Source organism: Oryctolagus cuniculus, chromosome 3 (genome assembly GCF_964237555.1).
Source record: "Oryctolagus cuniculus chromosome 3, mOryCun1.1, whole genome shotgun sequence".
NCBI classification, from domain to species: domain Eukaryota; kingdom Metazoa; phylum Chordata; class Mammalia; order Lagomorpha; family Leporidae; genus Oryctolagus; species Oryctolagus cuniculus.
The window spans coordinates 157,649,850-157,794,028 of record NC_091434.1 but is presented as its reverse complement, the minus strand read 5'-3'; the positions used below and the strand labels follow the sequence as shown (position 1 = coordinate 157,794,028).

At 39.5% G+C, this 144,179-nt stretch overlaps 1 long non-coding RNA gene across 1 annotated transcript; it reads left to right on the top strand.

Annotated features, from left to right (window-relative positions):
* The first annotated feature begins 23,349 nt into the window (after positions 1-23,349).
* LOC127491661 (uncharacterized) lies at positions 23,350-135,942 on the top strand. The gene is made up of 4 exons (XR_007920513.2): positions 23,350-23,412; positions 35,131-35,315; positions 127,929-127,991; positions 135,345-135,942. It is a non-coding gene; the product is annotated as an uncharacterized lncRNA (long non-coding RNA).
* The last annotated feature ends 8,237 nt before the right edge of the window (positions 135,943-144,179 follow it).

The following is a 144,179-nucleotide window of genomic DNA, read 5'->3' as shown; positions in this document are numbered from 1 at the left end:
AAATCAGGATCCAGACAGAGTAATGCTGTGATTTTGTCTGATCTTCTGTTTAACTGAGTCATATCTCTAGAATATGACTAGCTGCCTGGAATTGTACTTGGTGGGTATCAGATATTACAAGCCAGTGTACATAGGTCTATTCCCTTCTCTTCTGTCACAGAGCTTAAATGTTAGATTATACTAAAATCATTGTATTTCAGGACTGGTTAAAATGACCATCTCGTCAATCCCAACTTCCCTGATTGAAAATCTTGTAAACAGGGGATGCTATTGTGGATCAGTGGATTAAGCCACCACCTGCAATGCTGCCAGCCCAAATGGGGTCTGATTTGAATCCTGGATGCTTAACTTATAATGCAATTTCTTGCTAATGTGCCTGGGAAAGCAGTGGAGGATGGCTTAAGTGCTTGGACACCTGCACCCACATGGGAGACCCAGATGAAGCTCCTGGCTCCTGGTTGCAGCCTGGCCCAATCTTCACTGCTGTAGCCATTTGGGGACTGAAGCAGTGAATGGAAGATCTCTCCCCCTCACCCATAACTCTGCCTCTCAAATAAATCAATCAATCTTTAAGTAGTTATTGGATATAGCTTGTATCTCTATATTGCCTGATGGAAGATTTAAAGCTGTCTGGTCCTTTTTGAGAAATATCATCCCCAATATTTTGCTACAGATGTTTGCCTCAAGTCAAAACTACAATTTATGTAGAATCATATTTGGGTTAGTAGTGAGAATCACTTTTAGGAAATAAGAAATAGTTTTAAAAATTCTATTTTCCTTGAAAGCTTTAGATCATTTTATTACAGATATAGCAATTTACCATGAAGGAGAAATGGTACAAATGCAAATAAATGCTCAAGAACATTATGTTTGATCAATAGGAAATTCTCCTAATACCAGAAATTCTTTGCAAATTCAAACATTTTTCCCTAAGCTACCATATTATACTAATTTTGTAAAATTTTCAAAATTATTTTAACTCAGAAATGGGCTATGCTGTCATATTCCCTACACACACATTTAGTGTAGCAGATAATTTGGAAGTTGCTATTTTTAAAAGAACAAGAACTCATTTAGCAAATTGGCAAGAGAAAACAACTAGGTTTCCTACCACAGTGACTGAGTTAATTTGATAAATTCAGTGTAAACAATCAATAAAATATGATGTCATTTTTCTATACCAATAAATGCCTCTTCTTCGAGATTGGTGTATTACTACCACTTTAGGATAATGGGAAATTAATTAATTTCTCTTTATTGTAGTTTCCATATCTGCTAACTGGTGTGATTTTGAAAATAAAATAATCTAACAGGAGTTTAAGATACATAGCAAGTACTCCTTAAATATCAGTCATTGTGACTATTGAAGACAAATCACCTTTACATAAAATATCATGACTTCAATATAAAATTTTACCTTTTTTAAATATTCATTTTATTTATTTGAAAGCCTTAGTGACAAAGAGAAGAAGAGGGGGAGACAGAGAGAGTGAAAGAGATCTTCTATCAGCTTGTTCACTCCCCAAAGAGCTACAACATCCAGGGCTAAGCCAAGATAAAGTTAGAAGCCAGAAACCCCATCCTACTGCCATCTTCTGCTGCCCTCCCAGTTGCCTTACCAAGGAACTATCCCAGGAGAGGAGTAACTAGGACTTGAACCTGTACTCTATTATAGGACACCAGCATAGCAAGCAGAGGCTTAGCCCATTGAGCTACAATGCAAGGTCTAGCTATTTTGTTGTTTTTGATTTGTTTTTAATACTTACAAAGAAGTGTCATTGCAAAATAATTCTTTTTTTATCATCAGTGTTATAATGTTTAGTTTTTGCCAAAAAAGTTGTTTTCAAGCGAAAAATTGTATTTTCAATAGTCATATTTTAAATAATTTTGGTAGCAATCAATATTCAATGATTTTTGTAGGTGTGTATTGAGCCAGGTATGTTATAAGACTCATTGTGTAGTTGTTTTTTACACTTCTTTATTTGAGAGGCAAAGGGGCAGAGAGCTTGAGCTATCATCTGCTAGTTCTCTCCCCAACAACTACGATTGCACTGGATCAGTCAGGAGTTGTGAACTCAGTCCAAGTAGACTGTGAACTCATTCCAAGTCTCTCATTTTTTAAAACAGATTCATTTATTTATTTGAATGGAAGAGTTACAGAGAAAGGAGTGGGGTTGGGGGAGAGAGAGAGGGAGAAGAGGGAGAGAGGGAGAGAGAGAGAGAGAGAGATCACCCATCTGCTGGTTGATTCCCCAAATGGCCGCAACAGCAAAAGCTGGGTCAAACCAAAGCCATGAACCAAGAGATTCTTCCAGGTCTCCCAAGTGGCTGCAGAAGCCCTAGAACTTGGAACATCCTCCATCACCCTCAAAGATGCATTAGCAGGGAGCTGGGTCAGAAGTAGAGCAGCTGGGGCCGGTGCCACAGCTCACTAGGCTAATCCTCTGCCTACGGTGCCAGCACCCCAGGTTCTAGTCCCGGTTGGGGTGCTGGTTCTTTCCTAGTTGCTCCTCTTCCAGTCCTGCTCTCTGCTGTGGCCCGGGAAGGCAGTGGAGGATGGCCCAGGTGCTTGGGCCCTGCACCCACATAGGAGACCAGGAGGAAGCACCTGGCTCCTGGCTTCGGATCGGCTCAGCACACCAGCCATGGCGGTCATTTTGGGGGTGAACCAACGGAAGGAAGACCTTTCTCTCCATCTCTCTCTCTCACTGTCTAACTCTGCCTGTCCAAAAAAAAAAAAAAAAAGTAGAGCAGCTGGATTCGAACTAGTGCACACATGGTATGAAAGTGCTGCAGGTGGTGGCTGCTGCAGGTGGTGGCCTTACCCCCTGCACCATAGCACCAGTCCCAAGTCTCTCATTTTTGAAAAAAAAAATTTAACCTGGAAATCTTTTATTTAAGGTATACAAACCTAATGCACTTCTTACATGCAAATTTAGAAAGAGTGATTCTTCTTACCCCACCCTCCTTCCCACCCATGCTCCCACATGTCTTCCTCCACCCTCTCCTATTCCCATTCTTATTTTTTTTTACAAAGATCTATTTTCAATTAACTTTATACATATGAGATTAAAGCTACACTAAGAAAAGTGTTCAACAAATAGTGTTGAAAAGAGAATTGTTCCTCAACAGTTGAGAGAAGGTCTGCTAAAATCATCGAATCTCAAAGTACAATTTCACTTCCATGGGTCACCTATTAGGTGCTCTATTAGTTACCACAGATCAGGGAGAACTTATTGTATTTATCCTTTTGGGATTGATTTATTTCACTAAGTATAATGCTTTTGAACATGACAAGATTTCATTTTTTTATACCACTGTATAGTATTCCATGGTGCACACGTACCATAATTTCTTTATCCAGTCTTCAGTTTATGGACATAAGGTTTAATTCCATATCTTAGCTATTATGAATTGACTGCAATAAACATGGGGGTACATATCACTCTTTATTATGCTGATTTCTTTTCATTTGGATAAATTCCCAAGAGTAAGATGGCTGGGTCAAATGGCCGATTTTTATTCAGATTTCAGAGGAATGTACGTACTGTCTTTCACAGTGTCTGTACTAATTCACATTCTCACCAACAGTGGATTAGGGTACCATTTCCCTCACATCCTCACCAGAATTTGCTGTTTGTTGATTTCTGTATGAAAGACAATCTAACAGGGGTAAGCTGAATTTTAATTTGCATTTCCCTGATGGTTAGTGATCCTGAGCAATTTTTTAATAAGTGTATTTGCATTTTGGTTTTCCTCTTTTGAAAAATGTCTGTTCAGTCCTTTGCCATTTCTTAACTGGACTGTTTGGGATTTTGTTGTTGATGTTGTTGTCGAGTTTCTTGAGCTCTCTATAGATCCTGGATATTACTCTTTTATCAGTTGCATAGTTTGCAAATATTTTCTCCCATTCTGTTGGTTGCCTCTTCACTTTACTGAGTGTTTTTTTGCAGTGCCGAAGCTTCTCAGTTTGATGTAATCTCATTTGTCAATTTTGGCTTAGATTGCCTGTGCTTCTGGAGTCTTTTCTAGGAAGTTTTTGCCTATGCCAATATCTTGCAGGGTTTCCCCAGTGTTCTCTAATAATTTGGTGGCATTAAGTTGTAGATTTAAGTCTTTAATCCATTTTGAGTAGATTTTTTATAAGATGTAAAGTAGCAGTCTTGCTTCATACTTCTGCATGTAGAGATTCGCTTTTCCTAGCACTGTTTATTGAAGAGACTGTCCTGACTCCAGGGATGGGTTTTAGCTCCTTTGTCAAAGATAAGTTGGCTGCAGATGCATGGATTGATTTGTAGAGTTTCTACTCTGTTCCATTTTTCTACTCATCTGTTTTTGTACCAGTACCAGGCTGTTTTGATTATAACTGCCCCATAATATGTCTTGAAATCTGATATTGTGATGCTTCCAGCTTTGATTTTGGGATAAGATTGTTTTAGCTATTCAGGGTCTCCTGTGTTTTCATATGAATTCAGCATCATTTTTTCTACATCTGAGAATAATGTCATATTTTGATGAGAATCATTTCAAATTTGAATATTGCTTTCATTAGTATGGACATTTTGATGATACTTATTCCAATCCATGAACATGGAAAATTTTCTTCATTTTTTGTGTCTTATTTCTTTCCTTAATGTTTTATAATTGTCATTATGGAAATCTTTGACTTCCTTGATTAAATTTATCCCAAGGTATTTGATTTTTTTTTTGTTTGTAGCTATTGTGAATGGGATTGATCTTATAAGTTCTTTTGTAGCCATGGCATTTTCTGTGTACACAGACTATTGATTTTTCTGTTAATTTTATATCCTGCCACTTTACCAAACTCTTTTATGAGTTTCAGTAGTATCTTAGTGGAGTCCTTTGGATTCCCTATATGTAGAATCATGTCACTTGCAAGTAGGGAGAATTTGTCTGGTTCCTGGTCTTAGTGGGAATGCTTTCAACTTTTCCCAATTCAATAAGATGTTGGTCATGGGTTTGCATAAATTGCCTTTATTGTCTTGAGGAATGTTCCTTCTATATCCAATTTGCTTAAGGTTTCGTAGTGAAAGGAAGTTGTATTTGATCAAATGCTTTCTCTGCATCTATTGAGATAATAATGTGGGTTTTTTACCTCAGTTTGTTAATGTGATTTATCACATTGATTTGCGAATGTTGAACCATCCTTTCGTACCAGGGATAAAATCCATCTGAGCCAAGTGAATGATCTTTCTGACGTGTTGTTGGATTCATTTGACTGGTATTTTGCTGAAGATTTTTGTGTCTATTATCATCAGGGAAATTTGTCTATAATCCTCTTTCTCTGTTGTATGTTTTTTTTTTTTTTTGGTTTAAGAAATAAGGTGATGCTGTCTTCACAGAAGGAGTTTTGAAGAATTCTCTCCCTTTCAATTCTTTTGAATAGCTTAAGAAGAATTGGAATTAGTTCTTTAAATGTCTGGTAGAATTCAGCAGCACATTCATTCAGTCCTGGGCTTTTCTTTGTTGGGAGAGTCTTCATTACTGATTCAAACTCTGTCTTGGTTATTGATCTGCTTAGGTTCTCTGTGTCTTCATGGCTTAATTTTGATAGGTTGTATGTGTCCAGGAATCTATCCATTTCTTTTAGGTTTCCTGATTTTTTGGCATGCAACATTGTGCAGTAATTCCTGATGATTCTTTTTTATTTCTGTGGAATCTGTTGTTACATTTCCTTTCTCATCTCTGATTTTATTGATCTGGGTCTTCTCCCTCTTTTTTGCATTAGTTGAGCCAACGGTGTATCAATTTTTTTTTTTTTTTTTAAAAACCAGTTCTTGGCCAGTGCCGCGGCTCACTAGGCTAATCCTCCACCTCGCGGCGCCGGCTCACCGGGTTCTAGTCCCGGTCGGGGCGCCGGATTCTGTCCCGGTTGCCCCTCTTCCAGGCCAGCTCTCTGCTGTGGCCAGGGAGTGCAGTGGAGGATGGCCCAAGTGCTTGGGCCCTGCACCCCATGGGAGACCAGGAGAAGCACCTGGCTCCTGCCATCGGATCAGCGCGGTGCGCTGGCAGCGGCGGCCATTGGAGGGTGAAGAAACGGCAAAGGAAGACCTTTCTCCCTGTCTCTCTCTCTCACTGTCCACTCTGCCTGTCAAAAAAAAAAAAAAAAAGTTCTTTGTTTCACTGATCTTTTGTATTTTTTTGTTTAAACTTTATTTCTTCTCTAATTTTAATTATTTATTTCTTCCTACTAATTTGGGGTTTGGTTTATTGTTGTTTTTCTAGGTCCTTGACATGCATTGATAGCTCATTTATTTGGTGCCTTTCCAATTTCTTGAAGTAGGCACTAGTTGCTATAAACTTCCCTCTTAACACTGTTTTTGCTGTATCCCATAAGTTTTAACATTCTTTGTGGTCATCTTTATTTGTTTTCAGAATTTTTTTTATTTCTCTTTTGATTTCTTCTATGACCAACTCTTCATTCAAGAGCATGTTGTTCAGTCGCCATGTGCTTGCATATGTTCTTGAGATCCTTGAGTTGTTGATTTCCATTTCCATTCCACTGTGGTCAGAGAAGATGCATGGTATGATTTTTATTTTTTTTTTAATTTGCTGAGACTTGCTTTACAGCTTAGCATGTCATCAATCCTAGAAAAAGTTCCACATACTAGTAAGAAGAATGTGTGTTCTGCAATTGTAGAATGAAAAGTTCAGTAGATATCAGTTAGGTCCATTTGGCCTATAATGTCAATTAACTATGTTGTTTCTTTGCTGATTTCTGTCTAGTTGATCTGTCCATTGATGAAAGTGGTGTATTAAAGTCCCCCATTACTATTGTATTGGAGTCTATTTTGTATCTAAAGAGAGACATATTGGAGTATTACCATTCATTTTAAATAGCCAGGCACCTGGCTTTGGGTGCATATATGTTTATTATAGTCACATCTTCCGATTGAATTGATCCCTTAATCATTACATAGTGCCTTTCTTTGTCCCTTTTAATAGTTTTTGTGTTAAAGTTTATTTTATTTGCTATTAGGACGGTAACACCTACTCTTTTCATTTGAGTAAGCATGGAATATCTTTTTACAACCTTCCACTTTCAGTCTGCATACATCTTTGTTGGTGAGATGTGTTTCCTGTAGGCAGCAAATATATGGGGTTTTGTTCTTTAATCCACTCAACCATTCTGTATTTTATAATTGGAGAACTGAGGTAATTTACATTCAAAGTTACTATTGATAAATAAAAACTTGCCCTTGCCATTTTTCTAAAAATATTCCAATTATTTACTTTGGATTTCTTTTTTACTTTTACTGGGAGATTTTTCTGCCTTCACTTGCTTTTCTGGTGATGACCACATTTCTGTTTCTGTGTGTAGCACATCCTTAAGCATCTTTTGTAAGGCAGAAAGCTCCCTCCCTATTCCGCCATCTTGGAATCCCTCTCCAAGGCTCTCATTTTTAAACCACAGTTCTGAATTTACGTCTCAATTATTTTTTCTCAAATTAAGACTAGTTTAAATTTTTTATTTATTTATTTATTTATTTATTTATTGTTATTTGAGAAGCAGAAAGAGAGAGAGAATGTGCATACCCCCATGCTCTGAATCATTCCCCAAATGCTAGAGCTGAGCCAAATAGAAGCTGGGAATCAGGAACTCAATCCAGTTCTCCCATGTTCGTTGCAGGAACCCTATTATTTAAACCACCACCACTGTCTTTCTAGGTGTGTATTAGCAGGAAGCTGGAGTCAGGAGTCATGGCCAGGGGTCAGATTCAGTGACTCTAATATGGGACAATGGGATTTAACCGCTAGGCCTATCTATTTGAGAAGTTTATGCATGAAAAATACTATCACTTCCCTAATTATACTGATAAGTATTAGTCCCTTTTCATTGCTAACAAAACACACAAGGCAGGTTACTTTATATAGAAAAGAGGTTTATTTTGGATCATATATCCATATATACGAAGTCCAGGGGCCTCATCTGGCTATGGCCTTCTTTTTGGTAAAGTCTCAAGGCAACCAAGAGGATTGCATGGCAAGAGGCAGGAACACATGGGTCTCTGGCTGTGTGCAGTGTGTCTGTCTCCCCAAGCTTATAAATCCACCAGGATTCAATCAAGGGAGCTCCACCCTGGTGACCTTATCTAATCCACATCACTTCCAAAAGGCCCCAGGTCTAAATACCATAGTCAGGTTAAGTCTCTGCCCTCTTAGCAAGTCACAATGAGGATAATTCTATACATTTTAACATATGAAGCCTTGGAAGACACTCAAAGTATATACAAACCATACCAGTATATTAATAAGCAACTTAGAGAACAATGCATTCAGAGACAAAGAGCATAATATTCAAGACAGTGAAGAAAGTATGAATTACATGATTAAGAAAAAAGTTAAGAAAAAGTTCAATATTTGAGACTATTTGTGGAGAAAATTTTAGGCCAAGGGAATGATGCAAGCAAGGAAATTTACATGTGAATACGCAGAGCACATTCACCGAATAAACCCTAAGCATGCGACACTAAAGCATGGAATAGAGAGGAAATCAGTCTGTTAGGTTTTGGAGAAGAACTTGAGATGGATCCAGTCCAGATGCAAAAGGAGGAGGCTAGGAATAGCAAGTTCATAGCAGCAGCAGGCTGCAGAGGTGGGTGCCTTAAGGAAACTCTGTAGAAGAAAAAGCAACAGAACTTCATAATGCATGAGACGTGAGAATGAAAGGAGGAGACGACTCTGCATCATTAGCTTTACCTGCCTGAAATACAAATGATGCCATTACTTGGAAAGAGACAATGGAGTTTTGCTGTGTGACTGATGCATTCAGCTTTAACCACAGTGGGTTTTAAAAGTACTTGTCAGGGGCCAGGATTTTGTGATTAAAATGGTGGTAGGGGTACATGCATCTCATATCTGAATGTCTGGGTTCAAGTTCTGACCCTGCTCCCTATTCTAGTTTCCTGCCAATACACACCCTGGAATGCAAGGGTGATGGCTCAAGTAATTGTGTTCCTGCCATTCATGTTGGTCCTGGATTGAATTTCAGGCTACTGGCTTAACCCCTGGCCCAGCCCTAGCCACTGAAAGCATTTAAGAGAGTAAACTAGTGAATTGGTGTATTCTCTCTCTCTCTCCCTTCCTCTCTCCCTCCCTCCCTATGGCTCTCTCTTAAATTACTTGTGGGACTTTCTGGTGAAAACATTTTTTAAGATAGCTCAAAGTGTGGGTCTGATGACCAGTGGAGTGCTCAGGCTTCAAGGATTTGGAATCATCTGTATAACGATGATTGTGAAACAAAGAGATTAAATGAATAAAAGCCCATCAATAATTCCAATAACGTGTATTGTAGATAAAACCAGTTTAGGAAATCAATTAAAGGGCTGGTGTTGCAGGTAAAGCCGCTTGTTGCAATGCCACCAATATTGGCGCCAATTTGGGTCCCAGCTGTTCTACTTCTGATCCAGTTTTCTGCTAATGACCTGAGAAAAGCATCAAAGGATAGCCCAAGTGTCTGGACCTTCACTATCCATGTGGGAGACCTATATGACGCTTCTGTTCCTGGCTATAGCCTAGCCTTATTGTGGCCATTGTGGTCATCTGGGGAATGAACCAATGGTTAGAAGATTGATCTCTCTCTCTCTTGCTCTCTCTGTCTGTCTTTTCCTCTCTCTCTCTCTCTCTGTAACTCTGACTTTCAAATAAATGAATCTTAAAAAATCAGTTTCATTTCTAAAATTTCATGTAATTTTTATTTCAGTCCTTATTTAGCGATCATTACTCATTTTCTTGTGTATTTTTTATTTATAGTCTACAATCTTTTAAAAATATTTATTTATTTACTTAAAAGGCAGTGTGTGTATGTTTGTGTGTGTGTGTGTGTGTGTGTGTGAGAGAGAGAGAGAGAGAGAGATTTTGCACCTGCTTGTTCACTCCCCTAAAGGCTGGATGGCCAGGCTGGGCCATGCCAAAACCAAGAAGTCAAGAATTTCATCCTGGTTTCCCACACAAGTGGCAATGACCCAAGAACTTGTGCCATCTTCTGCTGCTTTCCCAAGCCCATGAGTGGGAAGCTGGATTGAAAGTGGAGAAGCCATGACCCGAACTCCTGCCCATGTGGGATGCTAGTGTTGCAGGCAGTGGGTTATCCCACTGCACCACAATGCTGAACCTTGTATTTTAAGTTCTCTGTCTCTTATCTTTCTCTCTCTCCCTCCATTCCTTCAGACTCATTGTCTTTGTTCTTTCTGATCCTTTGTCTCTCACCTTCTAGTATAAAAAGATTCTAATTTTTGTACTGTCTCTCCCCTTTGTGTAATTCATGAAGTTTTGAACATCAGTTACAAAAAATATAAAAATTTACTAATATCTTTTTTATTGAAGCCCTTCCAAACCTATAATCTACAATTTGAGTTGAATTTCGACCAAAGGGACTTAGCTGTTTCTGGATAAGCAAAACCTAGTTTTTCTCTTTAAGCATAACAGATATTCACCAAACATTTATTGTATGCTATGTCCAAAGTGCTTAAGGTTTTAAGCTGAATGGAAGATGTTCTCCTGTAAGCTGCTCACAGGGCTGACTTATAAACTTTTCCTTCCCAGACCCTTTATTCTAAGCATTAAGGTTTGCCAACTCATGGCATGTGAATACCTTCATCCCATAGTTACAATTGTGTGTAGTGATTCATCAGTCATTTTTGACTGGTCTATGCCATATTATTCTTGAAATAGATGAGCATGACTTCTCCATGTTCTAAGTGGCCTGGCAAGTACAGCCTCATGTAACCACATGCTTCAGAAAGATGACCAATACACAGGAAATTATAGTTCTTGGACATTTTCCTGTTTTATCTTTCTATCTTAGTCACGCTATTTCTGGAACTTCTTCTTTGTGCCTGATGTTAAATATTTAGTGACTCTTTGATAATCAAAACTTTCTGTTGAAATCAGTATGCTGGAATTTGAGGTAGAAGAAGCAAATCTCGATTCTCTTATACGTTTGAAGTCTTCACTAGAACTACAGTAGGTGTGCAGAAAAACAGGTCACTGTGAAATCTGCAGACCTGAGATATTTTTCCCTTCATTTGCCCCTTGTGGATCCTGGAGGCAATGCTGCAATGGGGACAGGTGTGGGCAGACTGAAGGCAGATGACTTTCAGAGCAAAGTGTCAGGCCCTCCCCCCTGACACTTGGTCAAGTGGACCCTAATGTTCCTGCCCAGAGTCTCTTTCCCAGAGCTTCCAGCTACTGGGAGAGCTGAGTTAGGCATTTTCCCCCTCACCTCATTTTAAATGTTAGGATTTTAAAACATTACATTTCATTGAATAACTGTTATAATAAAAATTTTGGTGTATTTGTTTTTCTAAATGTTGTTTTAAGCCCCTTTTCACTTGAGAAAGTCAAAAAGAAAATAAGTAGGATGGAACCGTAATAGTTTGCCATATTCATTAAAACACATGAAGCCTGAGAATCACATTCTATGCTATGAAATGATATTTGAGAAGAAAACGGCTTTTCACATTCAGGTGGTAACCTCTGTTGCTAGAAGGTTTTATTATTAGAAGTAAGTGTCAGCAAGGACACTACATTGTACCCAACTTACCCAAAAAAATACAACTGCTTTCTGGCCCCTCCAAAGCAACCTATTCCTCCTGGCTAGTGGCTAGGGAGTGCAGTGGAGGATGGCCCAAGTGCTTGGGCCCTGCACCCCATGGGAGACCAGGAGAAGCACCTGGCTCCTGCCATCAGATCAGCGTGGTGCACTGGCCACAGCGTGCCGGCCGCGGCGGCCATTGGAGGGTGAACCAACGGCAAAGGAACACCTTTCTCTCTGTCTCTCTCTCTCACTGTCCACTCTGCCTGTCAAAAAAAAAAAAAAAACAAAAACAAAAAACAAAAAAAACAAAAAAAACTTGAGAATGGATCCATGTATGCTGCCCAAATTATAACTGGTTCTGCATTTTTCTCCTGAGCTTGTTTCATACTTGTAGGTGAAGTGTTAGTCTCTGTTCATTTTGAACTTGATTTTGATTGTATACTGATGTGAACTATACTAAGAAGTAATCTTAATTAGAAAGTCAGAGTTGGATAATTGGACTATATTTATTCAGAACTGGAATTTGGGTTGAAGCTAGCATTTATTTAAAATTTACTTATGTATTTACATTTAAAAAGCAGAGTGACAGAGAGTGGTTGGAATGGAGGGAGGGAGAGAGGGAAGGGGAAGAAGCCGGGTGGGGGAGAGAGAGAGAGAGAGAGAGAGAGCGAGAGAGAGAGATCTTCCATATGCGGCTTCACTTCCTCAGTGTCCACAATATTCAGGCAGGGTCAGGCTGAAATCCGGAGCCAAGGGCGTTATCCAGGTCTCCCACATGGGTGACAAGATCCCACGTGTTTTTTCCATCCAAGATCCCAAGTACTTGTTCCATCCTCTGCTGCCTTCCCAGGTACATCGCAGGAAGCTGAATCAGGAGGGGAGCAGCCAGGACTCGAACTGGCACTCTGATACAGGATGCTGGTATGTGGCTGCTGCTTAACCTGCTGTGCCACATGCTGCCCTTGGAATTAACACCTAATTGTATGTGACCTATGGAGAAAATGGCAAGAAGGAAGGAAATTAATGAATGCAATTGCAAACTATCGGAAGAAAGGTTGACTATAAAAATAATATTCTGAGGACTTTAATTTTTTTAAAGATTTATTTTATTTATTTGAAAAACAGAGTTACAGAGAGTGGTCGAGACAGAATGAGAGAGAGGCCTTCTATCTGCTGGGTCACTCCCACTCTGGCCACAATGACCAGAGCTGCACCGATATGAAGCCAGGAACCAGGAGCTTCTTCCAGGTCTTCCACATGGGTACAGGGGCCCAAGGACTTGGGCCATCCTCCACTGCTTTCTCAGGCCATAGGGGAGAGCTGGAGTGCAAGTGAGCAGCCAGGACTCAAAATGGCGCCCTTGTATTATACGGGCGTCGCAGGCCAGTGCTTTAAAATATTACACAATTCAGACCCCTGATTTATACTTTTTATAACTATAGATCAGCATAGCCCTGACTGTTAATGAACAACTTAATACATTATCCCTCTTAGTAGTTTTTTTTTTTTGTCTGTTCTACTTAATATGACTGGTTTAATTCTGTAATTAATACACAGTTATACTTAAGTGTTGAAATTTAACTGAAATGTGATCCCTGTTAAACATAAGAGTGGGAATAAGAGAGGGAAGAGATGTACAATTTGGGACATGCTCAAGCTGACTTGCCCCAAATGGTAGAGTTAGAAACATACCAGGGGACTCCCATTTAATACTATCAAGGTGGCATGTACCAATGCCATCTCACTAGTCCAAGTGATCAATTTCAGTTCACAATTGATCATAATGAAAGGACTAAGAGTCAAAGGGAGCACATAAACAAGTCTAGTACCTGCTAATACTAACAGATAGAATAAATAAAGGGGAGAGTGATCCAACATGGGAAGCGAGATACTCAGCAGACTCATAGAATGGTGGATGTCCTAAACAGCACTCTGGCCTCAGAATCAGCCCTAAAGGCATTCGGATCTGGCTGAAAAGCCCATGAGAGTATTTCAGGCATGGAAAGCCAAGACACTCTGGCAAAACAACAACAACAACAACAACAACAACAACAACAACAACAAAACCCTAAATGAAAGATCTCTGTGAGTGAGATCCCAGTGGAAAGAACAGGTCTTCAAAGAAGGAGGTACCTTTCTCTGAAGGGAGGAGAGAACCTCCACTTTGACTATGACCTTGTCTGAACAAGATAAGAGTCAGAGAACTCAAGGGGGTTCCATAGCCTTGGAAACTCATGACTGGTGCATAGGGAGACTACTGATGCCATAGACAGGAGTGTCAATTGGTAAAGTCAACAACAGGAGTCACTGTGCACTTACTCCTTATGTAGGATCTCTGTCCTTAATGTGCTGTACATTGAGACTTAATGCTATAACGAGTACTCAAACAGTATATTTCACTTTGTGTTTCTATGGGGGTGCAAACTGTTGAAATCTTTACTTAATGTATACTAAAATGATCTTCTGTAAAAAAAAAAAAAAAAAAGAAGAAGAAATTATCAACTCCCAACTTGACTCTCACTGGGATTAAACATGACAATAGGTCTGATCTGATTTCATCATCATTTAAAAATCATCTATTATTTTTCACTTTATGTTTCTGTGTGGGAGCAAACTGTTGAAATCTTTACTTAATGTATGCTAAACTGATCTTCTGTATATAAAGAGAATCGAAAATGAATCCTCATGTGAATGGAAGGGGAGAGGGAGTGGGAAAGGGGAGGGATGCGGGTGGGAGGGACGTTATGGGGGGGAAGCCATTGTAATCCATAAGCCGTACTTTGGAAATTTATATTCATTAAATAAAAGTTAAAAAAATAAATAAAAAATTAAAAAAAATTATTTTTAGTTGTCTTACTATGTTAACTATTTGCTTTGATCACACCTGATAATATATCAAGGTGCACATAGATGACAATTTATCATTCATTAAAGATTAGCAAACCTTCTATTTGGCCATATTTCCTTAAGACTCTCCAATGACAGATTTTTCACTTGTCAGAACAGACTTGGTTCTCATTCTATGTGTAAGTGAAAAGCTGTTGTGTCATCAGCTGGGCTTTACCCTTGCTTAATTTTGTTTCCTTCTCCTGCCATCTGCAGGGTTGATCCCGTCCCAAAGGTACTCATTAGTTAACATCCTGCACATCACACTTCCTATCAGAGTATGCCTATGGGAAGCATCCTGTCCTATCCATTGGAGATTTTAGGGTTCCTCTTCAGGGAGGATTTTCGTCCCCACAGGTGGCTTTTTTGTGTGTCTCTCTTTGAAAATGCTCTTTAGCTGCAGAAGCAAGTTCATTCCCATGGGTTCAGAAAGCAAAGCTGTGAGTTAACTTTTGGCTCCTCACCCCTTTGTGGGAGGACTGAAAGACAGGTGCTTCGGAGGGGTCTCTCCAAGAGTTAACTCCAGTTTCTCGGAGTGATAGCCTGTGGCAACAGACACTCTTTCTCCTTTGTTATTCCCCTGACTCCTCCACTGGAGGAGTGCCTTTGTGCCTCACTAGGATGAGTTTATTCCACCCAGTGCTTTTCAGGGTCTGCTCTGGGATCCAAATGGAAATAAGATGTGAGAATTTATAGTCTGCGATTGATTTCCATTTGACTTACACATGTTAACTGCCTCTCTCAGTCCCTCCTTGTTTATTATTGTTGGAAGTTTACATAATTGAAGTTATAAATAATATATGAGCAGCACAAGATTGTGAGTACAGAATATGGGAATAACACTTAAGGGCTGTATGGGGGGGTGTTTTAATACTTCTATTGCATCTGTTCACAGTTCATCCCAAAAGAACACTTTAAGAGTAGCGCTATTTAAAGTAGAAGTTCCTATTTAAACAAGGCACTGAAAAATCACACATATTCTTTTGTTGTTTACAATGAAATATATTCTTATGGTTAGTATTTTGATAACCCCATCAGAAAGGGAGATAGGATGTATAAAATTTATAAGATTTCCAAGTTTATGTACTGTTAACATTTGCTTTCCTTGAATCATCTTTTTCTGCATTCACTTAAGAAAAGAAAGGAAATAAAAATTTTGGTTTGCTAAGCTAACAAACCTAAATAAATGGAATATATGTGACATAACAAGGAACCTAAAATATTAGACTTTATGTGATCTTAGTTTATGCCTAAAATCCTTATTCATTGCTCATGAGAAACATAATTTGACACAAATCCATTGTGTATAATAATAAAATATGCAACTACGCAATTAGGTTATTTACATTAGTTTCCTTAGTCATGTTATGCGATGTCTCATATGTGGCATAATAACTGAGTTATTAACTCTAGAAGGAGTTCAAGATGAAGGAAATTGCTGGTCTTCTTCCTGATCCTACATACTATATTTGTTTTTTTTTTTAAATTAGAGTGAAATCCATATACCATAAAATTAACCATTTAAAGTGTGCATTCGATACATTCACACTGTGCAACTGCCACCAATATCAGTTCTAAAACATTGACTCAGCCCAAAGGAAAACGCACACTCATTAAGCAATCCTTTCCCTTTGCCCCCTTCCAGCTTTGTCAACCACCAATGTGCTTTTTGTCTGTGAGAATTTACCTGCTCAGTGGACTAGCTTTTGTCCTAATGGTTAGGACAGCAGTTAAGATGCCCACATCGCATGTCACAGTGCCTGGTTCAAATCCTACTTCCTGCCAACACAGACCTTGGGAGGAAGCAGGTGATGGGTCAAGTAATTGGAACTCTGATACTCATTTGGGATATGGGAGACATGGATTCTGTTCCTGGCTACTGGCTCTGGTCTAGCCCAGGCTCAGTATTGTGAGTGCATGTTGTGGAGTGAACTGACAGATGTGAACTCCCTCTCTCTCTCTCTCTCTCTCTCTCTCGTGTGTGTGTCTGTGTGCATGTATCTGTGTGTGTTTCTCTTTCTTTGTCTCTAAAGATATTTCATGTAGATAAAATCAAACAATGTGTGTGATTTTTTTGTACGATTTCTTTGACTTAGGAAATTTTCCAAGATTCATTCAAATTAGAACATAGATCCGTACTTCATTATGTTTTTGGCTGAATATTATTCCATTCCACATATGTACCCATTCCGCTGCTGATGTAAATTTAAGTTATTTCTACCTTATTGTGAATGGTGCATCTATGAATAGCGTGTGTATAAGCGGTTGTTTGAGTATCTGTTTGCAATTCTGGTGGTATACATCTAGAAGTAGAACGTCCAGATGTTGAGGATTCTGAGGAACTGCCAACGTTCCACAGCAGCTGTGACATTTTATATTCCTACCAACAATGTATGATGGTCTCAACTCCTCTGCATTTTCCCAAAACTTGCTTTTTTCTTTTGTTAGTTATAGCCATTCTAGTGTGCATAAAAATGGCATTTCATTTTGGTTTTAATTTGTTTTCACTTAGTGACTGATGATGTTGAACATCTTTTCATGTGATTCTTGGGCATTATGTATTTTTAGAGAAATGTCTCATGTCCTTTGCCCATTTTTTTCCAATATTTTAAAATTTATGTGGCTTACTTGAGAGGCAGAGAGGGAGAAAGAAGTAGAGAGACAGAGATTGGGGGAAAGAGAAAAAGAAAGAGAGCAAGAAGAGGGAGAAGAAAGGGAGAGGAGAGGAGAGGAGGGGAGGGGAGGGGAGGGAAGAGGAGAGGAGAGGAAGGGAGGGGAGGGGAGGGAAGAGGAGAGGAGAGAGAGAAAGACTATCCTATTCATTGGCCCACTCCCCAAATGTCCACAACAGACTAAAGTAGTGCCCAGGAACTGAATCCATGTCTCCAACTAAAGTGTCAGGAACTTGTCTAGTTGAGTCAACTCAGGTTGCCTCCAAGGGTCTGCATTAGCAGGAAAATGGAATCAGGAACAGAGCCAGGACTCAAATTCAGCATCATGGGATATGGGGATGCAAAGAAGCATCTTAACCACTAGACCAAATGCCTGCCACTATCCATTTTAAATTGGGTTGTTTTTCTTGTTGATATTTTAGAGTTCTTTATATATTCTGGATTCTAGATCCTTATTAAATGATTTCAAAATATTTTCTTCCATTTGGCACATTGTTTTTATCCTTTTTGATAATGTTCTCTGATGCACTAGCATTTGGTTAAAGTCAAATTTATTGCTTTTTTCTTTAATTGACTCTTCTTTTGGTGTCATATCTAAGAATTCATTGCAAAAATTAAGTGGGAGTGTTTTATTCCTATGTTTCCTTCTAAGGGTTTTATCTAATTGTCTCAGTAGGATTCACTGAATAGATTACTCATTCCCTTCTTAAATGGTCTTGGTACCATTTTCATTATTTTTATTTATTTATTTATTTGACAGGTAGAGTTACAGACAGTGAAAGAGAGAGAGAGAAAGAGGTTTTCCTTTCGTTGGTTCACTCCCCAAATGGCTGCTACGGCTGGCACTGTGCCAATCCAAAGCCAGGAGCCAGGTGCCTCTTCCTGGTCTCCCACACGGGTGCAGGGGCCCAAGCACTTGAGCCATCCTCCACTGCCTTCTCGAGCCATAGCAGAGGGCTGGAATGGAAGAGGAGCAGCCGGGACTAGAACCGACGCCCATATGGGATGCTGGTGCCACAGGCGGAGGATTAACCAAGTGAGCCGCTGCGCCAGCCCCGGTACCATTTTCAATAAACAAAATAAATTTGAGTATCAGCTTTCACATTTCTGCAAAAACAGTCACTGAACTTTTGATAGAGTTGCATTGAATCTGTAGATTACTTTAGGTAGCATTGTAATCTTAACAATATATAATCTTCCAATCCATGATCATGAGATGTTTTTCCATTTATTTAGATTGTTAATTATTTTCAGCAATATTTTATAGTTTTCAGGGTATAAGATTTTCACCTCTTGGATAAACTTATTTCTAGGTAAATAGAATTATTTTCCCAATTTTCTTTTAGTACACTTTATCATTGAAATACGACTAATTTATATAGAAACACAACTAACTTTCATGTTTATTAGTTCTATCAGTTTTTTATCTTAAAGGGAAAATGTTCAGATTTTCACTATTGAGTATTATTTTAGTTACGAATTTTTCCTATATGTCCCTTGTCTATGATATTAAGAAAGTTGTATATTATTTCTAGCTTGCTGTGTGCTTTTATCTTGAAATAATATTGGGTTTTGTGAAGTTTTTTTTTTTTTCATTAGTTGACAAGATCATGCAGGCTTCCTTTTTATTGTTAGATTAATATGGTGTATTACAGTAATTGATTTTCTTTTGTTAGATCACTCTAGGGTTCATGGGACAAATCCCACTTGGTCATGGTGTATAATCCATTTAATATGCTATTGGATTCAGCTTTCTAAGATTTTGTTGAGGAATTCTGCATCCGTATTCATAAGGAATATTGGTATGAAGTTTTCTTGTAGCATATTCACATGGCTTCAGTGTCAGGATAATGGTCTCATGGAATGGTTTAGGAAATGTTCTGTCCTCTTTTATTTTTTAGAAGTGTTTGAGAAGATTGGCATTGTCGTCTCTAAATGTTTGGTACAATTTGCCAATAAAGCCATCTAGTCCTGAACTTTTCTGTTTGGAAGATATTTTCAAGTTACCTCTTTACTTTTACCATGTTTACTCAGATTTTCTATTGCCTGTTAAGTCATATTTTGTAATTTCTGTTTTTCTAAGAATTTTTCCATTTCATCCTGGTTGTCTATCGTGTCTATTGTGCTCATAAGCAGTTGTTGATAGTATTCTCCTATAATCCTATCTATAGGACCGTAGTAAAGTCTTCACTGCCATATATGACTTTATTTATGTGGTTTCTCTTTTCTCCAAAGTCAATTCAGCTCATGGCATGACAGTTTATTTACCTTTTCAAAGGATCAGTGTTTGTTTTTTGGTGATTCTACTGTTCTATTCTTTTTCTCATTTATCTGTTCTAATTTTTATTTTTTCTTTCCTTCAATAAGATTTGGATTTAGTTAACACTGGTTTTACTAGTTCCATATAGTGTTGCTCATTTGAGATTTTTTTCCATCTTTCATTTACTTTTTTTTACATTTTTCTTTACATAAAGGAAGCAAATTTCATAAATACAGTTTTTTATGCATTCAAATTTTAATAAAAAAGATACCATTTTAACATGGTCAGATATACTTGGCTTAGTCCAGATTTTTTTAAAAAAATGTATCTATTCTAACAGTACATTCATACAGGTTTGTACAGAAAATTCCATAGATATACAGTTTTAAGAGCATAATGATACTCCCTACCATACTCCCCCTCTTTCACTTAATCTCAGCCTTTCTCCTCCTTATGAAAAATAAGGACATACTTTCAATTTTCTTTCACAAGCTAAACCCTACACTAAATGAAGAATTCAACAAGTAGTAAGCAGAAAAGCCACTGTTCCTCAAGAGTTTAGTCAAGGCCATAGACCATAATAAAATCTAAAAATGTCAATTTCACTCATATACATTATATTTCTTAAATACTCTGTATATCAGTTACCACATATCAGTGAAAAAATATGCTATTTATCTTTCAGAGACTGGCTTTTTTCACTTATTGTCTCCAGCCACATGCAGTTTATTGCAAAAGACAAGATTTCATTTTTTATGGCTGAATAGTATTTCATCATATATACATATTACAATTTCTTTATCCAGTCATCAATTGATGAACATCTGAGGTTATTCCATATTTTAGCTATTGTAAGTTGAGTTACCATAAATATGTGTGTACAGATAACTTTTTCATATGCTGATTTTATTTCCTTTGGGGGAAATTCACAAGAGTGGGATAACTGGGTAATGTGGTAGATCTGTATTCAGATTTCTGGGGAATCGCCATACTGTCTCCCATGATGGTTGTGCTACTTTATATTCTCATGAATAGTGTATTAAGTACCTTCTTCACATCCTCGCCAGCATTTGATGTTTGTGGATTTCTGTATGAGAGCCATTGGAACCTCATTGTGGTTTTTACTTGCATTTCCCTGATTACTATTGATCTTGAGCATCTTTTCATTGTCTATTGGCCATTGGTATTTCATCCTTTGAAAAATACAGATCTTCCTTCTTTTTAAATTTACAATTATAAATTTCCTTCTGAGCATTGCTTTCACTGCTTCTCATAAATTTTGGTATTTTGTATTTTCGTTTTCATTTGTGAGGGAAGACCGGAAGTGAGGTATAAATTCATGCTTGAATACATTGAGTTTGAGGTACCTGTGAGACATTAAACTAGAGGTGCTAGTGGGGGAGATATACTTGTATATCTAATTCTGGAGTCAGGTATGGACTACAGATGCAGACTAAGAAATAATTAGGAAAAAAATTTGAAGTCATATTGGTAGGTGGTATCCGAAACTACACGAGTAAGAGGCAGAAATTTAGACAAAAAGGGAGAAGCCCCCTATGAATGCCAACATTTGAAAACTGAATAAGGAAGGAGAGGCCAGCAAGAGACAAGAAGGCGTTGTCAAAGGACTAGATGTGAGGATGGGTAGCAGAGGAGAGAGACTATCTAAAGTAAGAAGTGGAACACTGTACTAAAAGATGCAAAGATGTTGAGCTGTCAAGAAAAATTAGGAGTGAAGAACACCTGCAATAAAAGGCAATCACAGTGGCAGCACTTTGGTGGAGCAGAGCAGGCTGTGAGCAGATGGATGATATGGAGGTACTGAGAAAGACGCTGGATTGAAAAGTTTACCATAAAAGGCAGGAGAAGTGTAAGGCAGCAGCCGAATAGTAACGTGGGGTTGAAGGAGTGAATGGGATCATCAATACTATCTTATAATTTTCTGAGAAACAAATATTTATTGCTTCATCGCATCATTTAATTTTGTGACATTTTCTCCACTAAATTTGTTCTTTGGTCATTTTCTTGTTTGTGTCTGCAAATTCTCAGCTTCTAAATTCAGCCTGCGGCACACACACACACACACACACACATAAAAACCCTATAGACATACTCAGGTGGGATGGGCACACTTGCACAAGTCACTGTGATGTTTGTGCACAGTCAGGCATCTTGTCCTCGTCTTGGCAGGACTGGGATTTGAACCTCTGTCTGTGTGAGTATTGGCACTTCCTATTGATCACAGCATTTTTCTGAGTGCCTCCTGGAGGTGAATCCTAGTGCTCAGGGAAGTACAGGGTTATAAAAGATACATCTAGAGCTTAAAAATAAAGAATTAAATGTCTACATAGACATTGGCCAAACATGCAATGAATCCAAATATTTAAAGGTTAGTGATCTGGGAAAGATATTTCTCAGGGACCACCAATTGCTTTCTCTTCCGTCTTAGTAGAAAATAATTGAAAAATGTTCACATGATCTCATTATATTCAGCAGCACTGGATGAACACCAAACCATCACTGAATAATTTATTAAGAAGTGTTTTCCCTCTGTTGTAACAAGTACATCACTAGAAAACTCCACGGATTCTATCTATTCTCAGAAACAAGTGTGTTAACTTGATTAACACTTTAAATGCCACATGAGACCCTGAGAAATGCTGCATCAGAGCGTCCACAGGAGTTTTAAATTTTTGTCAATACACCTGCTCCCATTCTCTCTCTACCCCCTTCCCTCCACCCCATCTCCATTTTTGCCCCTGCTATTGAAACCGTACCTGAAGATCCCTGAGATGCTATTGTCGCTCTCTCTATCCATCTCAAATATGGATGGTTGTGAAGATTGTATTCTTTATTTTTAAACTCTAGATGTATCTTTTATAACCCTGTACTTCCCTGAGCACTAGGATTCACCTCCAGGAGGCACTCAGAAAAGTGCTGTGATCAATAGGAAGTGCCGATACTCACACAGACAGAGGTTCAAATCCCAGTCCTGCCAAGACCAGGACAAGACGCCTGACTGAGCACCATTTCCTTGTTTTTAAAGTGAGAATGGCTTAGCTACTTAACTATGCCAGGATTAAAAATAAACGGCCTGGCATGCAGTGAGACCTTAATACATAATTACATTTCACTGGAGTAAGAAGCAGATTGCTTTCATCTTGTTCCTATCTTCATCTTTATCAGGGAAATTCTGTGATTTCGTTCCTTCTCTCCCCTGGGTGTCTCATTTGGGCCAATTTCTGCTCAGACGTGTGATGTGTGACGGAAGGACCCGGGCCATTTTTCTTTTTCCTGCAAATGGAGATGATTGGAGCGCATTATGGAGAACTGACTGTGATTATAGAAACTTTACTCGGCAGCTGAATTTTTCCCTGCTCTTTTCTGTCCTACAAAGTGATGTTTATTAATATTTAACTCTTCTTTGTGTGTCTACTCGGTGGCGTGTTCTGCACAGATAATGCAACATGCCCACTTTCTGGTCTGAAGGAGTTTATTCTTTGCAATGACAGACAGCTCTATTCATGTCCTTGAGGGGTAAAGAGTGGAGAACAGTTGTGTGCTGGCAGGGGGTGTTGCTTTGTGATCCAATGTGCTTTCTGTCCCTGTCCTATATATACTCTCAGTCTGTTTCATGTGCACATTTGAGATCCCCGCAACTCAGCTTGAAAGCATTAGGTCAGCCCACAATGCAATGTGGTGGCCTGCAGGATTTCTTCCAGGCAACAACACAACAGAGGAGGTTGGTGAAGTTTTGTTCCCACCTGTGATTCCTTAAAGCACACAGTTCTACTTTAGGTCAGGGATCTTGCCAGGATCTCAGATGCAGGCAGAGTTTCCACACAGCCACTGAACAGTAGGCAGAGAAGACAGAAAGAGTCAGAGTTGAGGACTCTTGGGGACTCACAAAGGCGTCTCACTCCTAAAAGCCTGGCTGCAGACACAGGCCAAGAGCCGTTGAGAACTTGTCGCCTAGCAACGCGTGACCAGCTAATAAAGGGGAGTTGGAGGCTTTTCATTTTCCCAGACTGCAGGTAATTTTTCTAGGGGACTTCGGAAAGTGTGTTTCTGTTTCTTTTGTTTTCTGGAGTCTAACATTTGCTTTGTGTGCCAATTAGATAACAGATTGAGTGAGTTCTCCACGGTCTCAGAGTGATATTTTTCAAGGGGTTTGTCCCTTCAATGGTGTGAGCATAGATACTATATTTAAAACTGAGAGTTCAGGATTAAGTTGGTAAGCACCACTTAATGCAAAGTAGCAGCCAAGGCTGCATACATTTCTGAGATAACAAGGCGGTTGGAAACTAGCAGCTGTGTTGAGAGAGTGGTAAATAAAACATCGGCTGAACTGCTTAGAGTGATGGCATTGTGCACTTTGGAAACAGTTATAATTCCTAGGTTTCATTATCATTTCACTAAATAGGCTGTTCGGTGACAAGTTAGAACTGCCGAGAAAAATGAAAGCAAATGGGCTGTGCTCCTTAACCTGGAGCTGCTGAATGTTCCCTTTACAGGCTATTGCTCTTCTGCAAAATGTCATCAGGCCAAGACTGCTGTGGGAATTGAGAGTAATCAGGGTGCGTCCGTGGTGTGATCGGTTATGCCTCCACTTGCAATGCCTAAATTCCATGTCAGGGTGATGGCTTGAGTCCCAGTTACTCTGCTTCTGATCCAGGGTTCTGCTAATGTACCTGAAAGCACATGATGGCACAAGTACTTGTGCACCTGTCACCCATGTGGGAGATGGAGTCCCTGGCTTTGGTATGGCCCAGCCCTGGCTGTTACAGCCATCTGTGGAGTAAACCAGTTAATGGAAGATCTCTCTCTTTTTCTCACTCTCTCTCTTCCTATCACTCTGCCCTTCAAATAAAATAAAATAAAAAAAATAAATCTTTTAAAAAATAGATGATAATCAATCACAAACTTCTTAAGCAATTTGATAGAGTAATTTAAGGGCTGTTAAGCCTAGTGATTTTTTTTCACTCTGACTCATGTTTTTATGTCTTTTTGCTTTTTTTTTAAACAACTCATTTTCATTGTATTTACAGGAAATACTGATTCATGATATTTTGAAAATTAGGAACAGAAAAAAAACTGGTCCTTTGACACAGAGCTCAAGAAGCACTGCACAAGACCCAAGGTCAACAAACTTTTTGATGAGATCCACACTCTAAATATTTTATGATTTGTGGGTCATGCTTATCATGCTTGCCATGCTGTCTCTGTTGTAATACTAACTCAGCTACCAAAGGGCAAATGTAGCCACCGACCACCCACAGATGAATGGATGTGGTTATGTTCTTTTGATACTTTATTTGCTAAATAATGCCTGCACTAGGCCAACACTTCTCAAACTTCACTGGGCAATTCAACTTAAGAGGATTTTGACTCAGTGCTTATAGGTTGGGGCGGGGAAGGGACTGAGATGTTGCTTTTCTTTTTCTTTTTTTGACAGAGTTAGATAGTGAGAGAGAGAGAGAGAGAGAGAGAGAGACAGAGAGAAAGGTTTTCCTTCCATTGGTGCACCCCCCAAATGGCCGCTACGGCCAGAGCTACGCTGATCCGAAACCAGGAGCCAGGCTCCTCCCCTGGTCTCCCACGTGGGTGCAGGTGCCCAAGGACTTGGGCCATCCTCCACTGCCCTCCCGGGACACAGCAGAGAGCAAGACTGGAAGAGAAGCAGCCAGGACTAGAACCCAGTGCCCATATGGGATGCCGGCACTGCAGGCGGAGGATTAGCCTAGTGAGCCAGGGAGCTGGCCCGAGATGTTGCTTTGCTGACAATCTTTCTGATTTCCCTGGAACTTTGGATTCCTGGACTCTCTCTGAGAGCCAAACCTTTATCAAAATATCCTGAGCTGAAATTTGAACAACAGGGTTGGAACTCACTCTACTGTTTTTGAGTGGAGAGTTTTACTAATTGTGGGAAGAGCTATTTATCTTTCAAACGTCAATTTTATTATCAGAAAATAGAGATGGTAATTCCTATCTCAATTTCTGTGAAGTTGAAATAAAGTTATGTATGTAAAATTTTTATAAGAATTTTAAAAAGCAATGTTGAAAGGTGTTATATAGATATAAGACTGTCCATTTCCTCCTGAACAAGAAAAATCAAGCTGGAGGCATCACAATACCTGACTTCAAAGAAAACTACAAAGCTTTAGTAATTAAAATAGAATGGTACTGGCACAAAAACCAATACATAGATCAACTGAACAGAATAAAGAGCCTAGAGATCAATCCATATACATATAACCAACTGATTTTTGACAAAGTGCTCAGACCACACAGTAGAGTGAGGATAGTCTCTGCAACAAATGGTGCTGGCAAAACTGAATTTAACATGTAGAAGGATGAAATTAGATCCATCTCTCTCATTGTATCTAAAAATCAACTGAGACCTAAATTTAAGACCTGAGACTATGAAGTTGCTGGAAGAAAATGTCGGGGAAACACTCCAAGACGTTGGCATAGGAGATGACTTCTTGGACAAGACCCCCAAAGCACAGGCAACAAAAAGAAAACTAAATCTTCCATCCTCTGGTTCACTCCCCACATGGCTTCAATAGACAGGACTGGGCCAGGCCAAAACCAGGGGCCTGGACCTCCATCTGGGTCTCCCACATGGGTGGCAGGGATGCTAGTACTTGAGCTATCATCTGCTGCCTCCCACTGTGTACATTAGCAGGAAGCTGGTTTGCATGTTGGCAAACTTGAACCAGACAGCCATGTATGGGTAGGATATGGGTGTCCCAAGTGGTAAATTAAGCCACTCTGCAAAGCACCCACCTTTGCAAGTTAACTTTTATCTACACATGAGGTCAGTCCACTTTTTTTGAAGTTCTCTAGTTTGCAATACCTCCTCTGCATGTGGTTAGTTAACATCCTAACAGTCTTTATTATGAGTCTACCCCCCAGCAGTGATTCTGGGAAGCAAGCCACAAGGTGCTATGTAAATACACACTGGAGGCTTTGTTAATACTGATGCTAGAAACAGTATTTATCTTAAAATTGAGTGCAGTTCAATAAACAACTAAAAAAGTACAGGTCTTTAATTACAACCTACAAATAATAAACCTACCAGTTCTGCAGTCTAACATCTCAGAGTGGGCTTTATGTAGACAACACCTTCCAATCTTGTTCTTCACCTAACAAGCCACTTGGAATCCAAAAAGAAGTTTAGCTGGTAACACAGTCAAATGATATTGTGTGTGTGTGTAGTTCATTTTTATTGTAGGAATTCTTTCTTTCCAGGTTTTGTCAGAGTCCCTGAAAGGACAAAGAACTGAGATCTCATTAAGCTGATGCCTGCAAATATGTTTTTGTGTAACAGACAAGACACAAGATAAAACTTGCTTCCCACTGCATGGTGGTGAGAATGTAGGGTAGAGATACATAGCTCCGCCCACCTCTAATTTCCCAACCCTCACAATTGCAAATGGCCAAATTAGCTCCAGTTAGTTCTGCAAAAAGTTTACATTTGTTTTCTGTTCCCTTTTGTTTTACTAAAGGGAAATGTGAAGAAGCCATGTTAGATTTACTGAGAGACAGTACATCCACTTGTTTGAACTCAAGAGAGAGGCATCTTGAGTCACCAATGGTTCTTTCATCTACAGCATGGATTTGTAATGAGATCTTGGTTTCTGTCAATTACATAAAGCAGTTTTATCTAAAATAAGAAGAGGGGTGCTTCTCCAGGATTTAAAATGCCTAAAATGGAAAACCTGGAAGATCTACGCAAGAGAGATCTCTTGGGGACATAGAATGAAATTCAGCATTCTGAAAGTGGAAGATTACTGAGCCAGTTCTGACATGGAGTTCTCAGAGCCAGTAGCAGCCTTGAGTATGACTCAAGTGGGAGCACAGGAAACACAGTTGCCCTGTGACCTTCAACCCAGAGGGTAAGGACTCAGTCTCTGTCTTGGCATTCAAAGTTTGGATTCCTAGGCTCCTGTATGACCTACACTCTGCAGGAGAAAGAGAAATCTCCCCCTTTGTCCTTTAAAGTTTTCTGAAATGAATGGACAACAGGAAGATTTTATGGGGAAGAGGCACAGAAATTCATTAAGATGCAAAAGGGGATACATTCCCAGAGTGTGATCACCTACTAGTCCAACAAAACACACAAGTATATACAGTATACATAAGTATGTAAGTATATAGATAGACAGATAGATAGACAGACAGATAGATAGATATCTGTTTTCTATAGGAGCGGGGAAGAACGGAGAATGTGACAATTCTGAGGGTCCTAAATGACTATTAGGAGAATGAAAGTCCATGAGACAGAAATTAGTTTGTAAAATGATTCTTTTTGGAATTTGAATGAGGCCAAGGGACAGGCATCATCTTGTAAGGAAATCTTTGCAGGTGTGGTCACATTCCTCAACCTTTTCTGACATAGATAATGGGATTTCAGGGTGGGGATGGAAGGCATTGTGGGTCTGGTCTTAGTACAAATAAGGGAATACCAGAGAGAGCATTGTGGGGTCTGGTCTTAGTACAAATAAGGGAATACCAGAGAGAGCTGTTCTCTGGAACAAGGGAGGAGAAACAAGACAAGATTAGGAAACTATAATACTGAGGCCGCTCCTAAGGCCTCTCACATCTCAAGTGCCAGTCTTTGGGGTATGTTTTCTGAGCTCTGACAACTCCAAACTCTGCTTTATTTGTAGCAGAACACAGTACAAGCACAGTATTATCAATCTTTTTTTTTTTTTTTTGACAGGCAGAGTGGACAGTGAGAGAGAGAGACAGAGAGAAAGTTCTTCCTTCGCCGTTGGTTCACCCTCCAATGGCCGCCGCTGCCAGCGCGCCGCAGCCGGTGCACCGCGCTGATCTGATGGCAGGAGCCAGGTGCTTCTCTTGGTCTCCCATGGGGTGCAGGGCCCAAGCACTTGGGCCATCCTCCACTGCACTTCCCTGGCCACAGCAGAGAGCTGGCCTGGAAGAGGGGCAACTGGGACAGAATCCGGCGCCCCAACCGGGACTAGAACCCGGTGTGCTGGCGCCGCAAGGCGGAGGATTAGCCTAGTGAGCCGCGGCGCCGGCCAGTATTATCAATCTTAACTTTAGAGACAAGGTGACCTGTGAAGATTGAGCAAAACATATTATGTGGTCTAAAAACATGTCTGGGACTTTGAAAACTCTTTGTACAAATCCTAAGAGTAGGAGAGAAGGAAGGAGCTCTGGATGGAGACATTGCTGGTTTCACCAGTCTTCTGCTGATAAGTTGAGGGTAACTGTGCAGAGCCTGAAAATAAGGACTTTGAGCTGCAAACTTGGAAGTTCAGTTGAGGATAGCTCAATCTAAGAGAATGGGATTCACATCTACAAAGATCTATCATATCCAAGGAGGGTTCAGTAGCTCCAAAGTAGGACCAGTTCTCAAGAGTGACACCATGTGGTAGTATGAAGAAATACCATCTAGCCTTTATTCTCCATGTTCTCCCAATGGGGGTGTGAACTTGATTGATACCTTCCTTCAACTACGTCATCTTGACAATTTGTGGGGAAGACATAACCCTGAAAAGGCAAAGTCTGATAATGAGGTGGATGGGATTTTGTGTCGTTGATTAAAAAACAAAAGAGATGTTTAATACTGGCCTTTTTCATTTGTGAAAGAGTTCATAAGTGTTTTGTTTTGCAGAAATCAAGTGAAATACCCTATGTACACATTCCTTGAAAAGAACAAAATGAAAGAATAGAAATAGCAGTAAGTTACAATTATCCTATGCTTATAATTGATGTCCCCAGGTACCTGCTGTCCTTCCTGCCTCACTGTGCACATTTTAAATTTCCATATCTGTTCCCTAAAGTGATATGTTCAAGTTCACACACTCAGTAGTTTTGGATGTGGCTTGATTTGGACACAGGTATTTGGCAGATTCAACCAAATTAAGATGAAGTCATCAGGGTGAGCTCTAATAATCCACTATGACTACGGTCCTTATGAGAAGACGAGAAGAGACACATCAGTGGTTTTTCTACTTACTAATTGCTGAATTCTGTAATTAGTAGAGAGTAAAGCTTGTGATCACAATGAAAATTGAAAGTGTGTAATTGTAAACATTAAAAGAAGCATAAGAAAAAAGGAGGGAGGGTAGGGTGAAAAGTATCATTATGCTCTTAAAACTGCATATTTGAAATATGTGAAGTTTGTTCCCTTTTTATAAATAAAAAAAATAAAAAGAGACACATATAGAGACTGTTAAGTGATGATGGAAGTACAGATTGGCATTGTGCTGCCATAATGCCTGAGTCAGCTAAAAGATGGAAGATGAACGGGAAGACCCACTTTCAGAGGATTTAGAGCAAGCATGGTCCTGCCAGTACCATGACTTCTGACTTCCAGCCTACAGAACTCTGAGATAATGAATGTCTATTGTTTTAGGTGCCCAAGTTTGATAAGGAACTCATTGAAAACAAGTACCAGTTATAATCAATTTTTTAAAATGCAAAATTCCATCACTCAGGGAGAATGTTGCCAAGACAACACGGACAAGGTACTGATCAGTGTAAAAATATAAAGGTTTTCCATGGAGTTTGAAATTGAGAAATGAGCTTCATTGAAGCTGCAGTCTCCTTTCAGATGGTGGATATAGTGCTTCAAGGATAGTTAAAGGAGTGCAATGGAAGGGAGAATTTTGGAGCTTTTGAGTAAGTAAGTGGAGATGAGGTTGTGGTTCAAGCTTTGCCTCTGTTGAGATGTCCTACTCTTCCTCCCATGACCCCTTTTCTCACCATTGCTCTTATCTGTTCACCACAGACACAGGAACCTCTGAAACATTTCTCCTGCTTTCCAATACCTTTAATATACCATTGAAATGAGAAATCTACTTTATTCATCTTGCCAACTGAGAAACAGCCAACAATTTCCTAGAAAGCTGTCCTGGTGCCCTTCTCTTCTTGGGAACTGGCTTTTCCTTGGAAGTGTAAGCAAAAAACAGAAAATCACCCAGACCCACAGGATACCCTATGACTGCAGCTGATAAGGTCTATTCCTTCTTATTTCTCAGTTCTTATTTTTTGGTGACTGTACCACATTATTGGTTTCTTTTCCAGAGGAAGAACCTCAATCCTGGGTATATTTGTAGAAAGAGAATTGATTAACAGGTGAGTCGGCACACAGCTTGTGCCCCCGCAGGAAGAGATTTGAGACGTGTCAATGAAGAGAATGTGGAGCTTCATGGGAATAAAAATGAAACCCTACACACTTCCACGAACAGATCCTGCACAGAGCTGCTGTGGAAGGGAGAGGTGATCTCTGAAGCAAAGGAAAAGTGAGACAGAAATTCTGAGGTCCAAGATGGAAGGAACAACAAGGGATCTTTTGGGTTAATTTCCTAACAATACAAGGCCCATGTGCTTTGCAAATTTTGTTGTCATTCCTTGAAAACAGTGAATCCTGAAAAGAGCTTGAGCAATACATAAAAAGAAAGAAGGAGAAGCCTACTAGTGGCTCATCTTTTATTCAACTCTTTATCCTAACAACAGAAATAGATAATAATAAAGCCTGCATGCTCACTAATCCCTGAGTTTTCAGTGACTGGTTTGGAACAGAATCTGATTCTGAAATTAACATTGCCAAAATGTTAGATGGTTATTTGGGCCCTGGTGTTGTGAACTGACCTAAGACATTTTGTCCATTCACAGCTGTGAGACATGAGAGACAACCTGACTGTAGAAGCTGAGAGCACTGTTGGCCTCCTGCTCTATCCCCTCACAACTGGGAGAGATGTTGGAAATGTTGAGATAAAGCAAATGCCAGAATAAATCTGCCGAATGCAAACACTGACCAGCGAACAGAACCAAACATTAATGATGTAGTTCCATCCACTCCAAGTTCTAGTTGTTTGTCTTTATATGCATTCAAGCATTCTGCATGAAATGTTCATTAGGACAGGTGCAAAAATAGCTTATTAGCAAGATTCACTGGATTGAGATCCTAAGTATTTTTTTTTATAATTTTTTTATTTATTTGTTTATGCCTGAAAAGCAGAGTGACAGAGAGAGGGAGAGAATCATCTATCCCCTGGTTCTCTCCCCAAATTTCCGTTATAGCCAGGGCTGGGCCTGGCTGAAATTAGGATCTAAAAACACCATCCAGGTCTCTCATGTGGATTGTGGGGGCCCAAGCTCCTAAGCCATCATCTGCTGCCTTCTAGGACGCATTGGCAGGAGGCTGGATCTAACATGGGGCAGCCAGTATTTGAGGTTGCACTCCAATATGGGTTGTAGAGGTCTCCAGCGGCAACTTAACTCTCTGCACCACAGCTCACACCACGGGTACTGGATCTTTTAGTGAGATCTCTGGTATCCTCAAGTGATGATACCCAGCACCAAAGGGAAACTCGTGATTCCCAGTGATGCAATAGCCTAAGCAAGGGTGGAGGTTCTTATACAGCATTTCTAGGCAATTTACAGGTATTAGACACTATTCATTTTATCAACTAAATAATTTGTAACATTTTTGTGCAATTAAGATGCCCTCTAGAGAGATGTAGATACGGGTTTTTGAACTTTGTAGAAGCTGCCTCTAGAACCTCATTTGTGTTTTCTAGATATTAGCAAACCATCCTTGGAGCATGTTTAGCTAATTAGAGAACTTAACATATTTACTAATTTACTTTCCACCCCCAGGTATACATGAAGTTAACTTATATACATATGTATCACAGCATTTTAAATGTGTTAAGCTAAATTTTGAGAATTTTCTTGTTCTGTCAATATGCTCATTTTCTTCTGAGCTACTAAAACCTGTTCTCAAGTCTATTCACAAAAAAGAAAAAAATAATAATACCTTTGAATATATATGTTGGGAAGGAGACAGAGGTAGAAATCTGTTTTATTTCAACATGTTGTTTTGACTATAGAACTGATAAAGCCAGTGAGTGTGGCATCTCCTACTAGTCACTCAGAATCCTCCCCTGGCACCTCGATCAATTTGTCTGCGACCAAAACCTCCTGTAAGCAAGCTAAGAAGGGGACAATGCATTGCTTTTATACAATGCCATTTCCATTTGGTATATAAAAAGTAAGATAAGCAACAGGACTGAGACATCATAAGCTGGGGCTGCTGCTATGTCTTACCATAACATTTACCCTAAGGGACTCACTGAAACCACAGACTGCTTCACCTAGCCCAAGAGGCTCAGAACTTGAATTGGTTACATTGGAGGCAGTCATGCTAGTGAAGCAACCAAGTGAAAAGAAACTAAAGCACCATGAGAAACACAATGGCCAAGGGAACCAAAGACTAATTAATGTGACCCACGTTTTTCTCCCTATGGGTGAACTACTGAAAACATCAAATGATCAAGCTTCTAGTTGAACAAGGAATTAGGAGAGTGGGGCTTCGTTTTATGAAGTTCATGTTTTATGCCGTTGGACTTTGCTATCAGAAAGACACTCTATGTCAGAGACTATTTCCATTACCTACAGGTAACCTCTTATCCCACCCACATAGGGGTTGGATGGACACTGACATCCATGGTCTCAAGAAATCTCCTGCTTCTATATATTTATGCCTAAGAAAACTCCTCTCTAAAAATAAATCCTTCTTTGGAGATGAAGGCATCCTCACTCTGTTTAAGATGAAATACGATGGTTTTTGCATCCCAGTGACGTTGACATTTGTTCTGTTTGCTTCATGGTTCAATTTATATGGAAGCGTTTTTTTCTGATAGAATGAATTATTGCAGTCACCTCTAGTGACTCCATGTATACTTCTGGCTAGTGATTCTTCTAATCGATATGAAATATAAGCACATATGTCTTGTGTTAGAATAACGGTTAGAATGGTGACTTGTCTAAGAAGCAATAATATCTGCTAAATTAATAAATGAATGAATGCTGCTCATTGTAGTTCTAGAAAGAACTTATAAAAAGTGGTGAAAGAAAGGTGGGAGTGTCTTCTGATAACCAGGGTAATCTGTCACTTCCATCCATCCTGACTTGCAGCCCACGCACAGGGTCTACACTTGTGGTTCTGACTCAGTTTCTTCACTGTCAGAGATGAGGGATCACACCCAACTTCCTATGAATCAAATCAGTGAATCATGGGAAAGGATCTAGGAAATCAGAACGTATTAAATGCTTCCAATAGTCTCAGTTCTGTCCTTTAGGAAAGAGTGTGTGGTTTTTCCCTCTTATCCAGTACTCTGGCACGTAGCTTCTCTTGTCCCCTCTCAACAGGAATAGATGGAGAACAATAGTGTCCATGAATCAGAGACAGACAACAGTGAAAAATTTGTTGGAAAGTAGTACTTTAAAGATCAATTAGAAAATAAACATAAGTGGCTTTGTTAAATATCATAGCTGGGATAGGGCATTGTGACACAGTGGTAGACCGCCACTTGAGTTGCCCACATCCCAAATGAGAGAGCCAAGTCAGAGTCCTGGCTAACGCACACTTGCAGTCTATCTTTCTGCTTGTGTGCCTGGGAGGCAGGAGATGATGGTCACTCAACTACTTGGGCCCTGGGCTCCTGGCTTTGGCCTGACCCAGCTGGGGGTGAAATGAACCAGGGGATGGGAGTGTGCTCTCTCTCTCGCTCACTCTCTCTTTCTATATATCACTCTGCCTTTCAAATAAATAAACAAATCTTTTTGAAAAAATCCCAGCACTGTAAGTAACCTACTTTTCAAGATTATGCATGCATTTTAGAAGCCTCCATTTAAGCATTTTTATTCCACTTTGCTCTCATTATTTGCTTATCCTTTGAAATAAAGTATGTTCTTTAGATGCTTTATCCTACTTGAAAAATCTTTTTTTTAAAAGTTCATTATGATACTGTGTTCTTACTCGCTTTGTTTGGAGAAAGTATGGTAACATAAAAGGAACAAATCTTTTTTTATTGTTTAACTTTTGTTTTTGTATTCTGGTTTGTTTTGATAAGCTCTTTCAACTTCATCAAGATCTTGCTTGCCCGAGTCAACAGCCACTTTTTCACAATCATGAATTCAATTATTTGGAGGCAACCTGGAGTTAACTGGGGTTACATATTAATAAAAATTTAAACTATTACTAAAAATTAACAACAATCAAGATAAAGTAAATGCGATTGCCTTCTCTACAACTTAAATTAAGCCAGTAGGATGTTTTCCAGTATTTTTCTTATCCTTGTTACTCCTGTTTTAAGCTCTCTGATGGCTTCCAGGTGGTTCAAGATCTAGGCCACTCTCAGGCCGGCGCTGCGGCTCACTAGGCTAATCCTCCGCCTTGCGGCGCCAGCACACCGGGTTCTAGTCCCGGTCAGGGCTCCGGATTCTGTCCCGGTTGCCCCTCTTCCAGACCAGCTCTCTGCTGTGGCCAGGGAGTGCAGTGGAGGATGGCCCAAGTGCTTGGGCCCTGCACCCCATGGGAGACCAGGAGAAGTACCTGGCTCCTGCCATCGGATCAGCGTTGTGCATTGGCTGCAGCTCGCCGGCCGCGGCGGCCATTGGAGGGTGAACCAAAAGGAAGACCTTTCTCTCTGTCTCTCTCTCTCGCTGTCCACTCTGCCTGTCCAAAAAAAAAAAAAAAAAGAAGAAATCTAGGCCACTCTCTTGCTTATCTTTCCTGCCTCACCTTTTATCATTTCTCATCCCTGCTCCCTTTCTGTGCTGGTCATTCTGAAAACACACGGTTCTACACCCTGGCCTCCTCTGCTCTCCCTGTCTGGTGCAGTCCATGTATCTACTGTTGCCTTCACCTAGCTCACCTGTTTCCCTTCATCTGTTTGCATGACATTTTTCTTCATTGTTTATAGGAGTCTACTAACCACGCATGATCGCTAATGGCATGGGACTCAAACTTCCTGTGGAGTTCAACCCCCTGGAAACACGAAATGAATGCTTCATTAATCCTTGCTTTGAACCGGTTACGACTAGGAGTTTTCTATTTACCCTTCAATCTTCACAGAATTCACTGTTGCTGCCCAGGTCTTTGGTACTAGTGAGTTCCTTATAAATTTCTGAAATTTTCCTGCTCTGCAAATACCAGTTAAATACGAATTATAGTCTTAAATCCAGAGATCCTGAATTTGCATTCCTACCTGTAATAGTATTTATATGTGAATTTTGTAAACATAAGTAATAAGCGTTCATTCATTAACTCCTTCAACTGCATAGTGAAGCCACATAAAGAGCCCAGTGGTTCATGACTGATTTTCAGAACTGTTTTTAGAGACTGTCTTATCATCACAGACTGTATCATTTCTCTCCATTTGTTATTTATTGCAAACTACTCCCTCTCTGAACTTGTCCAATACATGAAAAAGGATGAGAAAACTCATGTGTGTCTATCAGTTTCACTACTAACTCTCTCTGGGAAAACATAGTCCAAGGAGAATCACCTCCTTTTGGGAGAATTGTGGGGATTGTGAGAGAGTAGACAAAAAAAGAAATTATTCATAGCTTGTGAATTCTACCACTAGAAAAATTTAAATCATGGTGATTGAACTCATTTTTGCTTGTCATCCCATATTTTGAAATTCAAATCTGAACTATATGTTTAAAAAAATCATACTAGATTTTCCTAGTATTTTAAAAAAAACAAATAGTTGCATGCTATTTTCTTTTGATTATGACTTAAAATTATGCTTTATGTTTTTTTGTAACCTGTGCCATCTAAAAACTTATTCAAACTAAATTACTGTATTTTTTTATTCTAAGACACCATTTGGATAGAAAAGAAAAACTGCTACTCCATTTTATGACTACATCTCAGTTTTAGAATATTAAATGCATAAAAATGAGCATTTTGAAATCAAAGAAACAGCATGTATTTTTTCTTTCTGTCGGAAATCAAACTTGATTATGTGGCCCTTGCTACTCAAGTATATTCTGCATTTTTCTATTTCAAACTGTAGAATAGAAACAGAGAATTTCAACTATTTTCTAAACACAACAAAATAAAAGGCTTGATTCTCTACTGTGGAGAAATGGCTCTTGCCAAAGGCATGCAAGTTGGTTTTCCATCTGCACGTGTACCTGTTACGCTGCCTCTTGCCTGGGACCTTCTGCACTGCTATTTTGCTGCAGTCAATCATTTAATTTATTTTTGTATTTATTTGACAGGTAGAGTTATAGACAGTGTGAGAGAGAGAGAGAGAGACAGAAAGAAAGGTCTTCCTTCTGCTGGTTCACCCCCCAAAATGGCCGCTACGGCCGGAACTGTGTCGATACAAAGCCAGGAGCCAGGTGCTTCCTCCTGGTCTCCCACACAGGTGCAGGTGCAGGCACTTCGGCCATCCTCCACTGCCTTCCTGGGCCACAGCAGAGAGCTGGACTGGTAGAGGAGCAGCCGGGACTAGAACCTGTGCCCATTTGGAATGCCGGTGCGGCAGGCGGAGGATTAACCAAGTGACCTACGGTGCCGGCCCCCATCATTTAAGTTTGATTACTTTTTTTTAAATCATTCATTTTGTCCATAGGCATGTCAAAGCACAGGTTTAATTCCAGAATGGAACAAAAGCATATTTTTTGCCCAATAGTTTTATTTGAGAAACATGTTTGACTTCTCATTCATGTCAATCATTTTATGCAATGATCAGTTAATCAGATTAGTATATTTTCACTATTAGTCCCACTGGGTTAGGCGCCATCCACAGCAGAATTCCTAAAGGGCTGACAGAAATAGTGATTCCTGAACCCCACTGTCAACTGCCTGTGTTCAAATATCAAAGGCTGAGGCCAGTGCCCTGGCACAGCAGGTTATACCCCAGCCTGCATTGCTAGCATACAATCTGGGCACTGGTTCAAAGTCTGGCAGCTCCACTTCCAATCTAGCTCCCTGCTAATGTGCCTATGAAGCTAGCAGAAGTTGACCCAAGTGCTTGGGCCCCTACACACCTGGGAGACCAGGATGAAGCTCCTGGCTCTGGAATACGCATTTTTTACAAGCTCTGCAGGAGACTTCACATCCTCAAGTTGGAATGTGCTGCATAGTGCAGCATGGGCTCAGGAGATAGACTGAGTTTGCATCTCCTTTAAGAGCAGGATGACCTCAGGCAAATTAACTATTTGTGCTTTAGTTTCCTTGGTTGTAAAAATAGGATAATATTCATGTTATTCTATGAGGATGTCTTCAGGATTAAATGAATGCATATTTGTATAACACTTAGAACAAGGTTTGGCATTCAATGAACACTGTGTGCATGTCTTTCTGAAGTGGTAGTAGAGACTATGAAATAATAACATACATTCATGAACAAATACTCCTGAACTCCCACTACATTTGTAAGGAAAAGGATATAGAATAGAGAGGAGACAGAATGTGAGCTTGCAGCCAGACCGAATTTATTCAGAGAAAATAAACTCCCAGAGGTCGGCCAACTGTCAGTGTGCACGCAGACCCAACACGTGGCAGAGGGCCCAGACCCCCGTAGGCTGGGCCGTTTGTTTCTTAGGTGGGCTAGAAGTGGGGTAGGAGGACAGCAGGCAGAGGTGAGCTTCCCCATACAAATTCTTCAGGTGTGGCCCACCGGCTTCCAAACCTGGGGTAGAATGCAGCGGGGTGGGGTGGGAAATAATACAGGATGTGAGACTGAATTAGTCTCTTGAAGAAGGCAGGGGTAGCAAGAACCTAAAATGGCTGAGGCTTATGTCCTTGTCCCATCAACATTTGTATTGGCCCAGCCTACAAATGCTTGCATGTTAGGGGAGGGCTAGCATACAAACACCGTTGTATTCACCGTTTGTCTGTAAGGAGGTAGGTAATCATAGCGTCCTTCACTTACAGATGAGGAAATTGAACTGCCAATGTTTAGGTAAATTATGCACAGCTGGACAGCTGCTAGGCGTTAGAGCTGATAACAAACAGGAATAGCCAGGTTCCACAACGAACTCATTTAGCCTTACTGTCTCGGCACATATATTAATTGACAGGAATACTCAACTGACCAAAGATATGTTGTCTTAGTTAAGTGAGGATCTATTTGAGGTCAGGAAAGAACGAAAGAACATAGGATTCAGCCGGCGCCGGCGCATCAATAGGCTAGTCCTCCACCTTGTGGCGCCGGCACACCACGTTCTAGTCCCAGTCAGGGCGCCAGATCCTGTCCGGGTTTCCCCTCTTCCAGGCCAGCTCTCTGCTGTGGCCAGGGAGTGCAGTGGAGGATGGCCCAAGTGCTTGGGCCCTGCACCCCATGGGAGACCAGGATAAGTACCTGGCTCCTGGCTTCGGATCAGCGTGGTGCGCCGGCCGCAGCGCGCCGGCTGCAGCGGCCATTGGAGGGTGAACCAATGGCAAAGGAAGACCTTTCTCTCTGTCTCTCTCTCTCACTGTCCACTCTGCCTGTTAAAAAAAGAAAGAAAGAAAAAAAAAGGACATAGGATTCAAACTGAGAATGTAACTTGTGAAGCATTAAAAAGATGTACCACCTTTTCTTTATCCATTCTTTGGTGGATGGACACTAAGACTGTTTCCATTTTTGGCTATTGTGGATAGTGCAGTAATTTCTCATAAATGTGGGAGTAGGGGAGATGATTACCGCCCCCTTGAGGGTCTGACATAGATACTGTTGTATTCACAGTAAGTGAAAAGGCTCACAAGTTGCATTTCAATTAGACAAAAATTATTTCTTAGTTAAATCTTGTTTAAACTTCAGTAATCCAAAGATTAAACATCCTAATGCTGCCAAATAGCTATGTAAACTGAGTTCATGATCAGTGTCACCTGATAAGCAGGCTTTTTGGGGTTGAGTTTTTTTTTTTCCCCCTATTGAAAAGAGAAAACAATTCAAGGTGTGGCAACTATGAATAGTACATTGTATTTACATGAAACCTCTCTCTGAGGTGGCCAAGACTTTTATCCATGCCCACTCTCTCTCAGTTTTGGGGTGTGTGGTTAGGGGTGATGACTAAGAATGAAGACCAGGAGTGAATCAAGGCTTAGTCTCATGCTGCCATTTGTTCACATGTACAATGGGTGTTGCAATTACAGGCCAGAAGAGATTATGAGAGGTAATTCACCCCTTTGCTCCTAAAGAGAACTGTTTTCCATGGCTGTGTTTGAAATAACTTGTTAAAGAGGGAAGGAGAGGATGTCTTTAGTTAACTTTTTATGGTGTGATGGCTGAACACAAAGATGCCTAGCAATCTAAATTGAGGGATGGAGACAAGAAAACTAGAATTTCTAGCTGCTGTTTAATGTAAGAATTAAATTGTACATTCAGTACTCTTTCTTTCATTGTGAATTGTATTGAGCTTAAGAATTCATAAAATAAACTTTATATTATTTTTAAAAATATTTAACAGATGTATAAAAACTGTACATATTTATGGGATGCTATGTAATATTTCATTATACACATACATAATATAATATCCACTAATGGTAAATAGATTTATTTTTCCAACATTTAATATTTTATTATAGTGAAAGTATCCAAAATCTTATTTCTATGGTTTCTTTTTTAATACAGAAATATAAATAATATTATCATGCACATTTTAATTATATTGATTCTTCTAATTCATGAACACAGGATGTCTTTCCATTTCTTATTTTCTCTTCCATTTCTTTCACCAATGATTTATAATTTTCATTGTAGACATCTTCTTTGATAAAATTTATTCCTAGAAATTTTTTGTAGCTATTATAAATAGATTTCTTTCTTTATTTCTTTTTCAAGTGATTCATTATTAGTATATAACAATGCTACTGATTTTTGTACACTGAATTTGCATCCTACAAGTTTGCTGAATTTGTTTATTAGATCTAGCAGCTTTTTGGTGGAGTCTTCGGACCTTTCTATACATAAAATTGTAATATCTGCAAACAGTAGCAATTTGACTTTCTCCTTTGTAATTTAACTTTTATTTCTTTCTCTTGCCTAATTGCCTCTTGCCAAAGCCTGCAGTACTATGTTCAATAAAAGCAGTGGAAGTGAACAGCCTTGTCTTCTTCTAGACCTTAGAAAGTCTTCAGCTTTCCCCCTATCCAATTTGATGCTGGCTTTTAGCTCACGTATTTGGCCTTTATTATGTCAAGTTTTATCATGATGGAATGTTGAATTGTATCAGATTCCTTTCTCTGCATCTATTGAGATGATCATAAAAGTTTTGTCCTTCATTTTGTTGATGTGTCCTATCACACTTACTGATTCGCATATGTTGAACCATCTTTGTGTCCCTGGGATGAATTCCCCTTGATCACGTTGAATGATCTTTTAAATGTGATGTTGGATTTGATTTGCTGATGTTTTTGATGAGGACTTTCACATCCACATTTATCAAGGATACTGACCTGTAGATATCTGTTTTGTTGTTTTTGTGTCCATGGCTGGTTTTGGTATCAAGATAATGCTAACCTCAAAATGAATTTGGAAGAATTCAATCCTCTTCTGTTTTTTCAAAAATAATTTTAAAAGAATTGGTCTTAATTCTCAAAGAGTTCAGTAGAATTCACCATTAGTTGAAGACTGTCATTTCTCCAGGGAGTGATTTTTACCTCATTTGTCAAGGAATATTTGTGGTAGATGCATATACTAATTTCCTGAGTTTCTATTTTGTTCCATTGGTCTACAAGTCTATTTTTGTGCCAGTACCAGGCTGTTTTGATTATAACTGCCTTGTAGTATGTCTTGAAATCGGATATTGTGATGCCTCCAGCTTTGTTTACATTGTTTCAGAATATTTTTGCTATTCAGAGTCTCCCGGATTTCCATATGAAGTTTAGGGTCATTCCCCACCAAATCTGAGAAGAACGTCTATGGATCTCATTGAGTATGTAAATTGCTTTGAGTAGTACGGAAGATTTGATGATATTAATTCTTCCAATCTATGAACAAGGGAAAATTTTCCATTTTTTTGTGTCTTCTTCTATTTCTTTCCTTAATGTTTTGTGATTTTCATTGTAGGGATCTTTCACATACTCAGTTAAATTTATCCCAAGGTATTTAAAACTTTGTAGCTACTGTGAATAGAATTGATCTTACAAGTTCTTTCTCAGCCATGGCATTGTCTGTATATTCAAAGGCTATTGATTTTTGTGTATTGATTTTATATCCTGTAATTTTGTCAAACACTCTTATGAGTTCCAATAATCTCTTAGTGGAGTTTTTTGGTACCCCTATGTGTAGGATCATATCATCTGCAAACAAGGATATTTTGATTCCCCCCTTTCCTATTTATATCCTTTTGATTTTTTTGTTTGCCTAATGACTGGCTTAAACTTCCAGAACCATATTGAGTAGTAATGGTGAGAGTGGGCTTCCTTGTCTGGTTTTATATTTTACTGAAAATTCTTCCAGCTTTTCACCATTCAATATGATGTTGCTGTGGGTTTGTCATATAGTCCCTTGATTGTGTTGAGGTGTGTGCTTTCTATACTGAATTTTTGAAAGTTTTTTTTTTTAATCATAAAAAGATGTTGTTTTTCAACTGGGTCTCCCACAGGGGTACAGGGAGCCAAACACTTGGGCTGTCCTCCTTGCTTTCCCAGGTGCTTTAGCAGGGATACAGATTGGAAGTGGAGCAGCTGCTAACTGGGCCCATGTGGGATGCTGGTCTTGCTGGCGGTGGCTTTACCTGCTATACCACAATGCCATCCCACTGTATTCGAAGTTTTAGAACAATTACACCAGATAATGAAATACATGGTATACATATGGAAAAATAGCAAATCACATTATCTCCATTTTGCAGATGACATGATTCCATACAGAAACCAAAAGACTCCATCAAGAGAATTTCAAAACTGATTAATTTAGTAATTAATTACTAATTAATCGATACACAAAAATCAGTACATCAGTAATGAACTCCCAGAGAAAGAACAACATGAGCAATTCCATTGACAATAGCTACTAAATAGATAAATAAATGAAACATCTTGGGATAAATTTAACCAAGGCTGTGAAATAACTCTATAATGAAAATTATAATTACTAATGAAAGAAATTGAAAATTTCTAAAAAAAGTGGAAAAGCTGCCCATATTCATGGATTAAAATAACTAATTTTATTAAGATGCAAACACTACCCAAATTAGTTTACCAATGACTTTCTTCACAGAACTAGAAAAAATAATACTAAGATTCATATGGAAACACAAAGGTGTCGCTCCCCCTCTTCGTGGAGGAGCGACACTGAACCCCGCACTGTTCTTTTGTCTGCTCGGCCCTTCCCGGGTTTGCTGCTGGTTCTTCCCGGGTTGGCTACCGACCCTTCCACCTCCGTGGAAGGGCAGTTCCCCCTGCCACTTTCCCCACTTCCGCGGGGGAGCGGCACACCGCCGGCCGGCTCTCTCGGGGGCTGCACAGGTGTTCCTTCAGATAGATGTTCCTGGTGCATGTTGTCTCTCTCCTTCTTTATAGTCCTCTTCCACCAATCCCAACTCTGCTACCCACATGCCGAGTACGCTGCTCTCCTACAATCAGGAGCAGGATCAGCTCCTGCAGGTCATCACTCAAGTTGGCGAGAGGCAGCTGCGTAGAAGTTGTTACTCCCTTCTCAGCGCCATATTGTGGGAGAGCAGATGCATAGAATAAGTCTTAATTCCAGTAACAGTCTAGTCCGAGTTGCTCCCCACACAAAGGACCCAAAATAGCCAAAGCAATTTTGAACAAAAAAACAAAGCTATAGCATCACAATACTAGATTTGAAGTCATAATATGGAGCTATTGTAACTAAAATAGTATCATAGTGACATAGAAATAGACACCAGACAAGTAGAACAGAATATAAATCCCAGAAACGAATCCATGCATCATGCATCTATAGCCAATTTCCAAAAGCACCAAAAAACACGCACTCCTTCTTGACCTAGTGATTAGATCCTACCCATTATTAATGCCAGGTGGAATGTTGCCTATTGTTGGGCCTTTTAAGTGAAAGATATGTGAGGAGGTGGGTACAACTAACCAGAATAGAGAGCACAGGAAGAAAAACAAAGAAAAAATTATCACCTATTGACTTGGTTTGCCCCACTTGATATTTTAAAAGTAGATTGAATACATAATATGGAAGCCTTCTTGCCTGCCAATTTTGCTAGGCACTAGAATTGTGAAAATCGAAAGCAAGATCTCTGTCTTAAGTCTTTCACACATAGAACAGACATGCCATCAACAATGTGAGTATAGCAGTGAAACACTTCAATGCAGTTTATTACAAGGTGCCAATGGAGAATAGAAAAAGGAAAGATAGGAAAAGCAGCTTCAGGAGAAGACTCATGAGATGAAATGGAAGCTTTTCATGGGCAGGAGGAAGAGAAGGCATTTCAAGTAGAAGGAAGGGAAATTTCAAGCAGAGGACCCACATGTTCAAATATGAAAGCTTGGCATGAGATTGGCTTGTTGTTTTCTAGGATTAGAAATTTGTATCAAGGTACCAAGTACTATTGAATTATTGCTGTTGCCTGTGCTGTAGTTTATACAAGACTTGACCATGAAATCATTTTCCTGATGCTTCCTGTAATGAGGTAAAAGACCCTTTGCTGAAATTCTTAATGACTCAATTGATTAATAATGCTGATCAAGTCCTTGCACTATTCCCAAATTAAAGGACCAACTCCTCCTACCTAAAGTCTTGTGTTAGAACAAGAATGCTTCTTTGCTTACAGGTTATCTCTTGATCACTTCTTTGGTTCAAAATGATGATGATTTCCATACCCAACTACCAGAGTTCTGCCGTCTGAAACTTTAACATTTCCTTCAGAAGTTTTAAATTAACGCGATATAAATTTCACTACAGATAATTCGTGTATCTGTGGTACTTCTGTGATATTGCTCTTATTTGCAATATTTAAACTTAAAAAACCATTAAATTAATGATTTTGCCTGGTTAGTTTATCTGTAAGAAACTCATTGTAATGTTACATGGTTTGCAATTGGTGTGTGAACTACTTCAAAGAATTAATAGCACTCTCTATAAATGATGTGGGTTTTATTTTTCAGTATAGAAAAATAAGAACCTCTCTCAGGTTGTATTCAAATAATTGAATGAGAACATGGTTAAATACAAAAATGTTGACATATAAAATTGCAGACTTGGATTTAATTAAAAAGTGATAACCAGTATAGACTCTCATTGGCCAGAATAGGACACAGGACAAACTTGAAGTTGCTTAGTTCTCAAATGATGAGGTTTCACTGGCAAAGTAAGCCTCATTGGGTCAGAGTGAGTCAGCTCTTGAAGTCATTGAGCCATGTTGTCACCATTCATAGCTGTCCCCATTACATTTCCTTTCAGAATTAGGTCAAGCGTAGGCATTGACTGTGTGAGGTACAAAGTGTCCTTGCACAATAGATGGAATAATCGTCAGTGACATATTACCACCCCTGCCCTGGCCTCTCTCCTCTGTCCTTCTTTTCATATAGTATTTCTCCTTTCCCCACGCTGGTATTGTAGAGGCTGGCCAGGGGAGCCAGAGACATTAATTCACTCTGATGGGCAACTTGGATGAAATCCCCCTTGCTAGAGTTCTACAAATCCTCTGAAGGAAGGTACCATACCACTTTGCTTTGATTGCTTCTGTGTCTCCTTACTCCTAGCAGAGGGCTTGCATTTGTCAAATGTGAAAGAAAATGGCTTTTATTGAGTGTTTAACATACTTACAATTCTGGCTGGACTCTGTGCTTTCTCTTCAAATAAATTTTTTAGGGGGTGAGCATTTGGTGCAGCAGTTGAAATGTCATTTGGGATGCCATATCAGAGTGCCGGGTTCATGTCCTGGCACCTCTGCTGGCTGTAAATACACAAAATTTTGTCTCCCAATTTAAAAAGGTAACAACTACAAATAAATTTAGATTTTCTAGTATCAACATTTTTTCTGGTAACCAACATTCTACTTTCAATGCCTATGAGATTATTTTTTTTAGATTCTATATTGGCCAATATGAAATAGCCATGGACTTCCACATGAGATTCACTAAAGGAATTTTTGTCTACATGAAAGGTGGAGTGACACAAATATAGAGATGGAGATGGAGACGGAGACAGAGACGGAGATAGAGATAGAGATAGAGATAGAGATAGAGATAGAGAGACAGAGATATTCCATCTGCTGGTTCATTCCCCACATGTCCAAACAAGCCAAGACTGGGCCAAGCCCAAGCCATCTGGATTTACCACCTGGATGGCGGGGACCTAAATGCTAGGGTTATCATTTGCAATCTTCTAAGTGCATTAGAAGGAGCTATATTGGAAGTAGAAGAGCAGGGACTTGAACCAGTGCTCAGAAATGGAATAAGGACATCCCACGCTCAGCTTAACCTGTTGTCCATCTTAAGCCACAGTTTTTACTCTGATATGACTGTCCCTTTTTGGTTTGCTATGGGTGCAATTTCCTTCCTATCTTGTCTGAACAAGGAATCTAGGTTGAAGTGTTTTCCTATATCCTCCTTAGATCTCTTTTCAAAACTAATCACCACTGTCTCTCACACCCTTTAGGTTTGGATCTTAGTGAGATCTTGGAGAGTGGCAAGTATTCAGGATGGGAATGGAACTTAATTCACCCTCTGATCAGTTTTCTCACTCCCTTTTCCCTTTCTGTCCTCCTCCTAATCTAGTTGCAGAAAAGCTTTTTATTTCTCATTGTTATATGTTAGGACTTACCCAAAGTCACATCCTCTTCTTTCTAGAGGTGGCATCAAGGAAACATGATTTACAGTGAGGAATAAAAGCTCATTGATTTAATATTTTCCAAGTATTATACACATTGTATTTATTGTACCCAAGAGAAAGCTAAAGCTCAAAGAGGTCAAAGTAACTTGCTTGCAAAAGTGGCAGAGTTTACATTCAAAGCACAATGACAGCACCGTAGTTTGGAGTTTCCAAGTGTTTAATTCAAAGTTAGGAGCTCCTTATATCACTTTGCAAGTTCTACCACCTGATATTGCTCCTTATCAAATTAAAAATATAATTTTATAGAATTTCTCCAACCTCATACAATGCTTGGCACATGAGACCAAAAGCAATTGCCCAAATTAATTAACTTAACAAAATACAGCTTATGTGTGAAAATGAATTAATGATCAAGTGCAATTAAAACCTAAATTTGGATGCATGCCTTCCACTGTTCACTTATGCTGAGAAGATTTGTTTCTATGGATTTTATCTCTGATATAAAAACAATTGTATAATTATAATTAACACAATTTCTTCCTTTTGATTCTAAAGAGAAACTTTTTCCATTTGTAACCACTGACTGGGTTATAATGAAAAGGATCCATACTGTTTAAAAAGTAATTGACTTTACACTTTAAAAATAGAAATGTAAGATAGCAAATCATCTTTTAATAATTAAAGACATGATTTTTCACTATATAAAACAAATGGGCAATGAGATTGACTCTTCCTCTAAGTTGCCCCAGACTAGTGTTAAAAATGATATCACAAAAACTGTTATAAAAGAGAGTGTCTATGGCTTTGTCACCACCAGTTCCAACCCCATGCCAATTTTCTCCTTAAATCAATTCTCATATCCTGATTTCACATGTCCTCCACCAGCCAGTTCCCTGATGATTCTGCTGTACCTGCTGTTACTGGCCTACCTATGCCTGTTCAGGCTCTGCTGACCTGACACTTTCTTTAAGGTCACTCATCTACTGCCAATGCTTGTGGGTGGCTGAGCCAAGACTCACTGGTGCCTAATGTTTCATGGACATGGGCTATGGCTCTTGAAGTATTGTATTTGTCAGTACAGCCTACTCAGCTGTTCCCTATGCTGCTGATTCCCTAATCTCAAAGCACCATGAAGCTTCTCTTAAAGCCATAATTTGTGTCTACACTACACTTTTAATTCAGACTTTTCAATGTAAAACCTGTGAGAGCTAATCCAAGGCATAGGCTGAAAATAGCTTCCAGGAGCATCTCAGGCTCACACAAAGACCTCTGTTGCCATTCTTCCTGAAATTCTAGTAATATTTATAGCTGCCCACTATATACTACTATTAGATATCCCACATATTCTTTGAATTTAGCATTATCTGAGTGAATTAATCATATCCTCTCCTGTTCTATATGGATTTTCAATTTCAATAAATGAAACCACCTCTAAATCAATTACCTGCACAAAAAAACTGTGGCATTTATTGTGTCTTCTCCCTCAGTCTTGCCACTGTGCAGACCCACTTCCTCGAAAATCCTATTCTTCTGCTTCTTACATAATTCTTAAATCCTACCTCATGTCTGGGGATCCCTTTATGTATATATTTCTTCCATAACTGCTTCATGGTTTACCCGCACACTTTGTCTTGCCTCTCCCCTCTTATGTGCCTGCTACACTGGATAGCCAAAATAATTTATCAGAAAGTACAATATGATCATCAATTATTTGTTTAAAACACTCAAGTTTCTTCTTGTTGTTTTTAATTCCAACCTTAGTAAATGTCATGTTCTGTCTCACTTCGGATTTTTCCAAATACTGTCTCTCTATGCATGGAATGCTTATTAAATTTCTGTTGTATGAATGAACAGATGAATACCATTTTCCCAGAAAGAAATTCATTAAAAACCTTTCAACAAGCAAATGCCCTGAATCTATTTATCTTCAGTGGAAGTTTCTATTACATTTTAAATTGTATTTAATATTTTACAAAAAAGGCAGCATTTTCAAATGAACAATAGTTTTGATTTTAGTCCTAGCAGAAGTATTCAGCTATTTTTACTGCTTAAATGACAATGTGTTTCTCCTCTATCTGGCAGTATCACTGCCTTTGACTTGAGGGACACCCTAAAGATGCAGCCAATGCCTGTGGCAGGATGACAAATATAAACAGTGAAGGAATCACTGAACACCATTAAGCCAGCCAAGCCCCTCGAATCTAACCTGGCATAAACAGAGTGACAGATGTCACTGTCAGATTGCTCTAACATCCTTGATATGACCTACTGCTAAATGCTCTTATTTCATTTCAAAAAGCCTGAGTAATCTTTACAAGTTTGGACAGTGAAAAAGAGAAAATAATTTTATGACTTGGCAAGGCCAATGGCATGCAATTTATCTAGAAAGAGACCTACCTAGAAACCCCATCATTAGCAGGAGCATCTAGCTGCCATCTACAGGATGCTGGGTAGAGGCCAATTTTGATAATTACAATCAGCTTGCCCACTTTCCCTAATCAATTGCCTGACACACAACTCTTTTTTAAAATAATCATGATGGTCAGTATACTCCACAAAGTACCTACCTCATCCCAGAAATGGTAGCATTTTATGGGACAGTGAAGTATAATAATTGCTCCAGGGTGGGCATTTGGCCTGGCAGTTAAGATGTCGATTAAAACGGAGTGAGTCCAAGTTCCTCTCCTGATTTCAGCTTCCAGCTAATTCAGACCCAGGGAGATAGCAGTTGATGATTCAGCTGATTGACTGGGTTCTTACTACTCCTGTAGATTTAACCCACAAAACACTCTCCTCCAGTAGACTTCATCTCCAGTGGATTAGAGGAGCATTCACAGATCAAAACAATCTACCCACTTGAACATTTTGTAAAATAACATGATTTCCACATATAGACATATAACTCATTTGTAGAAAAATAGTTTGAAACTTTTCAACCCAGTCCAAGAAGTACTCTTTTGGTGCCTACCTTGAGCAAAGTACCAGGCTAGGCTATAAGGCAAGTGAATCAAGTTTAACTCACTCTTTAAGAGCCTCTTAGCGTCTTTTAAATGTGAGTGACTTCTTCAATGAGTTGTACTGGTTGTTATTTATTCTTTCACTGCAGGGGAAAAATTAGAAACAAATTAGAGACCATTCTCCCTTTATTAATTAGCTTGCCTCATTAAATGACCAAGAAATTAAAGCTATGAAAAGGCAGAAATGAGATCAATGAAAGTGATCAGTGTCTCATATTAATCCTCCGCATGCATTTATTTTTTTTTTAGAATCCATTACAGTGTGTAAATGGTCATGCCACTTCACTGATGAATAAGCAAATAAATGATTAAGTAACCAGAATTTGAACATACTGCTTTTTGAGATAATCAGTGGGCTTATAGTTGTTCCCCTCCAATTGGATAAAATCACTTGTACACTTATAAGAGACTATGAATCTCATGAGACAATTACCTTTCCTTTTCTTGAATAATTCCTGTCCCTAACTAGAAGATGTATGAATTGAGGAAAAGCGAATAGGATAATTCTATCACTGACAAAATTTCTATGAGGATGAGTACCCAACTCTTTCTTACCTCAAGTGTAAGAGACATGTATCTTAAACAAGTAAATACTAAACAAGCTCTTAAATCCAAACTTTAGCGTTCTAACAGTTGATACATTCTATAAGATATAAAAATTAAAGGAAATATTATAGATGTAAACTAAATAATATTCCTCTGAAGAGATGTTTTTGGATACATTGTCAATTGTATAGGAGAGTGGCAGTTTAGAGATGGAAAACCAAGATGAGTGAGTACAGTGACACATATGAAAAGGAGATTGATGTTGTTGGGAAAGGGGTGAAAAATTAGAATTATAGGACAAGGAATCTGATCTAATGGAATTTTACCTATGTTTTGAAAAAGATGAAATAAGGACCAAATCTCTGGAATATAGGAAATTTTAATTTCATTAAGTGAATGTGATTATTCAGAGTAGGCATTCCAAACTGATATATTTCTAGCTCTGCATACGTATTAGGGACTATGAGGATTGAGGGAGATTCTGCAGTTCTCTAAGACTAAAATCTGGGCAGTGTATGTGAATAAATACAGCAAAGTAGCATCTTCTATTTCTCATTCATTGGAATGATTTAGCATCAAAAATAAAAGATGGTGTCATATAAAACAGTTTTGGGTTTGTTTAAACCTTGGGTAGTAATTGTGTTTTGTATTTTATCACAACATGATCAAGTTTCAAAGTTAACAAACTCAATAGAATTAATATGAAAACTCATAAGGTGAAACCACACACTCAATTCTGTATCTTCTGCTTTTGATAAGTGTTATATTGAATTGTTTCACACAGACACAATCCTGTTTTAGGGTCTTGTCTTTTCTTTTCTTTTCTTTTCTTTTCTTTTCTTTTCTTTTCTTTTCTTTTCTTTTCTTTTCTTTTCTTTTCTTTTCTTTTCTTTTTATAGGCAGAGTGGACAGAGAGAGAAAGACAGAGAGAAAGGTCTTCCTTTTCCGTTGGTTCACCCCCCAATGGCTGTTGCAGCCGGCGCACCACGCTGATCCGAAGCCAGGAGCCAGGTGCTTCTCCTGGTCTCCCATGCGAGTGCAGGGCCCAAGCACTTGGGCCATCCTCCACTGCACTCCCGGGCCATAGCAGAGAGCTGGACTGGAAGAGGAGTAACCGGGAAAGGATCCAGCGCCCCAACTGGGACTAGAACCCGGGGTGCTGGCCCCGCAGGTGGAGGATTAGCCTATTTGAAATGTTTTCTTTTTCTGGTTCACAGACCAGTATTTAGTGACATCTTGTACATAAAGAAACAGCTTTAAAGAGGCCTGTATCCAATAGTTTCCTACGGAAACAACAATTACTTGAATGTGTCTAGCATTGTATCCCAAAGAGCTACACTATTGAGGTTGGGTCAGAAACACAAAGAGGAAAGTACTCCAAATACTACGGATGAACTGGCTCCCACCTTGCTGCAACTCAAACCCAGAGACTATCAACAGAGGTGCCCCAGCTGTTCTGACCTGCCTGAATGAAACAGAAGAACACAAGCCAGTTTCAAAGGGAGCCAAGGATCAGAACCTGCAGAATTTTAAATAATGAGTTATAAAGCTTCATTTATCACAAAAGACCCAATGGCTATTACCAGATATTGAGCACAGGTACAGCGTGTTTCTCTTAGTAACGACTGGAAACAACCAAGTCCTTATGAGTGAAGGGATCCAAAGGAAATAATACAGCCAACAAAAGACTTGAGGTTTACTTTGGTGCCTTTGATGCAACTGTAGCAGGAATCATGAAAGTGAAGGGAATGGTTATTATTATTGTTAGCAAGAACAGTGATGGGAAACTTGAAGCAGACTTTTTGTTCACTTTTTGACGCTCTCCTCAAATCTGAAAATAACACTACTTGAAGGTTGCCATAAGTCTCTAATTTCCTTTTTCATCTGGAATAGATATATGCAATGAAGACTTAATAGACAAATATGGCAACATAAATTAATCATTATTTCCTTTCCTCTAAAAATAACTAAGAAAACTGAAGATGAAAGTTCAAATTCCATTCTCAGTGAAATTAGGAGGCAAACTGCAAAATAATTTTAATTGTTTCTAAAGATTTTCAGTAGAATGTCTGAGCCAAACTGAAGGAAGTAGAGAGAAGCTAAGTAGGTAAGATTCCAGAAATTTCCAGAAAATAATGCATTTCCTGAAGGTGAGGGGCATATACTGATGCACCAAAAACTGTGCCCTTTAGTAGGACAACAGCTGAGAGAACAGGAGATGCCCGAGGCTAGAAATCTCACATGACTGAGTCATATTCAGAGAAGCAGAGATCTACTACATGAAAATACCACTTGCAGGAAGAGGGTTATTTTCATGGTAACTTAGAAGAATGCCTTTAGGTCCTGAAGAATAAATATGCTGAGATTCTACTCAGCCTCATAAGCGAAGAATCACTTGAAAATAAACGTCCAATATGTTTAAAGGACAACAACTAGTAAAAAGCTGACATAACTCATGTCAAGGCAGTATAAAAAATACTTAGCATATATATATAGATGCTATAAAGAAAATGTCAATAAAATTTTAAACAAATCCTTCCTATCTCAGGAAAAATATTGACATGAGAGCAAATGAAAAATAGGGCCAAAATTTTTCTGTGAATTTAAACAAAACAAGCAAATGAGATTTAAAGAAGCTATTGAAACTATGAAAGAAAAGGCAAGGACACAACCAAAATGTCAGAATTCAGAAAACGTATGGCAAGAGGGTAGGAAGAGAAGGAATCGTGCTGACTAAATTCGGGTGAAAAAACAGGAAAAATAGAATCAACAAATACACAAAATATGAAAAGGAGTGGAGAAGCAAATAGCCACAGTGGAAAATATAGTAAGAAGGCAAACAACAAAAAATGAAGTAGATAGAAATAAGAAATATAAAAAGGAACTAAAATTAAGTTAAAGAGAAAATACTCAACAAAAAAGAAGACAAAGGTGAAATAAACAGAGAAGTTCTCAAAGAAGTAAACAAAGGTTAGTGTAGAGAATTTTAAAAATTAAAATTTAAAGAATGACAAAGAATATATTATGTATATACATATATATATATATGTAATAGTACAGGCTTTCAAAAATATCAAGGAAAACACATGAAACAATACTTTGCAAATATTTCAATTTTTTTGCACCAAGACAAATTTATCTTTTAATTTCAGTTTTTCCTGCAATTTTTTGGAAGTACTTCAATATTTAAAGGCCACACCCTGTGCTCAATCTAAAATAGTCACTCCTGAAAAATAAGGGAGAAATGATGTTAATTTACAAAGAAGGAAGGTTGGTTTGCACAGCCACACAAAGTTACATTAATTTTAAAAGATGACCAAAAAAATGAACTTCCTCTGTTTCCAGAGAAATGTTAAATATCTTGATCATTTTTATGGGTTTAAAATTTAGTGAGCTTCTGGCTATAATGTAGCATTGATCCATGATCAAGATTGGCTTCATTTTTTATTATTTTTTTAAAAAGATTGTCTATCACTGTGAAAGCAACTTTGAAGATGAAATAATTTTTTAGAAAAACATAATATCTAAAATTGTCTTAAAGAGAAAAAAAGAATTATAAGACATTCCCAAAGATTAAGCAGAGAAAGTTATCAAGAAATCCTATGATATTTAAAACAAAATAAAACAAAACTAGTGTGATGGCGAGCGTTGTGGTGGGGTGTGTTAGGATGCCACCTGAAATGCCAGCTTCCTACTGTAGTGCCACTTGGACTCGTGACTGCTCCACTTCCAATACAGCTTCCCTGCTAATGTGCCTGAGACAGCGCTGGAGGGTGGTTCAAGTACTTGGGCCACTGCCGCTCCTGTGTGAGACCAGGATGTAGTTCTAGACTCCTGGCATTGGCCTGGCCCAGTTCCAGTCATTGTGGCTTTTGGGGGAGTGAAATGGTGGATGGAAATTCTCTCTCTCTCTAACTCTGCCTTTCAAATAAATAAATAAATAAAATACAAGGCTTAAATATTTTAAGAGGGAAATTCTACAAAGACTAAAGGAAGAGAATTCCGATGGTATCCACACTTTTTCAAATCAGACCAGAAAGAAAAAAGGAAAACTTCTATTGCCAAAACCTAACCAAAGCCACACAAACAAGGATAGAACTCTGGATTCATGCAAAAATGTAAGGTAAAAAATTCAGTATAAAATTTCAGTGAAAAGAATCCCACAGCATACTTGTAGCTATCCCTTTTCAAGAGAGGTTAATTCTAAGAGTACGAGTATTTTAAGTCTTATATAATATTTCACCATATTGATAAAAAGAAAATCATATGATCATGCCACAGATAATAAGAAACACTATCCGGGCTGGGGCTGTGGCATAGCAGGTAAAGATGTCAGCTTCAGTGCCAGCATCCTATGTGGGCACTGGTTCAAGTCCCAGCTGCTCCACTTCCAATCCAGCTCTCTGCTATGGCCCAGGAATGCAGTGGAAGATGACCCAAGTCCTTGGGCCCCTGCACCTCTATGGGAGATCCAGAAGAAGCTCCTGGCTCCTGGCTTCAGATCAGTGCAGCTTCAGCCATTGTGGCCATCTGGGGAGTGAATTAGCACTTGGAAGGCCTCTCTGTTATTTCCCTAAAAAGGCCTTCTAATCTCTTGTCTCTTTCCGAGCCTTCAGCGACTGCTAAGACCTATATGTTGGGTCATTTGATAGTATCCTGTAGATCTCCAACAGTGCTTTTTAGTTTTCTAATTTCTTCTTGTTTTTGGTCTGAATGTAAAATTTCCGGAGATTTGTCTCCTAGTCCTGATATTCTTTCTTCTGTCTCACCAACTCTGCAGGCTTTCCACTGCATTTTTAATTTGATCTATTGAATTCTTCATTTCTAATATTTAATGTGATTTCTCTAAGATCTCAATTTCTTTTTCTTTTCTTTTTTTTTAAATTTTTTTTGACAGGCAGAGTTAGACAGTGAGAGAGAGAGAGAGACAGAGAGAAAGGTCTTCCTTTTTCCATTGGTTCACCCCCCAAGTGGCCGATAAGGCTGGCACTGTGCAGCAGTGCTGCACCGAAAGGAAGCCAGGAGCCAGGTGCTTCTCTTGGTCTCCCATGGGGTGCAGGGCCCAAGCACTTGGGCCATCCTCCACTGCACTCCTGCACCACAGCAGAGAGCTGGCCTGGAAGAGGGGCAACCGGGACAGAATCCGGCGCCCCAACTGGGGAAAATCTCAATTTTGTAGGTAACTTTTCATTTTTATCATATATATATTTTATCATATATATATATATATACATATATATATATATATATATATAGTGAATTTGCTTCTGAGTAATCCAATGAACAATTTTTTGAATTCCATTTCTGGTATTTCCTCAATCTCTTCATCCTTACCTTCTAACATTGAAAAGTTGTACTGTTCATTTGTCTGCTTTATTCTTATTTCTGGAATTTTTGCCTTTATTTTTTGTCATTTGTAGTTTTTTTTTTCTTGTCTGAATGCTTTTACCTTTGGTCTGTGTCTTTGTGGCTTAGTGGGATGTCTACACTTAAGCCAATCTGTCTATAAGGAAATTAAGGTATGCCCAGAGCAGCTGTCTGTGTGTGGTCCTCCCAACCAGGTTCGTGTTGGTGGCCAAGGTGGGTTTTTCGCTGTGGTTAGGTCTGTGGTTTGCAGGCGCACAAAGCACATGCCTGCTGCAGCCCCACTCACTTCTTCATAGTGGTGGGCCTGGAAGGAGAGTTCTGCAGGGGTGCTCCCTGTCCCCTCCTGTTGCCAGGCAACTGGCTGGGTGCAGCTGCTGCTAGGAGGAAAGAATTCTTAATTTGCTGACTGGGTGGGGGACAACACAGGAGATGGGGCCGTAGCTACCTGCCTGTGTTGTATGCTCATCCCCCGCTGGCTGCAGGTCTCTGCTGTAGCAAGGAGAGGGGAGAGAGACAAGCCACCTCCCCCCACCGCACCTCTGTGTGCTTTTAGAGGGTCCGCGTGGAACTGTAAAAGCAGTTCACCAAGTACTTTCTCCCACTGTATCAGTAGTGCTGTGGGCCTGTGGATTTCCCTCTCACCTGGTTTGCTGGGGTGGGTGTCTTCCTCCCTGGATCCAAGTTTTGTTGTCTTTTGTTGTGTGTTTGCTCTTTCTGCACGGGTCTGCACATTCTGTTTTGAAGAGTGTCTTTCTTTCTGCAGTTCTCCTGCAGCTTTATCCTAAGAGTGTACCTTATCCCCTTTATAAAATATTAATTTTGCCTGCCGTGAATCAGACCGTTCTGTCACGATTCTGCTAGCTTGGAACCTCCCAGGAAGACCTCTCTCTCTCTCTCTCTCTCTCTCTCTCTCTCTGCCTCTGCCTATCTGTAACTCTGCCTTTCAAATAAATAAATATTTTTTTTAAAAAAAGAGAGAAACACTATCTAACAAAATCAAAATGCATTCAGCATTTATAGAAATAAAGAAACTGTCATAACATTACAAAATATGTCTACCTCACCTTAAAAGTAAATATACTTATTTAGGAAATGTTAAAAATGCTTGGGGACAGTGCTGTGGTGTAGTGGGTTAAGCATTCACCTGTGGTGCCGGCATCCTGTATGAGCACCAGTTGGAGTCTCGGATGCTCCACTTCTGATCCAGCTCCCTGCTGATGGCCTGGGAGAGCAGCAGAGCATGGCCCAAGTTCTTGGGTTCTTACACCCATGTGGGAGAACAGAAAGAAGCTTCTGGTTCCTATCCTGGTTCGGATAGGCCCAGCTCCAGCCACTGCAGCCATTTGGGGAGTGAACTAGCAAGTGGAGGACATCTCTCTCTCTCTCTCTCTCTCTCTCTCTCTCTCTCCCCCCCTCTCTGTAACTCAACCTCTCATGGGAGCATTAAAAAAATGCTCCCATTAAAAGCAGGAACTAAACAAACATACAACTATACCATTCATCAGTGTGTTCCCTCTCACTCCAAATTTACCCCTCAGCTCTGGATCTGTAATAACGGACCAGCCTCATTTTTTTGTAGATATGACTTTTTATTTGTTTAATATATAGTATACATTGACCCACCTGTATTTGAATAATAGCACAATTATATTCTGCTGTTGCCAGGATTTTGAATACAGCTTCCAGGCTTGTAAAGCATTTCTCCATTATGGGAGACACAAAGTTGAAATTTGTCATTTGAGGGCACCACACAAGCACTGCAGGAGGAAGGGAGCTTTTGTTCTTGCTTCTAGAAAGTTCTCACTGTGTGTTCTGTCATCAGCATGTTGCGGGGAGGGGATCCTGGAGGGAAGTCTACCTCAGCACTTCCTGCAAGACTCACAGCTGTTGCCTGATGACCTCCTGTCCCTGGCCTTTGTGAAGTGGAAGCAACACCTTGGTCCTGTCCTTGTAGCACACTCTGTGTCTACCACCCACGAGTCTCAATCTCTCTGCAGTTATCCAGCGGCTTAACTCGCTTGGACCCTGAAGGTTGTTTCTTGCTTGCATTCCTGCCACGGTTCACTGCTTGCCCCTTTGAATCTACTTGCACTTTAGAGAAGGGATTCCTACTTCTCCCACGGCTATGAACCACAGATTCTCCACTGAAGTCTGATACCCAGATGTGGGAGACGCCCCTTCTAAATTTTCTCCTCAAACCTGGGTTACCCTTTAGAGTTCTCTTTTTGTCTTCATAGTCTTCGGTTGTAGTTTACTTAGTTCTTTAAGTTAAACTGTGTGATTTCTATCACCTGTTGTGATCATTGAAGTTACTAATGTAACTAATGTAGTGGCCAATGTAGTTAGAAAAAATTAAAGACATCAGATACAAAACATGGAAAAAAAAGTAATACTAGAAATAGCTATTGATGGCTTCATTGTATACTTAGAGAATCAAAGTAAAAACGCTATCAAAGACAATACATTAAATCACAGGATATAAAATTATCTATCACTGACTTCCATATGTAAAACTAAATCAGAGAATATTTAATAAAAGAGAAATACATTACAATAAATGCAAAAGGCAAAATTCCTAGGAGTAATTTCAGAGATACAAAACTTATATGAAGAAAAATTCTTGTCATATAATAAAAACTTGAACTACTGTAAGATGGTTATATTCTTTATAGTAAAACTTGGCTGCCTAACAATTTTAATGTTATTTTTAATAAGCTTACTGATAAACTAGTAGGTGAATATAACATGATCAATGAGCATTATTAATATTTGTTCACCGCTACATAAGGTGATATAAACTTTCATCAAGAGTAAATAAGACTAGGCAATAAGAGAATAATGAGAAGGTTACATCCAAACAGGCATTAAAGCATACTTCAAAGAGTTGTAAATAAAATAGCATTGTGGCCAGTGCCATGGCTCAGTAGGCTAATCCTCCGCCTTGCAGCTCCGGCACACCGGGTTCTAGTCCCGGTCGGGGCACTGGATTCTGTCCCGGTTGCCCCTCTTCCAGGCCAGCTCTCTGCTGTGGCCCGGGAGTCCACTGGAGGATGGCCCAGGTGCTTGGGCCCTGCACCCGCATGGGAGACAAGGAGAAGCACCTGGCTCCTGGCTGCGGATCCGCGCGGTGCACTGGCCGCAGCGCGCCGGCCACGGCGGCCATTGGAGGGTGAACCAACGGCAAAAGGAAGACCTTTCTCTCTGTCTCTCTCTCTCACTGTCCACTCTGCCCGTCAAAAAAAAAAAAAAAATAGCATTGTATCATATATAACCATACAGAAACACCAATAGCACACAATAGAAATTTCAGTAAATGACAAATGTGTGCATGTGTCTTTAATATAAAACAAAAAGCATTCCAAGTTAGTGTGAAAAACATCCACTATTGAGTTAGTATATTGGCCATTGGTGTAGCAGCTAGAAAAAAATGAAATTGAGTTCATGTCTGATACTACATAACAAGATAATTTGCAAAGGCTAAACAATTTTAACACTGAAAAAAAAAAATGCTAAAAATACTAGTAAATCCCCAAAGAATTATCTTATAACCACAAAATGAAATGACTTCTGAAACTATTACAGAAATTCCAAAATGCACAAGACAATAACCCAGGAAATTCATTTCTGCAAAACTTAAAGCAAAAAAGCAGAAACCGTCTGCATTATGAATACACAATATACAAAGTCAAAATTCATAAGAAACTGGGCAAAAATTCTTTTAATCCATTTCATTGGTGAAAGGCTAAGTTTCTATGTACATAAAGAACTCTCTTTAATGAGTAAGAAAAATAATAACACCCCAGAAGAAAAACAGATTTTATGGACAGATGCTTTACAGAAAATGAACTATTCCCAACTCTTGAACATGTAAAAATATCTTCTTCACTCATAATAAGATAAATACAATTGAAATTACATAGAGATATACTTTGCCTGGCAGTTTGCAAACTACAATTTCAAAATTAGGTAACACCATTAGGATGTGGAACACAGGTCCTTTCATACATGGGTCATAGGATTGCGAATTGGCACAATATTAAGGAGGGGCCTTTTAGCACTGTATATTATCATTGGTTTGTATCCTTCATTCCAGCCATTGCACTTCTGGGAATTTGCCTGAGAGGCATATAGGCAAATGAAGATGTACAGGAATATGCAGGTAAAACATTAGGACTTGTTTCTGACAGCAAACAACCTAATTTTCATCCATACAGAAGCAGTACAACAAAGTATGACTAATGGAAAAGTATTTAAATATTTTTTATAAAGGAAAGTCTTATTTGGCATTGTTTAATATGCTGCTTGAGATGCCCTGATCTGCCTAGTTCGAGTCCCAGCTGCTTTGCTTCTGATCCAGCTTTATGTTAATGCATACTCTGGAAGACAGTAGTAGGTGATGGCTTGAATATTTGGGTCTCTCTCATTGACCTGGGAAACCCAGATTAAGTTCCATGCTCCAGGCTTCAACCTGGCCCAGCCAGAGCTGTCGCAGGCAAGGGTATTTGGGAAGTGAACTAAAGATGGAAGTTTGTATCTCTGTGTGTATGCGCATGTGTGTCTGCCTTTCAAAAAAAAAAAAAAAAAAAAAAAAAAGGAGGGGTGGAGCAATGGAAACTCTCATTATTCACAGAGAAAGATCTTCAAAATACCTTCAATAGAAGAGAAAAAAGTAACAATTCATGACAATATATTACACTGCCATCATGTAGTAATATGTATGTGTTTTCTTTATTTAAAAAATAATCTCTGAAAAGAAGGAATAAACTGTAGGTGTGCTTACCTACAGGAAGAGGTGATTAAGGGAGGGAAGAAAACTTGTCACTGTGTACCTTCCATACTTTTGATACCTGCTCTATGATTATTAAATACTAGCTGTTTAATAAACGACGCAATTTTTAAAGCTGATATAAATACTCCCAGACTGCCACAATACTGCAAAACTGAATCTCCTGCAAATCCAGCGTGGTTGCGCATTTATAAACCTGAAGTGGCACAGGATACATTGACAACTTTGCGTGTATTCCTTGGCCTCTGCAAGTTGGGTTCCACCGAAACAGCCCTCAAAACTCAGTAACAGCCTCCTAATCCCCACAACTAAGAACCACTTTTCAATCCTCCTCTCATTTGGATTCCCTGCAGCATTGGATGCTGCTGCCCACCCCCTTCATGACTGAAACACTGCCTCTTTGTTTACTGCTTCACTGTCTGCTAGTGCGCTGGCCCTGAGTGCCTGCAAAGCGCAGGCTGTCCTTCCTAGCATTCGCTCTCCCTGCGTCCTAAGAACTACAAAATAAGGATACGACTTTTTAAATTTTCTTTCCTGATTAAATGTCTTATGACCTCTGACACCGGATAGACGTTGTGTTACTCAATGTCTCAAGCTTCACTTGACCAAAGGACTTGCCCAAAACTGAAGATCCTCTTTGGTTGAAGAGGCGTAGAATAACTAGGATTTTATTCCTTCATTCCTTACAGTTTCTATTCTGTTTGCAAGGTGCCATAGAAAATGCTTAGAAGCCCTAGAATTGGGACAGGAACTTGGGAGGCAGTGCAGAGGCACAGCATCTGCTGCATCACCGGGGTTCAAACCTTGCCTCACTCCTTTCTACCGTGAAGCCTTGAGTGAGTTGTTAAACAACCTGGATGAGATACTACAGCTGTGCATGTCTTGGTCTCTTGGGCAGTATTCGTGAGGTACTAGATGTAACATCACCTTGAACCTTGTGTAGCATCATGTTCTTGAATCTAACAATCCTCCATAGAAGATGCTGGAAGACTAAATCCAGGGTCAGAGACCTTGATTCCAGTCTCATTTCTGCTACAATGTCTTAGCATTTTTTTTTTAAATTCATCTTGCCTCTTTATAAAATAGGAGGTTGAAATAACTCCAAAATTCTTTGTTGTCCACATAATTCGAAACACCAATTAGTTTGAGGAGCAATTTCTTAAGCCTGTTTGCCTCAAAACCTGATAGCCAAAGTGCTGCTTTGTGCATAAATTGGAAAGCTTTTCTAAAGGTCAAAAATTAATAGCTTCAGAATATGTGAAACATGAAGCTTTGCTTCATAAAGATGTCTTCCTTATTTTTCATTATAGTGATCACTTCTGTTAGTACAGAAAAAGAATCCTACTATAAAAAGATAATGTGGTCCTATAGTTGAATATTTATCTAATACATATAGGCACTTAGAAATTTCTGATATTGGAAAACAAAACCAAAACTGCCTAGATTAGAAATAGGTCAATCCACACAAAATCACTTATGTTGAAAATAATGATTCTTTTGACATCACTGAATAAAAATTTTAGAGTTAGATATATATTATCTCAACATTTTTTGTAAATAAATAGCTACTTATATTTCATCCTTCAGTCCCCTTGGAAAAAAACTATGAAATTCTATTTTTTCCCCAACTGATCCACTTCCCCAAATGCCTGTGATGGCCAGGGCTGGATCAGGGCCAAAGCCAGGAGCTGATAACTCAATCAGGTCACCCAAGTGGGTGGCAGGGATCCAAGTACTTGAGCCATCATTGCTCCAGTCTCAGGGTGCACACTAACAGGAAGCTGGAGTCCAGGAATAGAGCTGGGGCTCTACCACAGCCACTCCGATATAGGCTGTGGCCATCCCAACCAGCAGCTTAATGACTATGCCACACTAGCACCCCTGGGCTGTACCTTCAATATGAATTCTCACTTAGTTTTCATTCCTAACATAGTCCTGAATCCTGGCTTCTTTGACTTCTTTCTGTTCCACTGTTGTCTATATCTTCACGTTTCAACCTGGAAGCAATAAACTGGCCAATCTTGATCTTTTTCCAGTCTTTCACAGTTCACTGCCAAGTACTTCCTCCTCTAAAGCACTTCCTCTTTTTTTTTTTTTTTTTTTTTTTTTTTTTTTTTTTTTTTTACAGGCAGAGTCAGACAGTGAGAGAGAGAGACGGAGACAGAGACAGAGAGACAGAGAGAAAGGTCTTCCTTCCATTGGTTCATCCCCAAATGGCCACTACAGTCGGCGTGCTGCACCTATCTGAAGCCAGGAGCCAGTTGTTTCCTCCTGGTCTCCCATGCGGGTACAGGGCCCAAGCACTTGGGCCATTCTCCACTGCCTTTCCAGGCCACAGCAGAGAGCTGCCCTGGAAGAGGAGCAACCTGGACAGAATCAGGTACCCAAGCTGGGACTAGAACCCAGAGTGCCAGAGCCACAGGTGGAGGATTAGCCTAGTGAGCTGCTGTGCCGGCCTTAAAACACTTCCTCTTAATACTTACATCTCTAAAACTTACCATGATTTTGCTATTAGTTTGTTAATAAGTCTAAATTTCCCTGCCTAGCTGACAAAAGCCTTTAGACTTGGGCCTTCCTTAACTGGTTCAGCTTTTTCTCTTACTGCTTTCTTCTACATTATGCTCTCTGCTCCATATAGTTCATTTTCCTTATGGTCTGTGCACAAGCAGGAATTCAGTTCTGCTTCCTAAATACCTCTTTCTTATAGTCTGCATCAAGCCCCCCATGTTACCCACTCTTTGCAACACATAAAACTTTATCTTAGAGTGCAGGTTTATATATTTACTGATATTTTTCTATGCATTTACTATAAATAACTCAGTTTCATGACTCAAATTATTTACTAACTTCAGAGAGCTTGTGACTTGAATTTAAAAATCAGTTCTTCTATTGAACAGTTGTGTTTCTCTTGTCATTTTCCAAGCCTCACAGAGTTATTATAAATATTAAATAAAAAAAAGTGAAAGGCTATTTTGTAAGCTCTAAATGCAAGGCCAGTAGAATAGTTATTAGTTTATTTACATTTATAGAAATCTATCGCTTAGAGTGTCACATAAACAGCAAGAAGGTGTGTAATAAGGATATGGGATATGCTTCAAGAAGACATAAAGCAAATATCTAAATTGGAAAATAGAAATACTTGAATTATATGTAAATCTCCTGGGACTAACATAGTTCAATAGTAACTACTGAATTGGGTGGCATTCTTCCAAGAAGAAATTCTCACATAAAAATGATGGGACACTGTTTATTCCAGCGCTCCCCAAAGAAACATTAGTATCAGCTGACTGCACCCATGGCAAGCTACAAGAGACCTGCCCTAATTGCATTGTGTTTTCACTGATGAAAGATCTATTTCGATGAATAGGGAGAACCTAATTAGGGCCTCTTTGCAGAGTAATTCAAATTCTATATATTTTTCTCTGTGACCATGCTGTGTGGTATTCACAGGCAACCACTTTGAAATCAGTGAAGCCTTGACCTATTGGGGAAGTTTAATGGGAAATGCTAATGGCCAGGAAATGTTAATGAGCTGGGAACATATATCCTATTTTAGCTAAGACAAGACACATCATAAGAGAATAACTAACATTAAAACTCACAGTTTGGTTGCAAAACTACTGTACAATAATTTAAGAATGAAAGACTGAAAAGAAGAGCCATAAAGCATTTTCCAAGATTATTTACTTACTGAAGTATGTTTTGTGAGAAACAGATAAACTAAGGATTCTTGAATATTCTCTTTTAAATTTCCTACAGTGATTTTGTACTGTTATGATTAATTCAAGACTTACAAATGAAGTAGTAAGTGAAGTTTCAGTATATCTATGGAAAGCTGAGGTTTTTACTGTCAGCTACCTATCCATCAGAATTTGGGTTTCCTTTCTGTAGCTTAAGATTATTGTGGAGAAACAACTGCTCAGATAGTGGTTACATGTCCAAGTTCCCCTTTATCCAAGTAGGATCACGTGATCACTGCTCCACAGTGAAATTTCGGCAGAAACAATCAGTTTCTGGCCAAGGTACTGAAGAAGCAAACGTGCTTTTTCTTGCCCTCCTACTGAGAAACCCTGAAGGACTGGTGAAGTTACCAGGTGGAAGAATACATGCTCTGAAAAGTCAGGATGAAGGAAAACTCCCATTTGTCAACTAGGAACACTACAAGCCTTTTATGTGAGTGATAAAAATAATTTTTAGGTGTTAAACCCCTGAAATTTGAGGAAAGTAGATTAAATCTAACATAAACTAACAAATTAAACACAACCATAGACTAAAGAGTGCATTAAAAATAGTATACTAAGAGTTGATCTAGCCAGGTGTTTAAAGTAATTTCAATCATCCATTAAAGAGGCCCATTACTACATTCAAGGATATTTCCTAAGTACAAATACTCTGAATTAAAAGTACAGGTGATACTCCTGTGCCATCATTACTAATTGTTCCCATTCTTCAAAAATCACTTACTTTTTTAAAATGTATTTTTTAAAAAAATATCTGAAAGAGACAGTGACAGTGACAGGAACAGACAGACATACAAAGAGAACTCCATCTGGAGGTTGATTCCCCAAGTATCAGCAGTGGCTGGGGCTGGGCAAGGGTAGAAACTGAGATCTGGGAATGAAATCCAGATCTTCTATATGGGTAATGGGAATTCAATTAGTCCAGCCATCACTGCTACCCCCCAGAGTCTGCATTAGCAGGAACCTGTATTCAAGAGCCAGAGATAGTAACCAAACCCAGGTCTGCCAATATGGAGTGTGTGCATCTTAACTGCACCCCTACTATCAAAGCCAAGCATTTATTATCTTCTTCTCAACCCATTCAACCAAACTCTAAATGTTGTTGTTCTTTAGGTAAACTATTACCTTCTGAATGAAGCCCTGCTAATCTGTTATTCCTATCTTTTGGTGTTTACTGTGTGTCGACATAGTTTCATACTTATTTATTTATTTTATAGTTAACTGTGTTAACTTTGAATATTACCAGAAAGATCTCTTCCTTTTCTCATCTTTCTTGAAAATTCACAAATAATCTACACCATTTACAATAGTCTCTCAGTTTTGTGTTTTTTTTTTTTTTTGTATGTGTTACTTTTCAAATTTTTGGGTTGCAACACCTGCTTCAGGAGTTGTGTGGGATCCTAGTATCCATCATGGGTTGTGCATATTAGCGGGACCATGTGTGGAAAGCTTTGCTTTGAGAACTAAAGCTAACTGGTCCAGTGCTCTGTTGGTTGATGCCTGCCGAATCAGAGTTAGTTTTACCCATGACTGAGGGAGAAAGAAATTATTTGGGTTGTGTAATACACAATGGAAAGAAATAAGTTTGGGGAGAAATTTTTCTGCTCATAATACTTTTAAACATTTCAGAAAAATTTAGAATTCTTTGGTTAGAAAAATCACTAGCAGCAGGGGTGGTAATGGTTGTGGGCACTGTGACACAGTAGGATAAGCCATTGCTTGAGATACCCATAACCCATATTGAGTGCCAGTTCGAATCCCAGCTACTCTGTGTTTCTGATCAAGTTTTCTTTTCTTTTCTTCTTTTTTATATCTGAAAGATTTATTTATTTATTTGAGAGGCAGAGTCACACACACACACACACACACACACACATGCGCACACAGGGAAGGGTGTCTTCCATCTGCTGGTTCACTCTCCAAACGGCCTTACTGGCTAGAGCTGGGCTGATCCAAACTCAGGAGCCAAGAGCCAGGAGCTTCTTCTCTGTCTCCCATGTGGGTACAGGGGACCAAGCACTTGTGCCGTCTTCCACTGCTTTCCCAGCCATCAACAGGGAGCTGTACCTGAAGCGGAGCAACAGGGACTCTAACAGTTGCCCATATGGAATGTTGGTGCTGCAGGCGAGGCTTAACCTACTACTGGGCAGCACTGGCACCTCTGGTTGCATATCCTGGCTTTTGCCTGGCCTAGCCCTAGCTATCGTGGAGATTTGGGGGAGTGAAACAGCGGAGAGATCTCTAACTCTCACTGACTCTCCCTCTCTATCACTCTGTCTTTCAAATAAAAAAAAAAAAAGAGTTCTTAAAAAATCATTAGAGGGGGATTAGATATTAGAGTTAAGACAAATGAAGAAAGCAGACTATAAAACATTTAGTCAATGCTTAGCCAAGAATTGATTCAAGGTAAACATACAAAAGAAGTGGTTGAAGGAAGAAACTATAAACAATGTGTCTGCTGAGGCAGTGAAGGAAACATTTTCATTTCTTAGGCATTGGATAATCAGATTTGACACAAGCGTTTTCTTTATTTTTCTTTTGATCTAAATAGGAGAGGTCAAGGCTACATGAACTGTTTGGAACCACTTAAAAGTGGTTGTATTTCTTACACAGATAATTAGGAGTAGAGAGTAGAAAGTTAATATATTCCATATAATTAGTTTAAACTGAAGTAGGCAGGGTTGATCAATTGAAAGCTGGCTAGAGAACTGTGCAGATTCTAAATCAAACTCGAGAAACATTTGATCAAATGAGCTGAAAAAGTACTGATTCCTGGCCTCACTCCTGTTTCTGTTGCAGAAGGTTTAAGGTGGAAACCTAGAGTTTGAATATTTGATTCAGAGGCAGATGTTCCAGGGAGCACACTTAAAAAACACTCCAAAATGGTTTGATAAATTTATCATTTCCTTTTGAAAAAGTAAAAGGAGCTAAGTTGGAAGAGTGAAATGAGTGAAAATTACCATGAAATGTGAAATGTAAATTTGCCTCATTTGCCAGAATTGCCGAAGATCTGCAAGCAAAGCAGATGTGCTTTGCATACTTAAAAGCATACATTTGCATATGTTGTAGAGCACACAGACCTCCTTTCTCTAATCGCCATTTTTTTTTTTTTTAGTGTAAGAACCATTGACACAATTTTTACTCTGTACATATAGACTTGGACATGCTTGCATGTTGAGTATGGACTTTGGTAACACAGTGCCTGGGTTCACATCATGCATCACCACATAGGTGTATGGAGCTGGGCAAGTCCTTTAACCATACTATATCTCATATTTTTCATCTGCAGAATAGGAACAATGCCACATCACATACATCATGGACATTACTGAAGACTGCCAATTATCTACTACATGTAAAATGCTTAGAAAATTTCCTGAAATATCATATGCTCTCATAGTCATTGACTTATTTTAAAAGTTGACTGATTAAATAAGTTAAAGATGAAATATGGGAACAATTTGAGGTGGATTGAAGTTTTATTACTTAGCCTACAATGCGAACTCATGTGAAGAGTGAAGTGAATACGATGCAGTTAGATTGAAGGCTGCACTCTGGTCATAAGTAAAAATGATCAATTTCCCATATTGTTTGGTAGCTGTATTTCATCAGTTAGCTTTTAAATTATTTCCTCTGATTTTAATAAAAAATTAGTATAAGTAATTTACAGATATTAGAAAAACTTCTAATTTACCCCCTCTTTTCTTTGGAATTCATTTTTTCCCTAGTCTCTGTTCCTTTCCCTTCTCAGGCCCTGTGAAACCAGAAACATTTTTGTCAGTTTAACCCTTTTCCATGTCCATATCAATTAGAAAAAAATTTTAAATAATTTTGCTTATAGTAAAGGAGAAAAACACAAATTCACAGAACAACATCCTCCCGTTTAGTCCCATGACCAAAAGTTTGTTGATTTGAGAACAAAAGATTCAGGTACTCTGTGTCTCAGGGAAAATTAGCCTGATCATCATTACTGCAATTTTGCGGTGAAGTGTGCAATTAGCAAGCAATGCTGCACTCAAAAGGGAAATGTTCTTTGTTAGAAATTCTGTCCATCAGAGGCAAACTCCAGTTGTGGAAGTGAGTCTCAAACAAAGGGCCTTATCAGGAAGAAAGTCTGAGGCGAAAGAACCTTCAGATGTGGAGCCAAGATTCAGAGGGAGGTAACAGATTAAAGCTCAGGAAAGGAAATTAAATTCGGTTTTAACAACACAAGGCAGCAGTAAGGCCAGGAGCAAATACCTACAGCAACAATATTTGGAGATGGGATTCCAGATCTGGCGATGAGCCTAATTGTAAGTCCTGGCATATGAGGCATCTATAGCTGTTGATCACTTCCAGGTTGAGTCTGAGTCAGGTCGGAACTAGAACAGGATAAAGCCTTCCCCGCGCCTTTTCAACACTAGGTGGGCCCAGTGAATTTTGTCAAATGGAGTAGAATTGAAGATTATGTCTGCAGTGCCTCATGGCTGTGTCATAGTGTGATCAGGTGATAACAAAGCGCTCTTGTGGGTAGAACTGCAAATGACCTTTGGAAAGGATATTGCCAAAAAATATATATGAAGCTACAAAAAAAAAAAAAAAAAAGAAAGGATATTGCCACGTTTCTAAAATAATAGATCACAAATGAAGGCGTGCCTTGACAACATGTGTTTTATGTTATATAACTTCAAATGATTGTAAGAACTGCTTTAATTGTCCTGCTTAATAGAATAGCATATGGTCTCTTTGATTATCTAGAAGATTAATTGCTGAGTGATGTTTAAAAAAAGGAAATGCTTTATAAACATTATTAGTTATTAAAATGGTGATAAAATATAAAGGTAAACTTGTTGCCCGAGAGGCTTCCTAAATACTTGCAGTTTGGATGGCCAATGCCGCCTTAATTTTATGTCAATTAAACCGTAAAGCTTATCCTTTTCTTGGGATATAAAGCTTTTCCAAATACAAGGAAAATGTTACTATACTAATAAAAAAACTCTGACATTTTAGTACAGAGATATTCTCTTGCTTTCTTAATTTCTTTTTACAAGAGTCAATCTTTTCTAAAAACTGTTCTTTTGCACTAGCTCAATACCCAGAAAAACACTCTGCCTTTGACAACTCAAGGAGAGCAGTAAACTTTATGATATATTACTATAGGGTTTGTCTCATGGCAAGAAGCAGGAATGGCTGGTATTAATGTGAGCATGACAGTTCTGAAAGAAAACCAACTCAGGGCATTATGAATCATAGGGCTCTAAAACATTTATAAATGAATGAAAAGGCTTGGGGCTGACATGAATTATGAGCCTCATTAGGGCACTGCAATTTCTCCAGTAATGCGTCAGAGGGGTGTGACATTTCCCAAGAACAGTGGTAAGAGTTCTATTACATAATTTTTCTACTGGTAATTGGTTATTATCAAGGTGGAATACAGTATATGTCCCTGGAGTACATGTAAAGAAATACCTCTGCATGTGAATGCTCCATCAGTAAAGACCCCACAACTCTACTTTCTTCTACAGGTCACACATTGCTTTTAAGCTTCAAGAAATAATAACAGGGGGCTGGCGCTGTAGTGTAGCAGGTAAAGCCGCCGCTTGCACTGCCAGCATCCCATATGGGCACTGGTTCGAGTCCCGGCTGCTCCACTTCCCATCCAGCTCTTTGCTATGACCTGGGAAAGCAGTGGAAAATGGCCCAAGTCCTTGGGCCCCTGCACCCATATGGGAGACCTCCGGAGGAAGCTCCTGGATCCTGGCTTTGGATCAGCGCAGCTCTGGCTGTTGCAGCCAGAGTGAACCAGCAGATGGAAGACCTCTCTCTCTGCCTCTCCTTCTCTCTCTGTGTAACTTTGACTTCCAAATAAATAAATAAATCTTAAAAAAGATAGTAACAGGCCCTAGCATGAGGCCAGCTTTTCCGAACTTTCCTTTTCTTGTTTTAAGTATTTATTTATTTTATTTTATTTGAAAGGCAGAGTGACAGACAGAAAGAGAGAGAGGGAAAGAGAGAAAAAGAGATCATCCATCGACTGGCACACTCCCCAAATGGCTGCAATGGCTAGTGTTGAGCCACACAGGAGCCAGGAGTCTGGAACTCTATGAGGGTCTCCAACTTGGGTTGCAGCGGAATAACCATGTGGTCCATCATCTTCCCAAGTGCATTAGCAGGGAGCTGGACTGGAAATGGAGCAGTCGAGACTTGAATTAACACTCAGATATGGGATTCTGGCTGCAAACAATGACTTAACCCATTGTACTACAACATTGGTCCTTCCATTTCTTTAAGTTACATTGAGATAGTCTATATTGTGTAATATTCCAATTATTTTCTGTTGACACAAACTCAGAAACATTAACAAAAAAAATTTCTAGGGCAAAAAAAGCCTAGCTTATTTACATGAAATGTGGAAAGAAAAACAAGCAGAGTGAATTACTTATTAGTACAAATATATGCACTGTTAACATTAGCACATCCTAGATTTTCACCATCTCAGTACAAGCTGGCTAACATCATCACTTCACTAACTGATTGAAATAGGGTAGAGCTCCATCTAAAATAATTTGATCCACACCCAAGAAAAATTTGTATTGTTTTCAAGTAAAAATTCTTATCAAAGCATGAATTTAAGTAAGGACAAATATCTTCAACTTAGTACTTTCCATTACATTTTTGTAGACACATAAATGTTTCTATAATACCTGAGGAAGTTAGATTAGCAGTGTATGTGTTAGGAATCATTCCCCCCTACACACATATAAATGCATAGTTTGTCTATCAATCTATCCATCTGTCCATATATAATATATATAATCTACATAACTAATCATCTATATCTATTTCTCCATCCATCTAGCATCTCTCACCCATTGTGATGATGACAAATACAGAATTACTCTGATTCCAATGTATGGTAGGGATATTGCTATAGGAATGCTAAATTCTCCCCCCCACCCATAGCATAAGAGTTAGACCTTCTAGGCTCCCTACAGTGAGGTGGGGTCGTGTGACTAAGTTCTGGTTCATGAAGGTGAGCAATGGTGAGGTTTGTCATTTGGAGGCCTGGCTCATAAGAACATCCCGGGCAATCCTCGTTGCTTATGCTTTTGCTTCCCAGATGAAGAAAATCTGACCAAGGATTCTAAGCCTCAGGAAATGGGAAACTACCAGATCCAAGATTCTGGCCCTTGAATAATTGCACAGCTCTTGACAACTAACATTGGATGTAATGTAATCAATAAATAACCATTTCTTAGGTTAAACGATTGAGATTTAGGGATAAGTTCCAATAGTTGTTAGTCTACCCTGGCAAATTAATATTAAATAGAGTATTTCTATTTAAAATGTGTGAAATGTGAAATTAAAATATTCCTGTTTAAGACACAGACCAAAATTGCACATGCATTCTCCTTCTTTCTTGAGCCATGTGTTATAGAAAATTCCTCTCAGAGATTCGTGGATTCAATTTACTAGAAAATAGAGCTATTAGAAGAATAACCTTTTGGACTAAATTAAGAAATTCTTAGAAGAAAGTACATTCAGGAAAGAGGTCCTGGCGGATGTTTAGAGGGACAAGCCAATCACTATTTAGAGCCCGACTTTCCACATTGAATGCTAGTTCTCTACCTCTGTCTCTGCCTCTTTGTCTTTTAATTCCATTATTGTTTTTAAACAGTAATGTTCACTATCTGACCACATAACATCACTTTGATTTTTTTTTTCTGAATCACAGCAACAATAAGTGTTTGGTGCTTAGCATGTTGATTTGGATTTGCTAAACTGACAAGACTAATAGTCTACAGATTTTGAAAGGCAATTGTGTGTGTTTTTTTTTTTTTTTGTTTTTGTTTTTTTTTTTTTGGTGATTAAAACCTACACTTCTTTTTTCCTGTGTGACTTATCCATATAATAAGTATGAGTTCATTGTAGTATCCACTAAAGAAACTAAAGATAAGAGCAAGATTACATTTTGCCCTGAAAAATGCCATAGACTATGTTCTTTTTGGTATACTTAAGCCACAAGATATGAATTTATAAAGCACAAATATATCAGGGAAATGTAAATAAAAACCACAATGAGGTTTCACATCCCCCCAGTTAGAATGGCTATCATCTCAAAATCAAAATACCAGATGCTTGTGAGGATTTGAGGAAAAGGTACTCTAATACACTGTTGGTGGGAATGTTAATTAGTACAACCATTATGGAAGACAGTATGGAGATTCTTCAGAAATCTGAAAATATATCTGCCATATGATCCAGCCATCACACTTCTGGGAATTTACCCAAATGAAATGAAATCAGCATAGGAAAGTTTTCTGTGCCCCAGTGTTTATTGCAGCTCAATTCACAATAGCTAGGATATGTAATCAACCCAAATGTCCATCAATTGATGACTAGATAAATAAAATGTGGAATATATGGACTATGGAATTCTAGTCAGCCATAAAAAGAATGAAATCCTGTCTTTTGCAACAAAATGGATGCAACTGGAACCATTATACTTAGTGAAATAAACCACTCCCAAAATGATAAAAATCATATGTTTTCCCTGGTTTGTGGTAACTAATATAAAGAGGACAAAAAATGTAATATATATGAGCAAAATTGACATTTTGAGATTTGATTATTGTTTACAGCCTTTGTCTATACTCTTGAGGAACAGTGGTTTTTCTACTTATTACTTGTTGAATACTTTATTTAGTGGTGGGTTAAGCTTATATTCTTTATGATTATAACATAAACTGAAAATATAATTATAGTATTAAAAGAAAATATAATTATAGAATTAAATATTAATTATAGAATTAAAAGAAAAATAAGGAAGGAGAGAGAAGGGAGGGTCGGAGTGTGGGTGGGAGGGATGGTAGGATGGGAAATATCATTAGGTTCTTAAATCTGTGTATATGAAACACATGAAATTTGTTCACCTTATATAAATAAAAAATCTCTAAAAAGAAATAATCTGTAATAGTCCTAATAGTGTCATACACTAGGCTTAATTACTTACATGACAGTTCCCCACATATTCTTCCCAGGGATATTCATTCCCCATAAAATTCATATGTTAGTGTTAACCCTATCACTTCAGAATGTGACCTTATCTGTAAATAGGGTCATTACAGTTGTAAATTATTCTGATGAGGTTGGTTAAGAGTAGGATTGGTTCCCAATCCAAAATGACTGGTGTCCATATAAGGAAGGAAATATTGGAGATCCATATTTATGCATATAGGAAAAGCGCTTGTATAAACATGAAGGCTGATGTAACCAATTGGTGAAAATCCCAAGCAAGAATATTCTGGGCAGAAGAAGGTGGGTGCCATGACCCTAGAAAAGAAACACACTGGGTACTCCAGGAGCAAAATTAAGACTCATGGTCAGGCCAGCGCCACGGCTCACTAGGCTAATCCTCCGCCTTGCGGCACTGGCACACCGGGTTCTAGTCCTGGTCAGGGCGCCGGATTCTGTCCCAGTTGCCCCTCTTCCAGGCCAGCTCTCTGCTGTGGCCCGGGAGTGCAGTGGAGAATGGCCCAAGTACTTGGGACCTGCACCCCATGGGAGACCAGGATAAGTACCTGGCTCCTGGCTTTGGATCAGCGCGGTGCGCCGGCCAAGGTGGCCATTGGAGGGTGAACCAATGGCAAAATGGAAGACCTTTCTCTCTGTCTCTCTCTCTCACTGTCCACTCTGCCTGTCAAAAATAAATAAATAAATAAGACTCATGGTCAGACCTTAGCAAGGACGGGGGAGCTGGCCTAACCCAAACCCAGAAAGGCAAGTGTCATTTTTGGTGAGTTGTGGTACAGAGCTTGGATTTTAGTCAAAAGGTAATTGGAAGACTTTCAAAGTTTTTAAGTTGGATTGTCATGAGTTGATTCGGTTTTATAAGGTCACAGATATAGGAAATTAAAAATAAAAGAAGGAAAATCTGCTTCTGTAATGTAGGTGATAATGGACATGAGTAATGGAGATGAGTGGTGATGGTGAAGCCAACCATGATAGTGTCAGTGGAGGAGGTGGAACCAATAGGAACAGGAGAATGGGAAGGATAAAGGATGATTGTAGGGTACGTCATGACAAACTGCATTGCATTAGTGGTGGTGCTATTATGAAAGAGGGAGGCCTGGCAGGTGAGAGGCATCATGGGAAAACAGTGGAATCAGAGATTTTAAGCTAGAATGTCTATAAAAGGTAATAGAGATACCAACGTGCCACTGTGAGAAGAAACCAGAGATGACAGTGTGCATGTGAATTATCAGTTTTAGAGAAAACATCGTGGGATTGGATAAAGTCATCCAAGAAGAGAATGTGGAGAGGAGAGAGAAGTGGTGTCTGGCCGAATCTCAGAGCAAACATTTAAAAGTTTGTGAGAGGGAGAGCCAACAAAACATACCGAAGGAGAAGCAGCCTGCAGTGGGGAGGAAAACCCAGAGAAAGGAGGTGTCACACAGTCCATGAGATGAAAAGATAGTAAGGTGGAGGTCAAGGACTACTGAGGGTCTGACTAAAATAAGAACTGGGAAAAAGTGTTTGGATTTGGCAAATTTTGATGCATCATATGCAAGAAACAGAAAAGGCATTGAGATACTGAGTTAGAATAGAGTTGGTTTTGGTAAACTGATGGTAGTAGGAGGGCCTCTGCAGATAGGGAAAATAGCAAAACATTTCATGTAAGGACCTTGTTAAGATTCAATTAAAGAGAAAAAACTGCCACAGAAGAGATTTAAATAGGTTTTTCAAGTGTGTTTCTTTTCCTTGTTTTAATAGTTATGGTGAGAGATCATTCCCTTTCAAGAAAACTATGAAGAGTTACATCTATTTGAGGATTTTTTTCCAGTTAGGAAATCAGATTGGAGGTACAGAAGGCCTATTATAAAACATCCTCTAGACCGACTAACAGGGTTGGAATTTTACTCCAAGTGAATGGAGAGAGTCATTAATTTGGGAATTATATCTTTTGATTTATTAAAAATTGTGTTTATTAGAGTTTTCAAATTCAGAAATATTATATTCTACTTGTAATATTAAATTCATTGAAATTTATTTTATCAACTTAAAAACAGCAAATGGCCTCAGAAATAAATTAAAGGCTCTATCTTATATACTTTGGAAATTAGGATACTAAGAAATAAAAAAAATAATTTAGGGATTAGCATGTAGCACAGCAGTTGTGTCATCTCTTGAGACACCCACATCCCATAATGGAGTGCCCAATTCCAATCCTGGCTCCCCTGATTCCAAACAGCTCCCCTACCATTGTGTATACTGGGTAGCAGTAAGTAATAGCCCAAGGGATTGAATCACTGCCACCCACATGGGCACCTAGACTGAATGCTGCATGCCTGACTTCAGCTCGTCCTAGCCCTAGCCATTTTAGGCATTTGGGGAGTAAGCTAACAGTGAAAGATCCTCATGTGTCTGTCTGTCTATCTCTCTCACTTTCGAACAAAATGAAAAAAAAAATTTAAAAGAAAGATGTTTTATAATTGGTTATTGTGTTTTATCAAGAAATGGTTCAAGATAATCTGTTTTTCTCATTTTTATTGATAATAAAATTTCAATGAAAGCAACTGAAGAGAGAAACAATGTTTTCTGGTCATGCAAATTTAGGGCTTTTTTATTTTATTTTATTTTTTTATTTTTTTGCTTTGTTGCTTAGCAGCTGTAAAATTTTTAAATTCTTGGGATTCCAACACAATCCCATCAAGGTGGCAAGTACCAATGCCATTTCACTAGTCCAAGTTATCAATTTCAGTTCACAATTGATCATAATGATAGGACTAAGATTCAAAGGGATCACACAAACAAAACTAGCGTCTGCTAATACTAACTGATAAAATAAATAATAACTGATTGAATAAAAAAAGGGAGAGAATGATCCAACATGGGAAGTGGGGTACACAGCAGACTCATAGAATGGCAGATGTCCTAAACAGCACTCTGGCCTCAGAATCAGCCCTTAAGGGATTCGGATGTGGCTGAAGAGCCCATGAGAGTATTTTAGGCATGGAAAGCCAAGACACTCTGGCAAAAAAACAAAAAACAAAAAACAAACACCTAAATGAAAGATCTCTGTGAGTGAGATCCCAGTAGAAAGAATGTGCCATCAAAGAAGGAGGTACCTTTCTCTGAAGGGAAGAGAGAACTTCCACTTTGACTATGACCTTGTCGAAATAAGATCAAAGTCGTCACAATCAAAAGGCTTCCATAGCCTTGGCAACTCATGACTAGAGCCTATGGAGATTACTGATGCCATAAACAAAGTGTCAAATTGTTAAGTCAACAACAGGAGTCACTGTGTACTTACTCCTCATGTGGGATCTCTGTCCTTAATATGTTGTCCAAAGTGAATGAATGCTATAACTAGTACTGAAACAGTATTTTATACTTTATGTTCTGTGTGGGTACAAGCTGTTGAAATCTTTACTTAATATATACTGAATTGATCTTCTGTATATAAAGATAATTGAAAATGAATCTTGATGTGAATGGAATGAGAGAGGGAGCGGGAGATGGGAGGGGTGTGAGTGGGAGGGGTGTCATGGGGGGGAAAGCCATTGTAATCCATAAACTGTACTTTGGAAATTTATATTTATTAAATAAAAGTTGAAAAAATTTTTTGAATTCTGACCGCTCTATCAAATACTATGGTGAAATTTTCATGATTTCAGATAGTCTATGAAAATAGTAGAAGAGTATTGCATAGATTAGTTATAAAGCCGCCTCATCGTCTGTTACACATAAGAACCCAGAAGTAAACTGTTAAGCACTACCTCAGAGTTGCATACCAGTTTGCTGACATTGATAACCATCCTCCTGCTATCATCTTCACTTCCTTCCCCTTGCTCTGCTCCTTGGTGACCCTCACCAGAGAATAAAAGTTAAATATTAGCGGCTGGCACTGTGGAATAGCCAGTTATGCCTCCACCTGATGTTAGCATAACATATGGGCTCTGGTTCAAGTCCTAGCTGCTCCACTTCCAGTCCAGCTCCATGCTAATGGCTGGGAAACCAGCGGAAGATGACCCGAATGCTTGGGCTCCTGCACTTACGTGGGAGACCTGGAGGAGGCTTCTGGCTCCTGGCTTTGGCCTGGTCCAGTTCTGGCTGATGCAGCCCATTTGGGGACTGAACCAGCAAATGGAAGCTTTCCGTCTCTCTCCCTCCCTCTCTCTAACTCTGCCCTTCAAATACATAAAATAAATTTTTTAAAAAAAGTTAAATAATAGACTTATTTTTCTAATTGTTTGTAAAGAGCATGGTTATTAACTCCTACTTGGGTACAGATCCTGACTATATCTGGGTCTAATCGGATACTATTTTGATTTATTAGCATAATGATTTCTGTACTCCAATTATGGGTATTATTGCCAAATTATATTTAAATGAGCTGAAATAATGCAGATTTAAATTTTTTCAGATAAAATCGTCCTGGAAAACAATTTTTTCTTAGTTTAAATCCACAGATTAGGTTTAGGCATATTTGGTGTAGGAACATGGAATGTGGAGCTAGAGTCTCTCCATTCAAATCTCATTATCCACTGACCCCCGGTTGTGTGATTTCAAGGAAAATTCTTTTTCCCTCTGTACTTCAATTTCCAATTTACAAAAATGAGCATAAAAAGGTACCTGCCTCACAAAGATTATATGCAGGGCTATCAGAGCTATAATATAAAGTGATTACGTGACACCTGGCATATAGGTAACACTATATAAAGATCAGATCAGATATAGAAATAGACATTATATGATACATCATGAAGTATTATTCTTTAATCTTTGTTCAGTTGAAGATTCAACAAGTATTTTGGCTTCATACATCTTTGTTCATCTTCCAGCTTTCAAATTTTCCCTCTCAAATTTTCTAAGACAGATCATGAAGTTTCTCCCAATGTTCAGCTACAAGATATGGCACTGGGGCCAGCACTGTGGCATAGTGGTTAAGCCTCCACCTGCAACACTGGCGTCCCAAAAGAACACCGGTGTGTCCTGGCAGCTCCACTTTTGATCCTGCTAATGTGCCTGGGAAAAGGACAGAGGATGGCTCAAGTGCTTGAGCCCCTAACCCAGGTGAGAGACCAAAAAGAATCTCTTGCCTCCTGGCTTTGATCATGCCCAGTCAGGGTATTGTCACCATTGGGGCAGTGAACCAGTGGACAAAAGATCTCTCTCTCTCTCTCTCTCTCTCTCTCTCTCTCTCTCTGTGTGTGTAACTCTGCCTTTCAAATATGTAAATAAATCTTCCTTTAAAAAAAGAGATGACATCATAGGACTGTTCACTGGTGAGTGTATTATCTTCCTTTTTTGTCTATCAAGTCAGAACACCTATTCCTTGAAAGTTCCCATAATACTTAATTGATAGCCTTAACTGCCAATTTATAAAGTAGCATCACTATTAGGTGAAAAATTGTTAAGAAATTATAATAAACATTTATTTTAAAATCACATCAAGAAATAGCTTTCAAGTATTGAAATAAAAGCATTTAAATATTTACCAGTAAACTTTCATTGTCAAGACTATCTTCTCATACTCAATGGCAAAAGAATAAATGTGGGAAAACATATATTTCAGAAGAACAATGTATGCTATATTATAGTTCTTAAATGAACTTCGATACCAAGAAGACTTCCCTTCTCAGATATTGGAGAAACTCCCTCTTGTGTGTGCTCTGAACAGGCCAAACTGAGACCCTTGAAAAAAACAACCAGGTCTCTTTTAGGTGCTTCATAGCAGGGACACTGCAATTGATTGATTTCTTCCTCTTGTTTGTTTCTTTTTTTCCTATTAAATGAGAAACAATAACACAATAAAAATATTTCCTGGGACATTTTTTTAAGTAATAGTTAAGTGAGTCAAGTAAATTCAATCTACTAATAAGTGAGTCTGTTGCTTCCAAGAAAACCATCCAAATGAAATCTTTAAGTACAAGTGGAAGGTCTCTGTAGGAGGGATTACCCATAGCTGCAAAATACGCCTAAAAGTTAGTGAAGCCCACTGTCAGGAAGAAAAAATGCATTTTTCATAATACACTTTATTTGAATAGATTTAAAAATCATCAGTTGAATTCTAACAAATAAAACTAATTAATTGCAACTCACAGAACTATAAAGGTAAATCACACTCAAATTATTGGTAACTATTTTAGAAGCAGAAAACACAGTGCTCAATTCAAATGAAATCATTCAGGCTTATATATGAAGGACAAATTCTGAGACAAACATACCTAAAACATTTCAATGGCATGACGTGAAAATCATTCATTTTTTTTGAAACAAACTCAGCCTATGTCTCAATGACTAGAAACATATAGAAAGAAAGTTTACAAATTCTTTTCTAATAATTTTCTAAAAGCTAATATATAAAATCCAGTATAACAACATGGCAGTCCAGAAAGGGACCACCCCTTTTCTGCTCTCACACTTGTGACTTAGGCCCATTGAAAACTACAGCTTTCCAATCCAGGCAGGCACACGGTCCAGATTTTTCAGGAGTAAACGTTAGGATCCCTTCACCAGGCAAGCAACCCTGACTAGGTATGGTGCTTTCTGAAGGGAAGGGAGTACAGATTGGGTAGTGGAAGAAAGTGCTTGTTAATACCATGTGACCAGTTACAGAAACAAGAACAGCAACTTTCATGTGTATTTCTTCCTTACTTTGCTAGAATACATTTAGATATATAGTGAATATTTTCTTCCTTTTCATTTTCTCTTATAGAACATGAGATACATTAACTTTATATCATATCGTTTAAGAATTGTAACCTTTACATCACTGCATTTACTTATGAGAAATCAAGGAAAAGAATAAACATCACCCAAGGACCTTATCGCCTGTTTTGCAGGAAGGATCCATGTGTTTTGGATGTACACAGAATAGCTGCCTCATGTCAGGTAGAATTATGACCTTGTTATTGTCTATTTTTGAATTTTAAGTTTGGTTTAAGGAGATATGTATTAGTGCTAAATTGGCAAGCCATGGACTTTTGAAGGTGAATTTAATAGGTCAACTTGTGTATACATGGAGAGTCCATACATTTGATTAAGCTGTTTGCGAATACAAGTTCTCCTGGTTTGCAGGCCCTTGAATTCAGACTGGAGCTATACCATTGGTTCTCCTGGATCTCTAGCTTACTGACTACAAGTCTTGCGTCTTCTCAGTATGGATAATCACTAGAGACAAATCCTAATCGTAAGAAATTTCCCTCCTCCTCCACCCCATCCCTGTGTGTGTGTGTCCATTTGTGTGTATCCTGTTGGTTCTCTTTTCTGGAGAGCTGTTATACAATGGGATTATTTATTACAAACTGAGAAGAGTAATGAAATAAAACTTCAAAATTTACCATACTACCTAACTAAAAACCAATTTGAAATAATTATCTAATGCCCAGGATTCACTAGAATTAGTAGAACAACCATGAGAGGAAAAAAAAAAAAAAAAACATAGTTAAAAATGGAACTCTTTTGTAAGCTAGTGCTATCATGAATAAGGATGAACCAAACACCAAATATGCAAAACTAAAAAAGAAAGCAGCTGCATGTAATTATTGATTTGTACTGTGAACTACAACCAAGCATATTAAAGTGAATTTGAATTATTTTTAAAACCTCCATAGGTATTATTTTATATCAAACTTCATCTTTATTGTTAGTTCAACTACACTTGGAAAAAAATTAACTTTTTTCAAAAAAAAAATTTATTTATTTGAAAATCAGAGTTAAAGAGAGTGGGGAGACAGAGAGAGTGAGAGTGAGAGAGAGAGAGAATCTTCTATCCACTATTTCACTCCCCAGAAGACAACAATGGCTATGGCTGGGCTAGGCTGAAGCCAGGAGCCAGGAGCTTCATCTGGGTCTCCCACATGGTTGGCAGGGCCCAAACACTTGGGCCATCTTCTGCTGCTTTTCTGAGACCATTAGCATGGAGCTGGATCAGAAGTGGAGCAGCTGGGACACAAACTGGCACTTACATGGGATACCACCTCTGCAGGCAGTGTTTACCTGCTGCGCCTCAACACAGGCTCCACGTTATCAGTTTTAATACAGCAAATGTTTTATATATTCCTTTAAGTTTTAGATTAACAGATAATATTTGTATATTTCCAGGGGAAAATGCAACTTCTCATCATAAATAGTTTCAACCAATCATATCAAGCAATCTACCTTTCTGTAAATATTCTTTAGAAGATTTCTGAACTTTGTTTTAGAAGACAGTAAACAGAGGCCGGCACCGCGGCTTACTAGGCTAATCCTCCGCCTTGCGGCGCCGGCACACCGGGTTCTAGTCCCGGTCGGGGTGCCGGATTCTGTCCCGGTTGCCCCTCTTCCAGGCCAGCTCTCTGCTGTGGCCAGGGAGTGCAGTGGAGGATGGCCCAAGTGCTTGGGCCCTGCACCCCATGGGAGACCAGGAGAAGTACCTGGCTCCTGCCATTGGATCAGCGGCGGCCATTGTGGGGTGACCCAACGGCAAAGGAAGACCTTTCTCTCTGTCTCTCTCTCTCTCTCACTGTCCATCTGCCTGTCAAAAAATTAAAAACAAAGCCGGCGCCGTGGCTCACTAGGCTAATCCTCCGCCTAGCGGCGCCGGCACACCGGGTTCTAGTCCCGGTTGGGGCGCCGGATTCTGTCCCGGTTGCCCCTCTTCCAGGCCAGCTCTCTGCTATGGCCAGGGAGTGCAGTGGAGGATGGCCCAGGTGCTTGGGCCCTGCACCCCATGGGAGACCAGGAAAAGCACCTGGATCCTGGCTCCTGCCATCGGATCAGCGCGGTGCGCCGGCTGCAGCGGCGGCCATTGGAGGGTGAACCAACGGCAAAAGGAAGACCTTTCTCTTTGTCTCTCTCTCTCACTGTCCACTCTGCCTGTCAAAAATTAAAAAAAAAAAAAAAAAGAAGAAGAAGACAGTAAACAGAAGTGAGTATCTGCAGTCTTTAATGCCTTCTTTGTTGTAAAAAGTTGTAAAAGCACAGGGTGAGAATCAACGTTTCATGGAAAAGAGAGATAAATGGAATTCCTTATGAGAAATGCAGAGATCATAAGCGCAATGGAAGCAATACCTTGCAGTTTTCAATACAGTTGTAGCAAAGCTCAAAGCTGTTCTGATTCCTACTATTTTAAATGTGTTTCTTTCCTTCCCTTTCTATAAACTCTATCCACGGTGCTAGGAAATTTCATGATGCCTTATGTAGACACAAGTGGAGTCTGTGACATGCAGAACTATTTGTCTACCTATTTTCTCTTCTAAAAGTGTAACATTAAACACTGCCATCCTAACAGTTTGTTCCTCTGTGTGATTTTATGGGCTTCTCTGGGTGGAGCAGGCTGATGCTTTAATTGAACCCAGGTGCCCTTCTCTTTGGCTTCCTTCTTCTTCTGATCATTTTCCTTCACACGTTTCAAGAAGCTATCTCGGCTCTTAGAGTGCTTAATGTGTTCAATACGCACATTTATTCTCTTGGCAAGAATCTTGCCCTTCACTTGTTTGTTTACAACAATGCCAACAGCATGCTGGGTAACATTGTAGACTCTTCAAGTTTTTCCATGGTAACATTTATGGGGCATTCCTTTTTGAACAGTACCCATTCCCTTGATGTCCACAATGTCACCTTTCTTGTAAATGTGCATGTATGTGGCCAAAGGAACAACTCCATGTTTTCTGAAAGGCCTGGAGAACATGTACCGGGTACCTCACCTCTTTCCCTTTGTGTTCGTCATCTTGGCGAATTACTGGAAGATGGCGGCTCCGGCCGAAAGGCGCATACATAGCTTCTAAGAACCTATTGTCTAAGATTATAAACTACAGTAAAATCCTCTAAATCAATAACAAAATATAGCTAATCACAGGAAGAAAAGGCAAAGAATTGAATGGGTGCTCTACAAATTGAAAAAATTTAGGTAGTCAGTAAAAACATCATACATTTTTGCTCACAAATGTCAAAATAACCCAAGAATGTGTATAATAACAATTCACATAAAAACGATCCACAGGTAATGGATGTATCACATTGCAGCAAGAGCAAACAGATGGCTGCTATATATAACACTATGAATGAAGCTCATAAAGATAATAATGAGCAAAAGAAGGAAGTCCATAATCATATATAGAAAATAATCCCACTTATGTGTAAGGGACTTCAAAAAGTTTGTGGAAAATGACATTAAAATATATTTTTTGGTTTAAAAATATTTTGAGCACCATCCATGGGAGATGACCTTAAAAGTCTAATGAAAAATGCATGTTATGAAAAAACCTACTTGATGTCAAAATTATTTTGCACTAAAATATAGGTAGATGATTGTGTTTCATTAATTATGATAAAATACTATTAGGAGATGTCAATAGAGCAAATGTGGTATGGGGTATATAAGAACTCTATGGAAACTACCTCACAATTTTTCTTTTGTTAATTTAAAACTATTATAAAATAAAATGTTAAAAATGTTTTAGCACTAAGGGAAATTTATCTTTTAATTCCATTTTCCATGAACTTTTCTAACTGCGTGCATATATTTCAAAATCCTGCAAAACTAAACTATATTTTTGAAAATATATACCTTGGTGGCAAAATTATAAAGAAAAGATCATTATATCAAAGTTATCTGTTTCAAAATACTCATGCAGGACATGCACTGTTTTAACTGTTCTGCAAATAATAACTCACAATCATCACCATCACCATCTCCTCCTTATCTTCACTTTTATCTCTAGGAGGATGTGGCAATATCATGTAGGGAGGCACATGAGAACTTTCATAGAAGCTAACAATGCAGAATATTTTTTTTTTCATCTGTAAATTTGCTTTGCTATCATTCTTGAATCACACTTAGGTGTTTTATGTATTCATGTAAACCTTTGCTATTTATCACAAGAAAACCACAAAAGAGCTAATATGAGTAGATGAATCTTTCAAAGAATATATATGAGGAAAGAAACTTAGAAGGAGGGAAAAAAAGGCAGAGAACAGAGGAAGGAATTGGAGAGCACACATTTAAATAAACGCAACAAATGGTATTCAGGAAACAAGAGTTGACAGAAACAATTTGCAAAGAGGTCAAGGAAAAGGTTGTAATAAGTTAGCAATGAATTTTTGAAAGTGTTGGCTGTCAGAAGTATGCCAGGACTATGAACAGAAAAAAAAAAATCTGAAAATAAAAATGAGGCAGAAAACAAGTTAATGCATTAATCTCAAGAATTCAGAATTGTGAGGTATAGACAGAAAATAGACAGAATATTTTAATGAACAGTTTGTCAACCCAGTATGGTAAACAAGCTGGAATTTTCAGTAATCCTGTAAGTCAGCACAATTCCTAAAATTAACTAAATTCAACAATGACAAGAAAAGCTTTACACTCAGGACCCAAGACTGTGAGGGTCAAGAGCAGGCCACCCTGTAGATGGGAAACTTTTCCCACCAGGAGACAGTTTCATTTCAAATGGAAATTATATTAAACAGAAACTAACCCTCCATTTAAAAAATCCAGCTTATAAAATTCTGTTAGAAAAACAGCAATCTATAAAAGGAATTGTCTTGCATCTAGCAAAGAGTTTACTGGTTAATACATAAAACTCAAGTTCAAAAGGAAAGCAATTGATGTTTTGAAATCTTAATAGTGAGTTGCTATAGGATTTGGGGATTATTCAATATTTTCCCCATTCCCATACTTGCTAATGAATTCTAGCCTAAGCTCAGCCATTGTGTGTTCTATGAGTTGAGTCGGGCAGGGTTTTCTTCAGGATCTTTTCATTTCATGCCATGCCAGGACTGGAGACCAGGATGAGAGTGATGGGTTGAAGTTCTGACCACAAAAGAATTTTAACCTCAGCAGAGGGGTTGTGATGACTGTGTCCTGTACCAGGGTCCCTGATTTGATTCCTGGCTCCACTCTGATCCAGATTCCTCCTTAATGGACAGCTTGGGAGACAGTAGTGATGGCTCAAGTACCTGGGATCATACCACCTATATGGGAGACAAGGGTTGAATTTGGGGCTCTCAATTGGTGGCATTTGGGAGTGAACCAACAGATGAAAGATCTTTCACTACCTCAAATTAAATGAAAAATAAATAAATAAACTTTAAAAAACTATAATCGTCAAGAGTTTCTGAACTGTCAAGAGGAAAATCAAAATCAGCCCCTCTTTCCCTAGCACCACAGTGAGCTAACAGGAAAAGTCACGTGGGATCCCCTTACGGGAGGACTCCAGCACGCTACTGAAAGTTTATTCTGTCAATCATTCTCCCAGTCTTCTCCAAATGGTCCTATGATCTGTTACTACAGTAATGCATTTGGGAAGAGGAAATGATCAGAACTTTCAGGGACTACTGCTGGACACTATCTCTGAGTTGATATTGATTCCAGGAGCACCAAAATGTACTTGTGATTCTTTAGTCAGAGTACAGGTTTGTGAATCCCAAGCAATCAATTGAATACTGGCTCAAGTCTATCTCACAGTAGGTCCAGTGTATCCTCTGAATCAACCTCTGGCCATGTCCACAATTCTAGTATGTGTAATATGAGTGCATACACTTGACAGTAGGCAGAGTTCCCTCACATTGGTTCTCTGGCAGAGCTTGACAGAGGCAGTGAGTCTCCATCAGCTCTGCCCTTGGAAGGATATGATCCCATTTAGCATAAGGCCTCCATCTTATTCCTCAGCAGGGGATTCTTGATATGCACAGTGAGGAAGAGATCCTTTCTCCACTCTGGGGCAGAAACTTATCACCTGAATTTGAGCCAATGACAAGACCAAAAATAAGTATCACAGCACATCCAAAGATATTTGCAAGAAGAAGCCAAAAGGAGCAACAAAGAACAAAAAGACAAGACCCTGATGAAATAGAACTTCTGGAGGACATTCACCTATGAGGGCACTTCTAAAAGCTCATGGAGAAATGGAGTTAAAAGATAAGTTCATTTTTGTGTGAAAAATTTTGAAATTCATGCTTAGTTCTTTTTCAGAATACATATTTTCCATGAACTGTTCAATTCAAAGAATGTATCTTAAAATTAAAACACTGATTTCATAGTTGACTTCAACAATGTAATCACTATTAAGACTGAATAAACTAGAAAATCAAGTAGGAGAACTATCTCAAATCACAAATTACAAAAACGTTGAAGTCGTGGGAAATATCTATATTAACCCAAGAAAGCCAAATTATTACCAATATTCATTCTAGAATGAGGAAAAATGCGACAGACAGAGAAGAGATAATATACTACCGTTCGAAACCAATGGAAGTCTTTTCATGACCTGAATGGAGAGCTAAGCCTGCACACAGAAAGTTCTCCTTGAGTGTCAGGTGAGATTCAATAAATCTACATAAAGTATGAAGAGAAAAATCTCACAGATACCAAGGAGAAATACAGGGTGTATATATAGCAAAAAGAACCCAACTTTTAACTAGGCTTTTGCCTTGCAACACTTGACTCCAGAGAGGAAATATTAAATATCTGCTGACCACAGGAGAAAGAAGTTCCAACCTTAGATTCTCATAATGAGTAAAGATGCCTTTTAATCATGAAAAGAAGAAAAATATGTGATGGGATGCAATGATTCAGAGAATATGTATGATGAAAAAAAAAACACTTGTGAAAGGATGCCAATCACATAACTAATCAGTGAAAGCAGGCATCTATTAGTTTCCTAGGGCAGCCACAATGAGTTATCACCTATTGGGTGACATAAAGCAACAGAAACTTATTAGAACACAATTCTGAGGGCCAGAATTCATAATCCAGGTCACAGTGTGTCTGTAGTCTCTAGGGGAGACGGCCTCCTTGCTTCATCCACCATTGGCCACTCCTTACATTCCTGGGTCTGTGATAGCAGCACTCCAATCTCTGCCTTCATTACATGGCTATTTTTTGTCCCTGTGCCTCAAATCTCTTCCCACAAGGATGCTATTCATTGACTTAGGTCCCACTCTAAATCCTAGAGTTCTTAAAATTCTTAACTAATTATGTCTACAAAAACTCTATTTCCAAATAAGCTTACATTCGCAAGTACTGGAGTTTAGAATTTAAACCTATAATTTTGGGGACTCTATTCTACCCATGACAGCTTCTGAAAACAGGAGCTCATAAATAGGAGAAAAAATAGTGGTGAACAATAAGCTTTAGTATTTACAGAGTGCTGAAAATATGCAATGTAACTTCTAAACAAGGACTTTCAAAATAGAAGAGAATTTTTGGAATACTGTGAGGGAAACTCTAATAATAGTCTACAACCAAAAATGATAGCTTATTGCAGCAAAATCCAGGAGTAGGAAGAAAGAGAAAGTATTTCAGGAGAGTGAAAATACTTCAACATGCTCATTTGTTGGAGGGAGGATGAAAGTGTTGGGAAAACACAACATTTTGGTGAAGAAAGAGCTAGAGGTTTGTTTTCACGTATCAGAGAACTAAGTAGTAGACAATGAGACAAAGCAAAGTGATTGAGATTTTCTGTATTTTAACAAGAGCAAAAAGTGATTGAGTGATAAATTGGCCAATACAACTCTCCTCAAAGAAAAAAAAATATTGTGAAACAAGTAATAACATAATAAGAATGTGCTATGTCCAGCACAGCAGGTGTCAGGTTACCCTAAGGAAGAACCAAGTCATATAGATTAAGGAAACAGACTCAGACTAGAGATTTTAATGTGCTCTGTCCTTTGTCAAAGGTGGAGATAGAGGCAGAGGCTTAGATGTCTTGTTATTCCAAGTATTTATTATTGATGATGACACGATTGATTAATCACAAAACATGTGCAGTTTCATGAAAACAAGATTTCCTGATGAGGGAATTTAAATACAGTGAAACAGGGAACAATGGGGAGTTTCTGTGTTTACAGGAAAGATGTGTTTGCTTAGAATCTAGGATTAAGAGAATAACCACACTGTGGAGGAACCTTGAAAAGGACTAATTTACTGGGTTGAATGTCCCACTGTCCCACTTGCTATTTACCGGAACCCACAGCATTTCTTTAGCTGCTTCAGCATCATGTCAAGTGACCTTTGCCATTAACATAACTTGACCGTTCACCTTTGCAATCCGGCCAGGCATGCCTTTGGCAGAATTTAGACCATGTGGTCATCTCTGAAATCTAGGCCTTTAACAGAATTCAGGCCATGCAGTGATCTCCAACAAAAATGGTATTAATGTTGTCATTGAAATGACAGCTGTACCAAAGTTATATAAATCTAATATAATCACGGTTAAATAACCACCAGCAATTTTTTAACTGATAAATTTCAATAATCTTAGAGTTCAAAGGGAAGAATAAATGATACAAAAAGTAGTGAAGACCTTACTTAACCTTCTATAAAAACATTATATAGGCCGGCACCGCGGCTCACTTGGCTAATCCTCCACCTGCGGCACCAGCACCCCAGGTTCTAGTCCAGGTTGGGGCGCCGGATTCTGTCCCAGTTGCTCCTCTTCCAGTCCAGCTCTCTGCTGTGGCCCAGGAGGGCAGTGGAGGGTGGCCCAATTGCTTGGGCCCTGCACCTGCATGAAAGACCAGGAGGAGGCACCTGGCTCCTGGTTCTGATAGGCTTTAGAACAACTGTGCCAGCCATAGCAGCCATTTTAGGGGGTGAACCAACAGAAGGAAGACCTTTCTCTCTGTCTCTCTCTCTCACTGTCTTATCTACCTGTAAAAAAATTATATAAAACCACTAAAATCAAATAAAGGTAAAGCTACTGTTGGAAAAATATAAATCAGAGGAATAACATTGAAAATCAAAATTTAAACTCTGAATATATGAGAAGTTAATATACAACAAAGTTAGTATTTCAGTTTTTAGAACGTGACTTATTGGGCTGACACCGCTTCTTACTGGGCTAATCCTCCGGCTGCACCGCTGGCACCCTGGGTTCTAGTCCAGGTTGGGGTGCCGGATCTGTCCCGGTTGCTCCTCTTCCAGTCCAGCTCCCTGCTGTGGCCCAGGAAGGCAGTGGAGGATGGCCCAAGTGCTTAGGCTCTGCACCTGCATGGGAGACCAGAAAGAAGCGCCTGGCTTTCGGCACAGCGCCAGCCGTAGCAGCCATTTAGGGGGTGAACCAACGGAAGGAAGATCTTTTTCTCCGTCTCTCTATCACTGTCTAACTCTGCCTGTCAAAAAAAAAGACTTATTTATTAAATATGATGTACATTTGCCTATTTAGAATAAGATTAGCTCTTGTCATATAGTATGTAAAAAAAAATTAACTACCAGATTTAAACATATAAGATTGGGGGAGACTTTCTTTATCAAGAATGTAAAAACCCAAAATATAGTAGATATGTATGGTTGTATAATTTTAATAATATGGCAATAATTCTATAAATTAAGACTATGGATAATGATAAGGAAGAATTATTTCTGGCATAGAGGAAGTACAAAGGATAATGACACAGATGATATAAACAGAACTTTTACACTGACCAGAAAAAGAACTAACTCAACCTCCAAGTGAGTAAAGGACATGAATAACCCATTCCCCAGCAGGCATGAGGATGTAATGAAAAGAACATTCAACAGTGACATCTGTGGATAACACTCAGGTCGCTATTCACATGGCCACCGCACTCTTGGAAGTCTGCCCCATTAAACAAGCTCTCAGTATCTAAATGCTATGGATTGAATTGTGCCCCCCCACAACACACACACACACACGCGCATTCTTTTTTTTTCTTTTTTTTTTTTTTTTTTTTTTTGACAGGCAGAGTGGACAGTGAGAGAGAGAGACAGAGAGAAAGGTCTTCCTTTTGCCGTTGGTTCACCCTCCAATGGCCGCCGTGGCCAGCACACCGCGCTGATCCCATGGCAGGAGCCAGGTACTTATCCTGGTCTCCCATGGGGTGCAGGGCCCAAGCACTTGGGCCATCCTCCACTGCACTCCCTGGCCACAGCAGAGAGCTGGCCTGGAAGTGGGGCAACCGGGACAGAATCCGGCGCCCCGACCGGGACTAGAACCCGGTGTGCTGGCGCCACTAGGCAGAGGATTAGCCTAGTGAGCCAGGGCACCGGCCGACATGCGCATTCTTATACTGGAGCCCTAATCCCCAAATGTGCTGGTATCTGGATAAGGGGTCTTTGCTATGTAATTTGGTTCAGAGAAGGTACAGAGGGTGGAATAAGTACCCTTATAAGAGGCCACACAGAGAATTCTTATGCACATTCTCTCTCTCTTGTTCTCTCTTCCTCTCAGTGTGTGTGTGTGTGTGTGTGTGTGTGGCCTTGTATGGTAGTTATCTATAATTCAGGAAGACAGCTCTCCTGAGATCCCAAACATGCTACTACTCTGATCCCAGACATTCAGCCTTCTAAAGGAAAACTTTGAGAAGAATTTCTGTTGTTTAATCCCCTAGCTTATGGCATTTTACTATAGCAGCCTAAGCTAATAAACAGTAAGAACGTAAAAGGAAAGGTGTCTATTGCAGCCTAGTTTCGGTTGGGAAAACTTTTGAAAAAATTGAACACTTAGCAAATCATAACACCCTCACATCACAAAATACTCTGCATCACGAAAATTAATAATAGTACTTCTTGAAAGTGTTTGGTTAAATTGGAGGGATTTATACTGGAAATTCTTAAGAGGAAATAATCTAAAAAGCATGTGATATTTTCCAATTTTCAGGAAATACTTTGCTACATATATTAAAAATATCTGATAACAATTTAAGCAAACAGAATCTGAGTGTTACATTTTAAAATTAATTCTATTTTTTGATTTACCCTTGACTGCATATTTATGAGGTACAATGTGAAGTTTTGATTCATGTATTCACTGAGTAATGATCAACTCAAAGTAATCAGCATATCTGTCACCTTAAACTTTTATCATTTCTTTAAAGTGAGTTCATTCAAAATCTTCTTCTAATTATTTTGAGATGTACAATGCATTATTGTTAACTATATTTACCCTACTGCAATACAGTAGCAAACTCTTCCAATCCCCTCTCCTTAAGTCCCTCTACTCTTCCAAGCCAGTTGTGGTCACCATTCTAGTTTCAACTCCCATGAGATCCGCTTATTCAGATTCTGCATATATGTGAGATCAGGCAGTATTTGCCTTTCTGTGAGTGACTTATCTCACTTAACCCAGTGCCCTCCAGGACCATCCATGTTGTCACAAATGACAAGATTTCACTGGGGCTAGTGCTGTGGCATAGCTGATGGAGCCTGCAGTGCTGGCATCCCATGTGGGCGCCGGTTCAAGTCTTGGCTGTTCTACTTCTGGTCCAGCTCTCTGCTATGGCCTGGGAGGGCAGTGGAGGATGTTCCTGAGTCCTTGGGCCCCTGCATCCGTGTGGGAAACCTGGAGGAAGCTCCTGGCTCCTGGCTCCTGGCTTCAGATTGGCACAGCTCCAGCTGTTGTGGCTAAGTGGGGAGTGAACCAGAGGATGGAGAACCTCTCTCTCTCTTTCCCTCTCTCTCTCTGTCCCTCTCCCTCTCCCTTTCCCTCTCCTTCTCTCTCTGTGCAATTCTGACTTTCAAAAAATAAATAAATCTTTAAAAAAATATTTCATGCCCTTTAAAAGATGGCTGGATAGTATTCTGTGCATGTGTATGTGTAGGTATAATATTTATCCATTCATGTGTTGATAGACATTTGCAGTTATTCTATATCCTAGCTATTGAGAAGAGCTCTGAATTTAAGAAGAAAAGGGAGCAGATGTTTGTTCTACATGCTGATTTCAATTGCCTTGGGCATATACTCAGTAGTGGATCTGCTATATCTTATGGTGGTTCTATTTTTAGTTTTTGGACAAAACTTTATACTGCTTTTCATAATGACTGCACAAATTTACATTCATGCTAACAGTGTATAAGAATTTCCCTTCTCTACGTCTTAACCAACATTTATTGTCTTTTTGATAATGACCAAATGTGATTTTATTGTTGTCATAGAATGTTAACTGATGTCTTTTTACTTGAGAGAATCTGAAACAAAATAAACTTGGGTTGGGAATACATTAATACATCCTGAAAAGTTTTGGTATTCAGAAAGACAGGAAAGGAGAAACTAAACAACAGACTTATAAATTAGCAAAATCACACTAGTAAACAGCTTAACGTGTCCTGTCAAATTGCAGATAAGCCTGTAATCCAGCAATCCTTTACTGCATGTACATTCTAGATTAAATCAATCCCCTGTGTATCAGGGTACACACACAAAAATATTCACAGCACCATCTTGATAACTAAAAACCGAAATAATTAAAATCTCCATTAAGAGTGAAATGGATGGATCCTTGAAATTTAATGTATTCATTTAGGTGAATTCTACTCTTCATCAGGTATCAGAAGGACCCAAAAGGCTTGTTAAAGCACAACTTGCTGTTCCCAGCCCCAGAATTCCTGTAGATCTCCAGTAGAGATAGCTTTTCTAACAGGTTTCCAGGACGATGCTGATACCAATGGTGAAAGGACACAGTTTGAGCATCACTGATGTAAAGTAATAAAAGTGAACACCTGCAGCTCCAAATAATAACAGTCTCAGTCTAAAGTAGAGTGGATAGGAGACATAACACACATCTCCGAACTATGTATTTTGTGAACCAATTCACATAGGCCTCAGGTATGTGTAACTACACTCTATTGTAGGGATATAATCTTTAATCACTGACATTAAAATGAAAGAAAAGTATGAAAATGGTTATCACAAAAGCTATGATAATGAACATGTCTGATGGAGATGAAGTAAGATATGAACACAGAAAAAGTCACAGTGAGGGCATTGAGTTCTGAAATGGCCCTTTTTTTTTTCTGGTGAGTGTTTAAATAGATATTGCGTTATAATTATTGTTTTTCATTCAAATTCTTCTTGATATGCTTACTCTGATCTTCTGGTTATGTATTTCATTATAAACATACAAAATACAAACTGCTGTTATCTTTACACCTGCTTATAAATACTCTAGGTTGTATATCATTGGTATGAACGAAGGCCACAGTCAATAAAAGCACATATTCCAGATTTTAAACAATGATCTTTTTTTTGACAGGCAGAGTGGATAGTGAGAGAGAGAGACAAAGAGAAAGGTCTTCCTTTTGTCGTTGGTTCACCCTCCAATGGCCGCCACGGCTGGCGCTCTGCGGCCGGCGCACCGCGCTGATCCAAAGCCAGGAGCCAGGTGCTTCTCCTGGTCTCCCATGGGGTGCAGGGCCAAGCACTTGGGCCATCCTCCATTGCCTTCCCGGGCCACAGCAGAGAGCTTGCCTGGAAGAGGGGCAACCGGGAAAGAATCCGGCGCCCGACCGGGACTAGAACCCCGTGTGCCGGCGCCACTGGATGGAGGATTAGCTTATTGAGCCGCGGCACCGGCCAACAATGATTTTTAAAGTGGTAGGCAGAAGCAGTGGCAGAAGTAATTTATTTTGCTCTTAAACTTTATTTTACTCTTCAACTCATTATAAGAGATATTTACTGCTTTTAGTTTGAAACTGTATCAAGCAGAGAAAACAGGAAAATTGGCTGGCTGGTGAGTTAACCAGTCAGGCCCTGTATCGGGTGTATGTGAGCCCTGGGAAAAACCAACCCTCTGAGACTGAACCTGAGGGACTAAACGGGCTTGAATTCACAGTGGAGCCCTTTGTAAGTAGAGCTCATTCATGGACTCTGCTCTTTCACAGAATTCCTGGTTAGGCCCCCAAAAATCAGTCACTGCAGGGAAGTCCTATACACACCCAGATCTCAATTTTAAATATCAACCAATCAGGACTGAAGTGTCATGCCCTCAGCTTCGCAGCCCTCATGTCTATTGCAGACCGGAGTGGGAACTGGAACCAGAGTGGGCCGGAACTTTTTTTTTTTTAATTTTTTTATTTGACAGGTAGAACTACAGAGAGCGAGAGGGAGAGACAGAGAGAAAGGTTTTCCTTCCATTGCTTCACTCCCCAAATGGCTGATCCAAATACAGGAGCCAGGTGCTTTTTCCCAGTTTCCCATGCAGGTGCAGGTGCCCAAGCACCTGGGCCATCCTCCACTGCCTTCCTGGGCCACAGCGGAGAGCTGGACTGGAAGAGGAGCAGCTGGGACTAGAACCCGGTGCCCACACGGGATGCCAGCGCCACAGGTGGAGGACTAGCCAAGTGAGCCATGGCAAGGCCGGAACTTTCTTTAAATGAGACAGCCCCTCTCTTCATTCCTGCGGAAACATACTTCTTTCATTTGACCTGGGATGGCTACATCTCCAAGCTTGCTGAAATAAATGCCCCCTTTTTATCCAAGATTCCTTTTAGTGAATTTTTTGACATTGACTTTCTTATTTCTCTTTGTTTGTTGCCTCATTATGTAACATATTCTGCTCTTCAATTCCTTCCTTTTCTTGTTATATTTTTGCTAGAGATGTAAGTATGGTCAAAATTTACAAAAGAAAAATATATATTACTAGTATATATTTTATAAAATGGATGACATATATATATATATATATATATAAGGTCTTTGTATCCACTCTTATTTGACAGTAATAACTTCATACACTCAGTGCAAACCTGGGTAGAATAAGAGCTAATGCTGTGCTGACTTCAGAAATATAGGGGGTAGCTAATAAAGAAGGAGAGGCCTGACCCTCAGAGCAGTAGTAATCTAGTGGGAAGGACAATAATGTTCCAAATAAAAGTAAAATTACAAAATCAGAATCTATGCTGCATTTGGGAGTGAGTATCCCAGAGCCTGGCTAGGTATGGTGGGAAGCATTTTACAAGCAAATTTTCTAAGAATTCCCATAAATCCTGTGGACTTGCAACACAATTATTTCTCTTTGGTTTAGTCTTAGAGGCATTAAAAACTGTACTCCAACCAGTGTAGCTAGTGAGTAGTCATGAAGCATCAGAGGTTAATCTGATGCCCATGCCTTTGCTATCAGCCATGATTTGCATTTACCTTTTACCTTGTACTTGACTCAGTCATATGGTAGGAAATAGAGAACTATGCCTGGAGTGGTTATTTATCCTAGCTGTTATGGTACCCATATACCACATCAAAGTGCCAGGGTTCAGTTCCAGACCATGTTCCTGATTCTAACTTCCCTTTATATCTAAGTACCTGGGAGGCAACAGTGATGACTCAAGTAGTTGGTTTCCTGCCACTCATCTGGGAGACCTAGACTGAGTTTCTGGCTCCCAGCTTCAGCCTGGCCATGTCCCAGCCATTGTGGGCATTTGAGGGGTAGAGGCAGATGGTAGCCCACTGTCTGACTCTCTCTCCTCTCCTCTCCTCTCCTCTGCTCTCCTCTCCTCTCCTCTCCTCTCCTCCCCTCCCCTCCCCTCCCCTCTTCTCTCCCTGCCTCTCAAATAAAGAAAAAAATTAAAGATACTCTGCAGACATTTCCAAGTTCATGGCTCTCCTCCTGCATTTCTGAATTTTTGTGATTTTTTACAGCCTCTTAGGGTTATCATTATGATAAATTGTTTAAATATCTATCCTCCTGCCTTGCTAGAGAGGAAATATTAGACAGTAAAGACCTTAAACACAGAGCCACGTTTGTGGATTCCTAACTACACACAACTAAATTGGTGTAATTGGTATAACCTTTGATAAAATGCAAACACTTTCAGGGTTGGTTCAACCATTTGCCTAGTAGTTTCTAGACTGTAACTATAAGTCCATTAGAAAACATTTCCTCTTTCTTTCATTCACCCCATCATATATGTACTTATAAAATGTACATATTTCTATCTGTAGATGTTAACACGAATACATATTTGTCTCCCTCATTAAATGTAGTCCATTGTACATGTAAGCGTTGCTCTTATTGCAATGCAGAGATCTGGACTTTGCACATAGTAGGTACTCTAATTATTTTACATTTTTTATTCACTCAAGAAATAGCTGAAGATATCTACTCTGCCTGGGCTAGGTGTTTGGAATACAACAACAAAGACAGACACAGTCTCTAGTCAAAGAACTTACGTCATGCAAGTGTTTTGAACTCTTTTTTTGTTTTATTCCACCTCTCTCACTATATCCAATAGACAATCTGTCGCCAAGGTGAATATTATTTTTCTGCTCTGAAATATCCTACAGATACAATCTGGAACCTTAAGTTAATTTTTAGCATGTTGATTACTTTTTATCTGCATGAATTCAGCAGCTTATCTTTTTCAAAATGAGTTCTAGGGCTTAAGCTTTGCCCCATCACCCTTTCTGTTATAATGACTTTCAGAAAATCTACCTGAAGCCCTCAATGCTGAATATAACATACTTGGAATGGTTGACTGATTGATGTCAACCACACTATACACAGTTTCTCTCTAATCTCTTACATAACATTTAAATTCCTCAGCCTGAATTTCAAAGACATTGGGTAATCTAGACCGACTTCATTAGTTCCTAGTTACTGATTAGTCCTTCATTGCCTTTCAAACACAGCATCCTCATCCATCCAATTTACCTACTTTATTTATTCAAAAAGAAGAACACTGGAAAGTGAGGGGTAAATGCTGAGAGGGTGATTGGAATCTGTCTTCCCCTGGTTCACCTCTGACCTGGTTGCAACAGCTATATGTGGGCCAGGCAGAGCCAGGAGCAAGGAAGAACACGGATGGCAGGGGCCCAAGTATGTGGGCTGTAATTATTTGCCTTTTCAGGGACATTAACAGGAAGCTGAAATGGAAATGGAGCAGCAGAGACTTGAACCTGCCTTCCCATATGAGATACTAGCATCCCAAGTGGTGACTTAACCCGCTGTGCCATCATAATGCCAGTGTCTATGACAGATATACTTTTCTTTTCTTTTTGCTTTATTATTTTAATCAACAGATACCATTTGATATACTTATCAAATGCAGCAGATTGTTTTTGAAGTATACAGGCATTGTGGGATGACTAAATATAGCTGATTAACATAAATGCTACTTCACTAGTTATTCTTGTGCTGAAAGCACTTTAAATCCATTCAGCATTTTATGCTAGACATTCTTAATCGATGCTTTTCCACTCTTTATTATTGCATATTCATTAAGAATTACCCACCTGAAGCATCCTTCTTTTTCTTCATGACCTTTCCAAAATGAGCAATCCTTCTGAGTTCTATTCCAACTAGATTACAAATTTTACCTATTCATTCCACAAGCCTATCTAGAGCATATTCCATGGACCAGAAATGGTGCTAAACAGTAAACATATAAATATGTCCAAAATTTAGTTCTTGGGGTTGGTGTTGGGGCACAGCAGGGTAATCTACCATTTGAGACACTAGTATCCCATACTGGAGCTCCACTGCAGATCTAGCTTCCTGCTAATATGCCTAGGAAAACAGCCAAAGATGGCCCAGGTGCTTGGGCCCCTGCAACCATCTGGAGACCAGGATGGAGTTCTGGACTCCTGGTTTCAGCCTGATCCGGCTCCAGACAATGTGGCCATTGTGGTTCATTCATCTGGGGAATGAACTGGTGGATGGAGGATGTCTCTTCATCTCTGCCACTCTGAATTTAAAATAGATAATATGGATCTTAAAAAAAAAGACAAAAGCATTGAATTCCCTGGAAACCCAGAACTCCTTTATAAATGGAGAAAGCTGTCTGCCTAACCACACTGATAAAGTGTATTAACTTTGCCCATGGTGACCCTCATCATGCCCAGCTGAAATGCCAAGGAATATTCATGTACCCATAAATGTCAACCTTTATAAGAATTAAGAAAGGAAATGAGACATGAAATAGTTTGCTTTTATACCTCTACCAATAACTTCTTGATATTTATATCATTGCATTTTGTGTTTGCTTTGGGACTTGGGTGTGTTTGCTTTATTGTCTTGAATTAACCATTTTCTTCATTTCAATCCACATTATCCTCATTGGTCGTTGCAGGAACCATCAGCATTGCTCTCTCAGCTGACCTCCCTCTAGGAGCTCTGGAGAGTTCCCTCTGACTCAGATCTACCCTATCACTTGGTATTATCCCACTTTCTACATTTGTCACATTAAAGAGGAGGGGTGCAATGCTTCCTAAGAGGATATAAATTGAACAGTGAGTGATTAATTGTGGGGAGCAACTCTGACTAGACTGTTACTGGAATTAAGACTTATTCTATGCATCTGCTCTCCCACAATATGGCGCTGGGAGAGGAGGAAACAGCTCTACACAGCTGCCTCCAGTTCAACCAATAAGCAGCAGGACCTGCTCCTGATTGGAGGAGAGCAGCGTACTCGGCGTGTGGGTAGCAGAGTTGGGATTGGTGGAAGAGGACTATAAAGGAGGAGAGAGACAACATGCACCAGGAACATCTATCTGAAGGAACACCTGTGCAGCCCCCGAGAGAGCCGGCCGGTGGTGTGCCGCTCCCCCGCGGAAGTGGGGAAAGTGGCAGGGGGAACCGCCCTTCCACGGAGGTGGAAGGGACGGTAGCCAACCCGGGAAGAACCAGCAGCAAACCCGGGGAGAGCCGAGCAGACAAAAGAACAGCGCAGGGTCCTGTGTCGTTCCTCCACGAAGACGGGGAGCGACATAATGGTGCCGTGACTCGGATATGAAGCCTAGGCAGGGTTTAGTGTCGTTCCTCCACGAAGAGGGGAGCGACAATTAATCAATATGAAGAAGTCTGAAAAAAATCGAACCATTTTCATGAAATTGCCTAATACATATGCAGAAAATACATACAAAAATTGAATTTGGACAGTTTCTTGACGAAGTGTACTTATTCTAATCAGTAGTTCATTTAGAAGTTATTCAGCCTAATTTCTTCATAAGTCAATACTTTCCCCCTTTAAATTGCAACAGTTTAAAGCAAAGATAAATTTTATTTAATGGACATGAATCTATTCACGTGATACTTGAAAAAGTCTACTGCCCATCTGAAAATAAATAGAAATAATAAATATAAAATGAAAGAAAACCATGTTAATATAATGAAGATCTTTTTCTTACCTATAGTTATTTTCTATGTAGATTTTGGTCTTGAGAGCATAAGAAGAAGAAGAAGAGTATTCTATTTTAAAAATTAAACATTTAGCAGGAGGTTTTAATTAATTAAGGTTACCAACCTGAAAAAATACTTCAGATGTTAAAACAATTACTGCAAATAATTAGGAAAAATACTTTACAAAGAGTTATAGCTAAAGACAATTACTTAGTAATGCATGGAAATAACTATCTAAAACGACTCACTTAATTGGGTTGACATTTGAGATCAAAACTCTAAAGAAAGAGAATTTTAAATCACTTTCTGATTAAAATAGAATTTAGGTGTCTGAACTAACGTTGTTAAAAAATTATAAGAAGTTTCTTATGGTTGTAACACATAGGGAAGTTGGGTTTTGTGTTTTCATCTATGGCAAGAGAACAAAGGATGGATTTGGTTCCAAGAATGATTTACTATATAACTGCTCTGACTATCCAATGACTTGTTCCAGGAGCCAACATTTATATTCTTTTTCTATTAATTGACCGATGACATTAAGATGCTTTCCTGAACTTATCTTATGGTGCAGTGGGGCAATATCCTTGGATTTCTTTCTCTCAGTAGATTGATTAGGTTCCAAACATTTTCAGGCAGGTCTGACTACGTGTGAAAAGTAGTTTCCAGTATTCTACAAATGCTTCAGGAAATGTTAGAGGGAGACAGGGTAATGCAGCTGCAAGCAAATTCAACTTCAGACTTGGACCTAAGATCTGTGTGTACCAATTCTCCAAAAAGCAAGAATACCACTTTCTAGTCTGTCCTACATAAAATTAACATTGATGAGTTAAAAGCTGTCCAGCCTTAGGAAGTCGCCATTATGAAATTGCCCTGGCTAATCAGGAGATGTCAGCTTGGCTCTCAGTGGTTGCTATCTCAAGTCCTCCTTCTCTGACCCCAGATAGGTAGGGAGCAAAAGCCTGTAATCAAGACCGACCTTTCCCTTCTTACATTAACTAAGATGATAGTGAAGAAAGTCGTCTGAGTACCGTTGGCTATTTGGGCCTCTGTTTGAATTCCACAAGAAGAGCAAACACTCTATTTAAAAATCCTTCCATAGGAAAGAGATCAGACAGACCTGGGAATGAGAGCAGCTGGAGTAGAAAGAATAATCGATGCCAAGAATAAATATTTCTGTAGTTCACAATGGGAAAGGGGGAAATGAGAAAAGTCAGAGAGAGATGAGAAACATCCACCAGCATTCTTAGCATTTACCATGCTATTTGAAAACTAGGATGCAGTACTCATTCTTTTTCTAACAGAAATAGGTTAAATCCAGAGTGACTGGTGTGTCAGCAAGAATGGTTTCGCAGCTTGAAGTGGCTAAGTGTGATCTAATGCAGTGGAAATTTAGAAATAAAGCTACCAAGAAGAGAATAGAACATCATTCAGTGGTTCTCAAGTAGGAGGTATTTTCAGTAGAAACTACTTATATTATCCCCAGTAAATGCCATGGAGAAAGAGTGGTGCATGTTCCCTGGGACAGCATGGGGTTACTGTAGCATGGAAGTTGCAGTACTTTTCCCTCTTCAAGCTGTGAGGAGGGTAGTGAGCTATCAGCATCCAACTCCTTGCGTACGTTGACAGTCTGCCACAGCATGAGGTATGAAGCCATGCTCTCCCCAGGATGGCCCCGGCCAATGATTAAACACATGACCGTTTCTGGCGAATGCAGGACTCAACTAATGGATAAATGAATTCTCTGGAGAGCCTCTTGACTTGTGTGAGACTTTCAAGGAGCTACCATGCAGTCTGAGCTGCTTGTTACAAGACCTTCCTTCCTTCCCACCCTCTTTTCACAAGCGTCAGATGTGTATTGTAGCTACAGACTCTCTCTAGGTACTCCTACTCCCTTGTCCCAGGCGTTTTTGCCCATAAATCTCTGCTGCTTCTATTTTTGCCCCAGTGTCTGCTTCTTGGAGGACTTTAGCAGACACAGGGAGTGATCTGACAGTGCGTATTTTTTCAGTGAGAAAGAGCTGCTAAAGGCTCTAAATGATAGTGTTAAATAGATTCTTAGCATTTTATTGCTGGATCTGAAATTTCCCTGTCTAGCACTGTGACATACTACATATATCAACCACTTTTGTTGCCAGAAGTTATAGTGTTTGGTAAAATATTTTTAAATACGTCCCTAATTTCATCAATGACCTGGCACTTAATGATTAAAAATGTAGACTCCAAAACCTAAGTTCAAGTGGGAATCCAAATGGTTAAATGGGATGCTAAAGCTGATTTTCATCATGAGGACATTTGATATTTGTAAGACTGAACTTGGGTTTTCATGACCATTCAGGGTATAATAGAAGCTACAAACATGTGACCAAGCCTAGGTCCTGAGAAAGTAGAGAAGCAGTGATTCCATTATAAAAGTCATGTTGTAAGAACAAATGAGGGGGCCGGTGCTGTGGCTTAGTGAGTTAAGCCCTGCCTGCAGTGCCAGCATCCCATATGGGCACTGGTTCAAATCCCAGTTGCTCCACTTCTGATCCAGCTCTCTGTTGTGGCCGGTGAAAGCAGTAGAGAATGGCCCATGTGCTTGGGCCCCTGGACCTCTGTGGGAGACCCAAAAGAAGCTCCTGGCTCCTGGCTTTGGATCATGAGCACAGTTCCAGTTGTTGGACCAACTAGGGAGTGAACCAGTGATGGAAGACTCCCCCCACCACCACATCTACCTCTCTGTAACTCTGCCTGTCAAATAAAATAAGTAAATCTTTAAAAAAAAGAAAAAGTGAGAAATAAATATGCCACAACTGCACTGCCAGGCCTTTGAAGAGTCAAGGATTGGTGAAGAAGGAAGGAAGGAAGGAAGGAAGGAAGGAAGGAAGGCAGGCAGGCTCCTCTCTCAAACACTGGCACTGAATTAAGAAAACGTTTGCTCTAGGAAATAATGGGTCTATGACCATACCACCCTGAACATGCCCAATCTCGTCTGATCTTGGATATAATGAAAATTCAACTTGAATGCAGGTTGGATGAAAAAAATTGATTTTATGGCATTTTTTAACCTGAATTCTCATGGATCTGATGTATGAAGAGTTTTGGGTCATCAATTTGGGTATGAGGTGGCCTCAGGTTGATGCTTCTAAGTGCTCAAAGGAAGAAACACGAAATCTCCAGGAAGAGATAAATCAGACATCAAAAACTCTCACAAATCAGGTTATGAGATACAATACCACAGTAGAAAGTCACAGATATGAAAAAAGTCTCTATACCTGAGAATCTGGAGACACAACATGCCGTAGAATGAGAAGAGCAAACAGTAATGCTATATTGATCAAACAGAAAGGTAGAATAAATCTTTTTTTATAAATTCTCAGAAATAAGATATTGAAAGATGAATATATAGCAAGACTATATGAAGGCTCTTTTAATAAAATTCAACATTCAGCAATGAAAGATAGATTAGCTGAAGAGGAGTGAGTTAAGAGATAAGCCTGAATAGATCCATTGAAATTCAGCATAGAGAGTGTGATATTATAAAATATATGCTTGATCATTTCCCCCATTTCCTGCCATACATCCTAACATCCTTATAATCTCCAACGTGATAAATGTCTTTTTGTGGCCTAATAATTTGATGATTGGCAGCCCTTAGGTAGCTTCAGGATGGAGGCTGGACACAAGAAAGACAGGACAAGATTTAGAAAGTTGGGATGTTCAGCTTCATCCCTCAACCTCCATACAAGCAGAGGGCTGAAGACTGAGGTAAATCGGGACCAGAATTGTGGCAAAACACAATAAGTCTCCACCTGTAATCCTGGCATTCCATATGGGCACCAGTTTGAGTCCAAGCTGCTCCACTACCAATCCAGCTCCATGCTAATGTACCTGAGAAAGAAGTAGAAGATGGCCCTAGTACTAGGTCCCCTGTCACACACAAAGGAGATCCAGTGGAGTTCCAGGCTCCTGGCTTCAGCCTGCCCCTGCCCCAGCCCCAGCTGTTACAATCATTTAGAGAGTAAACCACTGGATGGAAGATCCTCTGTCTCTCTGTCTCTCTCTCTATCTCTCTCTCCCTCTCTCTCTCTCTTCTTTCTCTCTTCTTCTCTCCCTCCCTCATCCCTCCCTCCCTCCCCCACTCTGTAACTCCATTTAAAAATTTTTCCCCTTTAGCTAGATGTTAGAAGGATGTCCACGTTTGTTATAATTTGTAAGTTAAACGCTTTCTACCATTTGCAGGGAAAAAGGCTAATGGCTTTGACTTGGGTTAAGTAAGCAAATAAGAAAAGAAAGTCAAACAGGGCAAAAGGAAACCTGATCCTGATGTCTCAATTATGTTAGAGTATAGGAACAGGACAAAGAAGAGGCAGATCACTAACTCAACAGCCAGAGCAAGTTTATTAGAAGACAGACCTAAGAGAGCTTTGCTACTGGCAAGGGTAGAGAATACCATTCTTGTGCAAACTGTCTTTATATAGTCGGTGTTACTTTCTCTTATCAGCTGGTTCTGAGTGAGTGGATGCTAGGTGGGGTTAAGCTGGTTTGCCCAGGCTCTGGGGCTTCGGGTGGGATTGTGTCCCTTGCTCACTCATGCTTCCCTTATAGGGGACTGTCCTAAGATGGCGGTGTGGCTGTAATTTTGGCTGTACTCATGATACTCATGATCATGATCCATCATTCCTGGCTCTAAGGATAGATAGGGAGAAGAGATGCTGTTTTCTTTCTGGCTACTTCCTGCTGGTGAGGGATGGTATATAACTTGCTCCTTTGAGCAGATTAATTGTAGAAGTAGGATCATGTTGATACTTTCTTGGGTAATTGCCCTGGAAATAACCATCATCCATTCCCGCAGAAACCTGTCTGGAACCTGAAATGGTGGTCTGGCTATAAAGAGTGGGGCCTGGCCAGAAAGATTTCCAGTGGTGAAGACTCCTTGCATGGACAGTAGCTTTGGGTTTACTTTTAGAGTTTTAATCAGATTTTTGAAGGACTCTAAGATTTTTAATGCCAGATAGTATACTTGTGTTACTTTACTTTGTGCTTTGAATAAAAAGCCTTCAGCTATGGTCCAAGAGCCCAGAGGTGCCAGAAAGGTTAACCAGATGTGTGAGGAAGATCAGGCACATATCAATCATGAGGAGAAATTAGGATTGGATTCAAGGAACAGGTAAGAGGAGGTGTTAATGAGTGGTATATATTGGAATTTGAAAGATATTATATCATGGGGAGGGGAAGCCAGACTAGTAGCAGCAGATACCAAGAAAATATCCAGAAGAGGAGGAAGACAACCAGGAGGAATTTTTTCACCAAGATTCTAGCTAGTGGTAATGATTTCTGGAAACCTTACAGCTAAAGATAGTAACAGGGGTTGGCAATGCATTATAGTAAGAGACATAAACAGAGGATAAAAAAGGATATCTTAGTAGGAAAGAAGTCACAGAGACCACCCTGGAGCTACAGGTTTGAGATGAGTTAGAAGAGGTTAGACTGATGGAGTTGAATACCACTATCTTTCTTGTAGAATTATTTGATGGAATCTCTAGAACTCAGGAATTGTCAGGGGCATTAGAAGGTGGTTCTTCCAGTAGTGCTGAGAGCCATGTCAACCTAAGAGTTGTAGGACCTGGAGTAGATTTATATATCGGTAAGTTACTAATTTTAGTGAAATAAAGTATACCCAGGAAGGACATCCCTTGAGGCTGGCAGAGGTGAGGGTTGTGACTTCTGATAGCATCTGATAGCATCCAGTCAATTTTGACTTCAAGGCAGCTTCATTTTGATTTTTTTTTTTCAAATAGACCCAGTCACCAGGCTGAAAGACAGGAGTCTAACTGATGGGTAAATGGCGAGGTTTGGGTAAATATGTGGCAGCTTAGGTCCATAGGTGAGCGCAGGGCTCATTAAAAAGAGGGAACTTGAGAAGGAATGGAATAGCCGTAAAGCGTTGAAGAGAGATAAAGCCTGGATCAAGGAGGGGTCTTCCATAGAGAATTTCAAATGGGGTGAGCACTAGCTTTTTAGGGAGGAAGGATCGGTTCTTTAGTAGTGCCAAAGGAAGAAAATCTATCCAGTCCAGCTGGACTTGGGAGGGAAGCTTGATAAGAGCTTAAGATTTCATTCATGTGTTCTTCCTTTCCTGAAGATGTAGGGTGATAAAGGACATGAAAGTGCCACGAAATGTGAATATGGCTGAAACTGACTGGGTGATCTGGGATACAGATTTCAGGCCCATTGTCAGACTGGATAGGGCACACCTTAATCAGGTGATAATATCCCATAGCAGTATGGCTGAGATGATGGAGGCTCTTTTGTTGAAAGTTGTAAAGGGCTCTACCCAGCCTGAAAAGGTGTGGACCATGACCAGCGGGATATGAATAAACTCAACTGCCAGTGTTCTCCTGGAAGGGGTCTTCAGGCTTGATGGGTCAGAAATGGGGATGGTTGGATATTAGAGCCAGGATTAACAGTCTGATAAATAGTGCATCTCTAGGATATTTTGTGTAAAGTTTCCATACAGCCACGGTAAAGTATACTTGAGATTGAAGGAGAAAATTAGGGTTGGAGTGGTATAGAGAATGAAGGTTGTATAGGAGGGTGGATTGGATAGAGGAGGGAATTTTGAATTTATTGTTCATGAGCCACCAGAAGTCTTGTCTTATAACACCTTGCTATTGGTACTGGGATAATTCTGAAGAAGACCGGCTTTCCAGGAGCTACAATCTTAGCTACAAGCGTTACCTGGTTATGTGCTTCTGATAAGTAATGTTTACCTTTTTTTGTATCCTTTGCATCTTGGGTGGACAATTGGGCAGCATCAATGGCAGCTTTGACTAGTTTTTCGTGTATTAGGGGGGTTCTTCCAGTGGCCACCAAGAAGCCTCATTCTTGCCAGATATGGGCATTGGAGTGAATGATGTTATAACAGGCATATTTTCAGTCAATATAAATATTAGCTATTTTTCCTTTGACAAGTTAATGCTAGGGTTAGAACAATCAGTTTAGCTTATTGGGAAGTTGTGCCTTGAGGCAAAGATTGGACATCGATAATTTTCTGGGTGAGGGAGCCATGGTGAAGTCATCACTGTATCCCTCTATTATTACATGTCTGGCAGAAAAGGGGAGTGTTTTAGAGGCTCTGCCATCAGTAAGCCAGTCCAGAGCTTGGGGAATGTGTGTGTTGGTGAAATAAGGGAATATAGTCAGGGAGAGGTCAAGAATTTCAGGGCAGAAATGCAGTTTAGAAGAATCAAGGGAGTGGGTGGGAAGAAGGGTTATGGGTCTGAGTGAGGAGAAATGGTGGAAAGTGACAGTAGGCTGGAGAAGGGTTGAGTGGGTGAGTTGAGAGCAGGATAATAAGATTGGAGTGCCTACTGATTGAGGAGGTCTTCCAGGCCATGGGAAGACCAAACATGTACTGGTTGGTAGAGAGTGAGTATTTGAGCCTCAAGTGCAGGGAGGGCTGTGGTGGCCAGCACTCTTATGCACAAGGGCCAACCCTGGTATACCATATCTAATTGCTTTGAAAACTATGCCGCTGGAATGACTGAGTCTTCCACCATTTGGGCTGAGAGACAGAGTGGCTGTCTTTTGGAGCTGTGGATTTAGAGATAAAAAAGTTCACGATGGTTTGGCAGACCTGAACCAGGGTCCTGAAGGAGGGCCTGCTTTATGGACTGAAGTAGGGACTTTAAGGAAGAAGTATCTTTTAAATATTTGGTGATATTTCCCTTGATGGTCTCATAAAGGGGTTTGGCAATGGAGGAAAATGTTAGGATCCAAATACAGAAATATGGCACTATTCACTTTGTGAATAGGGAAGGAAGGGAATATATCACCTGTTTCTGGATGGGAGGAATCCCACGGGTGTTTGATAAAAGGAGGAGTCCAAGGTATGTGGCTGTAGGACAGATAAGTTAGGTCTTCTTTTTTGATACTCAATAGTTTCTTTCTGGCAGAAAATTGAGAAGGGCCACCATGTGTTGAAGTCATGTCTGTTGGGAGGTGTTGCAGAGAAGGAGGTTGTCTACATACTGGAGTAGGGTGCTGGGGGAGAGGTTAGTGAAAAGGAATATCTTTTAGTGGATGGAAGTATGGTGGGCAGCAACCACAGGTGGGAGGTGTCCCATACAATGGATTGATCAGAGTGTGAATGGAGGGAGAGGAAGGAGTTAGGGTAGAGCTGGGGTGAGGAAGGTCCTGGAGTTGGAGGACAAGTATATAATTTTTGGTCTCCCACTGTAATGACAAGGGAGGCTCCTAATTGATGAAAGAGATTCCTACCAGAAAGGGGGGAGATGGAGTGTAGGTGGGACAGTTAGGGAAACAAGAAAGGAATGTGAAAGGGTGACATTTCCAAAGGTACAATATAAGGGATTTTTTTTAGGAGTTTCAATAAGGTCCTTCATTCCAACAACAGAGACAGAGGAGGGAAGGAGAGGGCCAGAATATTCATTTGAAATAGATAGACTGACTCCAGTATCCACCAAGGAAATCTGCTTCCCAGACACTCTACCCTTGGGTCCATGGACTCACTTTTGGCAAGGACTATCGAACCAAGGCCTCCTCATTTTGTAAGGCTTAGGAGGGAGGATGCATCCTGAGTTGGTCCTGGCTATGGTGATGCCTATCCCAGATGGGATATGTGTCCCCTCTGAGGGCAGTTCATCTTCCAATATCTCTATTGCCCATAACTAGGCCATGGCTTTGTAGAATGTCTCAGAATGGGGCAAGCCTTTGTCCAGTGTCCTGTGTTGCCACAGTGAAAGCAAGAGCCCAGAGGGTTGGGATTTGGTTTCTGGCTAGTTTTTCCTAGAGCCTGGTGGGCTAAGGAAGCCATTATTTAATATTTTATTTTAGTGGGTTTTTCTTTTAGGGTTTTTAACTCCTTGTATCCATTGTTAAAGACATAGAAGGCCACATTAGTGAGATATTTCTGGGGGTGAAATATCTGAGGCAACTAACTTTGTAAAGACAAAAATCTTTATTTCATGCATCATGCATGGTTCTGGAGGTTTACAGTCCAAGACTGAGTATGTCCCACTGGTTTAACCTCTGGAGATGGCATTTTGCTGGTAGAGTCCTGTGGTGGTATACAACATCACAGGGCAAGATACAAGAATACATGCTGTCTGTGTCTATGTAGTCAGTCTTCCTTTTTTTTTTAAGAGGGAGGGGTGGAGAGAGAGAGAGAGAGAGAGAGAGAGAGAGAGAGAGAGAAAGAGAGAGAGAGAGATCCTCCATCTGCTGGTTCACTCCACAGATGACTACAATGGCCTGGGCTGGGCCAGACTGAAGCCAGGAGCTTGCTCTGGATCTCCCACATGTGTGGCAGAGGCCCAATAACTTGTAAAATCCTCTGTTGCATTTTCTAGGCCACTAGCATGGAACTGAATCAGAAATGGAGCAGCTGTGACTCAAACCAGTGCCCATAAGTGTTTCTGGCATTGTAGGCATCAACCACAATGCTAGTCCCTATATGGTCTCTTATAAAACCACTAGAAATAAATCATGGGGGCTCCACCTAATTAACAACCCAACCCATTCCAATAACCTTCCAAAGTTCTCACCTCTAAGAACTATAATTGGATATGTTTCTACACCCTTCGTACCACTAATATAAGACTTTGAGGCCCAAAGCCTGTTACCGGGAACAAATATTCAGATTACAGTGGCTAACAACTCTTCTATTTTCCCTCTTTCTGTATACTCTGTTCAATCAAACACAGTATTATTGTACAATGATACTGATGTTTCTTGGTGGGTAAAGTAATTGAAATAAGGTTCAAAAATGGGGCAACTTCACTTCTGTGTACAAACCTGAGCATGTACAGTTCTTATTAAGTCTTGTGAGACCATTAGCCTCTAATGACTCCTCTTAGGCATTTCACTGTATAAATACACCTGGGGGCTCAGCAGTGACACACCTATAAGGGTGTGTAAGGGCGTCTGTAAGGGTGTCTGCATGTGCGACTCTTTCCTCTTAACCATCTAAGTTATTTTTCCCTCCCCTATCAGCCTCACTAGTGGTTTGATATATAAACTCATGAGAAGTGAAATAGTCCAGTGATCAAGCATTGTAGTGATTAATGCATGTTGGAATACCATTTCACATGAGGCTGAAGAGAAGGTCTACAGAGATTAGAAAACCCCCGCTTCATGAATTCAATGTCCAGAGGTCAGAGTGGGCATCAGATGTAGAGTGAAAAGATCAGAAAATTCTCCAGTCAAGAGACTTACTTAGACATTAGCCAATAGCAGGAAGAATCTAAAATGGGGCAGATGACTGCTCACAGTGACCAATGAAATCCATCCAAGACCGGTGACTGTGCAAGATAAGACAGAAGTAATTCTGGTATACTGCAGAGAGAAGGGCAGTAGAAGGCCAAGGTCAGCTTGTTGAGAACCCCAAGAGATGTTGAGAATGACCTGAAGACGTCTCTCTCCTAAGACAGAAGACCGTTTGACTAAGACAATTTTTGTTTATTTTATTCAAAACTTTATCTTTATGGAATTGGAAACAGCCCCTTCTCCATTTACCCAGAAGGCTACACTTTCTAGCCAGAGTGAAACACTAGAACACTCTGTTCTGAGAGGCCTGACAGGCTGGTGCAGAGAAGAAGGGATGATTTTCTTTCTGTCCTTAGAAGAGTTTCTTTCTTGGTGAACAATGGCATTCTACCAAGGACCAGGAGCTTGATAATAAGACCTGTGAGTTTTATCTTTACAGATTAAGGACAAGTTTTATAAAACCAGCCTCTACGTGAAACTTGTTCTATTCTCATGATCATTCCATGACTCTCTTCATGAAGCTTATACATCTGCTAAATCTGTCCCACTTCGATGAGCAGATTAACTGAATGAAACTTCATCCTATTCATGGTGCCAAGTAAGCCACTGGCCCCCTGACCTCCATCATATTAATTAGTCTTAATGAAGGGGCCATATTATTAAGTCGTTCAAGCAATTTCAAAGCATGGAGGGAAACTCCAAAACATGGCATTCAAGAGGGAAATGAAGGCAACATAGAACAGATAATGTGATGATTACTGAAGTTTCAATTTTAATTTTGTTTCATTTGTCCCCAAACATGATAGATTATAAGATCAATAAAAACTTTCAAATATACTCTAACATTCTAGAGATGGAAATTAAAACTTTTTGCCAATTTTACTGCAGTCTTTCCGTATTTGAGGTAAAATACAGGATGCTTTTAAAAATGTAGCAATTTGGGGGCCAGCATTCTTTGTACAGCAGGTTAAGTCCCCACTTGCAATACCAGCATCCCATGTCAATATTGGTTCCAGTCCTGGCTGTTCCACTTCCAATCCAGCTCCCTTTTATTGTTTCTGGGAAAGCAGTAAAGAATGGCCCAAGTACTTTGGCCCCTGCCACCCTTGTGGGAGACCTGGATGTAGTTCCAGGTTTTTGGCTTTGGCCTGGCCCATTCCTGACTGCTGCAGCCATTTGGAGAGTGAACCAGTAGATGGAAAATATCTCTCTCTGTGTGTGTGTGTGTGTATATCTCCCATTTTTCCCTCTCTTGCTCTCTCTCTCTCAGTAGCTCTGCCACCTAAATAAATATTTAAAACAAATAAATACAAATTATACCAATTTTTAAATTAAAACAAAGAGAAGTGGAAGTGTACTGTCTAAAAAGATAAAATTTCTCATTTAAATAGAACAAATTGATTCAAAGATTTTACAGGACAATTACCTAACAAGAATAAGTGTAAAACAATTTTAATGTCCATTTTAGCCTTCAAAGAAATGACTGGACAGCTCATCACCATCGACACAAAATAATGCTGTGTTTATGGAGATAAATGAACTAAGTTCTACTTTAAGGACCTAATATGATGAGATTAAGTAATGTCAAAAATACTCTGAAGCACAGCATATGTGACAAGAGATAGAAACATAAACTCAAAATAATGAACTGGACTGAATATGGAAAATGTGGAGAACACTGGATTATGATAGTTATAACCTGTGTTTTTGACTGAGCCAATATACCCACCTTTACAGGTTGTTTAGACTGAACCTACTTGAAAGCATTTTTGATTCTAACCCACAAATAAGAAGCCTGCAAGTCACCATTCTGTTCTAATAGTAGGTAAACAGCTGAATAACCATAGAAATCAATAAATTGTAAAGGAAGTGTGGTCACAGGGAAAATTGCCACCTCCTCACAGAGCGGGAGAGATAGCAAATACAGAAAATAGAAACTTACAAGGCAGAATCCCATAAGCAGCAATCCTGATGGGACCTCACGCTGATTTGTAATTGATGAATTGATGGAGGCTCAGGTGTGGACAATACTAAGAGTTAAAAATAACAGGGAGCCTCAATGGAGGTCCCCAACACATTTGTAATTTTACTTACGGGAGTTCAACTTCATTCTCACAACGAAATTCAGAGAACTATCCCCTCATGCTTCTGGCCGGAGAAGGGAAAGCAAACCATTTTGACAAATGCTAGAGCACACTGTTCTTACCAGGGTCTGCTTAAGCAGAGTCTAATATGCTGGGGGGTGGGGTGGTTATATCTGAGCCTAAGTGCCCTGGGGTGAGGGAAATACCTGATTCCAGCTCACCCTAGTCACCCTGTCCCATGTAAACAGAGGAGGGGAGGAACTGATTAGTGACTGGGAAATTTATAGGCCAGGGGTGGGTGCTTAGCCTAGCAGTTAAGACTTCAGTTAGGACTCCTGCACCCACATTGAAATGCCTGGGATGAAGACCCAGCTCCTCTCTCAATTCCAACTTCCTACTCATTCATACCCAAGGAGAAGACTGGCGATAACTCAAGTAGTTGAGTACCTACCTCCTATGTGGGAGACCTGGCTTGAGTTCTCAGCTGTTGTCTTCTTTCTGGCCCATCTCTGGCCATTGAGGGTATTTGGGGAGTGAATAAGCAGATGGCATCTGTGTGTGTGTGCCTGTGTGTGTGTGTGTCCATCCATGTGTGTACATCTGCTTCTCAATTACATAAGTATTTTTTTAAAGAAATGTACAGTGCAGCAGCACAGGCTCACTGAAAGACTGAGATCTAATCATGAATCTGGAACGTTTCCTCTCCTACATCTTACTATCAGATTACTAAAGTCAAATGCATACCAGCTCCTTTATAGAAGTACTTCATATCTGGCTACAAAGAAAAAATTACAAGGTCTACTGGAAGACAAAAAATTACAATTTTATAAGACAAAGCAACCATCAGATAAGACTCATGTATACCACAAATGTTGAAGTAATCAGATTGGGAAGTTAAAGCAACTACGATTTACATGACAAGAGCTATAACAGAAAAAGTATACAATATGCAAGAAAAATGGGCAACAGAGACATTGATTTTTGATAAAATAATAAAAAATGTTAGAAATCAAAAACATAGGCCGGCGCCATGGCTCAATAGGCTAATCCTCCGCCTAGCGGCGCCAGCACACCGGGTTCTAATCCCAGTCGGGGTGCCAGATTCTGTCCCAATTGCCCCTCTTCCAGGCCAGCTCTCTGCTGTGGCCCGGGAGTGCAGTGGAGGATTAGCCCAAGTGCTTGGGCCCTGCACTCCATGGGAGACCAGGAGAAGCACCTGGCTCCTCTCTCTGTCTCTCTCTCTCACTGTCCACTCTGCCTGTAAAAAAAAAAAAAAAAAAAAAAAGAAAGAAAGAAAGAAATCAAAACCATAACAGCAGAAATGAAGAATGGAAGAATGCCTACAGCTTACTTATTCATTCACTGGACACACTTTAGGAAAGAATCTTTGTACTTGAGCACATCTCAATAGGATCTCCCAAAACTGAAAATCAAAGACAAAAATACTGAAGAAAAAACAGAGAGCAACAACAAAAATTGTAACATATACAGAACTGAAATGTCAATAGGAGGGAAATGAATAGAAGAAATATTTAAAGCAATAATGACAGTGAATTTCCCCTAACTTAACATTAGATACCAGTATGAATAAACTGGAATTTCAGAGGACACCAAATTAATAAATGGCAAATATTTAAATATCATATTCAAATTACAGAAACATCAATGATAAAGAAAATGAAAGAAGACAGGATTCTTACATATATTGAATTAAGCAACAACTTAGAATTCTGCATTTGGTGACATTTTCCAACAAAAGTGAATGAGAACCCATGTAATGCAATAGCATGAAAAGTCAATTCCTTGACAATATACTAGAAATGAGTAAGTAGATTAAAAACACAAATCATTTCATTAACACTTAACAAAATGCAATCCTCAAGTATAAATCTAACATAATATGTACATGTTATAGATGAATAAACCTAGGGAATTTTGATAGAAAAATAAAAGAACTAAAGAAATGGAGAGATATTTCATGTTTGTGAATGGGAAACCTTAATAACTGTCAACATGTCAGTTTTTCCCAGATTCGTCTGTATATTAAATGCAATTTCAATCAAAATATCAGAAAATTATCTTGCAGATATTTACACAAAGATTCTCCAGTGTTTACAGAGAAGCAAAACCCCAGAATATCCAGCAAAATGTTGAAGGAGAAGAGCAATGTTGAAAAACTAGCATTAATGCTATAAAGCTACATTAAACAACATAGTATAGTATTGGCAAAAGAACAGAAAAAATAAAAGCCTAGTGGTTGAGATACCCATATCCCATACCGGAGTGCCTGGGTTTGACACTAGGCTATGTTCCTGCTAATGTAGATGCTGAGAGGCAGTGGTGATGCCTCAAGTGATTGGTTTTCTGCCACCCACTGGGGTCCTGGATTGAGTTACTGCTCACAGATTCAGATGCAGCCCAGAATGAACCAACACGTTGGAGCTCTCCCTCAACATCCCCAAAAGTAAGTAAAAGATTTTATAAAACCAGAAATAATAGGTCAATATAATAAAATAGGGATACCAGAAATAGTCTCACATTAGTATAGTCAACAGATTGTTGGTGACACAACAAAAGGATACAATGAGAAAATATTTTAACAACATGCTGAAAGAAATGGACATGCACATGCAAAATAATAACTCTAGACACCGACCTTAAAAGATCCACAAAAATTAACACAAAATGGATAAGGGAATTAAATCCAAAATGTAAAATTATAAAAATCCTAGAAGATAATATCAAGAAACTATAAATGACCTAGGATTTGGTAATGACTTCCTATAAAAAATAGAACCAAAGTCATATATATGAAAGAAAGAATTGAGAAAGACCTTGTCAAGAGAATAAAAAGAGAAGCCACATACTGGCAGAAAATATATGCAAAAGATGTTCTTTGGTGCCTATATCAAGAATTGGAAAGGCACCAAATAAATGAGCTATCAATGCATCTCAAGGGCCTAGAAAAACAATAGCAAACCAAATCCAAAACTAGTAGGAGAAAAGAAATAATTAAAATTAGAGAGGAAATAAGCAAAATTGAAACAAAAAAATACAAAAGATCAGCAAAATGAAGGGCTTTGTTAAAAAAAATAAGCAAAAGTGACACACCATTGGCCCAACTAACCAAAAAAAGTACAGAGAAGAACCCAATTAATAAAATTAGAGCAATTGGTGCCTACATCAAGAAACTGGAAAATCACTAAATAAATAAGCTGTAAATGCATCTCAAAGACCTAAAAAAACAACAGCAAATCAAATCCCAAATTAGTAAGAGGAAAGAAATAATTAAAATTAAGGAAGAAATGAACAAAACTGAAGCCAAAAATAAAATACAAAAGATCAATGAAATGAAGAACTGACTTTTTTTCTTAGTTTTTTGTAATGGGAATTTTGTGACTCCTTCATGCCACAATAACAAAAGTTTTCATATATATCCTCTTTGTTCATGAAACTCATGACCACTCCATATATAATTCATTTGGCTCTTTTGGTCTGGCTTAGAACTTTATTCTAGTTTATAAGTCTAAAGAGACAAAACAATCCATTCCCTATGGTCCTGCTGTAGCAGGCAGTGGCACTTGCTAAAGAATAATAAGATCCAGCCATATTTGTCCTCCTGTTTTGTCTGTAACATTAGCTGAGTATTTTCCTTTGCACAGGAGGATTGTATTTATATAATGAGGATTAAAGGTTATTTATCCATCTCTAACACAGTAATACTGTGATTATTAAGTACTAAATGACTGAAAATGACATTGCCAAATATAAACAGAAACAGTCACTAATTTCTGAAATAGTATTGATAAATCAAGCATGCCCATATCCTCTAGCTCTGCAAAATGTATAATTGAATTTGTCATTTTCTTTTAATAACCATGTAGCACACTGAATTTTTCTTTAATCAAATATATTTAAATTCTGAGACCTCCTACTGAGATGAACTCTAAAAACATAAGAAATAATAAGAGAAATGGTAGATAATGACCAGAAGCTTGGCATATTTAAGAACCCATTGCAAAGTTCTATTTCATTACTGCACCATGAATCACTGTCCTCATAAAAAATATTTATAGATATATTTAATAAATTCTTTGAAATAGGAAGATACTATATTATCATCCATCATCTCCACTGGGTCCCACTAAAGTCCTTGGACTATAACTATAACAAATTGCTTTCCTTTCAAATGATGTAGAATTCTATTATAAAATATGTGTGCCTGTATCTCCTTTATATATCAAAAAAAAAAAAACTTCCTAAAGAATAGGAACCAGTGCTGTCATATCTACTTTCCTAACGCATCTAACACAAGGCCATGCACAACAGAAAGCTTTGAGTATCTTCTCATAGAACTCATGCACAAATTGAAATAAGATACCTTTTTTAATTGGGCATGCAAAGACTTCTGGGCAAGAGGAAAATTAGACAATGTTTCTAACTGGTAATCAGGAGATAATGGCTTGGACTCAGCCTGGGGATGGTCAGTAATAGATTTGGGTACTGGCTCAAGAATATAAGTATGTGAGCATAAGCTGGAGTATTTATTTGAGACAAATTATGGGGGTTGGGAAACAATCAAGGAGAATGAAATCGGAGTTCACACAAGACAAAATATAGTCCAACATTCAGAGTGCCTCTACAAATGAGATGAGGGTGGGCCAGCAGGAAGCAGCAAAATGTACTTGGACGTGTGGGCAGTAGATGAAATAGGCGATCTGACATGTGCTGGAGGGACAAAGTAACTGAGATCTAGGACCAAGGTGCGGACTCGTCCTGCAAGACCCAAACCGTCGGGAAGAGTGGGGCGATGGTGTTCTTCCACAAGAAGCACCGGCACAGGCTTCAGTGAACATGTCCATCTTTGTTAATTACCACGTACACTTTTAAAGAGCAGGCAGGGGTATAACTAATTCAGGGCTACACTAACTCTATAGGACAGAACCGACACTGGCGCCAATACGCCTCTCCAATCAGCTTGAAGGTCACATAGTTGGGTAGCATTTCAGGTGGGCCTGGACCACACCTGGGAACAGTTTTCCTAGCTGGCAGAAGGCAGGGGTTGGGGGAAATGAGCCTGGGACTCTCCCAACTGCCAGCGGTCAGCTGCGGGGTCCCTCCCAGGAGGCATGGTGTGCCATGCCTTTTCAACCTCCTGGATGGGCAGGGCAGGGCAGGCACCCAACCAAGGAAATCAGCCACTGGGGAAATTGTACTAGGATGATAAGAATTAACCAGGGTACCCATCAATTGTGGAACTTTGGAACAGGAAGAATGAGGCTTACAACAAGAGTAATTAGATGCTGAGTCAAGCATCACAAAAATGCTTTCATAGAAAGTCTCACTGGTGATTTTTTATTGAAGACATCCCAGCTTTGTTATTTTAAAAATAGACTTTATGGCTTAATGCAGTTTTACACTCCCAGAAAAATTCGGATAGAGGTAAAGAGACTGCCTATATTTCCATGTGCTCAGTATGCATAGGCACCCCCATAGTTGATATCCCCCACCAGAGTGGTACATTTATTACAATATATGAAACTTCATTAACTCATCATTATCTGTCAAATGCTATCATGTACCCTATTGTGTTCACTCTTGGTGTTGTACATTCCATGGGCTTGTAGAAACATATATTGCCATGTATATAACATTATACCTTCTCATATAGAGTGTTTTTGCTCTGCTAAAAATTCTCAGGGGCCATAGCAAGACTGAGAAATACTTTGGCCTGGCCCTTCCAAGGCACCCACAGATGGTATACAAAATTCAGTAAACCTAATTCTGGTTACTTTTAAGTTGATAATTTTGGATATCCCACGAATGATGTTATAAATATCCAAGTGGTCCTTGGCAGAAAGAAGGTCCCTTCCCCTGAAGTGACTATCCATTTCCACTGTTTTTTCTTTTCCATAATGTCATATAGTTGGAATCCTATATGTGTAGTCTTTTTATATTGACTTCTTTCACGTATATATACATTTGTGTTTTCTACATGTACAAATGTTTTTGTGGCTTCGTAGCTTATTTCTTTTTAAGATTTTATTTATTTATTTGAGATGTAGATTTATATACAGAGAGGGAGAGACACAGAGAAAGGTCTTCCATTCACTGGTTTGCACCCCAAATGGCTATAATGGCCGGAGATGGGCTGATCCGAAGCCAAGAGTCAGGAGCTTCTTCCTCGTCTCCCACATGGATGCGGGGCCCCAAGCACTTAGACCATCTTCTACTGCTTTCCCAGGCCACACCAGACAGCTGGATTGGAAGAGGAGCAGAGAAACTAGATCAGGCACTCATATGGGATGCTTGTGGTGCAGGCAGAGGCTTAACCCACTACACCACAGCACTGGCCCCCAACATTTCTTTTTAGTACTGAATAGTATTTCATTGTCTGGATGAACCACAGTTCATCTATTGGGAGATGCCTTATAATTTCCCAAGTTTTAACAATTATGAACAAATCTGTTTTAAGCATCTATGTGCAGGTTTTTGTGTAGATGCACATTTTCAATATTTTGAGTTAGTATAATAGAGTGCTAGTCCTCAACTGCATGGAAAGAAAAGGCTTAGTTTAGCAAGGTACCGCCAACTGTCTTCCAAGGCAACTGTACCATTTTGCATTCTAGCCAGCAATGCATGAGAATTCCTTTTACTCCACATCTTCATCAGCACTTGGTGTTGTTAGTGTTCTGGATTGTGGCCATTCTCATGTATTTGTAGTAGTAGATCATTATTGCTTTAATTTGTGTTTCCTTGATGATATATAAAGTGAAACATCTTTTCATGTGTTTAAATACCATCTGTAAATTTTTGATAACATGTCTGTTAAGGTTTTTGGATTTTTTTAAGCTCTTTTTTCTTTATGTTGAGTCTTAAGAGTTCTTTGTGTGTTTTGGATATCAATCCTTTATCAAGAACATCTTTTTTTTTCTTTAGGATAACCAGAAGTTTTTTTTTATTAAAAGCAAAAATTTGAAAATAGGAAGATTGTGTGTCTGCTGAGGAGGTACTGAAAAATTCTGAACAGAGGCCAGCGCTGCGGCACAGTGGGTTAATGCCCTGGCCTGAAGTGCCAGCATCCCATATGGGCGCGGGTTCGAGACCCGGCTGCTCCACTTCCGATCTGGCTTTCTGCTATGGCTTGGGAAAGTAGTAGAAGACAGCCCAAGTCCTTGGGCTCCTGCACCCACGTGGGAGACAGGAAAGAGGCTCCTGGCTCCTGGCTTCGGATCAGTACAGTTCTGGCTGTTGCGGCCAATTGGGGAGTGAACCATCAGATGGAAGACCTCTTTCTCTCTCTCTGCCTCTCCTCTCTCTGTGTAACTCTGACTTTCAAATAAATGAATAAATCTTTAAAAAAAAGAGAAAAATTCTGAAAAAACACTGGGAACACTTAACATGACAGTCCTGTGACAATTTGGTTACAAAAAGGGTAAATATGAAAAGTATAATATTAGAACTTGCTGTGTCTGAACAGGAAGTTATTCAAAAGTGAAGCAAAATGAAAAACCTAGACCTGGTGGTACAAATCAAACCTAAATGAAGTTGTTGCAGCATTCCCAAAACTGCTTTGTACTCCACTGGTGATTTGGTTTTGTGACTTACTATTTTTTTTTTTTTTTGAGATATAATATCCTCCATTTAATACACTAAAAGAAAATAAGTCTTTGAGAACAAGTTTTATCATTAATTAAGGAAGCACCTAAGAAAACAAACAATGGAGTTGGACACTTAGGCATAACTAAAGCCTATGATATTTACGAATATCCTGCACTTAATACACTAAAATGAAATAAATCGTTGAGAACAAGCTTTACTATTAACTCTCATAATACCACTCCTTGAGAACAGAGGTCCTTCATGAGAAGTTAGTGCACAGTGACTCTAGTTGTTAATTTAACAATTAACACTCTTATGTATAACATCAATGATCACCCAAGGCTCTTGACATGAGCTGCCAAGGGTATGGAAGACTTTTGTGTCCACAAACTCCATCAGTATTTAAACAAGGCCATAAGCAAAGTGGAAGTTCTCTCCGCCCTTCAGAGAAAAGTACATCCTTCCTCGATGACTACTTCTTTCCACTGGATTCTCACCGACAGAGGTCCTTCATGTAGGACACTTTTTGCCACAGTGTCTTGGGTTTCCATGCCTGAGATGCTCTCATTGGCTTTTCAGCCAGACCAGAATGCCTCAAGGGATGATTCTATTCAGAGTGCTACATAAAGTGAATGTCATTCTATGGGTCTGCTGTATGGACTGCTTCCCATGTTGGAGCATTCACTCTTTTTAAATTCTCTCTATTATTATTACCAGACATTCAACCCTATCTATATGATCACTTTAACAATTAATCCTATCCATATGATCAATTTAACATTTAAAATTATATTTTTGCCACCCAGCGTAAGGGGATTTGGGGCCCCATTGCAAGTCTATAATCTGTACCCTTAGAAGTAAGTATGTAGGAATGTATGCAGAACTATATAGCTTTAAAGTTACAAACTTCATACATTTCATAATTACAACTTTAGGAACATAATCATTCTTCCCACCATGCCTGCCCTCCCACCCACACTCCCAACCCCCCATCCTCCTCCCCTTCTTAGTTACACACGTATTTTTTACTAAGGTATATTTTCAATTAACTTTATAAACATGTTTAACTCTAGGTTAAGAGTTCAACAAATAATATATTAAAAAAAAAAAACTTTTCCTCAACAGTCAAGACAAGGGCTGTTCAAAGTCACTGCTTCTCAAAGTGTCAATTTCATTTCTATAGATTGCCTTTTAGGTGCTTTATTAGTTATCATAAGTCAAGGAGAACATATGGCACTTGTTCCTTTGGGACTGGCTTATTTCACTAAGTATGATGCTTTCCAGATTCAACCATGTTTTGCAAATGATCAGATTTCATTTTTTTACCACTATTTAGTATTCCATGGAAAACATACCATAATTTTTTATCCAGTCTTCAGTTGATGGGTGTTTGGGTTGATTCCATGTCTTAGCTGTTGTGAATAAACACGGGGGGGGGGGGGGGGCGTACAGATAACTCTTTCATATGCTGATTTCATTTCCCTTGGATAAATTACCAAGAGTGTGGTGGCTGGATCATATGGTAAGTCTATATTCATATATCTGAGGTATCTCTTCCACAGTAGCTGTAGCAGTTTACATACCCACCCATAGTGGACTAGGGTATCTTTTCCCCCACATCCACACCAGCATTTGTTGCTTGTTGAAGACAGCCTTTTCAATTTGACAAATAGGTATCTATAAAAAACATAGATCTAACATCATACTTAATGGTTTAAGATTGAAAGTCCCTCCTCCCATATGATTAGGAATATTTCAAGGAAGTCTGATCTTACCTTGTCATCTAACAATATTGTACATGGAATTCTAATCAGTGAAAACAATAGAAGGAAAAAAAATTTAAACTACCTTTATTCACAGATGATATGATTTTTTTAAAAAGATCCTAAGGAGTGCACATGTGAAAATTATTAAAACCAATGAGTGAGTTTAACAAGACCCAAAAAGCCAAGATCAATACCGACAGACATTGATTTTATATATACATGTGCTAATAGCAAATTATTCAAAAATGAAATTAAGAAAATTATTCTATTAATATAGCATGAAAAAAAGGGTACTTGAGAATACACTTAAAATAATCACAGGACCTGTACATGGAAACTACATTATACTGTTGAGAGAATTACAGGAACAACTAAATAAATATAAAGATATACCATATTCATGGATTGGAAGCCTCAATATCAATAAGACTACAGTACTTCTCAAATTGATGGATTCAATGAAACCTGTATTCAACTGCCAGCCTGTTTCTATCTATTTATTTATTTTGGTACACCAATAAACTAGTCATAAAATTTATATATGGGCAATCAAAAAATTTGAAAAAGCAAAATATAAAGAATATACACTACTTTACTTCAAAATTTACTACAAAGCTGCTATAATCACAACAATGTAGTATTGTCATAGGGTAGACATATAGATCATTGTACCCAACTAGAGAAACCATAATAAATGTCACACATTTATAGTCAGTTGAGTTTTGACAGAAAGGCAAAGATTTTTTTTTTTGGACAGGCAGAGTGGACAGTGAGAGAGAGAGAGACAGAGAGAAAGGTCTTCCTTTGCCGTTGGTTCACCCTCCAATGGCCGCTGTGGCCGGCGCACTGCGCTGATCCGATGGCAGGAGCCAGGTGCTTCTCCTGGTCTCTCATGGGGTGCAGGGCCCAAGCACTTGGGCCATCCTCCACTGCACTCCCGGGCCACAGCAGAGAGCTGGCCTGGAAGTGGGGCAACCGGGACAGAATCTGGCGCCCTGACCGGGACTAGAACCCAGTGTGCCGGCGCCACAAGGCGGAGGATTAGCCTAGTGAGCCGCGGCACTGGCCGGCAAAGATGTTTTAATGGAGAAATTACATTTCTAAAAAAAGTCATGAAATAATTAGATATACATTTTGAAAATAAGCTTAGTTTCTTTCCAAACCACACAAAACATTTACTTAAAAAGCATCATATATGTAAAAGTTGAAACTATAACATTCTTTTTATTAACATATTTTCCTGTTTATAATTCTTTTTAGTATTAAGAGAACAGGTTGAGTGCAATTCATAGAATATAATGCAATTCTAAGAATGTAATAATTCCCTCCCTCTCTCTTTCTTCCTTTTTAATTTTTAAAATAACACATTTTTAATTTCTATTATGTTCCTGCTGAAATATGGTCTTCTTACTTTCTACTTGTTGAATTCTTTATTTAGTGGAGCCTTAAATGTTTGATTAGAATGTAAATTAAAATGATAACATTCTGGGAGGATACAATGGAGAAAACATCTTCACAGTGGGCTAGTGAAAGGCATTTTTGGATGGGACATCAAAAATATGTTTCATTTAAGATGAAATTGAGGAATTAAACTTTCCCAAAAGTGAAAATATTTACCAAGGGCTGGTGTTGTGGTGCAGTGGGTTGAGCCACCACTTGAGACACTATCACCCCCTATTGGAGTGCTGGTTCTAGTAGCTGAACCTCTGTTTTTGATCTAGCTTCCTACAAATGCACCTAGGAAGAGACTAGAAGATAGACCATGTACTTGGGCCCCTGCCACCTATTTAGGAGACCTGGATGCAATTCCTGGTTCCTGGCTTTTGCTTGTCCTAGACCCATCTAGTGTAGCCATTTTGTGGAATGACTCAGTGGATAGAAGATCTCTCTCTCTCTCTCTTCTCTCTCTTGATCTCTCCCTCTGTGGTTCTGCCATTCAAATAACTAAATCTTTAAAAAATTTTTGCTATTCTGAAGTCTTCATTAAGAAAATTAAAAATAAAGTGAGTGTTTAACCTAGTGGTTAAGTTACCAATTAAAATGCCTGTGTCCCTTATAAGAGTACCTGGGTTTAGTTCATGGCTGTGGCTCCCAACTGTAGGTTCCTGTTAACACAGACCCTGGGAAGCAACGGCTATGGGAGTCCTGGATCAAATTCTGAAGTCCCAGCTTCATTCCTGGCTGATACACCCATAGCAGGCAGTTGGGGAAAAAACCCAATGGATGGTATTTGTCTTTTTCTCAAATATATCAAAAATTAATTATGGCAAAATAAAATTAAATGGAAAGTAAGACTAGTCTATAATAGTTGCAAATTATATATTTGATGAAAGATTTATATCTAAAATATATAAAGGGCACTAATCGTTTAATAATGATGCAAATAAATTTTTTTAAAAAAACTGTGTATGGGCCGGCGCCGCGGCTCACTAGGCTAATCCTCTGCCTTGCAGCACCGGCACACCGGGTTCTAGTCCCAGTTGGGGCGCCGGATTCTGTCCCGGTTGCTCCTCTTCCAGGCCAGCTCTCTGCTGTGGCCCAAGAGTGCAGTGGAGGATGGCCCAAGTGCTTGGGCCCTGCACCCCATGGGAGACCAGGATAAGCACCTGGCTCCTGCCATCGAATCAGCGCAGTGCACCAGCCGAAGTGCGCCAGCCATGGCGGCCATTGGAGGGTGAACCAACGGCAAAATGGAAGGCCTTTCCCTCTGTCTCTCTCTCTCACTGTCCACTCTGCCTGTCAATAAATAAATAAATAAAAAACTGTGTATGTTTTCTCTCACTTTTTTTATCAAAAAAATGTGTTTTACCTCACATGGAAAAGGAATTTTGCAGATATGACTAACTTAAACATCGTAAAATAAGAATATACAGATGTTATACAGATGAGCTCAATATAATCACAAAGGTCTCTTGAGAGGGAAACAGGGAGATTAGCTAGAGATGTGGTGATGTGGACCAGAAGTCAACGAATGCTGAAAACCTCTAATAGTGGAAAAGGATTCAGTATGGCAGCAGAGGTTCAAACTCTTGTGCCACAATTCCTGCCCAATGGCAGATATGTAAATCATGGAGTAGTAACACTGTAACACTGACACCCTGAGAGGTGATGAATTTGAACAGCCCTTGTCCTGATTGTTGAGGAACAATGTTTTACTTGTTTGTTTGTTTTTGTTCTTTTTTCTTTTGTCTTCATAGTATTCAGTAAACCCTCTACTTAGTGTAAGGTTAACCTTATGAATATACAATTAACTGAAAATAGATCTTTGTAAAAAAGAAGAATGGGAAAAGGATAGAGAGGAGGAAGAAAGGAGGGAGTATGTGTGGGGGTAAGAATCACCATGTTCCCAAATTTGTATATTTTAAATGCATGAATTTTGTATTCCTTAAATTAAAAAAAATAAGATTACCAAAAAAGGTGTATTCAAAGAAATTGAGGCCCTTTTAAAATTAAATATACATGTATGAACTTACTGATTATAAATTTTACATATAGTTGTGATGTTATGTTAACTGATAACACTATAACATCCCTGATCAGTAACCTGTGGAAATCACAGAGAACTTCAAAGAGGTCAGTGATGAAAAGGCAAAGGACAGTCATGAGACTTCTCAGCATCAACCTCAGAAGAAAGAAGGTGCTAAGAGCATGGTTCCAAACAATCTTCCAGGGATGAAGACAAAATAAAATGCTTCAGGAAAGCAGTGTTGGTCCTTTTACATCTTACTTGTTAAATTCTCCATTTAGCCGGCGCCGCAGCTCAATAGGCTAATCCTCTGCCTTACGGCACCAGCACACCGGGTTCTAGTCCCGGTCGGGGCGCCAGATTCTGTCCCGGTTGCCCCTCTTCCAGGCCAGCTCTCTGCTGTGGCCAGGGAGTGCAGTGGAGGATGGCCCAAGTGCTTGGGCCCTGCACCCCATGGGAGACCAGGAGAAGCACCTGGCTCCTGCCATTGGATCAGCACGCCGGCCGTGGCGGCCATTGGAGGGTGAACCAATGGCAAAAGGAAGACCTTTCTCTCTGTCTCTCTCTCTCTCACTGTCCACTTTGCCTGTCAAAAAAAAAAAAATTCTCCATTTAGTTGAATATAACGTAAATTAAAACCAGTACCTCAAAAATTAAAATTGAAAGAAGAAAGAGAAGAGAAGAGAAGAAAGAAGGAAGGAAGGAAGGAAGGAAGGAAGGAAGGAAGGAAGGAAGGAAGGAAAGAAAGAAGGAAGGAAAAAGAGGGGAGGGAGGAAAGAAGAGAGAGGAAGCAAGGTCATTATAATTGTAGGACTGTATCTATGAACTATAACATGGAATCTGTTCTCTTTGTTGTAATATCACATTAACATGAGAACTGTCTTATAGTAGTTATCATGCATTTGCTGTGACCCTGGGAGTCTAATGCATTAATAAATTTTTTTTTAAATTTTTTTATTGCATTAATAAATATTTTTAAAAATAAATAAGAAATAACAAAAAGAAAATACTACAATAAAAAATTATTTCCCAAGCATTCTGCTTTAGGAAGTTACTAGAAGATGTTCTCCACCAAAATGAAAGGACAAACCAAGAATGTGGAAACAAGAAAGGGAAAGAAAAGCCAACACAGGGGATGCAAGGGTCCGTAATGAGCTCAGAGCCAACCAGTCCCACTGGAGTATGTCCGAAGGTGTCTGAAGAGACTTCTTCAGTAAGATCGACCTGGCAGAACAGCTGGTACATCTAAATGTATACAGAAATGAAGACACAGGCCAAGCAGGCTGGGGTTGAATTAATGATCAGGATCTATGAAACATATAGAAAACCAGTCAAACAGCAATAAAATAGTAAGGAACAAACATTGTATAGAAAAGAAGAAATTAGCGTAGTTGTCACATTGGTATACCATAAATTATATTTGCATAATTATACCAATATAAACACAAAGTAACCCCCTATACAAAATTAAATTAAATTAAATTAGGGATAGGAGTATAAAAAGGGAGTCACCCAGAAGTAATAGTGAAAAAAATTCTCAAAAAGTTTTTCCCCAAAATAGGAAGTCAATAAGCACAGCTTGGGGCCAGTGTTGTGGTATAGCAGATTAAGCTGTCTCCTGCAATGCTGGCATTCAATACGAGAGCTGTTTAATGTCCCAGCTGTTCCACTTCTGATCCAGCTCCCTGATAATGGGTCTGGGGAGAACAGCAGAAGATGGCACCAATACTTGGGCCACTGCACCCACATGAAAGACCTAGATAAAGCTCATGACTCTTAGCTTTGGCCTAGCCCAGCCTCTGTTATATGTCATATGGGAAGTGAATCAGTGAATGGAAGATTCCCTCTCTCTCTCTCTCTGTGTGTGTGTGTGTGTGTGTGTGTGTGTGTGTATGTCTCCCTCTCTGTCACTCTGCCTTTCAAATAAATAAAATAAATCTTTAAACAACAAATAAACACAGCCTATAACTGAAATACCACAAAATGACAAATTAAGCCTATTATTTACAAACATTGAGGAAAATACCAAAATTAATGCTTAAGCTGATGAAAGGATTCTGGAAACAGAGAAATATGTGTGTTGGGAGTGATTCTACTTTTCTTTTTCCTTATGAAAGTTGTTTGGCCTTTTTCCTATTTATAACTATCATAAAAACAATAATTTAATAAAGGACAAAAAAACTCTGCACTATATGTGCAATTTGTCATTTGCTTGCTTCTTGGCATAGCTTATTCTTTCCCATAATACAAAAACCCTATTAATTTTCCTTCTTCATCATTCTTAGTGACTTCAAACATTATTGAATGTTAGAAACTTGAAGCATGATGCTAGCTACAGCAGGGACTTAAAATTCATTTCCAAATAGTTTTATATAAGTGAGACAATTTTAGGTGACACACATTAATAATGCAATAGGCTGCCTGAGGAAAGAGTAGCAAGTTTTAGTTGCTGTACCTCCCAACAACTGCTGCAGGTCAGAAGCCACCAGAATCTAGCAGTAATGATACATTAATACCCAAATCTCACCTTTTAAAATCTTTTTACTCTGTAAGATCTCTTGCTGAGAGAGCAGAATATAGTCAGAGAAGGAATGGGAAAAGAAAAAAGGGTAGCAGAATTTAAAATCCAAAGGGAAGATGATGAAGAACCATTCACTGTTTATTGTCATTGATCTTTCCTATAAAACACTTGTTCTACAAAGCAAAATCAATCTGAAATGGCAGCCACAAGCATATGTCAAAAAATCTACCCCTTTATAAAGCTCAGGGATAGAGAAAATTTTAGACAAAAGAAAGTCAATGGTGACTTCCAGAATTCTTAAAACAAACTCACAAAGAGTCTATAGCTGTGAAGGGGTCCCAAGTTAAGTACATTAAAAAAACATTAAGTATAGGTAGGATCCTGACATATTTAAAATAAGTGCATACGTGCATTAAACAAAGAAAAGAAATCGACGTCCTTGGCTGTCACTTGTAATTTGACACAGATCTAATTGAGTACAAAATGCTTAGGAACCTTAACTAAATGTTGAACAATACATTCTTATGGTATCACATATATTGTATGTGATCTGAGACAGCACTAAGGGGTTAGAAGTAAGCATTGAAAACACTGTTAAATCTATCTATATCTATCAATCTATATCTATATCTATATCTATATCTATATACAACATTTTACCCAAAAAGTTCACTGCTAGGAAATTTCTTTCCAAGTTCCACCTATGTACAAAGATACAGGCACAAGGATATTCAATGCAGCGTCATATATAACAGCAAAAAAAGAAAATGCCTAAAATGCTCACTAATTTTAAACTGCTGAATTATGGAGCATTAAAAATATGCACAAGACACACAAACACATAATGCCTCAAACACGTATGTGGTAATACATTCAAGATGTTTTATTAATGAAAACAAATTTTAAATATTTTACCCATTTATGTTTTTTAAAAAAATATACATATATATATATATGAATTTTAATGCATAGAATGGGACCAAGAAAAACACAGACCCTTGTTGGTAGTAATTACTTCTGGAAGCTATTATGGAAAGGGTGAGGGCATACAGAATCTCTATGGAGCAGCCGTTAAGGGCTGGACTTTGGTGCCAGATCTCCTTAGTTTCGATTCTGGCTCAGACACTCAAATACATGTCATTTCCCGTTTCCTCTTCTATATTTTATGCATGTGAGCATTACTTAGAAAATATCTGGCATGCAATCAGTATTATATCAATTAACAAGCACTAAACAAACATCTATCAGTATTTAGAAGCGATACTTGTAATTTTCATTCTATAATGTTTTATTGAATGCTTGATCAATGTCAATGTAGCATTATTTTATAATTTAATATAAGGAAAACCAAACCAAGAAAATTTTCTATTGCTATTCTAATGATCATGAAATCGTAAAACAACAAAAAAGTGTTAGAGCATTGAGTTCCAAGGTCTCCTGCCCATTCACTGGTAAATGAACAAGAGTACTCAGAGTAAATAATTACCCCTTTACTACCTCAAGGGCAGGAAATTATTGTTCTTTCCCCTTAATGAATCCCATAGTGCTGTGTACACAGCGGGTATGCACTAAATGTTTGCTGATAATGATAGTATGAGGATGCTGACAGCTGTGCCACACTCTAAAGCTTAATTTAAAAATCATCAGGAAAGTGTAACACAAAATGTGGTCCTTTTGAATTTTGTCTGCATGAGAAACAAATTCTGTCAGATTATTAATAAAGTAATTCAGTGCACATTGTACTACTGATTGCTTTGGTACCATCCTGAGTTTTTGCTCATTAGCATGACCTAATTATTATTACAGATGATTCAGAGGGCATAGCAAGGTCCATTTCTATATTTCAGCTTTAAAAGTTGGTCTCCAGTAAGCACTTCCTAAATTAAATGCACAACATGGTTGTTATTGGCTAAATTATATTTAATCCCCACGGCAAGGTTTGCAGTAGTATTATTGCTTCCTATCTCCTTAAATTGCAATGCTACTTTGCTGAAATGACATACTCATTTTTTATGTGTTTAGGTACTGCACGCATGGAAAAGTTGACTTGAGGCTACCTCTCCACTCCAGCTCCATTCCAACTTTGTAAGTGAGGGTCCAAGTATTTATTTATGTGTTATATTATCTCTCTCCCATAACTACTAAAGAATCAAGCACTTGTCCCTCCCATCAGAAAAATCTGAAATTAGTTTTGAAAGATGGAGCTCTGTTTCCTTGAGGCTGATGGGATGGTGGCTGCCGTGATAGGAAGAGCCTATATAGCAGGGAATAAGAGCCAAGATCACGGAGTAGAAGTGACTTTCTCCAATGGGAGATGCTCTTTCCATAATTATACCAGGAAAAGAAGCCACATGGACAGAGAAATTTTAATATTGTCGAGAGCATAGTAATGGCATGGAGGCGGTGTTGGTCCTAATAAGGCTTTTGTATTATGCATTAGGAAAATCACACATTTTAATTTGTATAACACTGGATAAACCAACCACCCAGAGTTCCCAAAGTACCTCCAGTGTGCCCCACAACATGTCTTCGCCAAAGAGGGTGGAGTTGTGCAGCATCTGTAGGGGTGGTGCCTCTGGGCTGGTAGGCACAGGTCTCCAAGGGCAGTCAGAGTCCCAGCGAATGGCTGGTGGTTTGGCTTCAAAGGGGCAGAGTCTCAACTCAGGGAGAACAGAGGCTCAATGCCCCGTGAGCGCAGGGCTGGCAGGGAGAACTCTCTCGCAGCAAGATCTGAATGTGGTGGGTTAACCTGAAGCTTCTGCTCAGCCGCATTCAATAGAATTTGTTCAGAGATTCCCCACTGGCCTCCTCAGTCTTGTTTATATATATATCTGACCAGTCAGTGCAGGATTGATAAGGTCCTGAGGACACTGTGCTCAGGCCATGGAAAGTTGTTTAATTTTCTTCTCCTTACAAATACACAAATTATGAAAACGTAACAGGACTACTAACTCCTTGGAGGGATGGAGAATTCTAAAGGTGACTGGAAAGCAGATATAGAGAGCATCTAGTCTCTAGGACAAAGGCAGAACACCAGGAAGGATCCAACTGGAGAGAAGCTTTTCTCATGAACAACATTCAGACCTTGCAGGAGAGGCTGTGCGTGTGCCTTCTAGACTGCAGAGAAGTTTGCTGAGGTGCCCCAGTGGTAAGATTCATTAGGGAACTATCCAGTGCGGCATATATAAGACTTACTGCAGAGCCAGTGGTGCTGACAGAGAAGACCCACGTCTGTGGGGCTGGAGAGATTTCCAAAGAAGTCTCTCCCTGGAATGCCTGTGAAGCCCACTGCAAAGCCAAACACTGGAGTGTGGCATGCCAAGGCTCACTGGGGAGTGAGTACTACTTAGAGCCACACCCACACTGAGTGATTCAGAAGAAGTCAGCACTCCCTATCTAGGACAGGAAGTGCTTTCCTCCTGCAGTGTCACTCCGGTGCCCTCCAGGTACAATTCCAACAGGGTACGGATCCAGAGACTAAAGGCAGTAAATTGATACCTGGTATGCCAGCCAAGTGTAAAATACTGGAATTCAGTTTCACTGAAAGAATTTATAGTTTTGACTTTCTAATTTCTTTATCATTTACTGATTAATGTATCAACTAAACCAATAAATATTTATTGACCACATACTATATGATAGGTACTATATTATGGACAAATATATAGTGATCAATGGAAAGTATAGTTCTTTGAAGAGGTCTCTTATACTCTTATGGCAGTTCTCTCCCTGGTGTTGTGGAGTCTATCTCAATTTGCCCATTATTCCTGTTACTTTCCTGATCACTACTCTCCCACTAGTTCTGGCCCCTTTAGTTTCTATTTCTCTCTTAAGGTATGGTCTCTTGAATACTTTTAGACATTGATGGTCATTCCCTAATGAAACAAATCATACAATGTTAAAAAGTCAATTTGGGGCTGGCTTTTGGCAGAGTTGCTTAATTCACGCATTGCTTGGGAGCTCACATCTAGTATGCAGTGCTAGTTCAAGTTCCAGCTTCTCTACTTCCAATCCAGATTTCTGTTAATGCATCCTAAGAGGCAGCTTATTATGGCTCAAGGACTTGGGTCCCACCTATGTGGGAGACAGAATGGAGTTGTTTTGTTGTGGCACAGCCCTGGCTGTTGCAAGCATTTGGGAAGAGAACTAGCAAACAGAAGATCTCTCTGTGTGTCTCTGTTTTTCTGTTTCTGGTTGTTTCTGTGCCTTCCAAGTAAAGTGGAAATAAAAGTAATTTTTTATAAGTAGAATTATCTACTCAGCTAAATTTGTTTACATAAAAAAATAGAAAGAGAATGGTGTCATAAACTGGACCATTGGCCATTGGAGATTAGACAGCAGTATAAGTGGGAAGATGCTTTGAAAGTAACATAGGGAAGTTCTGATGAAAGTTTTAAAGGAGACGCTAGGGTCAGCTCTTTGGCCTAGCAATTAAAGACACCTTTGTTCCATATTAGAGTGCCTGGGTTCGATTCCTGGCTCCAGCTTCCGATCTAGTTTCCTGCTTATGCAGACCTTGGTTGGGTTCCTGCCACACATGAGATACGTGGATTGAATTCCTGGCTCCTGGCCTCAGCTTGATGCAGCCCCAGCTATTGCTTAGCCTTGGGCAAGTGGATCAGAGGATGGGAGATCATTTCTCTCTCTTTCTCTTTCAAATAAATAAATATTTAAGTGGAGGGACTAAGCAGAAACAACGATAGCCAGGTTTTTTTTATTAGAAAACTTCCACCAAGGACATTCAGGAAGAATAGGTAGCTTTGGGTGGTGACTCTATGAGGAGTGATGAGGTCAACCTACACATCTGGACTCTTGCAGAAGGCCCATTCAAGGAGAAGTGTCCACCAAAGAATTGATCTCCGCTTATAGCCAAGGGGAGAAGTCCAGGAGACTTGATCATAACTAGGTTTTCACAGCTTTGGAGAGAATGACTGAGTAACTGAAATGAGACCTGGGGCAAAAGGAGAAACAATGTCCATACATAGTATATCCACATTCTCCACCATGGTCTACCCCTAGCCTTCCTTCCAGGGTATTGCAGAAGAGAAAGTTATCCTCACTCTCAGAAGTTTCATTTCCTTAGCCTGTAGTCAAGGGAAGGTGAGAAATGGCACAAGTGAAGTTTTTTCCCCCTACACCATGGTCCTAAGATCATTCGTCTGAGCATGGTCTGTTTATCTGAGCGTGGAGCTGTCATTTCTCATGTCAGCAGACTTGATTTAGCTGACATGTCCTTTCTTCTGTCTTGCATGGCAAAGTTCTTGCTCAGTTCAATAGGACCTCCCAACAGCTGAAAGAGAATAGTTATTCAACAGCAGATAAAAGGCAACCATTTTCTCTACCACGCTCTCCAAACAAGCTCCTGGAAACAGAGAGCAGGCTCAGAGCTGAGAGAAGAGTGCTATAGAATCAATCCGAGGTGAAATTAAAGTAGCACTGTTATTAAGGGATCCCTACTTTCTGCCACTTGTTTCTGGAACCATCTCTTCAGTTTTGTGCTTACACTTCCAAAACCATTTCCAATTTCAGAGCCATATGCCGCAATCCATATTTTAAAAGATATTCCTTAAAAAGCAACAATGCCACATGCAGGTCAAACTTACAAAATAGTCAAACTGCTGGACTGGAGGTAGGAAGCATAAGAATATCTATACTGGCAAGCGCAGTAACACATTATAATTGCATGTACTAACTTATCTGATTTAAGAAAGATTTTTCTTTGATATCTTGCTTTTCTCTGCACTCATCTGAATTTTTATCTTCCTGGACAAAGTCTTCTCAGAACAGCTTCTCAGGAGAGTTTAATTTCCTTTTTCCAGTTAAATCTACCTAGTTTCCTATCCCAGCCTTGAATAGATTGAGCTGTCTCCTTTTATTAAATAAGATGCTTTTGGCTGTATCATGAGAGAATGCAACTACAATGGATTGTTACACTGAAAATATATCATCTCATAAACAGAAATTGTGTGACAGAGGAGTTTTAGGATAGGCTAACTTGGCAGCTCATCAATCCCTGTTCTTTCCATCTACACATTCTGGCATCTCAAAGCTTGTTCCTGGGAGTAAATTTTTCTTTGGGAGCAAGTACACTTCCAAATATCACATCAGTGTGTGCAAGGTACTCCTCCAAGAGGTGACAGCTATAAGTCAGCCTAACATGCCTACTGCACTGGAAAGAAATAAATAACCAACTACAAATAACCCAAAAGGAAAGAAATTATCTAAGATGACTCAGGGTTGGGAAAGGGGAGAATCTTAGAAAAAAAAAATCCAAGCCTTCCATATGGAAGCAAAGAAGTGCTTAAGTGTTTGAATGCTTAGCTACTTTTCCCACTATAAACAGGTAGTCTTGGGACTTGTTTCTGATTTCCATCTGAATAGTGAATAATAGAAGAAGAAAAATAAAGACGGAAGAAGCTAAGAGAAGGGCACTCTAATATCCCCCCAAGGCTATAGCTCTAAAACTAGGGAATCTCATTAAAAACATACTTGAGGCTGGCACCACAGCTCACTAGGCTAATCCTCCACCTGTGGCACGGGCACCCCGGGTTCTAGTCCCGGTCAGGGCACCAGATTCTGTCCCGGTTGCTCCTCTTCCAGTCCAGCTCTCTGCTGTGGCCCGGGAAGGCAGTGGAGGATGGCCCAGGTGCTTGGGCCCTGTACCCGCATGGGAGATCAGGAGGAAGCACCTGGTTCCTGGCTTCGGATCAGCGCAGTACGCCGGCCACAGTGGCCATTTTGGGGGTGAACCAACGGAAGGAAGACCTTTCTCTCTGTCTTTGTCTCTCTCACTGTCTAAATCTGCCTGTCCAAAATTTTTTTTTTAAAAAGATAAATATAAAAACATACTTGAGGCGGGTCTGGTGCCTTGGCATAATGGGTAAAGCTGCCACCTGCAGTGCTGGTATACCAGCTGCTCCACTTCTGATGCCGCTCTCTGCTATGGCCTAGGAGGGCAGTGGAAGATGCCGCAAGTCCTTGGGTCCCTGCTCCCATTGGGAGACCCTGGAGAAGCATCTGGCTTCTGGCTTCAGATCAGTGCAGCTCCGGCCTTTGTGGCCATCTGGGGAGTGAAGCAGATGGAGGATCTCTCTCTCTCTCTCTCTCTCCCTCTCTGTAGCTCTGCCTCTCAAATAAATGAATAAACGTTTTTAAAAACATACTTGAAGCACTTACCCTGCAATTTCTCCAGCAGGTGTTAATGGTCAAAGGACTCTAAGTTAGGTGCCTTTCTCTGAAGGGAGGAGAGAACTTCCACTTTGACTAAGACCCTGTCTGAATAAGATCGAAGTCGGCAAACTCAAAAGGCTTCCATAGCCTTGGCAACTCATGACTAGAGCCTAGGGTGATTACTGATGCCATAAACAAGAGTGTCAAGTTGTTAAGTCAACAACAGGAGTCACTGTGTACTTACTCCTCATGTGGGATCTGTCCTTAATGTGTTGTCCAATGTGAAGTAATGCTATAACTAGTACTGAAACAGTATTTTTCACTTTGTGTTTCTGTGTGGGTGCAAACTGATGAAATCTTTATTTAATATATACTAAATCAATCTTCTGTATATAAAAATAATTGAAAATGAATCTTGATGTGAATGGAATGAGAGAGGGAGCGGGAGATGGGAGGGGTGTGAGTGGGAGGGGCGTCATGGGGGGAAAGCCATTGTAATCCATAAACTGTACTTTGGAAATTTATGTTTATTACATAAAAGTTAAAAAAAAAGGACTCTAAGTTAAGGAACACTGCCCCTAGGGGTTACAATGCACTGCTGATACCCGCAGATACTTACTAAGAGGTTAGGGTTGTATAAACTGGGTTGATTTGGGTTTAAAGGAGTAGTAGAACTTAATCTTGAACTTGGAGAGAACAAGTCAGACTATTCTTATTAATAGAGGAAGGAGTATGGAGTGCTGGTCCAACAGACCTTGTTGCCAGCCCAGAAGCCCCTCATACCAAAATGAGATAGTGAAGAAGGTGGACTAATGCAAATGTAATGGACATAAAAAGGAAGGAATGATTCTAAGATATGCTTTTAAAGAGCAATTTTAGGACTTTTTGAGAAATTTTACTTATGGAGGAAAGAGAATGAAGAATCAAAGATCACAGGAAAGTGATGCTATTACTGATGAAAATAGAGATAAGAAGATCAAGCTAGAGAAAAGAGGGTAGAAAAATAGGTCAGAATCATCACCACGCATGATCTCACAGGCCATGTGAACAATTGCGAGCTTTCATTTAAGTAAAAAAGGTGTACCCTGAAGAACTCCAAGCAAGTGAGTGATGTGATCGAATTTGCACTGCAGGTGACTTAGCTTGCTCCACAAAGAATGGGCTGAAGCTGCCAGCCTGGGAGACAGGCAGGCAGGGAGAGCAGTCCTGAACACAAGGGGAGAAAGGAGTTCTGCAAATCTGTGAAAAGGCATCAGAGAGCTTTAGGAGGTGAGTTTAAGTGGGGCTGGGTGACTGAACAGAGAAAGGAAAGAGGAAGGGGTCAATTGATTTTACCTTTTGTTTAGTAGGGAACTCAGTGAAAGAGAGAATTCATGAGTAGGGCATTGGTGGGTAATGACTTCACTCTTGGATGAGTTACATTTGATGTGACAGTGGAGCCTCCAAGTGAGGATGGGTGAATGAGAGAACTTCAAAAGGCCCACAGAGGACCCAGCTTATGGCACAGTGGATTAAGCTGCTATTTGTAGCATTGGCATCCCATAGCAGAGTGCTGGTTTGAGTTCTGGCTGCTTACTTCTGATCCAGCTTCCTGATAATGTGCCTGGCAAGGCAGCAAAAGATGACCCAAATACTTAGGCTCTTCCCACTCACACGTGAGACCAGGATGGAGTTCTGGCTCCTGGCATCAGCTTGATATAGTCCTGGCTGTTGCAGCTATTTAGGGAGTGAACAAGCAGGTTGAAGATATTTCTCTCTCTCTCTCTCTCTCTCTCTCTCTCTCTCTCTCTCCCCCTCTCATTCTGCCTTTGAAAAAAAATTCATAAAAATAGAATTAAAATATGTTTATTTTGGTGTAGTATTTTTTAAATCCAGGCATAATTTTTTCATAATATATTGTCATGAACATTATAAAAACCCCTCATGTGTGTGCTAATTTCAGCCCAACATGGAAACCCTGGGGAATGTAGGATTTAAAGGAAGCTGGGCTTGCCTTCAGGCCTATAGGAAAGCCCGATGTGGATATATGATAACTCTGGAAGGTCATTCTTAGCTAAAGAGAGTTATACAACTTTGTCTCAAGAATTAATTCAAAAAACGAAGACAGAATTTTGAGCATTGCATAGTTTATGAATCAGATTATTTCATTGTCTATCTTTTAGGAACCTACCTCAGATTCCTGGGTTATTAAAAGTCTTCAACAAACAGGCAAACAAAAAAAAAACAGAATAAATAAACGCTTTATGTACTTTCTCTCCATATTTTCAGTGAACACTCAGGAAGAAGGCCTTAAAGTGGATCACCAAGACATGAATGCCATGGAAAAGCATCAGCCACAAAGGAGGTGATTCCGGGATCACGTGCACCGTATACCAGCGTCTGGGACCCGAGTCCTCAGGAAAATTGATGGTTTTATTAATGGGCATTGGTGCCATTTGATGATTATCACACAAAGGGCCTCAAAAATACACCCCACCAGTTTGTATAAATACAAAAGTAGGTCTTACCGAGAACAAAACTTGCTAATGGCAGTCTACCAGGGCACACATGATCCCCTGAGCCATCAAGGTCCCAAATAGAGCTATACCTAGACAAGGCGTAACTGGATGCAAACACAGTGAAAAAGGCTCCTTGAGTGCGCTCCTCCTTATATTTATTGGACATATCTAGACCGGTGTGGCACAGGAGCTTTCTGACTCCAGACAGGAGGCTGTTAGAAGAGTCTCTGGTACTCAGTAGCCAGTTTGTGAGGCCATTAAGAGGGAGGAGAAACTGCACCTCTAGAGCCCTATAGATTTATTTCTTTAATGTTAGTCTGCAGAAGAACCACTACCCACTGCAAATCTTAGCTGAAAAAAAACAATAATGTCACTTGCCAACTTATTCTAGGAGCACTAGAAACATGCCTTGGGAGACCAGAGCTTCAGAAATGTCTATTACATGGCTGCCCTTGTAGCACAGTGAGTTAAGCAGCCATCTGCAATGCAGGAATCTGATATGGGCACTGGTTTGAGTCCTGGCTGCTCCATTTCTGATCCAGCTCACTGCTAATGGACCTGGGAAAGCAGCAAAGATGGCCCAAGCCCTTGGGCCCCCACATGTACATGAGAGACCCATATGAAATTCCAAACTACTGACTTCAAGCTCTCCCAGTCCGGGCCATTGTAGCCATTTTAGAAGTGAACCAGCCCATGGAAAAAATCTCTCTCTCTCTCTCTCTCTCTCACACACACACACACACACACACACACACTTTTATGAGGTGCTTGGACAAAATAGAAATTCCTAAGGGGGAAAAACGAAATTAAAAAAAAATTTTTTAAAAAGCAAGCCAGAGGAAAGGAGCTAGAAAATACACCTATGGAGATCCACTGGGAACAGGAATTCTCAAAGGCAAATATGTTTGGTAGTCTGTGGTTCAAGGTCATTTTTGCTGGCTCTAAGTGCGGCCTCCAGAACAAATTGAATGTGTTCATGTTCAAGATAAAATTATGTTTGGTCAAGAGATGTACTTCTGTGTACAAAGCAAAGAACATCCCAGTGACTCCTGGCAGAAAACCTAACAAAACCAGAGTAATCTTAAGAAAGGTCACTCGTGCCCGTGGAAACAGTGGCATGGTTCCTGCAAAATTCCGAAGCATGCTTCCGGCGAAGGCCATTCTGAGCACAGAATCCGAGTGATGTTTTGCTCCTCAAAGATTTAAACTTGTAAAAAGCAAATAGGTAAAAGTGGATCTGTTCTCTAATAAAAAAGAAAAGAAAAAGAACCGTGTGGTCTAGTGATAATGAACTGTCTGTAAAGCATATATAGATTATATACAGAGAGATACTTGCCACAAAATGGATTAAATACACATATATAAATACATATGAAAAAATTAATTATCATATGGTGACTTTACCAGCATATCAAAATTGAATCTGACACGATTTGATTTAAAATATGTGATATCAAGGCCATCTTGTTTCCAGAGAGAAAATTCTGATACCATGGAAACATTTTTATTGACCCAGTTTTGTTTCTGCATTGAGCTGCAGGGAGGAGGAAATGCAAACACCAGAGATCAAGAAAAAGGGAGACAAAATCATTTCTCTTTCTGTTTTCTGTTTTGTATTTCTGTGTTTCCTACACTACCTCAAAGTCTAATGTCATAATTTTTTATTTTCTTGAGAGTGTCAAATGATGACTAAGGATTAGCAACTCAAACCATTTTATTTACAATCAATATACACAAGCTCCATTCACACACACACACACACACACACACACACACACACACATTTATCACATGTGCTTTTTTCCTTAAATCCAAAAGTTTGTACTAATAATATAACAAGCACCATCAACTGGACCTCTACACCATCTTCCCATCTTTCTTTTATTGATAAATCTTACATACTCCCAGATCCATATGCGGACACTCAGCCAGAGCGCCTTGCTTGCATTTAGCTGTGCCACTGTGACTGAACATCCACTACAGCAATGTGAGTAGCAGTGATTCTTTTTTTTTTTTTTTTTTTTGACAGGCAGAGTGGACAGTGAGAGAGAGAGAGAAAGGTCTTCCTTTGCCGTTGGTTCACCCTCCAATGGCCACCGCAGCCGACACGCTGCGGCTGGCGCACCGCGCTGGTCCAATGGCAGGAGCCAGGTACTTCTCCTGGTCTCCCATGGGGTGCAGGGCCCAAGCACTTGGGCCATCCTCCACTGCCCTCCCAGGCCACAGCAGAGAGCTGGCCTGGAAGAGGGGCAACCGGGACAGAATCTGGCGCCCCGACCGGGACTAGAACCTGGTGTGCCGGCGCCGCAAGGCGGAGGATTAGCCTAGTGAGCTGCGGCGCCGGCCAGCAGTAATTCTTGCTGGGCCTTCAGTTCCTCTTTACTGGTCTACAGGGATGCTGGAGTACATAGCTACATTCTAGCAAAGTTAGTGACATACTGAGACTTCCAAGAGTGAGCATACAATCTTTCCCTGAGTGACATCAAGAAACAGATACTACATACAAAAAACCATTTTATTTGAGTTCATTTATTTGGGAACCTCTGTTATAACAACTTAGCTGGTGTTCCTGCTACAAATATCAAACTATAAAATGCCAACCTGTCATAGTACTATATTAGGAGGGGTACACAGTTCTGAGGTCTTAAACACATATTTTTAACCTACTTTATCTTACTCTTATATACTTTTTCATTATTACTTGACAGGCAGAGAGACAAAGAGAGATGCAGACAGTGAGATTTTTATTCTGATAGTTGATTTCCAAAATGCCTGCAATAGCCAGGCTAGGATGGGGCTGGAGCCAGGAGCCAGGAATGCAATCCAGGTATCCCACACGGGACGCAAGAACCCACTTACTTGAGCCATCCCTACTGCCTCCCAGGGTCTGCATCTGAAAGAAGCTAGAGTCATAAGCCAGAGCCTGGAATTGAACCCAGTTATTCTGATGTGGTATACAGCATTTTTAAATTTTTTAAAATTTTATTTAAGTTACACAAATTTCATATGTACAGATTCAGGAATATAGCAATAGTTTCCACTTTATTCTTCCAACCAACATTCACATCCTTCTTCCTCCTCCATCTCATATTGCCATTCTCATTTTTTACAAAGACCGGTTTTAAGTTAACTTTATACTAATGATTAACACTACACCAAGTAAAGAGTTCAACAAATAGCATGAAGAAAAAAAAAAAAAACTGTTCTTCAACAGCAGAGACAAAGGCTATCAAAAATCATTGCATCCCAGTCGGGGCGCCGGATTCTGTCCCGGTTGCCCCTCTTCCAGGCCAGCTCTCTGCTGTGGCCCAGAGTGCAGTGGAGGATGGCCCAAGTGCTTGGGCTCTGCACCCGCATGGGAGACCAGGAGAAGCACCTGGCTCCTGGCTTCAGATCAGCGCGGTGCACCGACCGCAGCTTGCCAGCTGCAGCGGCCATTGTGGGGGGTGGTGAACCAACGGAAAAAGGAAGACCTTTCTATATCTTTCTCTCACTGTCCACTCTGCCTGTCAAAAAAAAAAAAACATCACATCTCAAAGTATCAATTCCATTCCTATAGATTACCTTTTGGGTACTCAATTAGTTACCACAGATCAGGGAGAGCATATGGTATTTGTCTATTGGGTACTGGCTAATTTCTCTAAGTATAATGGTTTCCAGTTGCATATATTTTGTTGAAAAAGACAGAATTTCATTTTTTAACCACTTGTGTAATATTCCACAGTGTATATATATTGTAATTTCTTAATCCAGTCTTCAACTGATAGACATTTTGGTTGATTCCATATCTTAGCTCTTGTGAATTGAGCTGCAATTAATCTGTGGGTAAGATCACTCTATCATATGCTGCTTTTTTTATTTGGGTTAATTCCCAAGAGTGGAATAGATGGATCATATGGTAGGTTTATGTTCAGATTTCTGAGGTATCTCCATACCATCTTCCGTAGTCGCTGCATCAGTTTACATTTCCACCAATAGCAAATTAGGGTACCTTTTTTCTCCACATCCTCACCAGCATTTGTTGTTTATTGATTTCTGAATGAGAGCAATTATAACTGGTGTGAGGCGAAACCTCATATTTGATTTTGATCAGCACTTCCCTGATGGCTAATAATCCTGAGCATTTTTTCATATGTCCATTGGCCAGTTGAAGTTTCTCTTTTGAAAAACGCCTATTCAAGTCATTTGCCTATTTCTTAACTGAATTGTTTTGTTGTTGTTGAGTTTCTTGAGCTCTTTATAGATTCTGGATATTAATCTTTTCTCAGTTGCATAGTTTGTGAATATTTTCTACCATTCTGGTGGTTACCTCTTCACTTTGTTCAGTGTTTCTTTTGCAGTGCAGAAGCATCTCAGCTTGATGTAATCCCATTTGTCAATTTTGGCTTTGATTGTCTGTGCTTCTAGGATCTTTTCCAAGATTTTTTTTGCCTATGCCAATGTCTTGAAGAATTTCCCCTATGTTCTCTAGTAAGTTGATGGTATCAGGTTGTAGATTTAGGTCTTTGAGCCAGCGCCGTGGCTCAATAGGCTAATCCACCTTGCAGCGCCAGCACCCGGGGTTCTAGTCCCAGTCAGGGCGCCGGATTCTGTCCTGGTTGCCCCTCTTCCAGTCCAGCTGTCTGCTGTGGCCCAGAAGTGCAGTGGAAGTGCAAGAGTTTGGGGCCTGCACCCACATGGGAGACCAGGAGAAACACCTGGCTCCTGACTTTGGATCAGTGCTGTGCGCCAGCTGTAGTGGCCATTGGAGGGTGAACCAATGGTAAAGGAAGACCTTTCTCTCTGTGTCTCTCTCTCTCACTGTCCACTCTGCCTGTCAAAAAAAAAAAGATTTAGGTCTTTGATCCATTTTGAGTGGATTTTTGTGTAAGGAGTAAGGTAAGGGTCTTGTCTCATACTTCTGCACATGGAGATCCAGTTTTTCCAGCACAATTTGTTGAAGAAACTGTCCTTTCTCCATGGATTGATTTTAGCTTCTTTGTCAAAATAAGTTGGTTATAGGTGTGTGGATGGATTTCTGGAGTTTCCATTCTGCTCTGTTGGTGTATAAGTCTGTTTTCATGCCAGTTCCAAGCTATTTTGATTATACCTGTCCTGTAGTATGTCTTAAAATCAGGTATTGTGATGCTTCTGGCTTTGTTTTTGTTGTATAAGATTTTTTTTGCTATTCAGGGTCTCTTGTGTTTCCATATGAACTTTAACAACATTTTTAATAGAGCTGAGAAGAATATCTTTGGTGTTTTGATTGGGATCAAATTGAATCTGTAAATTGCTTTTGATAGTATGGACATTTTGATGATATTGATTCTTCCAATCCAGGATCATAGAAGATTTTTCCATTATTTTTTTTGTCTTCTATTTCTTTCCTTAGTGTTTTGTAATTTTCGTTGTAGAAACCTTTGGTGTTCTTGGTTAAATTTATTCCAAGGTATTTAATTGTTTTTGCATCAGTTAAGAATGGGTTGATCTTGCAAGTTCTTTCTCAGCCATGGCATTGTCTGTGTATACAAAACTTCCTGACTTTTTGTGTTAATTTCATATCCTACAACTTCACCAAACTCTTTCATGAGTCTCTTGGATCATTTATGAGTATTTTGGGTCTCCTATGTATATATAGAATCACATCATCTGCAAATAGGAATAGTTTGACTTTTTCCTTTTCAATTAGTATCCCTTTGATTTCTTTTTTTCTTGCCTAATGGCTCTGGATAGATGTTCCAGGACTATACTGAATAGCAATGGTTAGAGTGGCATCCCTGTCTAGTTCCGGATCTTAGTGTGAATGTTGCCACATTTTCTCTTTCAGTAAGATTCTGGCTGTTGGTTTGTCAGAAATTTCCTTGATTCTCCTGAAGAATGTTCCTTTTATAATCAATTTGCTTAAGGTTTTCATCATGAAAGAATGTTATATCTTATCAAATGCCTCTTCTGTGTCTATGGAGATATTCATGGAGTTTTTGATCTTCAGTTTGTTAATGTGGTATATCACATTTATTGATTTCTGAATGTCAAGCCATCCCTGCATACCAGGGATAAATCCCACTGAATTTATTGGTTCAGGTGAATTATCTTTCTGGTGTGTTTTTGGATTCAATTAGCTAGTATTTTGTTGAGGACTTTTGCATCAATTCTCATAAGAAATATCAATTGATCCGCAGTTCTCTTTCTCTGTTGTATCTTTTTCTGGTTTAGGAATTAAGGTCATGCTGACTTCATAGAGGAGGTGATGGTGTGACAACACCAACAGAGGTGACCATAACCCACCCTTTTATAAAAAAGAAGAGATCTAACACACCCAACTTGGGTGTCACCCTGGATCCTCACCTTACCCTGGAGCACTGAACAGAGCTCCATGGTCACACCCAACATGCACTTCTGAGTATTCACTGAAGAGCAGACATTCTTGTAAGCCACAGAGGAATAGTTCAAAGATATAAGCTACTAAAGGAGTAAACTAAAAATATCTCCACAAATGCCTAAAAATAAATGCAAAAAATTCAAGAAACTAGATTAAGGAAGACAAAATGGCCTCCCAAAAGGAATACAACAGTGCTTTAAATTAGAATGTGATGATGGGGGCCGATGCGGTGGCGCAGTAGGTTAATCCTCCACCTGAGGTGCCAGCATCCCATATGGGTGCTGGTTCTAGTGCTGACTGCTCCTCTTCCCATCCAGCTCTTAGCTATGGCCTGGGAAAGCAGTAGAATATGGCCCAAGTCCTTGGGCCCCTGCACCAGTGTGGAAGGCCCAGAAGAAGCTTCTGGCTCCTAGCTTCAGATCAGCACATATCCAGCTGTTGTGGCCATTTGGGGAGTGAATCAACAGATGGAAGACCTGTCTCTCTGTCTCTCCCTCTCACTGTCTGTAACTCTACCTCTCAAATAAATAAACAAATCTTTAAAAAACTGTGATGATGAAGAGATTGTTGAAATGCCTGAAATGGAATTCAAAAGAGTAATCATAGGGTTACTCAGAAGCAATGAGAAGAAAATCAGAAATTATAGAAATCCATACAGGACATGAATGGAAACTTTTCTTATGAAATAGACATCTTGAAGAGAAATCAAAATGAAATATTAGAAATGAAGAATTCAATAGATTGAATTAAAAATCAGTGGAAAGACTTAACAAAAGATTTTTAAGGCAGATGAATAACCAAGAAAGACGACAACTCTTGAAATATTACAGTAAGAAAGTAAGAAGAAGAAATTAGAACAAGTCAAAACATCATTGGAGATTTATGGGATACTATTAAATGACCCAATATACAGGTAATAGGATTCCCTGAAGATGTGGAAACAGAGAATCGACTAGAAGGCCTATTTAGTGAAATAATTACAAACACTCCCCCAGTTTGGAGAAAGAAAGGAATGTCCAAGTACAGGAGGCACAAAGAACTCCTAACAGGCATAACCAAAAGATCTTCATCCCAATGCATTGTAGTCAAACTTTCAATGGTAAAACATAAAGAAAGGATTCTAAAATATGAATGACAGAAAGACCAGATTTCTTTCAGAGGATCTCCAAATAGGCTCACACCTGGCTTATCAGAGACTCTACAGGCTAATAGAGAATGGTGAAACATATTCCAAATATTAAGAGAAAATAAATCTGTCAACTCAGAATACTCTGCAAAGCTCTCATTTGTGAATGAAGGTGAAATAAAGACCTTCCATAAGAAACAGAAATTGGGCTGGCGCCGCGGCTCACTAGGCTAATCCTCCGCCTAGCGGCGCCGGCACACCGGGTTCTAGTCCCGGTCGGGGCGCCGGATTCTGTCCCGGTTGCCCTTCTTCCAGGCCAGCCCTCTGCTGTGGCCAGGGAGTGCAGTGGAGGATGGCCCAGGTGCTTGGGCCCTGCACCCCATGGGAGACCAGGAAAAGCACCTGGCTCCTGGCTCCTGCCATCGGATCAGCGCGGTGCGCCGGCCGCAGCGCGCCGGCCGCGGCGGCCATTGGAGGGTGAACCAACGGCAAAGGAAGACCTTTCTCTCTGTCTCTCTCTCTCACTGTCCACTCTGCCTGTCAAAAATAAAAAAAATAAATAAAAAAATAAAAAAAAAAAGAAACAGAAATTGAAAGAATTTGTCACAACTTGTTCAGCCTTACAAAGATGCTTAAGGATGTGCCACACACAGAAATACAGAAAGATAGTCATCATTATGAAAAAATGTGAAAGCAGAAAATTTCTCAGTAAAAGCACAAAGGAAATTAAAAGTAAAATATGGAAATATTTATGGAAAAATAGCAGGGCCAAGTCATTATTTATTAATGGTAACCTTGAATATAAATGGCCTCAACTCTCCAGTTAAATGAGACAGACTGGGGGCTGGCGCTGTGGCTCAATAGGCTAAGCCTCCACCTTGCGGCGCCGGCACACCGGGTTCTAGTCCCGGTTGGGGCACCAGATTCTGTCCCGCCGGCCGCGGTGGCCATTGGAGGGTAAACCAACGGCAAAGGAAGACCTTTCTCTCTGTCTCTCTCTCTCGCTGTCCACTCTGCCTGTCCAAAAAAAAAAAATGATATAGACTGGATGAATGGATTAAAAACCAATATCATTTATTTGCTGCCTACAAGGAACACACTCCGTCAACAAAGACAGACAC